This window comes from Candoia aspera, chromosome 1, assembly GCF_035149785.1.
Source record: "Candoia aspera isolate rCanAsp1 chromosome 1, rCanAsp1.hap2, whole genome shotgun sequence".
NCBI lineage: Eukaryota > Metazoa > Chordata > Lepidosauria > Squamata > Boidae > Candoia > Candoia aspera.
In genome coordinates, this window is record NC_086153.1 from 189,409,160 (window position 1) to 189,553,338 (window position 144,179).

Genomic DNA, 144,179 nt, shown 5'->3' on the forward strand with positions numbered 1-144,179 from the left:
TTGGGCTATAAAATCCCAGGTTAGGAGTTCATGCATTTTTAATAATAAAGGTTTTGATGGCAATAGCTGGGTAGCACCATTGAAAATTCCAAAGAAATAAGTGTCGCAGACATTGGAAGGTATGATACAATGTACTGAACCGGAAGGGTTATCCAGAATATTAGTCAAGGAAGAAGTAACCAAAAGCCAAGCACTCCTTTTTTTTTTTGGTAGATTGCTATGTACAGAGTTACGGGACAATTCTGGATTGTTAAAATAGGATATTGAACAACTCAAGCATGAGAACAATACAAAAATTTAGCACAAATCATTTTATTAAGGACGTTAGTAGTAATGTTCCTGTTGATAATCACAAATACTCTCTGATGCAGTGGAAGAGATAATCTCTGAGGATATGATGGATTTCTTCAGAGGTCAGAACTTTGGCCGTGCACCATCTGTGGCCTTTCTTCGTATAGGTCTCCTGTGGAACTCATCCAGGTATTCTGTAACTTTTAACAATTCTTTAGCTTACAGAAAATACATTATTTTAGAGATCTCACCATTGCTGTTATCTTCTTGGAAGCCTAGAATCTTCTCATCAGTTCTGATTTTTCCAGCTAATCCTATTTTTCTATGGAATTCCTGTGTTTGCAACTTTTTTTTTACCTTGGTCATGATTGTTCTTCTGTCTATTGCAAATTCTGTCACTCATTCTCCATTCATACTCCAAAATGCTTACATTAAAATTTATTTTTAATCAATGAATATGGATGCTACACAAATAATGATCAGTAAGTATATGTGTGATTAGAGAAATCAGAATAAACCAAATGACTACACATACACTGTTTAGTATTATATAGGTAAAACCAATATGCATTTTTTAAGCTTTGAAAGAAATGTTGTATATTTTCAGCTGGTAATACATTGTAGGCAATGAGGATTTTTCATAGTGGATTTATACCAGCATTAGTTGCTTTTTGGCTTCACAACACTCATTATCAAACCAGGACAATCCGAGTGGTATACACCTTCTTTATTTGAGCTTTCCAACTACAGAGATAGAGCTGTTAGATATGTCTTGTTGTCATACTTGAGGTTCCAAGGCTCCAGAGGAGGGCTATTACAGTGTAAATTCTTCTAGATAGAAATAACGTACAATAATTATAAAGAAAGGCTACTTTTTCATACAGTATTCATTTATTTATTTAAATGAATGAGTACCACATGAAAAGGCAACCTTTTTTGGTTGTGGCAAAGTATGTGTCAAACAAATACAAACCTGTGAAGAATATACATATTTTTATTATTTTTATTGTTATTTAAATTTACAACGGCCGCCTATTCCAAAAGACTCTGGATGGCTATAATATATTGAGTACATGAGTTTCAAACAGCCTGCATGCCGAGTATTGTGTAGGTATTTCTAATTTAATTTGAGGTTGAAGACAGCATTAAAATACAGGTTATAAACAGTATATTTGATCACTTTAGTACTGGCACCCTGTTACGCTTGTATAACAGCGTGTAACATTTTGCAGTTTGTAAGCTGATAACATCGCTCATAGTGCCGTACTCACAGGATGTTCATCCAGTCATTTGTTCTATTTTGTTGTTTTTCTTGGTACATTTCATAAACTTACCCAGAAGAAAGGCAAACTGACTCATTAGACATTGTTGTAAATAAACTTCCTGTCTGCTTAGTTAGAAAGGAACAGAGGAGAGAGATAGAAACGTTGCCATTGCTTCACTGCTCCAGAATTCAGGGGCCAACTTTCTCTGTCGAGCTTTGCATAAACTAGATGCTGCAAGCAATACGCCCCACCATTGCAACCTTCTCTGACATCCCCATCTCATTTAGTTAGATGGAATGTGTGATGTGCCACCCTCCCATTCCCTGTTGTTATTCCACTTGGGAAGTTGCCACATGTGCAGGCAGAGAAGTTCAGAGCAAAGGAGTTTTAACTTTAAGTTGCCAAGAAGCAAAGAAGGGACAAGACCGGGGTTGCCGATTGCCTTAAAAAGAGTGCAACCTCAATGCTCAGTGCTGCACATCCCAAGCTGCTTAAATTGTTTCTTTTCTTTTATGAGCCAGGTTAGTTGTTTGGAAACTCAAAAGCTTTGTGTTGTTTTAAATACAATCAGCTTTTAAATGAAGGAGGCATGTGTAATACGTTCTTTGTATATCTTTAGACCAAAGAGATGAACTGTGGGTGGAATTTTTGGTGCTTGGAGTTAAACTAATACATACAAAATCCATATTTTAATCAGTGGCTATCCCTCTTTGAGTTGGAAAATGGGCAGATTAAGTACTAGCTTTTAGAGTTACTATATATTTTAAATTCAAAGTTGTACCCCTTTAAAAATCTCTTTCTCTCCCTCCCACGTAGAGTTTTATCATCTAGATTTGTAAGCCTTATTCATTGATCCAGGAGGCCCAGCATGCTGTGCGGAGTAGTTAGAGCTTACTTCTCAAACTATCCAGTTTCATTTTTCCACTGAAGTGCTTGTAGCAGAGATAAATAAAGCTGACGGTACTAATTCAGGCATTATTAATCTAAACTAAAAGGGGATTATGAGGATTTCTCCTTCTTGAATGCAGAATAAAGTATCTGCTGTTCTAAGAAGGGTTTTTTAGCTCTTGATCTCCTTTTCTAATGCAGAGGTGGGCATTCCACAGATGTGATACACAGGTAGTGCTACCTCCTTCTCTAAGCATTCCCTGGAAGCTTCCCTTATGAAAGTGTGGTCCCCTGTTTGGGGTGAAACCTTTTCACTTTCTTCCATCTTCCCTTCTGACCCTCCCTAAGAGAGTTCTGTCCTGTTGGGGACTATCAGCAGGTAGTCCTCAGTTAACAGCGGTAAGTGGAACTGGAATTTCCGTTGCTAAGCAACATGGTTGTAAAGCGTGACGTTATGTGACCGCACCACTTAGCAATGGCAGTTCCAGCACTTCCAGTTGCTGTTGTTAAGTGAATCCCACGCCATTGTTAAGTGCGATGTCATGTGGTCGCCATTTTCAACCTTCTACCGGCTTCCCCATTGACTGCTTATTGGAAGCTGGCAGGGGGGGTTGCAAATGGTAATCCTGTGACTGTGGGAGGCTGCAACGTCACAATTTAAGCCAGTCACCAAATGCCCGGATCACAATCATGTGACCATGGGGATGCTGCAATGACTGCAACCTTGAAGACCAGTTGTAAGTACAGTTCATTCAGTGCCATTGTAAGTTTGAATGGTTGCTGAACATATGGTCGTTAAGTGAGGACTACCTGTATTTCATCAGTTTGTCAGAAGTAGGGTGAGTGTCATGAGCACCGTTGCACTGATTGCGTCAGCACAACGACACAACAATACAGGGAAATGGGGCAAGGGACATATAACTGACTAACAAAAGAAAGGCATCAGACTCCGGCAACAAGATAACGACTTCAGCCAAAGAAACCGATCAAGCGATACCTTGTAACAAAGGTTGACACTGACAACGCCCGAACCAAAGCACGCACGGAACTGTCAGAAGAATCGCAGAAGATCATCGCCCGGCACAAAGCCATCACCGGCCGGAGGAGGAAGATTAAGCAGAGGCCCGGGGCACCAGCAGAAGCCCTGTGACCCCTCACCCACCAGCAACGGGACATTCGGGGTTCGGGGATTGCATAACCCAATGAAGGAGGAGCACTGACCGGCGCGGGCTATTTAAACCCCGTACCGGCGCGCTCCCTCCACTCTCAGCTTCTCCCTAGGCATGCATTATACGCAAATAAACCAGAACCTGATTTTCCCTGGATTAGCATCTGTGTTTTATTTAGTAGCAGGCAGAGCCTGACAGTGAGATGGAGGAGGATTCTGGAGAAAGTGGGAACCAATGGGCACATTTGTCTCAGGAGGCCTTCTTCATTCTGGCACAGTTCCCCTTCCCATTGGTTCTTCACCATACTTCTCCATATATGCAGTGCTTCCTGATCCCCCTTTTCAGCAATTCTAAAAGCATAGTCATGTATCTGTTTGTGGTTAAATACATTACCAACTTCTAGATTCTTCCTTCTACTGAGAACTCAGCTTCTGGTATTAGCTTTTCTTGTACAATCTAAAGAAGATATGGGAGGGGGAAGGTAAGTAAGCAGGTTAGAGGCTTTATTTGGTTTTGCAAAGTTATAACAGAGCAAAGCAGAAATCAGTGCTTCTTTCACTGTGTGTATCGATAGCATGTGTTCTCAGCACTGATACTGATTCCCTGATTAACAGGTGCTAGTGAGTGGGAACTTAGCAGAACCAAAATGCTTGCCATTACTGCTCTAATGAATTGGACTACTACTGATTTTTCCCCAGTAGTTTGTTTGTTCATTAATTCATATTTATATAACTGCCAATCTCACAAAACATGACTCTGGGCAGCATACAATAAAAAATTAAAAACAATGATATTAAAACGATCAACAATTAAAAAATATTAATATTGTAAAGTAATTAAAAGGCAAGGAGAGAGCAACAGGTATTAACAACAGTGGAGCCACCTCAGTATCTCACCATTCCCTTGGGACCACTAGGCCTGATGACATAGCCAAGTTTTGTGGGACTTGTGAAAAGTTAACAGGGGTGAAGCCAGCCTTACCTCAGGGGGAATGATGTTCCATAAGTCGGGCACCATGGCAGAAAAGGCCCATCTCTAGTGTCTCACCAAATGCAGCTCCTTACCGAACGAGACCCACAACATACCTCTTCTGGCGGATCTGATGGGGCGGGCAGATGTAATTGGGAAGAGGCGGTTCCTCAGATAACTGGGCCATCATCATCATTGTCAAAGTAATAGTAGTAATACTGTATAGTAATAGTAATAGTAGCTATAAAATATCACTTGTCCTTATTTGTTGCATAAAGAATGTGCAACATAAGGTGGCAGGCCTCTGCTTCAGGTTAAAATCAGAAGAAACAGGGCATGGAAGAAGGGGTACTGTAAGAGATGTATGAAGTCTAACGACAGTCTATTTTGGTGAGATATGGAACAATGTGGGAGGAAAGGTCTAGTAAACAAAGTTGTAACCTTTTAATCAAGTTTCCGTTCCAGTAACATTCCCTTCCTACTTATTATTATATCATCCTCTCTTATAAGCTGGACACTTTTGTCTTTCCAGGAAGACAATCAGCCTGCGCTTGGAGCAGGTATAATTCTTGGCTTCGAGAATTCAAACAATGCATTCCCAAGGCAGCAGTCCTTCTGTCTTCATATTCCTCTGATGAATAACAAACAAAAAAAAATGCCACCTCTCCCCTCCCAACTTTCTCTGCCAAATCCTGTTTGCACTCCCCTTTCACTTGTTCAGTGCTTATGTGACTGAATGTTTCAGTCTTTCCTATCACACATCAACAAACACCCACATACAAATCCTGAAGAAGCAGTAACTTGGAAGTACATTAAAAGAAGCTAAGAAAGATTTGCATTCTCAAACTCCAGTGGAATTAGTAGCAAGTTTAAAAATAGTCATTTGAAAACTATTCATTACAAGACTTTTTAAAAAAAGCCCTTAAGGGTAATTTAATGGTTATGATTCACTGGAAATAAAAGTTGTAGCAGATAATGTTTAAATTGTACAGCCATCTATCAGTTTAGATAGTAAAACATTGGACCTTGATGCAACATACTTCACATGCATGGACCAAATTTCCACTGTAGTTTCTCTCACTTGTGTAATGAGGTCAGCATGTAAATGATATGAATCCCTCTGATGCCTTGCTCTCTGATTCAACATACTTTCCTCAATAATAGACACACAGTTCTCCCAATCAGTCCATTCATGTATAGAAAAGACAGCTTAATACATGCATTTGTTGACCAGCTTCCTCTTCTAGCCCCTGCAGTCCTCATATCTTCCCAAAATCTATTCTAAAATCTTCCCCACCCTTCCAGAGTGGATATGGGGAGTAATGAATTATTACATGAATTGAATGTTACTCTTTTTTAATATTTGTATTATGAAACTCTGGACCATAAGGAAGGCTGAGCGAAGGAAGATCGATGCTTTTGAACTGTGGTGTTGGAGGAAAATTCTGAGAGTGCCTTGGACTGCAAGAAGATCCAACCAGTCCATCCTCCAGGAAATAAAGCCAGACTGCTCACTTGAGGGAATGATATTAAAGGCAAAACTGAAATACTTTGGCCACATAATGAGAAGACAGGACACCCTGGAGAAGATGCTGATGCTAGGGAGAGTGGAAGGCAAAAGGAAGAGGGGCCGACCAAGGGCAAGATGGATGGATGATATTCTAGAGGTGACGGACTCGTCCCTGGGGGAGCTGGGGGTGTTGACGACTGACAGGAAGCTCTGGCGTGGGCTGGTCCATGAAGTCACGAAGAGTCGGAAGCGACTAAACGAATAAACAACAAAACATTATGAAACTACTGAATGAAACTATTTGTATTTTGATGATTGTCTGTGTTGACACATCTAACCAAGATGAGCACAACCTTCAAACTTCCCTTAAGCCTTAGATGTCACCTTGTTAAAATTGCCAATCAACTGTTATCTTTTTGTATGACAGAATAGGAAAATATTAAATGTACACATAATAATCACATTAATTGATTCACTTTGATGTAATTTAATTGAAATAAGGTTCAAGACAATTAATCAAATTTAGTTTTAGTTGTGGCTGCATGGACTTCATTGTCCTCCTCTACCTGTGTTTTGGAGTGCAGACCCAACATGAGATTTTTTAAAAAGTGCACTCTTGTGTTAAATTATAAGTACTGAACGAGCAGACTAGTACCCCCACTTCCAGCATCCTGCCAACCTGTCAGGCTAGACACAAAGCTGTCAGCTCAGACAGACCTAATACAGTATGCATTTTTCCTAGACCAAGGCTTAGGTGGGAACATGTACACAGGAAGATTACCTGTGTAGATTCTTCCCTGCAGAGAAAAAGTTTTTTTGTTCCTGGAAACTCCAAACCAAAATTTGCATATGGAAAAAAGGAAAGAAGGAGCATCTCTCCCCTGAGCCTCCGATTTAAGGTTTTACTCTGCAACAATCTGGAAAAATCCAGGAGAAGCAAGTAGGAACTGTTTGCTGCAGCAATTCTTTGCCTCTCAGATATAGCAACTGGACTTGTGAATTACTTGGATGTATGCACACTAATTAAAATCTTCATTGTCTCTGATATTTATTTTACCTATACAAGCTCAGTACTTATGAATATTTTGTGCAACTTGGAGTCTCTTTGTTTCAAATTTCCTCTAAACTAGAAAACAGATTAATATCCTCTTCTAATCTTTGTGTGTTCCTTCTGGAGCTTTCTGTGTTTGAGCAGCTTTATATTTTTATGACCTTGGCCAGTGAATGTTTTATATGTAAACTATTTAAAGCTTTAAAAAATGTTTATATTCTCTCTTTTCTTTTTAATAAAACTACTTATCACTTGTGAGATTGCTCTGTCTCCCAAAGGAGGGGAAGAGCTGATTTCCATAATCACATGACTCATACTACAGGCTCAGGATGTGATAGTATAGAATTTATTAATTTTTTATTGGCTTTTTTTTTTACCTGCCAGTAAGGTATACTGGCTGTGAGATGCCTAATTATGCTACACTCCACAATTAGGGGGAAGGAAGTAAAGTAAAGGCAGCATCCCACCAGAAGATAGCTGGTGACAGCAGTAACTATTGGGTAGCTACACCAAGGCAGGAAGGTAGGGCCAGGTTTGTATACCCAGAGGAATTCTGGGAGGAGAGGGTTTCACCTTCCAGGCTCAGTCCTGCCACTACACAAAAGTAAATGGTTAACATGAATGTGCTGCAGTTATACCTGCTGGTTCCTCCTTCCAAGCATTGTGGCTATCCAGCTGTCATTCCATTGTTTAAGGGTTTAGCATGTTGTACAATCGCTGCTTTGTATTTTGCACACCACAGAGGGAATTGTTAAGCTCCCTTTGCATATCAGGTTCAGTCCTGAGAAAAAAAAATCAGGCATATAGATTTTGCTGGAATATTGTGGAATGTTCAATCATTGCAGAAGATCTTATATGATTCTACTTGGAAGAAAGAAGCTAAGCACTGAAAAATAGTTAGAAATGTACCACAGATTTTTTTCTCTCTGTCTCTGGTGTTCGTTGGAAAGACAGATCTTAGCAGACCCTTTTTTTGTTAACACTGTTCAGATAGAAATGAGTGTTTGTGTGCATGTCTGCATGTGTTATTTGAATTGTATTTGCTAGTACAGTCCATAATGTGTTCAAGCTTCCCATTTCCACAGACTTTGTACATTCAAATGCATAAAGACTTCATGATTGTATACATATTCCATATAAGAGCCATAAATACACACACACATGTTGGGTATATAGGCTGGCAGACTCTGTGCATGTGGAATATTTACCTAGAAACTAGGGGAAATGTATGAGTAAGCACAAACCCAATCTTAATAAATCCTCTGCATGCATTTAGATAAGTGTTTCTCAAACTTGGCAACTTTAAGATGTGTGGACTTCAACTCCCAGCATTCCCCAGCTAGCTTGCTGGGAGTTGAAGTCCATACATCTTAAAGTTACCAAGTTTGAGAAACACTGATTTAGAGCTATGTATTAAAACACATCTGTATGTGCCACCAATAGCACACCGCCCATGGAAGGTTAGCTACAAGTTAATCAAGAATATTTTAACCCCCACCATAAATTCATTGCTGTTTCCCCAAACTACATTAAATTGTAGACAGGGCAGAACTAAGGATAATTTGTGAGATGGTCTCCTTCCACACTACTGTAAAACTTTTCAAAATGTCTTGAGGCAAACCTATGTGCAAGCCAATATTGTAAACCGCTTGCAGATTTTTATATCTAAGACATCCCAGAGAATTTCTTAAGCATACTGATTCAAACCTGGCATACCTGCAAAACGACTCTTCCAGTGGTTCTACCTTTTTGTGCAAGAAGGATTATGATCTCTGCATTCCTTACAGCTCTCTTCTAAGGTTCTCCTGAGTATCCTCCAGTCCCATAAAATCTCTGGCAGGAGAGGTTGAGGTTACGATAGAGATTTGAGTGAAGAACACAAGCTGGTATAATACAGTAGCTAACATAGCATGAATCAAGACCTCTGATGAAATAGATATAGAAAAGATTACTATGTTCTTCTTTATCTAGGGCTAGTGGATTTGGGTTTAAGACTCACAGTTGCAGTTTAAACCATCAGCTTGGTGGTTTGGGAATCAAAACAGGGATCTCCCTAGAGAAATACGTTTGTTGTATTTTGATTTGCTCTGAGCATTGCAAGTCACACACAGCACAGGTGCCACAGAGTAATGTGATTTGGTTGAGTGTTCACACCTAACCACATTGCAACTGATTTTTAGGCTATGGATTCAGGTGCTTAGTGGAAGTACATTATATTAATTTTAGGAAGATATTACATAACTGTGAGTAGGCATGAAGATGCATATTTGGACAGATTAAACACATAGTGTGAATTAGTTATAGAGTTAATTTATTTATGAAGGAAAATTGGCTTTCTGCTAGTATTCTTCCAAACCCCTTTCTTGCTCTATAGCAAAACAGCTCAGAAAAGATTGCTGAAGGCATCAAAAAGAAAGGCTGCTGCTCTTTCAAGTTTCTTCTGATTCCAGTGGCTTAGGTTTGCCAAATGTTTCTTATTTGGAAGGATCCATCCAAGAAGGGGGCAATACTTTCTTTGACTGTGATATCTTTTACCGATAAGCTTAAAGAATCTCTGATAGACTCAATATACCTTTCTACTTACAAAATACTTACTTACAAAGTGACAAGGACCAGTCGTAAGTTACTTTTTTCAGTGCTGTCGTAACTTTGAACATTCGCTAAACGAATGGTCGTAAGTCGAGGACTACCTGTACTTCCATCAGAAATAAGCTCCTTTGATTCTAATGTGGCTTATTCCTAGGTAAGTGTATATTTGATTGCATCCTACAGTATTTGTGGGTATTTCATTGTTGTGCTACAAGGAGCAAGTCACAGAGATTCCAGGTATCCGTGGTAACAAATCATTTTCCTAAGTGTTTGGCAGAGTCAAAAGGTCAGGCCTCATTTGGTCAACAAGGTTTAAGTGTCCAGTGATCTTATATGGGAAAACTGTCGTTTGAAACCTGTCCTCCACTTCCTTGCTTGATTGCATTTAAATAAGCCAGCTCTGCCAGAGCCAGCCCCTTGCTTCTCCTCTTTGCAGCTTCTCTTCAACCCTTCTGCTCAGCACACTTGCGTCTGTGTGTGTACTTGTAAATATGCTCTTTTGTATTTAAGAAGCTTTTGAACCCCATCCAGAGATCTGGATGAAAAACTGTTTATGTTCTATGTTTTGTCTGAATATAATCTTTTTGCTGAAATGCCTGGTGTCTTCTTTCTGATATCTCGTGCCAAACGCTTTCCAGCACTCTGCACATGCCGCGCAAACTCCAACAGTAATTGCCTAGAGATTTTTATTTATTTGATAAACTAGTACCTTAATCAAAGAATATTTGACTGGATATATGAACTTCCATGTGCATCAGTATAATCCTGAGGGAGCATAAAAGATTTTTTCCTTTCCTATTTTTTCCTAGACATTCTGAAATTTGATTTCAAGTATTACTCCTTTTCTTTAGAATAGAATTAGTTTAGCATACACCTCAGTTTTCTGCTGAGCAATATGTTTTGCTTTGCTTTGCTGATGTTTATTAAAGAAAAAAATCCATTCTGATCTGGTTTGCACTGAGAAAGGGGTTTTCTTTTAACTTTTAAAAAACTCTTCAATTTAATTTCCCACTAAATGTGGGAAAGCTGCCCCAGTGCTCTTCTCTTGGATCAGTTACAATCCCTTCTGAGGTGCTGTTGTGGAGCACAGTGGCTTAATCTTTTATTAAAAGAGGTTACGATTATGATTATTATATTTTTAACTCACCTTTCTTATATACAGTATATACTGTAAGTCAAAGTGGCAAACATAGCTAAAACCCCTGCCTCCTATTTTCCCCACAACAACAACCACTCTGTGAGGTGGGTAGGGCTGAGGGAGAGTGACTGGCCCAAAGTCACCCAGCGGCTTTCGTGCCTAAGAGAGGTCTAGAACTCACCGTCTCCTGGTTTCATGCCAGCACCTTCACCTCTACACCAAACTGGCTCTCTTGCCAGGGTTGGTTTTTTTCCCCCCTATTGCCTAGGTTCTGGGAGGCAGCCAGGGTTCTCAGCCTAGCATAAGATTATCTATCTATCAAATTTTATCACCGCCCATCTCCCCCCCAAGGAGGGACTCTGGGCTGTTTACAATAAAAGATTATGCATTTTAGGAGAAAGGTTCTTACCATGACAATGTTGTCCTGGGGAACCATTGTCATAATTCAGAAACATCCCTTAGGAAACATCTGAGGAGTTGAATTGCAGCCCACTAAATTGGGTACAGACAGAGCTGAGCCCTATTCTCCCTCCACGGTTTGTAGCAGTGAGTTGGAGCAGGGGGTCCTCTATCCAGGAACTCTAATTTTCACTGTGCAGAGAACTCAAAGAATGTTTGGTGATATCAGCCTCTACCTGATACTCTGACAATATCTTTTGTGAAAATGAGATTGCAGGTACACATGTAATTTCACAAAGAGCATTTGATGGGCTTGTCTTTCTGTGTGCTAGGTGATGGAAATGTACCTTCCCTTCTGTGGTATTGCCATATCCAATGCTCAATTGTTTGCTGCTTCCAGGAAGGAGTACGATAGAAGCAGAGTAAGTCAGAATAACTATCACTAATATTATTTCATATTTTACCATGTGATGTAAAAGATCAAGTGACGATTTGCATAGTTACGGTACTTTATAGTTTCAGCAAAAATAAACTTAATTGATATTATTGCTAATTTGTATTTATATTTTAATATTGCCATTTTTATTTTTATCCAGTGAAACAGTGTCGTGCAGTACTTTAAATTCATTTGGAAAAAGGTGCTCTGAAACATACAGGAGCACAAATGTAGCACCTGTGTGCAGCTCATTAAAGCAGCCACATTATTTTTCAAGACTGTGTGGTTGCCGCAGGGAGATTTCTGCTGCAACCGCATAATCCTGAAAACAAATGTTGCTGCATCAATAATGAGTTGGCATCTATGTACACACTTTCCTGGGAATAAGCTCCACTGAATTGTGAAAGTTGCTGTTTGTAAATATGAAGAGGACTGTAGAATATATGTTTTCTGTTTTCTCATTCTTCCCCTTGTATTCAAATGACATTTGTATCTTCCTTACATTTTAATATGCTAGTATTTACAGTAATTCATTTCTATTTCTACTCTGCTGGTACATTTAAACTAAATAGCAACTGATAAAATTTTATCAAGATTTTAAAGTGCATAACCTGTGGGAACACAGTACACACTCCATGCAAAGAGCTGTCCTCTGCTCTTAAGAAATTGGCTGTAGCAGAAAGAACATTTCTGGTCTTACTTTTTTGACATTTCAGCTTTTTGATTTCCCCTGTCTCTCTACCAGATGGGTGATATTTGTGAGCACAGTGGGAAGCAGGGAGAATAGGGGGGGGGGGCAATAGACAGGGCCTTCTAAAGTAAGCTTTCTTCATGCATTTGCTTTGCTGTGCCTCATTCGTGAAATTTATGTGGGTTCAGTCATACTCATGTTCAACTTGCCTAATCTTTTTTTTTCCACTGCTTCTTTTTTTTTTGTTTCTAAAAAGATAAAAAATTACAGGAAAAAATTCCACAATAGTAATATTAGGAGCATTATCCCCAATGGGCCAATATATGCCCTGCATTTAGGACTGGCACTGTGCAAATCCAATTCTCATTTCCTCCATCTGTTTTAGGAGCTCAATGCATATATCCTGGAAGCCCTGCTTTCCTTTTGGAACACTAAAATAACCTGAGATTTTGTTAGACTGTGAGAATAATTCCTATCAAGATTCCCATAATGGGGGAACGTCAAAAAACAAATCACTCAAAACATCCCTAAATGTGAAGAAGCGATAGCATTTTTCTTCTGCTCTTTTCTTTCAGCTTGCCAGACTTGGATCCCTGTGGATAATGTGTGCAAGGATACCAAAATGCAGGAGATTCTGAAAGAAGCCTTGATTATTAGTCCTTATCTATACAGCTTTCATGAAAAGACATACAAATTATTTTCACCCCTTTTTTTGGACTTGGTCCTGGAAATTTTAATATAAACTAAATACAATTCAAAAAGCTCACTCTGAGTGATTTCACCATCTTTCTGTAAAAATATCTGCAGTTCTTCAGCTAGTGATTGCCCACTTCTACCTTAATTAGTGCAGTTTGAATAAGAGCTGGAATCGACATCAGTACACTGTTCTGTATTCACACTGTGTTGTGTCATGTTTGCATATTCCTTGTTTAAGGCTACAGCACTCTTAACAAAAATAAATCCCATGTAAAATGCATGGTATTGGCTGCCTGAAATCTATTCAGCTTAGCCACCATAATTACCAAGGCTATAATTCTGTTTGAGAAAAGATTCTTTTTTCTTTTGTGACATAATTACTCTGAAACATTCAGAAAAGCTGCTCTGGGCATTTTTCTTGTTCTCTACTAATACTTTTCAAGATCACTTTATATCTAGTTTATCTCAAAAATTTAGTAGACTGCCACTGAGAATTAATCTGTTATGTTATAATTTGCCTTGTGAAACACGTAAATTAGATGTTAGAATCTGAAGCTATGTAGCAGTGAGATTAATTAATGTTTTGCACCTCTAGCTTTCAAATTGCCATGAAAGAAAAAAGAATGATTTCATTCAGTGTCACACAGGTTTATACCAAATTTGGTCGGTGTAAACTTATTCTGTGAACTTTGGGCTAGATTATTGTTTTTATTATTATTTTCCTGGAGTCATTAAGGTATGTCAAAATATCTTTGCTAGTTCTTACAGAAAGCTAATATGGAACATTCCCCAGTCAGAAATAGTTTAATCAAAGTGCATAGTTGAAACATATTCAAGCCTCTTCTAGGAAAACCAGACTGAGAACATTCCATATTTATATGTTGTATGCACAGTTATCTTTTACTGGCTATGCATCTAATTTTAATTTACAAGTAGCTTAAATGGTATCTCAGAGTGTTAGTAACTGGTTCTTTTTACAGCTCTTTTTTGAAACATTACACAATCATTTATTCATTACTTTTGGAAACCAATTGTGATCGATTTCCATCCCATGTATGAAGGCCTTGCTGGAGGTGGTTAATGATCTCTTTGAAGAACAGACAGACTTGGAGAAAATTGTGAAAAAAATTATGCATCGAGCCCAGACTCTACTCAAGTGTGAGCGTTGCTTGGTTTTGCTTGTTGAAGACATTGAATCACCAGTAAGTGGATATTTCAGATTCTGGAAAATGTATTTTATGTAACTGTCATGTTGTTTGTATGTATTTAACTAAGAGATAGAATAATTCAGAGAAAAGCCAGGTCTTTATAGGCCTTTGGAAAGCCAACAGGGTGGGAGCCATCCAGATCTCAGAGGGAACTTCATGGCAGGCACTGCGACAGAGAAATTGTGCTTCCTGAGTCCTGATGACATTATGTCATGTTCACTGATGCAATGTAGTTTATACATCGTAACGTTTCACACGCCATGGCGCTGACGCGCGTTTCTGTTTGGAAGGGAGCTTCTGTGAGACCTTGTACCAAACTCTGTATGTGAAATCAGTACAATGGAATGTGTTTCAGTTATCTTCTCTGCTCAAGGACTTTTCCCGCAGACCATCAGAAACCGTTAGGAGCACCTGGGATTGTGAACTTGAGAAGATTCTACGGGGGGAGGGATTTCATTTGCACCGAGGGTTTTTAGTTTGAATTTGGCACACTTTCATCATTCTCAGCTTTCTCTGTGATCCTGTATACTATTCTTTAATAAATCAGGTATCTTTGAATTCACACTCATGAGTCTGATGGTGTTTTAGAATAGGCAACCATTACATAACGCTGAGAATCCCCAAAGTTGTACCGTTAGCTCCTACCAAGATCAGTCTCTTGTGAGGGAAAATAGTTAACGATGGCTGAGTCAAAATCCACAACCGGGGGACTCGAGGAGACGGCTAGCTTGGTGCCCAAGTCGACGGTCAAGAGCGGAGAACTGAATTTCACCCCAGAACCTTCAGAATCCCCAGACCTGTCAATGGATGAATCAAGTTCCAATTCTGATGCAGAGGAATCTGACAATGGGGAAGAGCCAAAGCACCCAGCGAATTGCTCGCAGAGTTGATCACCTTGGATGAAGTGGGGGAACCCCAACCAGGGACGTCAGGGATGTCCTGGAAGTATTGGTTCCCGCTAACCCCAGACAAAGAATCTACTACAGTGTCAACTGAGAGGAAACCGGGCACGTGAAGGAGAGGGGACTCTCGAACCCCTGAGAGACTAAGAGTGGTGGAAGCCAAAATAGAATCGATGGAGTACAAGTTGAGAAACCTGTCTTTGTCACTGGAGGGGCAGGGGAGGCGCAGAGGAGATCCCAGCTTCCCACAACCATCCCCCATCCTCCCATCCAGACCACCGGTGGAGCAGGGCCGGAGACGGCTCCAGGATGAATCTCCACCCCGCAGGGCCCGGTCATCAGTGTCCCCACCCCGAAAAGGGAAAGCTACTGTAACCTGGGGCCCAACCACTCAAGTGCCTGCTGGTTCCACTCCAAACGGAGGCGGAGTGAGAGACTTTTCTGTCAAATTTGATGGGGATCCAACAAAGTTATCTTTCTTTTTAACTAATGCTAAAAGTTCTATGAGGCAGTTTGGGGCATGCTTCCCTTCCGAAGAGGCTAAAATAACTGCCATTGCCACCAAGTTGAAGGGTCGAGCGGCTGACTGGTATGTTCAATTAAGTGATGCTGACTCCCCTACACTTGATTATTTCGATGATTTCATGTGGGCGTTAAAGCTGCATTTTGAAGACCTTCTGGCCAAGGCAAGAGCTAAGAAGGCGCTGAAGGATCTTACCCAGGGCCAAATGTCAGTAGCTGATTATGCCCTAGAGTTTAAAGCTCTGGCTGGGAAAATCACTGACTGGTCTGAGTCCACTCTAATAGAGCGTTTTAAAGAGGGACTCAACCGGGACGTCCTGTGTTGGGCGTTGTGTAGAGATGACCCCCAGTCATTGTATGACTGGATCTGTCTGGCAGGAAAGGCTGAGCATACTCAGCATACCTTCATGCAAACTAGAAAACCTGAGAAACCACTCGCCACCATGAGAGGACCCCGAAGTGCTGCGACTGCTGCCTGGCCAAGCTATAGAGCCTGGGATGAGGAGAGAGATCGGTGGTATGTGAGGGGTCAGTGCCTCTGATGCGGAAGGGAGGGCCATTGAGCAGCTGATTGCCCAAAAGCCAAGGCTGGAGATCGAGTGGGGAAGCCGCCGGCCAAATCGCCCCCCCCCTCGCGGCAAATGACAGCAGCCAAAGGGACAGCCAACACTGAAGAAGTAATCTACTTCTCAGGAGAGGCTGAAGATGACTCTAAGGAGCCGGCGGGAAATGCCAGCCACCTGCCATGAAGGGCGCCAGCAGGCAGGTGGAAGAGGATGGGCGTGAAGATGCTATGGTGAGTGCTGACTGTCCCACTTTAGCAGTAAAAGTGAAATTGGGTTCCCGCACAAAAACTACAGAGGTATGGGCTTTAGTTGACTCTGGGTGTTCAAGGTGTTTAATTCATCCTGATCTGGTTGCTCCTTTGGAACTGCCCAGTTTCCCCCTCCAGCATCCTTTGATCTTCACACAGTTGGATGGTTCAACAGCGGGGGGGGGGGGGGCGGCAACCCATTTCACTGGAACTGTGGAAATGCAAATGCGCAGCCACCGTGAGACTTTGAAATTCATTGTAGCACCTGTTGGCAATCCCTTGGTAATCCTGGGGATCCCCTGGTTAACCTATCAAAGCCCCTATATAAACTGGGAACACAGAACTGTGACTTTTAAAGATGGATTTTACCAAGCTCCTACAGCGGAGATAGTTGCACGTGCGGTTGGAAGGGCAGCAATCGCCATGCTGTGCCCTGACTTGCCACATTTAGAAGGCTTGCCTGCTCAATACCAAGAATTTGCAGACGTATTTGGGGAGATGGAAGCAGAACAGTTACCCCCCCCCCCACTGGAAAACTGACTGTGCAATAGAGTTGGTCCCCAATGCTCAATTGCCCAAGCCAAAAATCTATCCAATGACTCAGAAGGAGCTCGAGGCATTACGGGACTTCATTGACAAAAATCTGTCAAGAGGGTTTATTGAACTTGCTAATTCCCCAGTTGGGGCTCCTGTGTTATTCCAGGAAAAGAAAGATGGCAGGCTTCAACTTTGTATGGACTATCGAGGGTTAAATTCCATCTCTATTGTCAACAAGTACCCTCTGTCCCTCATGAAGGACATGTTAGCTCATTTGTCAAAGGGCAAGATTTTCTCCAAGCTCGATCTTCGCGAAGCCTATTTCCGCATTTGCGTAAAAGCTGGGGATGAGTGGAAAACTGCTTTTAATTGCCCACTAGGGTCTTTTCAGTACAAAGTCCTCCCTTTTGGGTTAGCAGGGGCACCCAGAGTCTTCATGCAATTGATTAATGAAGTATTACATGATCATTTGTTTAAAAGGGTCCTGGTTTATTTAGATGATGTTCTCATTTACACTGAAACCGAGGAGGAACACAAACGCCTCCTCAGACAGGTGTTACGCAAGCTTAGGGATGCCAGACTCTATGCCAAACTTTCCAAATGTGAGTTTTACAAAACCCAACTTGACTATCTGGGCTATCAAGTGTCTGACCGGGGTATAGAAATGGACCCTGCAAAAATTCAGGCGATTCTAAGTTGGGAATGTCCCCGCACCCGGAGGCAATTACAAAGTTTCCTAGGGTTCAGTAATTACTATTGGCAATTTATCCAGGGGTTTGCTGAGATTGCTCTGCCCCTCACTGATTTACTCCGTACCAAGGGCTTGGGGGAGACACGCAAAGTAAAAAAAACCCTGGGGCAGTGCTGAATTGGACGCCTGAATGCCAGGTAGCATTTGAGAAATTAAAAACCCTTTCCACTGCTGAACCTATTCTACAGCACCCTGATCCTGAGCGCCCTTTTGTGGTCCAAGGTGATGCTTCTGACTCCTCTATTGGGGCTATTTTGTTACAAGGGATTCAGAAAATTGCTTAAAATCCTGCGCTTATCTATCCAGGAAATTTTCTGAAACAGAATGCCGTTGGCATGTTTGGGAAAAGGAGGTGTTTGCTGTAAAAGCAGCTTTAGAAACCTGGCGCCATCTCCTTGAAAGCGCTAAATGCCCTTTTGAGGTTTGGACCAATCACAGGAATTTAGAAGCCCTCCGCACCCCACAACGTCTCAGCCCTAAACAGATTCGCTGGGCTCAGTTTTTCAGTCGCTTTAACTTCCAGTTAAAATTTATTCCGGGAAAGAAAAACTTTCTGGCCAATGCTTTGTCACATTTACCTCAGGACCTTGACCAGGTGGCAGATGTGGTTGGGACTGTTCTCACTGAACCACAACTGGGCTTGGTTGCTGTCACTCGGAGCCAGACCCGTGCGCAGGCAACCCTGCCCCCAGCCCAGTCTGGGAAGCGGAAAGTGCAAGTTCCTTGTCAGTTACAGAAGGACTTTCTCCAGGCACTGAAATCTGACACTTGGTTGCTAGCTAATAGAGACAAGGTTTCTTTTGAAAACAGTCTGGCATGGGTGGAACACCGTCTGAAACTTTAAGAGCTGATGTTTTGCAGCCTTCCCATGATGATAAACTTACTGGACACTTTGGTTTTGTCAAAACCTTGCATTTGGTTCGCCGTCAATTTTGGTGGCCAACCTTAAGACATGATGTAAAAGACTATGTTGCTTCCTATCCTGTTTGTGCCATGTCAAAACGAAAAGGGGGGAAACCACAGGGTCTTCTACAGCCAGTGGCCAGCCCATCCAGCCCCTGGGATGAGATTTCTATGGATTTCGTTGTGGACCTACCTCCCAGTCAGAAGAAAACTGTCATTTGGGTTGTAAAGGATTTTTTCTCTAAACAAGCTCATTTCATTCCATGTGCATCCATCCCGTCAGCCCCACAATTAGTGCGCCTCTTTCTCCACATCTACCACCTCCACGGTAGCCCCTCCCGTTTAATCTCTGACCGCGGCACACAGTTTACTTCCCAATTTTGGAAATCATTTTTAAAATTAATTGGCAGTAAACAAGCACTGTCCACATCGTCCCATCCTCAGACTGACTGTTCTTACGGAGATTTTAAATTCCACTCTTCAACAGTTTCTTAGAGCATACATTAACTACCATCAAGATGATTGGGTGGAGTTGTTACCTTTTGCTGAAGTTGCTTACAACAATGCTGTGCATCAAAGTACTGGACAAACCCCTTTTCGTGTGGTTTCTGGTCACGGCTTTGTTCCCATCCTTGAACTGACACAGCCTCCTTCCCAAACATGTTCTGCATCTGACTGGGCTGTTAAACTGTCTGATTCCTGGCCAGTAATTCAACAAGATTTGGCTGATGCCCAGGCTGCTTACAAGTCTCAAGCCAATAAGCATCGTCAACACGACTTCAAAGTTGGGGATCAGGTGTATCTATCTACTAAATTTATCAAATCACCTCAACCCTCTAAAAAACTTGCTCCCAAATTCATTGGTCCTTTTCCTGTTGTTCATCTTGTCAATCCAGTTACTGTTAAATTGGAACTGCCTCACAATTTGAAGCACTTGCACCCTGTTTTCCATTGCAGCTTGCTTAAGCCTGTGCACCACTCGCCGCGTTGGCACCCTCAACCTCCTCCTCCTGCTCCAGTTATGATTGACGGCCAACAACACTTTGAAGTCAAGGACATCATTGATTCTTGCAAGTTTCGAGGCACCCTGCAGTACCTGGTCCAATGAAAACACTTTCCTTGTCCTGAATGGGTGTCTGCCCACCATGTTAACGCTCCTGATTTAGTTCACCGTTTCCACCTTGCTTATTCTTTGAAGCCTGCTGCTTAATGTATTCTTCGTTTTGGGGGGGCAGTATGACATGTTCACTGATTCAGTGTAGTTTATACATCATAACGTTTCACATGCCATGGCGCTGACGCGCGTTTCTGTTTGGAAGGGAGCTTCTGTGAGACCTTGTACCAAACTCTGTATGTGAAATCAGTACAATGGAATGTGTTTCAGTTATCTTCTCTGCTCAAAGACTTTTCCCACAGACCATCAGAAACCGTTAGGAGCACCTGGGATTGTGAACTTGAGAAGATTCTACATGGGGAGGGATTTCATTTGCACCGAGGGTTTTTAGTTTGAATTTGGTGCGCTTTCATCATTCTCAGCTTTCTCTGTGATCCTGTATACTATTCTTTAATAAATCAGATATCTTTGAATTCACACTCATGAGTCTGATGGTGTTTTAGAATAGGCAACCATTACACATTGCCTAATTGATGCAACGTGCAGTGCACTAATACTGTCGGCTCAAATCGGCCAGGCAGACACCATGGGAGACAGGCAGTCCCTCCAATAACTAGGCGCTATGCAATGTAAGGCTTTATAGGTCATAACCAGCACTTTGAAATTGTACCTAGAGCAAACTGGCAACCAGTGCAGCTTGCGAAGCAGGGGTGTCGCATGGACATATTGAGGCATGCCCATAACTACCTGCACTGCTGCTTTCTGGACTAGTTGAAGCTTCTGAGTGATTTTCAAGGGCAGCCCCATCTAGCTCCAATGTTTACTCGGTACTCCAAACTAACATCACAGTTCCTAATTAAATACTGCTATAAAAGCCATAGGTGTCTGCAGCAACCATGGTGATAAAGGAAGGATTATACAATACATGTGCAGTAACATCATGATGAAAATCCTACTTTTTAATGCTTGCGTTATCTGATACAGACATGTAAGTCATGGGGTTTGCATTGTGATGTCAAAACATGCTTTGTCACTTACTTCCCCCTGTGGGCACTTAGGATAAGAGCTCGGGTATTGATCATATATTGTGTCAGTGATTGTAAGGAATTTCCCCATTAAGATCATAGATTCTCAAGTTGTTCTAGGGAATAGTTGGAAAGCACAGGGCAGAGTAAGCTTGCTAAAGTTAGGCTAAGTTTAGATCTGGTTGTGACTGAAGGAATAGGATGCTGCCTGGGAATTTCATATGTGCTCTTTTAAGTGCTACAGTTGAAGAAAAGGAGTGTATAGGTGTAACAGAACAGATACAGAAAGAATATTTTAAAATACTTTTTTAAAGGAAAATATTATGAAAATGTTTCATTATTCACATTATATGGAGGTGTTCAAAAGACAAAAAGACAAGAACACTCAAGACAGTGCCTTGGACTGCAAGAAGATCCAACCAGTCCATCCTCCAGGAAATAAAGCCAGACTGCTCACTTGAGGGAATGATATTAAAGGCAAAACTGAAATACTTTGGCCACATAATGAGAAGACAGGACACCCTGGAGAAGATGCTGATGCTAGGTAGAGTGGAGGGCAAAAGGAAGAGGGGCCGACCAAGGGCAAGATGGATGGATGATATTCTAGAGGTGACGGACTCGTCCCTGGGGGAGCTGGGGGTGTTGACTGACAGGAAGCTCTGGTCTGGGCTGGTCCATGAAATCACGAAGAGTCGGAAGTGACTAAACGAATAAACAACAACAATAATTTCACAGTATATAAGGATTCAATTAATTCTTGATTTAAACAGGGTTAAAAGAATGTGCTTTATGCTTTAAGTATAGATAGGGTACTTTGTGTTTATCTTTTATAATGTGATTGTGTATTTTTCTAATGTTATATAATAAATTTGCAATGTATGACATTTATACCTTTTTTAACCATCGACAGGAGGTGAAATTTACCAAATCCTTTGAACTGATGTCTCCAAAGTGCATTGCTGATACAGAAAATAGGTTAGATTTTATTCTTTTGTATTATAATTAGCCTTTTTAGGAATAAATCTAGATTATAGGACAAAATTTTGTCTGTGAAAATCTATTTCAAGTTCACCTTCATTCTAGAAATCCAAATTAGAAGTCTTTTTATTTAGTTAATTGTACAATTTTTCATTTGCTACACCCAGCTGACATAATTTTTCTGCATCTACAACTGGTATGTTGTAGAAGAGAAAATATTATTCTTCCCCAGATGGTATAATTGGTTGCATTTCTGTTATGTGTGAAACAGTTGCACAACTGTGACATTATTACATGGAATGTTATTTTAGTATAATTAGTGATCTAAAAGATTTGATTAAGCTTGTTTCTGCCATGGGCATTCCCTATGCACTTCATCCAGTTTATTAACCAGAACCATGCTTGCTTAGCTTCAACAAATTGAAGATGCTTTCACAGTATTGATAGGTTGATTGATGTGATTATTGAAGAGCAATGAAACCTTCTTTCTTCCAGCCAACTTTTATTCATTTTTATGGCTTATTTTTATTTGATTTTTAGCGGTGAAAATATTATTACGATAGTTTAAAACTTTGGGCTGTTTCTTATCTCCTGCCACCCCACTCCAGCGGCTTCAACACGGGAGTGCCTTGAATGTACGAGTACTAATTGAATCACTGCCTTAAAAAATAAAGTCAGATTTTTAAATACTTAATTAGTTTGCCATGTTTATATAAGATCTCTGTATCATATACACAGTATATTTGACAACAGCAGTGGAAAGAAATAAAGGTATGTTTAGCATAAAACAAAAGGCACAGATCTAGGGGTTCATTGAAACTTGGGAAAATTGTGATATTGTTGTAGTATCTAGCTTGGCTTATATAATTCTTAAGGATATTTAGAATGTGCATTTGCTTCCAACTTTCACATAGAAATAAAAGTCCAGAAATAAATCTGACATAGATACTGTTCTCAGAATATAAGCTGAGAACTATGCTGACTGCCATTCAGTCTAACATAACAAAAACATTATCCTCTCTGCAAACTAGTGTTGAACCTGGAAAATTCGCCTTGACCACGTAATCTTTCCCCTAATCACACTTTTTTCCATGTAGCTGTTTCTGTTTCCCTCAGTTTTTTTCCTAGTAGAGATTCCAGTTCAGTTCTACCTAGACTCATACTGTATTTGAACTCTTCTGGCTTCAGTTACCATAATCTTTCTTGCATCATTTGCATAGGAAACATTCAGCATTCATGTCATTTTTCCAGTCTTTTAGTAATATGCAGTAATCCTTGAGTGTGTTATGTGGGGCTATCAATCATGGAAGGCAAGTTGTTGAAAAAACGAATTCTGAGTCCTGTTTAACAGGTCCTGGAAGTGGAACCACAGAACATAATGTGTTTTGCTCCTAGTTATTCTTTCCTTTATTTAGAGATTGTGAAGGAGGGAGGGAAAGTTTCAAGGTAGAGGGAAGAGGTGACTAGAGAAAGCTCTAAGATACATCTTTTATGTTATTTTTGAGACTAGGTTTTGTTTTCAGTAATATTTTTATTCAAGTATAGATATTTAAGTTCTTTATTTGAAAGGCAAAAGACGGTTTAGATTATGATCTGGAGTTTATTGATGGGGCATTGTGTATTTAAATGAAAAGCCAAATTCCACAAAGAAAGCATCTCAGATCTAGTAAGTCTGACTGGGAATTGACCCAGGGCTTCATACTTGCTTGGTTTACAGTTGAATTTGCTCCTTCTGATCTGCCCAACCAAAAGCTTACTACCCTGGAACCCAGCTGTAAGATTGGCTTCCATGAATTTCATCATCAGACAATGCCAGAAAATCAGGTCCCGCCTTACCCTTACCTGTAAATGTTATATTCACTGCCATCCTTGCTTTCAACTCCACATCTGCTGCACTGCTGTAAAAGTGTACCCTCAGTCCTGACATCTCACTACTGCAGCATGATAAACATGGAGATAAGTTTCTTTGATTAGTAAGTTCTAAAGCTGCAGTCAGTTTAAATAAAAATAAAGGGTTATAGAAAGAATACCAGCCCTATTATTATTCCAAGGAGGGGGGAACCCTTCATCTATCAGTTCTTTGTTAATATTTTGTAATAAAACAATGAATAAACAATATGAGAAATGAAAGAAAAGTAAACAACTAACATTAGAATAAACATTATCAGGAATAATGTCTTCTAACTATTATGTGTCTGTTACGATCTTTGCCTCTGTGGAACTGTGAGATCAGTAGTGTTTTTCAGTGAGATAAATAAAAAGGTGATACCAAGAGAGAAAACAATTTAAAGAAAACAAGAGTAAGGGGGAGATAAGATAAGAAAGTAAGCTTTTATTAGCTGGATCCAAGATACAACAGCTTATCTGAGTCAGTACTTAAGAACACTCCAGATGCCGTTATATGTAGGCAAGGTAAATAATAGCAAAAAGAGAAATAAAAGATTAAAGAGAAGCAAAAAAAAAAATGCAAGTGCTTCTCCCCCTGCTCCAAAAGGATAGATTGCTTTTGGAATGTACAGCATCTTCTCTTCATGGTGACAAATCAACGTTGCTGGGGAAATGTGTTTACCATTCAACACTTGCAAATGTTGCTTGAATACTGGGTTTCATATAAGTCATTCAAGGGTTCATTTCTAGGCTTGCTGGAAGAAATATGAGCTGCAAGTTGGAATAAGTGGCAGGCAGAAAACAGATGCCTGTGGACTCTAGAAGACTGTGCATTCAAGAGTAGTAGAAGTGAGAGGGATGAAAGAAAACTCATCTTCAGACATAGCCAAAGAACCAGAGCATTAAGAATTCAAGGTTCAATTTCTTTTATAGCCAGAGATATGTGACTGATTCAAGGGTACTGAGTTATGGAGGTAGAATATTCACCTTGTGTGGTAGTCCTTGACACTTAAGGGCTGCAAAAGATGGGCATCTGTATAGGAATTTTTATGGCTGTCCTTTCTGGGTGCTGGAAGGTTATGGATTAGATCAGGCGTTTCAATTTTTTTTTTTTTCATACCACAACTTGTTCATTGAAAAGAAAAATCCAGGAACTTCTGATCAAGAGGCAAAGCTCTAGTGATAGAAAATTGGCTGCATTTGAGAGAATCCTTCCCCCCCACACAACCCCAAGTCTCTCATGGAACCATATCAGGTTCTTGGGGAACCCTGGGGTTCAGCGAAACTCAGCCTGAAAAACCCTGTTCTAGATCAGGCCAAAGATAAAATCTGAAGCAGATTTCATTTCAGTAAACCTTATCAGTAGTAGCAGTATGGTTAGATCTGCCTGCTGTTATCTTGGCTGCTGCAAGGATCCATTCTGGCTAACTTTATTATAGTCTTTCTTTCTGTACAGATATTGTTATTGTTGTCATTGTTATTATTCTTATTCTTATTGATTGATTAGCCATTAGGCCTTACAGAATAATAATAAGACCAGGTGTAACAAAATAGAGTAAAAGGAATAACTAATGGAAAATGCAAATCATATTCCAGTGTCACCCCGACAATTTATCCCAGTTATGTACAGATATCTATAGTGGGAGCAAATAAGTACAAGTTATCTGCCTGTTTGTTGTTATCTAAACGTAATTAAGTTGCTCTGAATTTTTAACGGTAACCCTGATACAAAAAGATATTTCCTATAAAAATTAAAGTGGGCCTTCACGCAAGAGTGACTACATTCTTTTCTTCCCCTGCTCTTTTTAATAGTTCCAAAGGCAGTTTGGAGAAACCATCAGCATCTTATTCAGACTGGCTAGTAAATAATAGTATTGCTGAACTTGTAGCTTCCACCGGCCTTCCCGTGAATAACAGTGATGTTTATCAAGATCCTCGCTTTGATGCAGAAGTAAGACATATTCCACCCATATAAGTACCCCTATTGTTTTGATATTCAAAATCTTGGAGAGCTTTTTAATAACTAATCGTGTTTATCAAATATAGTATTAGCTGAATGTTCATTTTATCAACAGATCACAAACTTGGAAGAAAATACAAGATTTACAGCAGCATCCACATGGTGTGTCAAAAAGTCAAGATAGTGGCTGTGACCTCGTGTTTGAAGCCACATCCCTTATGTGCATGTATTGAAGTCACACACACATGTGGGAGGGCCTTCAATTGCATGGTCATGACTGCCATCTTGACTTTTTGACCTCCCACACCCCCACCACCCTGGAAAACTTGCCTTCTGAATTAACCCTTTCTCTATTTGATTTAGTCATTCCTAGAGTAAGTATTGGAATCTTGTATCCAAATAATTGCCTGGTTAAATCAAATCAGTCTGTGAATTTTTGCTCCATTTCACAGTTTCTTAGCCTTCAGTACTTCCTTAGGAATATCAGATCACAACTGACTTTAACAGTAGATGCTGCAACTACCAACATTCCCTACAGTTATGGTGTTCTTGTCTCCTTTACCTTATTCAAAACTTCCATGTCTGCCATTGACTTCAATGATGTCCTATTGCAGAGCTCTAAAATAATTTTCTTTGAATCTTTTTGAGAGTTGGGGCCAGGTGCAGAATTAGGTGAGAATTCACAGCAGTTCAATCCATGCACAAAGCCAAAACAGTGAAAGTGAATTTTTTACAAAGTCTTCTGTTTGTTGGAAGTCTATCAAGGAATGTCTCTAAAAGCCTTCATAATAAGATTTTTTTTTATCCCATATGTTTGAAATAAATGCTCAGAACCAATTTACAGGGAAAACTGCTGGAGGTAATTTATTCAGTTTTTCAGAAAGTATCATTAATGCCAAGGCAATATTCCCTGCTGAAAGGCATACTGAAATAAAGCATATAATATTCCTACTGAATGTAGAGTTGCGATTTCTCATACGCTCTTCTAAGTAATATGTAATGCAGCTGATTAATTTTTGTTTCACATTTACTTAAAGAGTGCATTAATAAAAATGCTGTCTTATTTGGAGAAAAAAGAACTTTTTTATGAGGCAGAAGAAGCAATAATTAATTCTTGATCCTATTGTTATTGATATTTAATCTCCAAAGTCAAGTTTTAGGAAAAATAATTATTGAAAAATTTTCTTTATTAATAAAAATAATGTATCTTATTAAAATAAAAGTAAGCTAAGAACTTGTATTTGCCATCAGATTTTGTTTCTCTGTTCCTTTCCTGCTCTACATTTGAATTGCAAGTAAATTTATGATATATTTTACTTCTGAAATGTCTTTATGCATTTTTGGAAGCTTATTTGTAACATTTGTTAGTAACTGTTCCATCAAGTACTTGATTAACAGCACAGTAAAAATCACGTGTTTAATTCCATATACTGTAAATTATTGTTTAAAATGATAAAAAATAGCAAAGACTGTAAAAATACAAAACAATTAAATGTAGGATCAGCAAAGTCTAAGCAGAACAGCTTTTCAGAACAGCAAGGCCTTCACATTATTTTCAGATTGAGATCCCTTCAATTAAGATGTGTAGATACATATCATTTTTTCTGATAATGATGTAATTGTGTTATCGTTTCAGTCTAGCACTTTTTTCAAATATCTAATGGAATGATGGTATAACTTTTGGATTAAGACTAAACCATAAATTATGATAGCTGATAAAGATTTTGTTTTTGATGTCCTAGGTAGATCAGATGTCTGGCTTTCATATAAGATCTGTACTCTGTGTACCTATATGGAATAACAGTCATCAAATAATTGGTAAGATACTAAGAATACTTAGTATAAATACTTAGAATAAAGTGTTAATTCAGTATGAATAGAATTCACTGTAAATTAATAATGCAGTAAAAATAAGTAACTGTGTTCTGTTGTAGATTTGCAAATTAAGTTTATACTGACGTTGTTGAAACAAGCTAGAATTATGATAAAACTTTACTATTGGTTGTTTTTTATTTATTGTTGTTATTATTAGTAGTAGTAATGGTAGTAGTAATATACTAAAAATAAATAAAATTCTGCTTGCAAAAATAAGCAAAAGCCTATTTCTGAAGTGTCAAGTACTGCTCCAGCAGGTAAAGGGAGGATTAGGAAGAAAAGAAGATTGGCAAATGACAGATTGCTTCTTTTGCAAATTAATTATAATGAACTGTTTCACAAAGTGTATTATCTTAAAAAAATGAGATACACATAGAATATTTGCATTATAGGTTGGCACAAAGTTTGACACGCAGAGCTAAATCTAATTCAGCCAGCATGGTAGGAAAAAAGCTAGTATTTTGTGTTGTTTCATTTAGCTGAATTAGAGCTTTGATGAATATATTAGTAATCCAGTATCAGATGCTATTGGTATAATAGCGTTTATAATTTATAATATAAATAATGATGCATTGTGGTTTTTGAATTACGAGTTCTTGTTTTGTGGCATTTCTTCTTTGCTAATTTATTCATGCATCTATGTTTATCATTGTAAATACTCAACCTTTCTTTAAAATATAAAATCAGCTGTGTTTGCTAATTCTTTGTAAAGGGGTTGCTCAAGTGCTGAATAGACTTGATGGAAAACCTTTTGATGATGCTGATCAGCGACTCTTTGAGGTAAGACATGTCAAATTAATGCAGTTTAATTACTTAGGATGGAATGCAGCGTATATATTTCTATCCATGACATCTTCCTGAAACATGTGTTGCAAATAAAAAGATTTAATAGATTCTTCTTGAATTACCTGGTTTTCACTTTATTAGTGGTGGCAGATATCTTTAGAACCTGTGGTGCTGTATGTCTGCTTCATCATTCATATGAGGGATGATCAAATAGACTACTGAATAATAAAACTAAAGCGAAAGATTGAATCTGCTATTTTGAAAACACACCAAATTTTGCTCTTCCAAATAAGCAAACATCTTTGGTTTAAAAAATAAATAATTATGTTTGCATATTAAGCACTGATAATGAAATAATTCCATCAGTATTTGCATACAATCTGCAGCATAATCTTGTCATTGCTTATATCTGCTTTATAATAGAAATTCCGTGTTTTGTGATAATGTTTTATAGATTTTTACAGTACCTCAAATTAAATTGCTTATTAAAGAATTAAATTTTAAGAATTATTCAATGTTCACTTGCAGATTTTGAGCAAGAGATAATTCTTCAATTCTACTCTTCATTATTCCAGCTCCATTTTCTTTTTCTATCATGTCCAACTAGGTTGGGAAAACAAATGTCTTTTTCTCAAGTGCTCAAAAAAAGAGTGGCCCAGATAATGATTAACAATAGCCAACACTGTGGAAAACATTCATGCTCAGAACAAAACATACCTCTTTTTAATGTTTGTTTCAAATACAGAATAAAATGTGTCTTTTTCGAGCAGTCTTCGAGTGGTCTGTGAAGTTCCAGAATTTTGTCTTGCTTCTTGCAATTGGAATGTTGCCTTACCTTCTGCAATTCAAAATTCTGTTTGAATTTTCCAGCATGAGCCAGTATATCAGCAGGGATTTGTCTTGGATGATCTGAGAGACTGAGCTTGGTTTAGCCCTTTAGGGGCATGGAGGGAACTGAGGGAGCCATTCTGGATTTGACTGCTGTCAGGCCCGCAACTAGGGTCTGTGTCACCCGGGGCAAACATGGATTCTGCGCCCATTTCGGCGCCCCCCGCGCTCATTTTGGCACCCCCCCAGCGCGGTGCCCAGGGCACATGCCCTGCTTGCCCTCCCCCCCCAGTTGCGGCCCTGACTGCTGTTGGTGAGAGGTACACCAAAGAGTGAGAATTGGTGAGAGTAAATGCAAAGAATACTTTAAAAAAAAACTTTATTAGAATTTCAAAATACAAATAAAATACAAAGTATAGAAAAAAGGCAAACTATAAAAGTGCAGGAATAGTTAGAGTGAATGTAAAGAATATGAATACAATTGTCTTCTTGAATTCAAGTGTAGTGTGGACTATGCTTGCTCTTGTGTGCTGAAGATATAGAGATTTGGGATACCTTTAAAAATATAGTACATTTTTGTCTTTAAAGGCACTCTGAAAGGTCTATAATCAACAGGACAGAAGAGCAGACAGAGAGCGCACACATATCCCTAAGCTTAGTGAGCTACCAGCATAATATTCTTTTTTCAAAAAAAAAAAAAATCCCTATGATAGTTTGATTTGTTGGTTGATGCTGGCTGTTTGGAACTTCTGAATGCATTTAAAAAAACAAAAAGTAATTATCTTTGGTTGGCTCACTGAGCTTTTGGTGTTTTTTTAACATTTTTGTATACTCTCATGCCCAGTTGTTTGTGGGGGTTTTACAGCAATAATAATAATAATTAATAAGCAATTGAAAGAAGCCATGCTTGATAGGGCTGCATGGAGAGCTCTCATCCATAAAGTCACCAAGAGCCGGACACGACTGAATGGTTAAAGCAGCAGCAGCAGCAATAATAATAATAAAAATTTATTAAGCCCAACTCATACAAAAAGGCCTGTACTGGTTGGTTTCAGCTGGCTGTTCACTTTTGCTGTGTGGTTGCACTTTGTTCATGCTCCTGTGCAATGTTGATGCACACTATGATGCATTTTGCTCTAAAAAGATGCTGTGGTTTATTTGTTCCTTTGGCACTTGGAGTAAAAAGAGGGTTTTTTCCCCCGATCAAGCATACATGCATGACTCATTCTTGTTCTTTTTCTGAGCAGCTGAGAGTTATAGAAAATAAACTTAACCAGCAGTGTAGGAAAGCAATTTTGTATTTTCTTTGTAAGACTTCTTCCCTGCACAGCGGTACTTACTGTTTTTCTTTCTTTTGTAATGTTCTTATTCCAACAAGCAGAAGTGTATTTGTTTATTCATGTTACTTCCAGGCTGCCAAAAAAGATAAAACTTCCTTTTGAAACTGAAAAGTAAGAATTGGGGTGTCAGGAGACAGTACATGTTGCTGGCTGAATGCAAGAAAACCCACATTAAATAAGGAAAAGGTCAACTCCCCCTGTCCCCCAGACAAGAATGCCTGAAGGAAACTTCAAATTTCTTTCTTATTTTGGGGAATTAAAAAAAAAACTTTTGGCTAATTTTTATTCAAGTTGACAAGCCAGTAGCCGCATAAACTTCCACCCTGTGTATTCTTATGAACCTGGGAAGGAAGGACCTTGTTGTTCCCACTTTTTCCTATGGCTGGAACACATAAGCATTTCAAGTGGGACTGTTTTGTTCTGAGCTCAAAAATAAAGGTTTTCTATTTCATGCACATCCTAGTAACCAGCATGTTGCTTTCTTTATGCCATTCATTATTCCTAAATTTTGAAATCACTTATATTAAAGCTAGACTTTTTTTTTTAGGCTTTTGTTATATTTTGTGGCTTGGGCATCAATAATACTATAATGTATGACCAAGTGAAAAAGTCCTGGGCAAAGCAATCCGTGGCTCTTGATGTAAGTATCATTGAAAATCAGGTAATTTTTTTTTAAAGCCATTTATGAGGTTGGTTGTAAGAATGCTATGTCCCTTCACACCACAGCAATTCAGTACTTGTTCATGTACTAGGATTATTGCCTTCCTACCTACTGCTTTCCAATTACATATAGATTTGCCTACCTTCTTCCATCCAGTGAGGGTTATGAGATAGACCAGACCACGAAACTGCCGCCACAGGAAGACTAAAACTCTACTTTATTGAGACGGGCTCCAGTAACAGAACCTTTCAAGTCTGTCTGTGATTTCCCTTCCCTCCCTCTAATAGCCCGGGGAGTCAGGGGGGTATAAAAAGTAAGGAATATGACCTTGACAGATATATGGAGGAACTGTTATCTAGGCAAAGGGAGCTGAAACTTTGTTTAAGTCCAGAACAACAAGATAACAGTTGGAAACAGCATAGACACTCCCCTAACCCACAGAATTATAACACGGAGAAGGAGGTACGGCACAATCAAACTTGCTATATTCTGTTTTCACTTTCCTGGGGAGTTGATTCTCGGCCTGGTCTACCTAGTGGGGCTGACAGTGGGAAGCCAGTCTGGGTCTCTTTCTAATACTTTCCTGGCTCCCTGGGCTTAACCCTGGTTCTTCTGCACTTGTTCTCTTAATGGATTCTGGATGATTTCTCCAAGGTCATCTCCATGGCCCCCTAAGTTTTGAGACAGGAATGCCCACAATCCAGGTAATGGCCTTGAAGATGAGGATAAACTATTGGTTGAAAATCCAGTTTTTTCAATGTAAAAACATTGTATTTTAACTGTAGACATTGAAATTTAATAAAGTTTTCATTAAAAAAAGAAAAAGAAAATCCAGATTTTTCCAGCTGGGCTGACCCCTTTAGTTGTTACAGATAACTTCTCTTCTTTTTGGCAACAGGCTGTAGAGCAGAAGTTAGCACTATATGAGCATTCCGCACCATTCCTATTCTCTCTTGGGTATGGCCAAGCTGAACAGCTCCTCACCCAAAGAATAAAGGATATGGAGTTCCAAGCTGAAGTTAACAAGCTGCCTCTGCATGGCAGAAATTGGATAAACAAGGGTATTTGGGTACAAGCAAAACGAATACAGAATTTTATTGTTTCCAGGCTAATGATGGTGTTTTTCAAAGCCAAACACAGTATCTCACCATTTGCATTGTATTGGGCAGATGCCCTAAAATCCCATGAATTGAGCACACCTGCCCATGTAGTGTCAAAGAGATCAAAGCCATTTCACATGTATTATTTACATTGTACATTTTACAGGGATCTATTCATATTCTGCCCCTAATAAATAAATCCCCAGGAAGGTCAAATAATTTCTGTGTGAATCTTCTTTTAGAAGACATGAAACCCACCATTAGCTGCACAGTAGCCGAATGTTGCATTTCCACAATGAAAATAAGACATTACCAGCCCCAGGGCTAATTACTTTTGACTTAAGATGTTAAGATGTAGATTTCTAATTGCTTTAGAAAGTTGGTTTTAGGTAATGTGCATTTTTACTTTACAGATTATAGTATTTTAGACGCATATTTGCACTGTGTATTATTATTATACATCTTCAGCAAAGGATCGTTACCTTGTCGTGGTGCTGGAGCTTGAGCACCTCAATGATGCCATGAGCTAAACCGTGAAGGGCCACCCAAGATGGGAAGGTCATGACAGAGAGATCAGACTAAATGCGATCCCTGGGGAAGGTAATGGCAACCCACCCCAGTATTCTTGCCGTGAAAACTAAATGGATCAGTACAACCAGAGATATGTCGGTATACCATCGGAAGATGAGACCCCCAGATCGGAAGATGGTCAAAATGCTACTGGGGAGGAACAGAGGATGAGCTCAACTAGCCCCAGACGTGATGACGCAGCTAGCTCAAAGCCGAAAGGACGGCTAGCGGCCGACGGTGCTGGTGGTGAACGGCGAATCCGATGTTCTAAGGATCAACACACCATTGGAACCTGGAATGTAAGATCTATGAGCCAGGGCAAATTGGATGTGGTTATTGGTGAGATGTCAAGATTAAAGATAGACATTCTGGGCATCAGTGAACTGAAATGGACTGGAATGGGCCACTTCACATCAAATGACCACCAGATCTACTACTGTGGACAAGAGGACCACAGAAGAAATGGAGTAGCCTTCATAATTAATAGTAAAGTGGCTAAAGCAGTGCTTGGATACAACCCAAAAAACGACAGAATGATCTCAATTCGAATTCAGGGCAAGCCATCTAACATCACAGTGATCCAAATATACGCCCCAACCACAAATGCTGAAGAAGCTGAAGTAGAGCAGTTCTATGAGGATCTGCAGCACCTACTGGACAACACGCCTAAAAGAGATGTTATTTTCATCACAGGAGACTGGAATGCTAAGGTGGGCAGTCAAATGACACCTCGAATTACAGGTAAGTATGGCCTGGGAGAACAAAATGAAGCAGGACATAGGCTGATAGAATTTTGCCAAGACAACTCACTCTGCATAACAAACACTCTCTTCCAACAACCTAAGAGACGGCTTTATACATGGACTTCACCAGATGGACAACACCGAAATCAGATTGAATATTTTGTTGCCGCCTCCTGAACAATGCTGCCAACTTCTGTCCAGAGTTCTTCCGGGACCCTGTCTACTAAGTCCAGTCCCTTAAATCTATTCTTCACCTCCACTGCATATTCCTTAGGAATATTAGTGAGCTCATATCTAGCTGATCTGTGGGTCTTCCCTAATCTCTTTAGTCTGATCCTAAATTGTGCAAGAAGAAGTTCGTGATCTGAACTACAGTCAGCTCCAGGCCTTGTTTTTACCGACTGTACAGATGTCCGCCACCTTTGGCTGCAAAGGATGTAATCAATCTGATTTCGGTGTTGTCCATCTGGTGAAGTCCATGTATAAAGCCGTCTCTTAGGTTGTTGGAAGAGAGTGTTTGTTATGCAGAGTGAGTTGTCTTGGCAAAATTCTATCAGCCTATGTCCTGCTTCATTTTGTTCTCCCAGGCCATACTTACCTGTAATTCGAGGTGTCATTTGACTGCCCACCTTAGCATTCCAGTCTCCTGTGATGAAAATAACATCTCTTTTAGGCGTGTTGTCCAGTAGGTGCTGCAGATCCTCATAGAACTGCTCTACTTCAGCTTCTTCAGCATTTGTGGTTGGGGCGTATATTTGGATCACTGTGATGTTAGATGGCTTGCCCTGAATTCGAATTGAGATCATTCTGTCGTTTTTTGGGTTGTATCCAAGCACTGCTTTAGCCACTTTACTATTAATTATGAAGGCTACTCCATTTCTTCTGTGGTCCTCTTGTCCACAGTAGTAGATCTGGTGGTCATTTGATGTGAAGTGGCCCATTCCAGTCCATTTCAGTTCACTGATGCCCAGAATGTCTATCTTTAATCTTGACATCTCACCAATAACCACATCCAATTTGCCCTGGCTCATAGATCTTACATTCCAGGTTCCAATGGTGTGTTGATCCTTAGAACATCGGATTCGCCGTTCACCACCAGCACCATCGGCCGCTAGCCGTCCTTTCGGCTTTGAGCTAGCTGCGTCATCACGTCTGGGGCTAGTTGAGCTCATCCTCTGTTCCTCCCCAGTAGCATTTTGACCATCTTCCGACCTGGGGGTCTCATCTTCCAATGGTATACCGACATATCTCTGGTTGTACTGATCCATTTAGTTTTCACGGCAAGAATACTGGGGTGGGTTGCCATTACCTTCCCCAGGGATCGCATTTAGTCTGACCTCTCTGTCATGACCTTCCCGTCTTGGGTGGCCCTTCACAGTTTAGCTCATGGCATCATTGAGGTGCTCAAGCTCCAGCACCACGACAAGGTAACGATCCTTTGCTGAAGAATGCATGCTATATGCCAGCAAATTTGGAAAACACAAGAATGGCCATCAGATTGGAAAAAATCAACTTATATCTCCATACCAAAAAAGGGAAACACTAAAGAATGTTCAAACTATCGAACAGTGGCACTCATTTCACATGCCAGTAAGGTAATGCTCAAGATCCTGCAAGGTAGACTTCAGCAGTTCATGGAGCGAGAATTGCCAGATGTACAAGCTGGGTTTAGAAAAGGCAGAGGAACTAGAGACCAAATAGCCAATATCCGCTGGATAATGGAAAAAGCCAGGGAGTTTCAGAAAAACATCTATTTCTGTTTTATTGACTATTCTAAAGCCTTTGACTGTGTGGACCATAACAAATTGTGGCAAGTTCTTAGTGGTATGGGGATACGAAGTCATCTTGTATGCCTCCTGAAGAATCTGTATAACGACCAAGTAGCAACAGTAAGAACAGACCACGGAACAACGGACTGGTTTAAGATTGGGAAAGGAGTACGGCAGGGCTGTATACTCTCACCCTACCTATTCAACTTGTATGCAGAACACATCATGCGACAAGCTGGGCTTGAGGAATCCAAGGCTGGAGTTAAAATCTCTGGAAGAAACATTAACAATCTCAGATATGCAGATGATACCACTTTGATGGCTGAAAGCGAAGAGGAACTGAGGAGCCTTATGATGAAGGTGAAAGAAGAAAGTGCCAAACCTGGTTTGCAGCTAAACCTCAAAAAAACCAAGATTATGGCAACCAGCTTGATTGATAACAGGCAAATAGAGGGAGAAAATGTAGAAGCAGTGAAAGACTTTGTATTCCTAGGTGCAAAGATTACTGCAGATGCTGACTGCAGTCAGGAAATCAGAAGACGCTTAATCCTTGGGAGAAGAGCAATGACAAATCTCGATAAGATAGTTAAGAGCAGAGACATCACACTGACAACAAAGGTCCACATAGTTAAAGCAATGGTGTTCCCTGTAGTAACATATGGCTGTGAGAGCTGGACCATAAGGAAGGCTGAGCGAAGGAAGATCGATGCTTTGGAACTGTGGTGTTGGAGGAAAATTCTGAGAGTGCCTTGGACTGCAAGAAGATCCAACCAGTCCATCCTCCAGGAAATAAAGCCAGACTGCTCACTTGAGGGAATGATATTAAAGGCAAAACTGAAATACTTTGGCCACATAATGAGAAGACAGGACACCCTGGAGAAGATGCTGATGCTAGGTAGAGTGGAGGGCAAAAGGAAGAGGGGCCGACCAAGGGCAAGATGGATGGATGATATTCTAGAGGTGACGGACTCATCCCTGGGGGAGCTGGGGGTGTTGACGACCGACAGGAAGCTCTGGCGTGGGCTGGTCCATGAAGTCACGAAGAGTCGGAAGCGACTAAATGAATAAACAACAACAATTATTATACATAATTATAGTAACTTACATTTTATTTTACTATGGATGCTTTCTGCTATGTTGGTATTTTACTTTATTCATATTGATTGGTTTTCTTGTGTTGTATATGTTCTATACTGTACATTGACTGAATAAACTTACTGGCTGGCAATTAATAATAATGACCTCCTTACACATCCTTTGTTTCTTTATGGCCTCACAAATTTAGAAATTCTGAAAAATTCTGGAGCCAGAAATTTTGAAGCAATTAAAAAAATGTTGTGGCTTTCTTTCCAGGGGAAAAAAGCCCCAAAATATTGGAGAACATTTAAATAAGTGCAATTTAAATTCTGTACCATTATTTGTCACTTTATAAAATGAGTTATAACTTGGTTTGGTCATGAAGCATAAAATTGAAAATTATAGTTTATTCAGACATAATTTAAAATTTAAAATGTATTTAATTTTGGTGGCAGATGGATCTATAAGCTACTGATTTCTAAGAAATGAACCTTGTACGAACTAGGCTGAGCCCTTATGATGAAAGGTGGAAGGTCTCAACGTTCGTCACCCAAAAGTCCTCTGCTTTTTTCATACCTTCCCCCTGCCTTCCTGCCTTGGCACAGCTGATTGCTAGTTACTGCTGCCACCACCTATATTTCTGGTGGTGAGATAGCAGATATCCTTCTGGCAGCCTTTCCTTTTCCTTTTCTTGTGGTAAACATAGGGCCACGCAGTCTGTGGCATTACTAGCAAGCAAGCACAAATAAAGATAATGGAAAGGAAATAAATTCTCTAGTGCTGCATCCTAAGTTTGGTTCCTCCCTCCCACCCCTCAGTTTTTCGGGGTTCTTTTTCTTGGACAACTATGTCTCTGTGGCAATCTTGGTGGTTGATACTACTGCCAAGATCAAAACTAACTTAGATGACTGTTATTTATTAATTTGCCATGCAAATGAGGCTTAAAGACTTAAAAACCCAAAATAGGCACAGCGTGAGTAGGTGTAGTAAAAACGTACTAAACTGGAAGTAGGACTATTGGCCTTCTAGGTTTGCTTTAAAACTGGGCCCACCAGTGTAAGTAAGTTCATGGGTAATATATGTTGCAGAGATATTAATAAATCACTGTAACATTCACTTCCTTGGTGGCTTAAGATATCTGTAACTTTTTAGGTTCTGACCTGTGACCATTTCTTTCCCACCCCAATTTGTTCTGGATCAGGTGCTGTCTTACCATGCAACGTGTTCAAAGGCAGAACTTGACAAATTTAAGGTAACATCATAATATTATTCTGAAAAATGTTAACAGAAATGCATTTGAATCTGTAATAGAAATTAATTTTAGTATTTCCAGTGTTGACTGCTGATACAGTTTTTTCAGTTGCTATGCCATTTCTTGTTGTTTCTGAATTTTTGTGATCAGATGATTACTCTTGCCAATATTTTCTGTGCTTTACGTTTTTGGCTCTGCATTATTCTTCCCTAAATAAATATACTCCTACTTTCTCTTTTCTCACTTTTCCTGGGATCACATACTGAGTTTAGCCATGGTTGGCCATGGTTTGCTCAGTAAGCCACAGTTGGAGGGGTCCATACAATATAGTAAGGCATAAATTGTGGTTTACAAACCACAAAGACTGAATTGAGATTATTGTAAGATGCCTAGAGTGCTTACATAAGCAGAGAAGTAAGGTATACATATGTTTAGTAATAAAAAAATAAACACCCTGCCAAAAGCAAATAAAACCAAATAAAGTGAATTATAGCGTAGAGGAAGAATAAACCTTTGGCCTGAGGGTTGCAGTAGTTTTAAATTAATATGGCCTCCAAAAACTGTAGGGAAGGTATGTGGTTACATGTTATGTGGGAGGCCAAATTTTTTGATCTGGTACATCCATTTTGACCTTTTATTTAGTGAGAAATGCTATATAATGTGTACAATTATCAAATTTATGAAAATAGTGGTATTGCCATATGGTTATGTGGTTGCTGAATTGACAAGTGATATAAAACAGTACAACTTTATTGTTAAGCAAAAACAAAAACTAGGGATGGATATTGTTGTGCTTCTGGCAGCCAACACACCAGATAGATCTCTTTCAGCCATTATTTGCTAGTGTGTTTGGTAATTCAGTCCATGTTTTGGATCATGAATTCTTGCTTTAGCATAAAGCACAGTGTTGAGTGATATCTGACAGTAGGCCAGCATCTAGAAAAGCTGTAATCATTATACGCAGACAGGCTTTGTAAGACCATTTCAAAAAAAGGAAGTGCCCTTTAAGTTTTGAGAGTAAGAAAAATGCTCTAAGTTCTGTCTTAAATCTCCACCAATTCCATTTCCAAAGGAAATATGTGAATAGTTCTGTTTACAGTTAAGTTTTAAAAAATGCTTATTTAAATTGTGCAGCTGGGAATGATGTGTAACAAATTCATAATTCATGGGTAATTTGCATTTTTATAGTTTTTATCCATTTTTGTAGGGCAAATGATACTCAGAAGAACCTTATGATACAAAATATTTTTAATAAGAATTTTATTAAGTTTCAAGACATAGATAAAAGCTATGAAAAAACAAAAAAACTACAAAAAAAAAGAAAAACTAAGGTGAAAAAACAAAAGAATTTTTTTTTCAAAGTTATAGAAGGATGTTACTTCCGACTTTTAACAGCAAGGATATACAAAAATTTTCCATAATCAATCTATTACTCTATATTAAACCAAAACCACATTATTTCTATAAATCATTCTACTTTGGCACAGTATAAAAATAATTAAGTACAGTTACTCCCTCCTCTTATATTGAAATAAAGAAAAAAAATTCATATGAACCTCCTAAACAACTTCCCCCCCAAAAGACAGAACTTATTTAATTATTCCCTTCCTACTACTAGTCTATACATTTCTGTCTACTATAATAAAAAATCAAACTAAAAAGCTCATAAATTGTGTGCCATTATACTTAATAGTACAACAATTTTAATAATCTTAATAAACCCAAAACCAAGGCATTTTTACCCTAATAATCTTAATCCAAATCCTTAAAGACAAATAACATCAGCCAACCCCTAAAGGCAATCCAGATAAACATTCTTAAACCCTTATCCCACTTCAGAATAAACCAGAGTGTTTACATATCCCCACAATGGGCACGGAGCATTTTTCTTAGGAAAATCGAACAGCCCAACTGCCCCCCTTCAAAAATTCCAACTTCTCCTCAGAAAACCTCTCGTACATTCACAGCAGAAGGCAAAATACTCTAGTTTCCTCACACCTTTCATTCAGACTGTTGAAGTATATAACCATGTAGAAGTTCTTAAGGGTATATTGTAATTCTAATGTTATCATAATTACTAAATGAACTTATATTATTAATATTTATATTCTTAATAATGAAATAAATTTAGTAAGACTTATTAAGGCAACACTAAGCATCACAAGAAGCACAGAGGATGCCCTGGTTTATTTCTGTCTCACTCTCCTTGTGGGTGATAGCTACTAAAGTACCAGGTCTGATTCAATGACACTTCAATGCTTCCCATTTTTTTCTTTGAATTATTGCCTATTATTGGTAGGGACAGAAAAATAGTGTGATTTCATCACATCACACATTTGAGTTCTTGTAGCAGTAGATAGGGACAAAGATTTGAGTTCCATGTCTCTTAGGTCTCTTGGTTATCTGACTGAAAATAGAGAGGTATAAATTCTGTTTCAGAATTACCACACTCAGTTGGTTTTGAAGGTGGGACTGAGAGATGGCATGGATAAAGCTGTTTTTCTCAGGTCTTGAGTACAGTTAGAACTGCTTCATGATGAAGCACCCACTTCATCAAATGATGAACTGTGGAGTGTCAGTAGAGTATGTTACCATTTGTATTAGAAAAGAGAGTGATGAAAAGATAAGAATGAAGAAAGAGTTTCTGTATTTTTCTGTCATAGAGGAATTATTTTTGCCCTGGAAGGAAACAATCAATCTAAGGATCAATATGAACAAATACAGTCCTATTTTCTTTCCCGATCTTCTGTTAGATGAAAAGGCAGCAAAGGAATGAATTAAGGTGAATGAATTTGTACAGGTGCATACACACAGTCCTCAGCTAATATGTTACATGTAGAAGGCAATGCACATGTACCTTAGATCCATAGGCATACATCTAGTCCCAAGAGCTTACATACAGTACGTATGTCATTTATGTATACATATGTCCAACTGTGCCATGGTCATGCTAAATGTATCTCGGTTCATCCCATATGCCCCTACAATCTTTCCAGTGATGCAGATAGCTTTTTAGGAATATACATAAAAGATCTGAATCATTTAATGCCCATGGGAAAGAGTGAAAATGTTTGATATTTACAAGTCATCATGCCATTCTTCTGCCTGAAAAAGAAGTCAAGAGCTAAAACAGCTTCCTTTATTCTTAATTCCTGCAATTCAAACAATCACATCTGTGCTGTGTCCTCCACCATAATCCAAGGTTGTATTCAGGTTTTACTCAAGCTAGTTGCTGGGAAAAAACAACTCAGCCTCACTTATTTCTGTCCCAAACAGAAAGAAAACAAAAAAACTTGGCTAAGCAATATATCATCATCCCTAGTAAATCCTTTTATATTCATCTAGTCTACTCTGTAAAATACAGACAACAAAGAAATCACAGTTATTCTACTTATGGCAGTCTTAGCAACAAGAATGTTTGTTTGATGTTGAGACATCTTAACACCTTTCATGTTTGTACAAGAATATATTTGATGCCCAGAGACTGTTTTAAAAGTAGCATCAAATTAAGAGAAACCTTTGTTACTTATAATACTCTTTACCATAAAAAATACAAGTACATTTTTCCTTTGAGTAAAGCTCAACTCGACACCAGACACATTCATATAGTTTTCTTTTGGCAACAATAAAGAATTGGTTTGCTACTCTTTTTTTTTTTTCAGCCATGATGGTTGGAGCTGTTGGGAGCTGTAGTTCTGCAGCATCTGCACCACAGGTTTACCGTCCTTGGAGTAAAGGATCAATCTTCAGTAGAACCAATAGGAATGTTTTAACTTAAACTCTGTAGCTATATGGAGGTGTAGGTTTAGGTGGGCTTTGGATGGTTCTGAGCTTAGGGAGGACAGAATAAGAATTCCCTCCCAGTGTGGTGTTAATAAGCATACCCTATCTTGGCTGAAAAAATCCATACAACCACTAGATTGTCAGCAATGAAATTTTGTGGTTTCTCTTCGTTGCCATCTAATAATCTGGGTTTGTACAGCCCAGATAGATTTTAGTGAAGCAACAGATTCATTAATTAACTGTAATGTGTAGTTTGGACCTATTTTTTTTAATCAGACATTAAGTGAATGTAAATTTTCTAACTTTTATATTCTCAAAATATAGTTGAGATAGAGCTGTTATTGCTTATTGTTTCACAGAGACTACACATAGGCATGCACTACCCAACTGGATGGCCATGTTTGCATGGACTAAGCAGATGCAAGCTGGTCATTGACTGTAAATAAATAAGGAAAAAATAAAAAAAATTGCAGAGACTAAGCAGATGCAGAATCTCTGAAACAAAGAAACCCTGCCACTTTATTGCTTGGCAGAGAAGGGAAATGAACCCATCACAAGCTCCCATTTAAGAATTTGGAGGATTTTGCTTTGTTTAAAAAGATGTGTGTCAGCCTCCCCCAACTTGGCACCTTTGGCGTTTGTATAATTTCCTATCACTTTGCTGGGAAGGTGATTATGGAAATCAGTGCAACATCTGAAGTACATGGGTCAGGAATGTTTATTTATGTATTTATTTATTTGATTTGTCCCCACCCATCTCCTCCCATCGGGGGGCTCCGGGCAGTTTACAATAAAATAATTGATTAAAACAACAAACATGCAATATAAATGCAATATATAAATATAAAATTACTCTTAATAAATAAATATAAAAATAAGAGTAAAAAAGTCCAAGTGGCAGAAGAATCTGATACAGCCCGTATGTGGGAGGAGTGATCTAAGATACCAGCCATCACCATGTAGAACTATTCCCCTCTCCACCCCAAGCAAGGCGGCAGAGCCAGGCCTTCAGGCTCCTCCAGAAGGCCAGGAGTGACAGGGCTAATCTTACTTCCGGGGGCAGCATGTTCCACAGGGTGGGAGCTACTGCAGAGAAGGCCCGCTTCCTGAAACCCTCCAAACAGAGTTCTCTTACAGACGGGGTCCGCAGCATGCCCTCTCTGCATGATCGGGTCGGACGGGCTGATGTAATGGGGAAGAGGCGGTCCCTCAGTTAACCCGGTTCCATGCCATGTAGGGCTTTAAAGGTGATAACCAACACCTTGAATTGGACCTGGAAGCAAACTGGTACCCAATGTAGCTCACGCAGCAGCGGTGTTACATGTGCCCTTCTAGGGGCACCAGAAACAGCCCATGCGGCTGCATTCTGGACCAGCTGAAGCTTCCGGATACTTTTCAAGGGTAGCCCCATATAGAGTGCATTGCAATAGTCTATATGAGAGATAACAAGGGCATGAGTGACTGTTCAAAGGGCCTCCCAATCCAGGAAGGGGCGTAACTGGTGCACTGCATGTAGCTGCGCAAAGGCTCTCCTGGCCACAGCTGCCACCTGCTCTTTGAGCAGGAGCTGTGAGTCCAGGAGAACTCCCAGATTACACACCGGGTCTGTCTGGGGCAGTGCAACCCCATCCAGAACCAAAGATGACAATGTCCCAGTTACGGAAGAACCATTAACCCACAGCCACTCTGTCTTACCAGGGTTCAGTTGAAGCCTGTTGTTCCCCATCCAGATCCCTACAGCCCCCAGACACCGAGAGAGGGCAGTCACCGCATCACTTACCTCACCCGGGATGGAGATGTACAATTGAGTATCATCAGCATATTGATGATACCTCACACCGCAGTGACGGATGATCTCACCCAGCGGTTTCATGTAGATGTTGAAAAGGAGCAGAGAGAGTACTGAACCCTGTGGCACCCCTTAAAGAAGGGGCCAAGGGTCGGATCTCTCGCTCCCAATCACCACCGATTGGGACCAGCCCTGAAGGAAGGAGGTGAACCAGTGTAAAACCACACCGCTCACCCCGAACTCCCTGAGCCGCCCAAAAGAATACCGTGGCTGATGGTATCGAAAGCCGCTGAGAGATCAAGAAGAGCGAGGATGGATGCACTGCCACAATCCTGCTTCTGCCATAGATCATCCATAAGTGCAACCAAGGCCGTTTCTGTCCCATAACCAGGCCTGAAACCTGACTGAAAGGGGTCTAGATAATCCGTTTCCTCCAGGACCCTCTTAAGCTGTAAAGCCACCACTTTCTCAACCACTTTCCCCAAAAAGGGGAGGTGGGGGACTGGACGAAAATTTTCCAGAACAGTACGGTTCAGCGATGGCTTCTTGAGGAGGGGGTGCACCAATGCCCCCTTAAAGGCAGCCGGGAACACCCCCTCTCCTAGGGATGTATTAACCATCGCCTGGACCCAACCACATGTCACCTCCCAGGCTGCTTTTACTAGCCAGGAGGGGCATGAGTCTAGATGACACATGGTGGCATTTACTGTCCGTAAGATGTTACTTAAGCCTCTTCAAAACCCTCAACTCCTCCGTAAACCACGGAGAGTGTCAGGTTGGATGAGGCAAGAGAGGCCGCACAGGTGCGATCCTGTCCAAGGCCCCGGCCGCCTCCCTATTCCAGGCAGCGGCCAGGGCCTCCGCTGGACCGTGCAGCAGATCCTCAGGTATAACCCACAGCTCCCTCTGAAACCCTGCTGGGTCCATCAGTCACCAGGGCGGACCAATCGAATGGGTCCTGCCTCCCTGCAGAGTGGGGTGGCATAAGAGAATCTCAGGGCCACCAGGGCATGATCTGACCATGACAATGGGGACAGCTGTAACCTCCCCTCAGATCACATTGCCACTGCACCGCCAAGAAAACCAAGTCTGGGGTGAGGCTACTGTCTCAAATCGGGTCCCTCTGTTGGATCCAGAAAGAAAATAATGTACACTTTACATAATCAGAATTTTGCTTCCATACCATATGTGTATACTACTTTCTGGGTTAAAAATGATATAAATAAATTGAATATTTTATATAGTGGTTCAAACTATGTCATCTTGATAGCTCTAACTGGCTGAATATTAATATAAACACTTTATTTACAGTTACTTTGCTTTTTAAAATAAATATTAAAGATGTTTTCATTAATAAGGCATTGATCTTTTTAAGCATACTAGTTTAAAGCAACTGAATGAAGTTCAGTTACGGTTTTTCTAGTTACACAGCTTTAAGTTTCGTCTGGAATATTTTAAGGTGCAAATACTGCTTTGGCCACTAGGTGTCACCCTTGCTCCATGTTAAGAGGTAGAGTAATACAGAGTAATTCCAAGGTTGTTGGAAGCAGAATATTCAAAACAGTTCAGTTTTAATGTTAATTGAGATTAGAATAATGTTTGCACATGTGCAGCAAATTAATTTTAGCAGGAGCAGCAGTCATTTTATTTTTGCTTCCACACATTTAAAATAAGTACTCTGAAGAAATGTCTTTGCTGATTCGGTGGTAAATACAGTCAGAGTACTCATATCAAAGATACTTTCTTGAATCAATGCAGCCTACATATTATTGAAAACAGGGATAATTGCAAGGCCACATGTTCTCCTAGGTTCCAACATTAGCAGGATTTGGCCTTAGAATCCATTTTCAGTTCCAAGGAAGGAGAGAGAGAGGGAGATTGATTGATATTCATCATGGCCTCTGCAAATTGCATAGGTTGGGTTCTGTGCTTACAGAGTAGACCTTTGCAGAGTTAAATAGACCCTTTGTAGAAGCCTTGCCCCTTTATGTTAAATGTGGCTTCTGCTTTCCCCTCAGTTCCTTTTTAAATCCCATTGCACTAGTACCTAAGGAATACACTAAGGGTGTCTTCTGAGTGCTGTTATGTTTTTCTTGCTATATTTTGTATTTCTCCTATATAATCTTTATTTTGTTTCATCAGCTACTATCTGACTGAGCTTCATGTGCTTAAAAGTGCCATTTCTTAAACAGTGTGGTCACTGGCTACACTCTATAGTGGCCATTCTTGTAACACATCCACCTTGGGGAGGACCATGTTTGATGAACTGGGCGGGAAGAAACATTCTTCTTCCCTCAAGTTCTTTTCCTTTTTGGCAGCCAACTCTGTGATCCACAGTGGCTGAGGTCTGTCACAGTTGACCAGAGTTTGCAACTCAGCAACTGGCTTGCTTCATGTTAAGGTCACAAAGCAGAAGGAAGAGGATTGCCAAATTGAGCAGATAAAGTTCCACTAGCAGATGTCATAATATAAAGTCTCCTAATGGTGAATAGGTCAAGCCCAACTCAGTTGTCCATCTAATTCATAAGTGCAAGTCTCAGTCCAACCTGACAAACCCAAACACAGACAAGAAGAAAAAGGACAATGAACTACCTCCGAGGACAGGTTGGTATACAGGTCCTGAAAAAGCAGGCAATAACTACTAATTCTCTTACTTGTCCAGGCTTTGCAACCAGAAACAATGGCAGTTAAAGCATCATGCTTTATCTTAGGTCTTGAATTGAGTCTGAGATCATACACCCTAAAGGCTTCTAGCAAGCCAGCAAATAATGAGCATGTAATCAGAAACCCAGAAGAAGGGTTAGGGTTAGGCAGCAACAGAAGAAGGCAGCAAGAAAAGCTTTTACCAGTATCTCAGAAAGAAAATACCAAGTGTGTTTCTGAAGCAGTTTGGACTTGAGTTTCAGGGGGCATCAAGGACTATTCATAGCAAGGGTTCCATGAGGCCTCTGCAAGAGACGCTGCTTCAACAAATAACTTCCCAACCAGATATGCTTTTTAAATAGCAGTTGTCTCTGTCTCTGCTTTAACACAGAAGCTTTGCTCTCCTCTGGCCCTCTTTACAAATTAACCCCATTGGGTCTGCCTGAGTCTTGGCATAGCCAAAGACTTCTCCACAACCCTGTCTTCTGTTGCTTCCTCTTTAAACAATTATGTTTATGGGCTGGGTGGACAAAGCTCTGTGGTCCAGATGAGAGTCAGCAGTGTCATGAACACAACAGAGGTCATCTGCTCTAGACCAATCTAAGTCTCCCACTAGAGTTGCTCAACTTTGTTGATTCTATCTTGGAAGGTTAAATTAGAGAGTGCACACCTGACATCTCTATAGGACATCTCCAACTGGATTTTTGTTCAGTATTCCCTTCATATCAATATCCATTTTTTTTCTGAGACTGATCCTATCATCCCTGTTGATATAACTTATTGTTACAGGTATGGCAGCTCTTCCACTTGCTACTGGAAGCTGTGCTACCATCCCCAAGCCTCCAGTATCTACTTCAGACCAGATAGCCACATTAGCCTCCTTCCTTGACAGTGACAGTCCCCACCCTATTGAGGCACCACTTGATCTAACGATACTTCATTTCATCTGAGTAACTTTTGCATTGTGTGGGACTCAGCTCTGTCCTATGTGGAGCTGATCTTTCTCAGACTTAAACAGATACATGATAGCAGATTTCTTGTCTAAGCTCAAGAAATGTCAACTTTGTACCTGGATGCAAAGATGGAAGATCAGCATTGAGGACAGCACCTCACAGAACCTCTACAAGTCATTGTTTTATAATACAGTTCATAACTGTAGTGCATTGACTGTTTTAATTCCCATGTTTTTGACCTTTCTGAAAAGACTAGAGAATCCTGGATGAAACTATTTTCCACTCAACCTATTGTTAGTATACCAATTCAGAGATGACAGCTACCAGTTCTTGAAAAATAATTCTCTATACAATTTGATATTTACTGAATCCTCCCAGTTTAGATACTTGGGTAGGAGTCATATGGCATCTATCAACAGAAAGTAGAGAAACTTTTCTCTAAGGATCTTTAATCCTCTGGGGCCTTAATATTACAGTTTTCCAGCTACCGTGCCTTCATGGCCAAATATCAACGTTTCCTTATAGAAGTTACCCTTCCTTGTGGTCTGTTTGCCTTAGGACAAGCACACAGCAGTATAAATCTTCTTGGTCAAGGCTTCCCAAGTTATCATGTGACAGATTAATATGATACAAAACGGTAAAGACGATAGATCAAGAGCACGGCATCTGCTATTGCCTCCATTGATACACATGATTTCGTTCCTCTGAACTGAACCAGGGGTGCATTAGGATTTCGAATCTGGTCTTTGAAAAGATCTTCATCCTCATCCTAACTGGACATATCTTCATCTCCTAAGTTTGTACATCTGTCAGTTTAGAAGCTGAGGAGTCTACCCCATGTACTAATGGGAGTAAAAGATTCACACTTTGCCATCCCTAATACGACTGTAAGGCATGTTGTCATAGTTACCTCTCCCACCTATCCACAATCATAAGCCAAAGTCTCTGCCTTACCAATCTGATACAAACCTCACTTAGCTAGTGACCAGCGAACAAAATTTCTGCAGCATGTTGTTCTTTTCATACTCCCCACCTCTTGCCATCCTCATGTTGCCACTTCTTTTAGGTGTGACCAATAATAGTCAGTAGAAGAGAGCAGACTGCTATCACACTCCATGTGGCTGGCAACACCAAGAAAGCAAGAATGATAGAGATTTCAGGAAGGTTTCTTCAGTGCAGTTCTAGCATCATTATAGAGTCTAGAAGACTGTAAGGGTACATTCCCAATCTCAGTTACAGAGAATTAAGCAAAGTCTCTTTCCACATTTGCTTCCTACTTCTCTTGTGTTAATGTACTTTCTCATTGAATTAATTAGCTTACAACCAACTATACATCTATATTGTGTTATTTCAAAAAACAGGAAGGGATGAACTTGTTCTGTTTTTAACCTGCTGTGCATTTTTGTGACTGGTGCATTCTCCAAGGGAGGGCCTTGGCTGCAGATCACGTACCTAGATGAGACACCTCAGTACTGGACTTTGACTGTTGATCACTCCATATTGTCGATCAATGGAGACTGAAGCACACCATCTTTGCATCCCTCTTCAGGATCTCCTTGCCATTTCTAACAAACATTAATACAAGTGTTGCAGTAGAGCAGAGTCATCCAGGGATCTTTCAGGTACTTGTCTCTTTACTTCAGGATGAGATACCTATTTTATATGTTCCTTCTTGTTCTGCTACTGGTCAGGATTGTGAAGATTTGGAGAGATGGAATAGACTGTATCCTGATCACCATTCACATTTTCCCACTGTACAATTTGTTGTACAGTTACAGCTCACTAGCAGACTGAAGCTAGCCACTCTACACATGGAATACTTTCTCAAATTCAGTGAGATACGTGGGCATGTCCTGATCCTTCTGTGACATTAACTTTATTCCTGTCTTCGTTAAAGGCCCGTCTCTTTTTCTCTGTTTCATCAGGCTTATTTTTAATGAACAGTTGGGAAGAATGGTGTAATATAGGATAGTTATGTTCAGATGCATATGTTAAGCATTCATGACATTTCCACTTCTTTTTAGGAATAGAGTGATAGCAAAATACATATGGCCATTTCATATCATACGTCAAATGTAATGTGGGATAAACATGGAGGGCCATCATGCCTAATTGTCAGATTGGCAGGTGTGGGAATTTTAGCAAGAAACATAGGCAATCTTATGCGTAGGTGCTTGGAGTCCCACTGAGTTAATGTGCTTTATCTTGAGCTGCAAAATAAGACATGGTCCTTCCAACCACACTCACAAGGAAGTGGGGAAGCAGTAACTGTTGTCTTCTCTTATTTGGAAAGCAAGGAGCAGCATTAACTCAGATCACTGCTTTTGCACTTTCAGAGTTAGATCAGGTGAGGATTCTTTTTCCCAGAAAATAGCTCACATTAGGGATAAACTAAATTCACAATCACGCTTCTTATGATGTGATTTCATATTGCATTTTACAACTCAAGCCCACAGGGTATCCTTATAAACAAAATATACCTTCCTAGAATTTGATGGAGGCTGGAAAGCATAAAAGAAAGATCAAACATATTTTATAGGGCAGTATTTGTGTTTTCTAATACTTGCATGCAATACATGTTCACTGTTTGAATATGCTTGGTGATTTATTTTCCATTTAACAAGGTTCAGCTGCAGTTGTCAATCAAGTCAAGGTCCTAAAATATGATTTTCTCCCTATGGGGGCATTGCTTCTGTGGTATATTTACTCTTCTGATTATCACAGATTTGCTAGCCTGGCTTGTCCTAAGAGTAGAGTAGAGTAGAGTAGAGTAGAGTAGAGTAGAGTAGAGTACTGCAATAATGGGCAAGATGCCATCATTTAATTGCTTCATTCCAGATATTTCCAGCTACATGATGAGGAAATATCTCTTTCTTCAGTAGCAGAGCTGTAGAAGCTATAGTACGTCTGTAAAGCATGATCAAGGAGATAATGTTTCGAATGTATGTTGGAGCAAATTATGTTTTAACATTTGCAAATATAATGCCAGATGCAAATAATCTTCCTTTGACAATAGACTAGCAAAATGACAGACTAATTCAACCATATGCTTAATACTTGAGTATGTTGAAAAACCATAATATCCTGGTTTTAAGCCATAATGGGCAGGTCCATATTTTGTGCTATCTAGATAGCAGCAGCAGCAGCAGCAGTTCAGGGATATAATATGACAGATGGACCTAGCTATTTTCTCTTGTTAATGTCTTCTGATTTGGCTGCAGCGGAAGTCAAAAGGACAGTGGTTGATAAATGCTAGCAATCTTAACAGTTGTTTTATTTGTGAGAATTAGAATGAGGGGCTTTTCTCAGCCCAAGATTAGTCTTACCATCCACTAATGTCTGCTGATAAATTGCTCTTACAGTCTCATATTTAGAATCCAGTAAAAAAGTTAGCAGTTTTACTGATAAGCTGTCCACTCCCCCAAATAAGGTACAGGAAAAGTGAAAATCGTGATCTCTTGCCATTCTAGCAAAAACATAGCCTAACTTCTGTCTGAAGTAAAAGTTACATTTCTTTCTTCTCCATCTAAATATTTAAATACTTTTTCATACTGGCCTTTTGCACATATTCTAGGTACCATTTAACTCAATGTATGAGTAGGCATGATATATAGATGTAGTTCTTCCCTCTTACCTTCTTGGGGGTCTGAAACTTGTAGTTTCCACACAGCTTAGAAAAACTTAGCTATTCAAAGATATCAGAATCACAGATATAAAAAATATATTCATGGTTCCAGTTACTTTCTTTTGTTTTGATGAGTAAGTTATTTGCAATTCATCATAGGGGTTTTTTTAGCAACCAAATCCTTATTCAGTCATGACTGTAAAAGTTCTGTAAGCAAAAGAAAAAGGGTATTTTACTAGTTCATGTTCGGGCTTCAGCAGCTAAGGATAAACACTGGAGTACAAGGCAGACAGGATGCAGGCGTGGTGCATACATCTGTATGCAGGGCTTGTTGAGAAGTTAGGAATCAAACATGGATAGCCTGCAGCACTGATAATACAGAATTGATGGCAAGGAGGAAAGAGGAATAGCTGGGTGTAGGGAAGAACCAGGAAGGTATCTGTGGTTGGTGAAAAATTGGGATAATGGTGTTGAGGCATGCAAGAAGTTGTAGGCAAACTCAACAAGAGGTAAGAGTTGGGCCCAGCTGTCCTGCTGGTAGCTGGTATAACAATAGAAATGTTGTTGTTAGTTGCCGTCAAGTCGTTTTCGACTCATGGCAACCCTATGTATAACAGAACAAAATGCTGTTCAGTCTTGCGCCATGTGCCTGATTGTTCCAATATTTGCATCCATTGTTGCTGTAATTGTATCAATCCTTTGCATTGAAGGTCTTCCTCTTTTCCCCTGGCCCTTGACTTTACCAAACATGATGTCTTTTTCAAGCGATCGGTCTTTCCTGATTATGTGTCCAAAGTATGAGAGTCTGAGCCTAGTTATCTTTGCCTCTAGGGAACATTCTGATTGTATTTCTTCTAAAACTGATTTGTTTGTTCTTCTGGCAGTCCATGGTATTTTCAATAATCTTTGCCAACACCACAATTCAAATGCATCAATTCTTCTTCCGTCTTCCTTTTTTAATGTCCGACTTTCACAGGCATATGTGGTAATTGGGAAGACCATGGCGTGAGTCAGACGCACCTTTGTTTTTAAACTGACATCCTTACTTCTGAAAACTTTAGATAGGTCTTTGATGGCAGGTTTTCCCAGGGCAATATGTCATTTGATTTCTTGATTACTACTTCCCTTGGCACTGATCATTGATCCAAGTAGACTGAAACCGTTGATGACTTCAATTTCTTCTCCATTTATTGTGACATTGTTTATTGGTCCATTTGTGAGAATCTTCATCTTCACATTCAGGTGTAGTCCATATTGTTGACTACAATCTTTGATCTTCATCAGCAAGTACTCCAAGTCTTCTTCATTTCCAGCAAGCAAAGTTATATCATCTGTATATCACAGGTTGTTAATGAGTCTTCCACCAATTCTGATACCCCGTTCTTCTTCATACATTCCTGCTTCTCGAATTATTTGTTCAGTGCACATATTGAATAAGTAGGGTGAAAGTATACAATCTTGCCACACACCTTTTCCAATTTTGAACCACTTGGTGTCATCATTTTCTGTTCGAACGACTGCCTCTTGATCTGTGTACAGGTTCTGTGTGAATACAATTAAGTGCTCTAGATTTCCCAACAACAGAAATACTGTTCCATTTTTCCATTGGTCCACTCCACCTGCCCATCTAATTCTGAGTGATATATTATAGACAGATTGATTTGGATTTCCAAGAGTCTGAACTGGGTCTTCCAGAACCTGGACGTAAGCTCAGTCCCTCAATCTGAAACAATATAGGTAGACAGGCTGTATAACTAGAAGACATGGCGGAGGGATAGGTGGGCCATTTCCTTGATGGTGGGAATACCTGTACAGGGAATGAAGTGGCCAGTTTTGGTGAAATTATCCACCACTATGAGGACAGTGGTGAACCCTTGGGAATGAGGAAGCTCTGTAATAAAGTCCAAAAAGAGGTTCTTCCAGGGGCCTGACAGCACTGGTTAGGGCTGCAGGAGACTGATAGGTCTGCCCAGAACATTCTTGTCCTGATGACAAATAGATCAGTGTACCTCAGCTTTGGGGTATGGCCACCAGAAATCCCAGGTGACTAGGTGAAATGTCTTGTGCAGGCCTTGGGCATTTGTGGACCAGATGTAGGGCCTCTTTGCCCAGATCCCCCAGGGTTACATATAGATAACTATGACGGTACAGGAACCCACCCCCAGGAGTTAGGTGAGCTCTGCTGCTGTTGATGTGGTTTTTGTGATTGAGGTTATTGGGGTTTTATCCTTGGGTGTTGGGGATTGTATATTGTTGTTCATGTTTTAAATGTCGTATTTAATCAGAGTCACTGTTGTGAGATGGGTAGCCATATAAATAATTTAAATAAAGAAATAAATCTCATGCAAATGGGTTGTGTTCTTGCTGGTTCCATCAGGATTGTTATGAAATTCTACAAAGATGGAAGGATTCTGAAAAACCCAATATGGAGGAATGGTTGGTGAAGATGACAGAATTTGCAGAGGTAGCAAAATTGACATGCTTGATTAGGGAAAAGACATTGGCATTTGTCAAGTACTGGAAACCCTTTATGGACTTTTTGCTGAAAACAGAGAAAAATGAACTTGTGATTTATGGGTTTGACAATTAGAAAGGGTAGAATATGGAAATAAGGGAGCCACAATATAACTATAGAGAGAGAGGATAAAATATAAATGCATTTAAAGAAGATTGGAAACCTGTCTTTTTTTCCTCCTTTATTTCTTACTTATTTACTTATCACTTTTTCTTCTTTAAATTTGTATTGTTTTTACTCTGTAAAAAAATTCTTCAATAAAAGTTAATATTAAAAAAAAAGGATTGCTATGAAATTCTTCAGGCACAGGATGTCAGTTAATAGGGATCCTGACACTTCAGTCTCATAATTTGGAAAATGTGAGGGAGCATCAGCCCATTTTTTGCATGATTGAGGCACAGGTTCTTGGCACTGCATTGGTTGGGAGGTTTCTGTATTGACAGAGGAGGGTCCTGATAGTGCCAAGTCTGAGGAGGCAGAGGGCTTGTAGCACTCGGTAGGCACCAATCTGCCTGTCTCTTAGAACCTGCTTCTTGGGCTGTGAGAGTATGTTGTAGATTTTAGAATGTTATGTTGCAAGAGTAATCTTTGTATATAATGTACTTCTATATTTAAAAAAAACACCTAGCATCTGTTTTTGGAAATTAAAAGATTCAAAGTGTCCAGGGTCCATGGGAAGGTCTCAAAAAAGTCAAGATGTTGGGGATACTCGAAGCTCTGTCCCGTTTTTACATGCATGGTGCATGTGACAGATGCCAAAGGGTGAGTGAGCTTTGGTTACATGGCTATGGCCACCATCTTAACCTTTTTGATGCTCCAGACATCCCTGAAAGCATTGGAAGTAAAATATGAATAGGTAATTAACCTTATTGGGGGTGGGGGGAGAAGGGTTCTATTGCCATATATAACACAGAATGATATTGTTAAAATTGGGAAAAGAAATTTAATTTTGGACAAATATAGATATTAAAATATGTAAATATATTTATGTATTTATAAATATACTTAAATATTTTAGTGCAGAGTGCTTCAGGGAAAAATAAGAAAATACTGTACAATTATAGTATATGCTATCCCCTATGATATATTATTCCTGTGAGAATCATAACAATATATCTTAATATATCTGATGTATACAGAAGAAAATTTGTAAATTCATATATATTTGGTGGGAATGTTGTTGTAAAACAGAACAGAGAAATAATAGAACATAGAATTCAGCTAACTATCCAGACAATATTGCTAAGAGTGGTACGTAAATCAGAAAAAAATACAGCATAGTTATTTATCTATTGACCATTAATATAGGCAAATCATGGAGATTTGCTTTCTTTATCAGCTCTTAGTGGCAGAATAAACTGGGACACAGTAGTAACTAAGGAGCTTACAGCTTCTAAATTCCTTTGAGAAGAAGGAAGCTTTTCAGAAAAAATGATGTTTTTTATCCATTCTATTCTGATAGCAATACTTGATGGGTTAATTAGTTTCAGCATTTAGATTTTATTTTTGTTTGATTTACAACATATTGGAAGATGTGAATGCATATTTGGTAAGATAGTACACAGTCATATGAAAAAGTAAGTATACCCCATGTAAAGTTTTTTTTCTTTTTTAACATGATATGGACATACCAGTATTCTATCTTCATTCAAACCATATATAAAGAGAAAGATGATACAATTGAACAACAGCAACAAAAACTATGAAAAATTGACTTTGCAATAATTTATTCAACAAAGAATTAACAGATATGCCATTTCCTTCTATGGAAAAAGTTAGTACACCCTTGGCTCTGATACCTGGTATTACCTGCCCTTTGGCAGAAACAACCTCAAGTAGGCATTTCTTATAACTGTCTTCCAGTCTCTGACATTGACTGGGCAGAATTTTTTCCCACTTCTCCATGCAGAATTTTTTCAGCTGTGTGATGTTTGAGGGGTTTCTTGCATGCCCAGCCCATTTCAAATCACCCCACAGCATCTCGATGAGATTTAGATCCAAGCTTGACATGGCCATTCCGGAACCCTCCACTTCTTTTCCAGCCATTCCTTGGTGGATTTACTGGAATGTTTAGGATCATTGTCATATTGCAAAATCCACTTTCGGTTGAGCTTTAATCTTCTGACAGATGGTCTCACATTATCCTCAAGCACTCTCTAGTACAATGAAGGATTCATAGGGGATTCTGTGGTGGTGAGCTGCCCAGGCCAAGATGTAGCAGAGCAGCCCCAAACCATCATATTTCCACCACCATGCTTTACAGTTGATGTCAGGTTCTTCTGGTGAAATGCTGTCTTTGGTTTTTGCCAAACATATCTTCTGAAACTGTGGCCAATAACTCTTATCTTTGCCTTTTTGTCTAGAGCACATTGTTCCAGAAGTCCTGCTCTTTGCCTAGGTGTTCATGAACAAACTTTAGTCTTGCCTTGATGTTCTTTATGGACAGCAAAGGTTTCCTCCTGGCACACCTCCCAGGTAGATCTAATTTGTGCAGCTTCTTTCTCATGGTAGACTTATGCACTTTGACATAAGTAGTGGCAAGAGCTAACTGTAAGTCACATTATGAAATTCTGTGGGGTCTTAGAGATTTCTTCCAGCAACTTGTGTTCTGCTCTTGGCCTGAACTTGGGGGGATGGCCTGGCCTGGGCAAACTGGCAGTTGGTTGAAATCTTCTCCACTTGTAGATGATCTTCCAGACAGTGGAAAGAATGATGTCCAATTGTTTGGCAATCCTTTTTAATTCCTTCCCAGACTCACATGCATCTCTAACCTTCTTTCTGAAAGCCTTAGAGAGCTCTTTTAATCTAGGTATGATGACACCATGCACTTCAACAACAAAGAGCAAATGAAACTTAATTGATTGTTTTATTGTAAACCGCCCAGAGTCCCCTGATGGGAGGAGATGGGCGGGGACAAATTAAATAAATAAATAAACTAAATATCTGAGGCTGCAGTAAGTCAGGTTCCTCCCAGATCCTCTCTGTGTTCTAATCATTTGCACCTGATCTGGTTCACCTGATTCTAATTATTAGGTATTTGAGGTAGTGATGAATGTAGGTGTGTACTTACTTTTCCACATGCAAAGCTGCATTTATGTTTATTCAAATTAAACAATGGACTACAAAATGTAAATGGTGCATGATATTTGTTATGTGATATCCCCTTTATCAATATTGTTGAAATGAAGATGAAGTATCTGTATGTTGAAATATGTTCAAAAAGTCAAAATTTTCAATGGGGTGTACTTACTTTTTCACATGACTGTCGTTGTATATATTTTAAACTTACTGTTCGTAGAATTCAGAGATTCCTGCCTTTCTTGGCAATGAGAAAGAGTTTGAACTAGAGCTGCCTAGAATAAAAGTCACACAGTCAAATAAATGATCTTACCTGGGATTATGCCACTAGCAGGTACAGTACCTTCCTATTTATAGGCAGGGTGGGTTTTTTGCATTTTGGGGGGTGTTAAGTATTTGCTGCCATTTTCATTGTTTTTGCTTTGCTTTTTAATGGTGTTTAATTATATTTTTATAGTTATGTTTACAACTTCCTGCACAGAATGAAACTTGAACAAGATAATGACCTCCTAATGTAAAAATCCAGGATTTTATTACTGTAATATAGTAGTGTTAAGAGCCAGTTTTGCCTTCTGCAATCTGGCACCTTCTATATATTTTGAATTATAGCTGAGCAGTGTGTCATATAAAACCAGTATTACTGCAAAGTGAAGAGAGAGCTATGGTGCGCTACAATTCATCTAATGCCCTATAGGCAGTACTGGGACTTTTGGAATATTTGTTCAGATTCCTGTTTTTGCCTCCTACCTCTCTTAGCAGCAAGGAAAATCTGGCTTTTCAAATCTCAGATGTTTGTGGTAAGTTATTAATAGGTGTACTTGGGCTTTGTTGGTGTGCAGGCCTGGTTCAAATGTACTATTGCCTTTCAATCATGTATTAAAAAAAAGGAAAAAAACTAGCAGGGACAGCCAAGGTCAGCAGTATCTTCTGCTGGAGGTAAATGCTTGAGGCACATGTGAAGCTGCATGAGAGCAATATTAATTGGTATAAGCCAAATACATGTAGTTTGCTTTTTCTGGCTCACTTATTCCTGAGCCAGATACCATAGTAGTGTTGAAGTCTTTGGTGGCTGTGAACACTGGAATCACAGCGGGTTAAGGAAGGAGAGGAGGGAGGAAGACATTTTTCACTACTAGGAGAAGCGCTCTTCCTGTGGAAGATAAGCAAAGGGCATGCTAAGCCTGAAGATTTCTCCTCCTCGTTCTTCTCTAGAACTGCAGCCATTATTGCTTACTGCACAAGCGGAAGGCTATTGGCTGTTCATTTCTTGCAGGGGTGCAGAGTATTCCTGCTTCCAGATGAAGCAAGTGGTTATAACTAATGCAATGAAGTAATTCTGTACAGAATGGGGGGATGCCTGTGTTCCTTTTCCTTTTTTCTGCACACTGTGCTGTGGACACATTAATATTAAATGAATAACAAGGGGCGTTAGGTGTTAGAATTTCCATTTTTCCTTTGAATGTCCTATTTGTATATAAAATGCTGAGTATTCCTATTTCACTGGCTGCTGTTACATTATTGAATATCTCCCCATTACAGTAATACAAAATCTAACATGAGACGTAATATTAAAAGACACATATGTATCATACAGTCTGGGTTGTTTTTTTTATTTTTTATTTATTTTTAATTGCTTTTTAAAATAATGACAGAAAAAGGAAAAAAAACAAAAAATACACAAAGATACATATGTTATAAAAATATATAGTAAGTGCTTAAAAATAAGAAAAACAAAACAGAAAAAGATAAAAATATATAATGTGTCATTACAATAAACAATGACAATTCTATATATAATTATCTAATGCAAATATGATGCAACTGTGTGCGTGTATGTGTGTTCTAATACAATTATATCACCAACTTGCTTTCCCCTAAACTACTATATTTTGTAAAAATGAGTCTCACATTTCATTATACTTATCCATTCAAAGTCTACGTCTATAGGCAATCCTCTCTTGGTGGCAAGTGTAATCAGCTCTTCAATCCACTGAGTAAATGGGCCATACTTTTATCTTTCCAATGTTACAATATCAGTCTTTTGACATAATAAGGGCACATAGAATCAGTTAAAAGAGATCTGGCTTCACTGGAAGGAAGAATGGAAGAAAGATTTGCAAACATGGAAGAAAAGATGAACAAAAAATTTAAAGAATTTGCAATTCAGATGAGTGGAGAGGTTAAACAATTTAAAGGAAAAATGAAAAATTTGGAAAATAAGACAGAAATAATAGAAAAATGGGAAAAGATTTGGATAATTTGGCACTACTGGAATTAAGAGAGAAAGAGTTTTGTTCTAGTCTGGGAGCAGTTCCAGAGAAACCTGGTGAAGATATTAGAGGATTGTTGAATCCTTAGTAAAATTTTTGGAATGGGATAAAGAAGATATGGATGCAGTAGTGGACAAGGTCTACAGGATTAATACAAGATTTGCAAAACTAAGAAATGTATCAAGCGATATACTTGTGCGCTTTGTCAGGAAAAAGGTGAGACCAGGTTTTACAACAACATTTTAACATTAAGTTAAGGATAAACAATTCAGAAATTATTTTGTTCAAAGAACTACTTATTGGAATATTGGAACTGGATGCAAGTGGATCAAAGGAAGGATTGGCACAACAAATTCAACAAGAAACTGAGGAAGGGACTACTGCATTGTGGGCTACAGGTATAGACTTTGCTAATGGAGGAATGGACTGTGAAGATGGCGGAGATGGCAGAATTGATCTGTTTGGGGATAAAACTAAGTACTTCTATGTTATAGTGGAAACCCTTTATAGACTTTTTGCTGAAAATGGAAAAAAAAATGAGTCGGTGACTTTTGGATTTGTAGTTTGAAAAGGATTGAATATGTGATAGAGGGGAACTATGTAATGTAATCTTAGAGAAGGAAGAGGGATAATGAGTTTGCTTAGAACTGCTGCAGTGGAGACCGGAAGTTGCTTCTTTATCTGTATTGTCTTTCACACTTTTTCTTTATTTTTTTTCTGTTTCTTAATTTTTCTTTATATATGTTTTCATATTTGTTTTTTTATGTAAAAATCTTCAATAAAAATTATATATATATATATATATATATATATATGTATATATATTATATCATATCATATCATATATAACATACATATATGTATGTATGTATGCATGCATGCATGTATGCCTATATAGTCTGTGAGTTGGGTTAGGTTGAGAAATGATGACTGCCCCAGAGTCACTAAGCAGACTCCATGGTGAGGACTTGAATCTTGTCTCCCTGGTCACAATCTGACATCTTAGCCACAACACTCTGGCTTCCTTGCTCTCTCTGTTGTGGCTCTTTCTGAATAAGCAGCCTGTCCTTCTGTTCTCTTTGTTTTATACACATAGAAGGGAGGAGAAAAGGGTGAAAACAGGAATGAATTCACCTGTACATTACAAAATCTCTACTTCTAAGTTTAGTCAGAATAGCCGTAACAGTACAGCTAGCGAGAGACAGATTCTTTCTGGAAATACCTAAGCTTTCTTAGGAAGGGCTTTCACTGTTGAAAAATTATGGGCCAACATGGCTCATGTGGCAGCTAGTAAGTTTCCTTTGAGTAGGACTTGACTCCTGGTAACTACATGAACACTTGCATATTTTTTTCTTGACAGCAGTACAGAACTGGTTTACCATTGCTTTCTTCTGTGGTGTTTTTGACATCGCAATCTAGTCTGCAGCTATGGTCTCCCATCCAAGGACTTGCTACTGTAGATCTCATGCTGCTTAGCTTTTCTTAGATCAGCCAAGTTCAGCACCATCTGCTGACTGCAGACAGGTTGGTTGATTGATTAGGTGCCATCAAGTCGTTTTCCACTCCTAGTGACCACATAAATAAATTTTCTCCATGATGATCTGTCCCTAACCTGGTCCTTTAGGTCTTCCAACAGTGCACCCATCACCACTGTAACTGAGTCCATCCACCTTGCTGCTGATCATCCTCTTCTTCTTCTCTTTCCTTCCACCTTTCCCAGCATTAGAGCCTTTTCCAGAGAGTTAGGTCTTCGAATAATGTGTCTGAAGTAGCATAATTTGAGCCTGGTCATTTGTGCCTCGAGTAAGAACTTTGGGTTGATTTGTTTGATAATACTTTCCAATAATAAAATGACATTTGATAGAGACTTCATTAACATAGTTGTGTGTATGAGTGCTTTTCAGGGTAACAGCTCCATGGGTCTGATTTTTCAGTATTCTTCTCTGCTGCCCTAAATTACAACCAAATCCACCATTTGAGGCAATCACATCTGACAGATTTGAAGAAAGAAGAAAGAAATGACCAACAGCTAAAAGATAATGTGGAAGAGGCCTAGGAAACATGACCTGAAGTACAATTTTGCAGAGTGTGTGCTCCCACACTATTCTCAGATAGCTAACTACCAAACATATGTTTATATGCTTGAGAGAACAGCTTGCCAGAAAAAAAGAAGAAGGCAGCAGGGGTGGGGAGGAGAAGGTATTCAAGAATGCATTCATCTCTCCATATGACTCCAGGTTGGGCTCTAAACCTAGTTCCTTAGGTCCAGGCTGTGAATTATCATTACTGGATTGTGTCCAAAAGATCTCTGAGCACCGAGAAAAACTATGACTCATCTCAGGGGTCCTTGGAATATATGCTGTCTCCCTTGTTCTCCTAGCAATCATTTTGCTAATCTATAATATTTAAGAGCTGGAATTTAGGATTAGCAGTGGTTGTAAGAAAGCATTTTAATAATATATTCAGCTATCTTTTATGATAACTTACTATTATAATATTATACAATATGTATTATAATTCTATTCTTTAAAAAAAACTGATTTTCTTATTCTGCTTCTCAAAGCTAGGAGAGTGACAATAGATGAGGCTCACAGATAATATTTCTCCATTATTCAAATAACTTTCAATTGCCCTATATAATTCTGGCATTTTTTTTATTACCATCGTAAGCAAATGGTTACTTTATAAAAATGTTACCTCTCAGCTTTTAATTTAGTGCTTATTTTTTATTACTGGGCTTCTGTTTAAATATAGAGTGAAAAGACATAAATACAAAAATTGACATGCGCAAAATGACTTTGACTTGTTTTGCTCATTGATCTTTATGATCAATTTGCTATATATTATTATTTCTCCAGCTGAAATAGTCTTATAGCTCTTTTCATCTGCAGCATCAGGAAAATTCATGCTTCTGATTTTATTTTATTGTTACCTTTTCACTGTTCAGCAACGCTGCACAGAACAAGGACTGACAATGATCTTCATTGTATGAATAGCAGAAGTTGCTGTCATATATTTGCAACAGCATATGCAGGAAATTGTCTGACCTATATTCACATCTGCAGTTTATGCAGCTTTCTTTCCACCTCAAAAATGTTAAACAAGCATTGCCAGTCATTGCAGAAAATAGCTAGCAGTGCCTGGATTATAATTTCTGGATTCACCATGTAGACAATTTCATGCAATATGGTTCAGGGAAATATCCAAATAGGTTGATGGATGATTTGTCAAGGAAGCTTTTGTTTTAATTTTGCAAATGTGGACATTGAAAAGACTTGGATACTTCCCCTGACATTTTCCCCAAAGTTTGGAACCACCAGTCTGCCTAGTAATGTACATACTGAAGAAAAGAGAGCAATTGAAGGGCATGTTTATGGTCAGCTTTTTTCTTACAAACATTGTAAGAAAACCAGGATGCATAAACTGCAGTTGTGAAGTGTGTAAGGTGACCAGATTTCCAAGGGTATAAACTGACACATTAACTTGAATACATTAACATACTTATTCGTGTTACTTTGTAAGTCAGTTTTCCAAGAGTTGCAAGCAAAGATTATATAAAAATCCCCTCAAATCATGATGTGGTCACATGTTTTGTTTTCATTACAATGTTGTAGCTCCCCACTCCCTAAAATAAAAAGTTTTAAAGGCCACTGCCCTATGCTATTCCCCAACAAACCCTTTCTATAGAATGAATTTTATGAGTAATTTGTTCTTTTTTTGCAATAGTATATTGTAGGATTGAGCACTGCTAGGATTACAGCTGACCATCAAAAAAAGCAATGATTTTAGAGTTCTCTAGATAATTATTTGTAAAGGAGACATGTCATTCTAAGGAGCATTCATGCCAGGCAGACATGTGGCAAACTGTTCTAGAAGCCAATGTTTTTGAATGCCCATGTTTCCAAAATGCATGGAAGTTTCTATCCATTGCTCATCTTCTGGCTTTTTTTCTTTGTTGCACTTGGCTGTTTTGCCTGCCCAGTATTCCTTTACTGATCTACTGATTTTGCAATTTGCAGTTAAAAATGGTAGAGAGGGCTCTAACTCTTCTCAAACAGGGCTCTTCTCTAGCAGGGTCCATCTGGATGGATGCAGTTCATCAAAATGCGAACCCCATTCCTCTTAGTGAGCAATACAACCACCACAGAAAGACTGGGCATACTTCTGGAACTGAGTTGCTTCTGATGTTCTTTGCACTTTAAGAAGAGTCTTCACCCGCAGCCCCCTGAACACACATCTCTTCTTCCCAGTAACTTTTCTTCCAAGTCTCTCAGTTCATGAGAATCTCAATCCCATGTTTTGTTTGTTTGTTTTTCTATAGCTTTTATTGTGTTGTTCAACAAAGAACTGATTGTGCAGGAGCCAGAGGCATATTTCACCCAAAGGGTCAACAGCAACAAAATTGCTACTGGGGCCAGTTCTGTGAGGAGATATAAGATCTGCAGTTGTCTGCTGCAGCAATCAGAAGTTTTGCTTGTGTTGAAAAGCTACTGCTATTCCAAATAAACAAAATCAAAAAGTTCTTTTAGCTGCGTGCTTCTGGTAGTATAAATATAGAAGTACAGTATTTGTAAATTTTGAAAACAAAGGATTCAATATCAAGTTTATAATGCATTTTAGACAATGTGAGCTATACACTCTACTCCGATTAAGTCTGCATAAAATATTCTTTCTATTGCTTTTAATTTACCTCCAAAGTTAGTAATTGTTTTTTAGCATAAAATTGAATCCCTTTTTCTTGTAAATTGTACTTGCCAAGCTTTACGTATTTTTCTACAGGGTATAGTAGAAATTTCACCTAAAATAATTGTACACGCTGAAATTTTTACCTTCATGCCCTCACTGTATTTCTTTGGATATCCGCTTAAGATCTTCTCTATTAGAAGCATCAATTGACATAGACATGCAATCATTGTTGCTTATGCCACTTTTCAAATTGTCCATGGTGAAAGGTGCAGATACATTAGTAACCAGTGCATTAGAACTTTTCATCATACAGTTTTCTAATTAAAGCAGAAGTGCAGCTCATTAGCCAAAATCCACGGCTATGCATTGCAGCATGGCGAACAGACATGCCTTCAGCTGATGCCCTTCCTAATCCCCTTTCTCCAGGAGCTGCCTTCACATATATGCTTGCTACACTGCTGTTTCCAGTTTCAGTCCATGATTTGTGTGTGTGTGCTTAAATATGATCAGCAATATTCAATTTACCACCATAAGCAACAGAAAATATTAACTTGCAGTGTACTTCTGTAATGTTCAGTCATACCTTACTCAAAAAAGAAATTTTTGAGTAATTCTTCTTTGTATAAACATTTGTATTTAGGAGATACCTCTCATTTTCTTAGCAAGTTGCTTTGATGAACAGCACCACAAGAAATTTTGATCACAGAATTCAAAAACAACATGGTGCAATGTACCCAATTCAATGTATTCTTGACTATGATTTAAATTTTAAAACCATGTTTTTACTAGATGGGTAACCCAGATGGGTCTCTGCAGCTTACATTCATTTCTGAATTACCCTATTTACTACAGTTGTCAGTAATCCATTCCAAATTCTAAAGAGGGAGTATTTGCCAGGTGCAGTATATATAATAGGAAATCTATTACCCAGTCCCCATCTCCCATTCCACCGGCAGTTGCTCAAAACATGATGAACAAGAGAAGCCTCAGCTGCTATTAAGAGAGCCCAATCATGTGATGGCATTTCTATGACGGCTCTTCCTGTGCTATCCAGTGTACCTCTACTTACACAAGTGCGCTTATTGACAAACATGAAGGTTGCTTCCCATGCTATGGTTTGTGAAAGCCTCCATCTCCTCCCACTGCCAATCAAAAGCATCTCCTAGAAATGACAGTTTTCTAGATGCATGGGCAGCTGTCTGAAATACCTCCCTGTCCCAGCAAAATCAGATTTTCTGTTTACTCAAGAAATGTGTAAAGTAAATGTGTAAATAAAAATGAGTTTTTATTTAATGAATATACTTGCATCACACATCAGTTCTCTTTCCCAGGCCATGTGTTTGTGTTTCTCCTCACCTAGGAGTGGTATAATATCGCAACAAAAAATTGTTAGGCAATTTAAATGAATGGTTGAAATACTGGCTGGCTGAATCTTAGATTCAGCATAAACAGAAAATCTATTTCAAATCTTTTTTCCAGATTTGCGTCAGATATTTATAGCTGCTATACTAGTTATATGTATCCCCTAAATGGTTTAGAAAATGTTCAGTACACGAAAGAGAGTAGAAAAATTGCTGAGCTGTGCCTGAGAAGTTTCTCGTTGTCTCTGTGTAATTTCAGACAGCAAACATCCCTCTGGTGTCAGAGCTTGGGATAGATAACATCCACTTCAATGATTTCTCCCTTGATATGGATACCATGATAACAGCAGCCCTCCGGATGTTCATGGAGCTTGGAATAGTCCAGAAATTTAGAATTGACTATGAGGTAACTATCTGCTCTGCTGAGATAATCAGCTGCTTTTGTGTTAGCAAAGGGAGTATCCATTTGTACTTGTTCATGTTCCTGATGCAATTTTTGTTTTCCATTTCAGACACTGTGTAGGTGGCTTTTGACAGTGAGGAAAAATTATCGAATGGTTCTATATCACAACTGGCGGCATGCTTTCAATGTGTGCCAGCTTATGTTTGCCATGTTAACTGTAAGTACGTAAGTGGCAGAAGAGATCATATTCCCATCCCTCTTGCTTAATATCCAAACATTAATCAACATTAATGGCTTGTAATTAAATATATATATATATATATATAATCATTGTGTGAGATACAGGTGCTGAAGAGAATAATGTGTTTTGGCTATAGCATGTTGCATATTCTCCTTCTCGGGGTGGGGTGTTTTTAATAACCTTTTGTTCTGCTGCCACCACTAAATCCCTTTCAGGGTTTAGGAATCTGTTAGGTGACATAACTGGGTGGAATGCGGGAACAGATTAGAGAGCAGAAACACTTAGTTAACACAGGAAAGGAAGGACGGACAAATTCATTTGTATTAATTAACTTAAAAAACAGGTTCACTTGTTTCTACACATCATCTATATCCCCTCAATATTAGCATACCCTGGGCCTAAAATTATTGCTAACTGTATCTCCCTGACAGGCGAGGTATTCCCAGGTTTAGACTCTGAACCTTCCTCAAACGGGTCCTCCTACGGTTTCTCCCAATCCCTCCTGGAATATAAACCTGGGAGGAGGTGCCCGATGTTGTCACCCTTTGGCCCTTCCATCTCCCAATTGTCTACAGCAGCACTCAATATACAATGTTTGTAGGTTTTCCAATGTTCATAGAAGAATTGGTGGCAGTTGTGTAATCAATCTTATATTTATGGAGTCCTTGGTGCTCTCTGAGCTTGGTTGTTCGCTTGCAGATGTTTCATTACCCAACTAGGTAACATCATCAGTGCGAGTGAGAGTGGGGTTTGCTCCCTGTTTATATGCAATAGCTTGCCCTGCCAGTATTGGTGGGGGTGTGGTTTTCTCCTTGGTAGTTCCTTGATTTAGGGTATTGTTTTCTGCCTGATTGTTTGCCTGGTGCTAATCCCTGCTTATCTGGGGGTTGGCTGCTGGAGAGGGTGTGTTCCGGTCCTTTTGTTTCCTTCTTAGCTTTTTTATTGTCTCTTTTGAATGGTGTGTAAATGTGGTCTATCTCTGTGTGTCTACTAATGGTTGATTTGTCTTGAGTGCCAAGCTTCCAGGAATTCCCTAGCATTTTTGGATTTAGCTTGGTCTAGGTTTCTCGCAGTTTATTCATTCATTCATTCATTCATTCATTCATTCAATTTATAGAGCTGCCCATCTCAAACCAGTGACTCTATGGTTGAAACTGTGGTTGAGTCTGTCCATGTGTTGTGAGATGAAGGAGTTTTCATCGTGTCTTCTGCTGTTACAGTCCTTACACTGAGTGTTGTAGGTGACGCCTGTTTTTCCCTCTTGGGCTGCTGGGTCTTCTGGTTTGCTTAAGATGTTCTGGAGGGCTTTGGTTGGCTTGTGTGCTGCGGTGATGCCGTGCGGTTGTTTTGGTCTATTGGTGGTCTCTTGAGATGTTTCTGACGTATGGCAGTGCTATCGTTTTCATAGCTTTTGCTGGTTGTGCTGTGGTGGGTCGAGCAGTCAGGCACTTTTTGATAAAGTTCCAGTTTGCTGGAAGATGCTGTATAGGCAGTCTGTTTCCTTCTTCTGGTGTTCTGGGTTGCTTCAGTGCGTTTGTGCTCATCAGAGAGCACCGAGGACTCCACAGTTCAACCCTGAGCTACATATATTATCTTCTGTTGGTAATCTTATTTTTAAATACTCTCATATTACAGAATGCCTTACATAATATAGATGGTGATTTTAAAAAAAACTGTTCTAGTTGCCTATCTACCCAGCTGCCTCCCTACTTAAATAATATGCAGTCCAGTGGTTTGGTATATCAAGTCCCATTTTTAAAAAAAAATCAAAAATAGAAAAAATTGAGATGCATATATTTTAAAATTTTACTTGAGAACTTGTATCTATCTAGCTATCTCAGAAACATTTTTTTAGAAAAATGCTGAACAAATTGCATCAGAGATGTCTTTAGTTACCTTGCTGCATGTATTTGGGATGGATAGTCTCTGTGGCCTTTTCCATCCAAACATTTCATGAGAAAACACTTTGAATGCAAAAGACTTAAAAGACTTAAAAGGACATTTTGGAAAGGGGAACCAAAATAAATTATCTGAGGGTTTTAAAACTTAATAATTTTAATGGATCAATATCAAAACCAAGTTCTGTAGAACTTCTAAGTATCACTTTGAAATATGTGTCAAACTAATCGAATTTTTAATTTAAGACTTCCTCTAGATGGAGCTCAAAGGCCAGGTTTCTTTTAGGCTGCTTTCTGGAAGTGATCGCAAGTTTGTTTTGTTCTCTGAGAAATGGCCTTCTTTCATTTGGATAAAATAACTGTCAGTAGCAGGATCAAATAAATCTGCTATTGTTCATTTTAGTAGGATTGAGCATTGATCTTTTGGTAGTGGATCTGTGTATGTTTGTACAAGAGGCTTTCAAATACTTTCAAAATAGAAGTTGACTACTTCCCACACTAATTTTCCCACTTTTTATACTGCAGAATGTTTATGTCAGCTCAGGCCTTCTTTACAATAGCTGATCTCCTAGAGACAGAAATTGTGGCACTCCATTGTTGGGAATGTCTTCACACCAGTCTGTTTCCCCATCACCTCTGCCCAGTAATCAGTTTCACCTTATGCTTGTCACTGGATAGATGCCTTGATGTTTTTAATTTAATTGGGCAGATCACCAAGCAACAAAGTAAAACATGGGTCCACTTGAGAGCAGGGCATTTCAGATGTTACAAATTGCAGTAGGAAAGAATATAGTCCTTTAGAGAACTCACATTTTATTTTGTTTTGTTTATTTTTTCTTTTACTCACCCTTTTATTTATTCAGAATTTCAACTGGGGCATGTAGCACTGTCAGCATCCTTTGACATATGGTCCCAGCAGTCACACCATAATATAACCAAGGAACAGTTGTGTCATAATGATTGGACCAAGTAGCTAAAAAACTCCTTTCCAAGATTACATTATGTGTACTGTAAGTACTATCCTATGATCCCCTCTGATAAATAAAACAAAGAATTGCATGCCCTGATTGGGGGGAGAGGGGAACCTCCCAATGATATATACAGGAATGCATCAGCTAGCCTCAGTTATGTCTCTGGCATCTTCTGTCTGGTTTCCCATCTTGCTTCAGGCATTACTGCAGTGTCCTTACCCTTAATTGTTTCAGATTTCAGAACAATTTTACATGTACGATCAGCAACATAGTATATTTATGATTGACTTGGAAAGTTTCACCAGCTCCTGTCCCTCTTGCCTTCTGTACACCCACTTCTACTCCAGATGTACTGTATCTATGATATCTTTGTCATTCAAATAGAAAGGAGAGCAGTTCCATGAAGATATCAAAAATTTCAATCTCAGCATCAGCTTGATCCTTACTTATGAAACAAATACCACTGTGCAAGTCTGTGATGACTAGCGGCATTTACACAAGGGGCTTTGGCTTTATTCCCAGATGAGCACCATGCCCATCTTTTCATGCCACTTCCTTTACTGAGCAGCTCAGTGATCAACATCTTGCTCGTCTTGGCTCAGAAGTAATGGCAAAAAAAATGGCATTTTAGAATTGACAATGCTGGGGTTTCAGGGAAGGCAGTTTCCCCGTTTCCTCCTCCATGGTTCAGGTACTGGACCAGAGTATTTTCAAGCCCTACTCATAGCAAGCAGCCATTGATGTTTTTTAAATACAAAGAAAAGCAACAAGACAGGAATTGAGGATGAGGGTGAAATTTGTTATAAACTGGATACTGATTTTTGTGCTCCTCTGTTGGTCAGCTGAAGGGAGTGCTGATCAACTCTCAGCTGTATGAATATGATAAATGAGAATATTCCCATAGTGACTTGGAAGTATTTCTGGGGGTTTAGGAACTGAGCATGGTGACTGTGTGGAAATACTCTATATCCACAAACTATTTGTACATGCTCTTCTGCTGCAAATAAAATACATTATTTCATTTGTTCAAGACTCCTGGTCAGGACTAAATCATACCTTCCTTTATTCAGAATCTTTAAATATGGCTGGCTTAAAGTAAAACAGTTATATGAAACCTTATCTGAACCTCTTTACAATCCACATCATTGTTCTTTATTCAGTAGTCTTCTAGTTTAAAGTACCCTCCAAATGCTGTCATTTGGCCACAAAAGTCCATTTGCAGTGAACAGTAACTTCAGAAGGAAAGCATCAGCCAGTAACAATGAGTTTTGGTGGGAAGTGTAAGCCTATTATCAAGAAGATTAGGGATACATTCTGGAATAATGAGTTTGTCAGGTGGTTCTTCTTTCAAAAATAATTGACCAAACCAAGTCTTATTTTTGTAAAGAAGTATGAGCACAGTAACTTGTAATTTGAACCTTACTCAGCAGGAAGACAGGTCTTGTTGAAAAGGGGATGATCTTTTATTGTCTCCCTAGTTAAAGTTTCTGAATTATAACTGAAAATTAATACAGAATATTTATCTTCCAGTCATATAGGACTTCCGGGCTAGGCAACTCCTAGCTAACTATCAGCAGTGACTCAGTCAACAGTTAACCAAGTACGTGGGCTCAGGAACTAAACCTTGGTCAAATGTGGGCTATAAAAATGCAGATGACCGCTAGATGGTAGGAAAGAGATACCTACAACTCAAGCTGTGGTACATCCAGTAGCTATGTCTACTCAGGGAACTGTAGTATGGATAACGTCTCTCATACTAATACAAACACATTATCTTTTACAGCTTCCAATGTAATATATGTCATCACCTGTCAACAGAGCCCTATCTAGATTGATTGATTGATTTTTTCAATTTTGAGGCAGCCTGATAGTAACTCTGGGAAGCTCACAGATAAAAATTAAAAGAAAACAAAATATATCAAGAGAATAAGACAGCTGACTGGAAACGAAAGCCCAAAAAGCTAAGCAGACAGTAACCAACCAAGGCAAATATCTGTAGGGCAGACAGATCTGGACATTTTTAAAAGAAAAAGAATTATTAACATAACTTGGCTGATGGATGATTCAATTTTTTAAAAATTTCTAACCAATTATACCTGCTCACCCTCCTTCCCGATTTGTTTAGAAAAAATAATTACAAACAAATAACTATTAAATTTAGTTTACTCACAGACCTCTTTTCTAATGGATTGAACCAAGATTAGAGATGGTTAGGGTCCTAAATAGATTAAACAAGAAGTATTGTATTCATGATAACATTTCCCAGATTGTTAGTATAAATGTACAAGTCTGTTGGAGTGTATTGGGGAAATAGTATTGGGGGTTAGGCTGTGCCCACTGGGAAGCAGTACTTTACATATGTGTCCATAACAATGTGACAATAATGTAACAAGTTTGCTACAATATGTAACAAGCCACCATTATGTCAAAATGGTGTGCGTGTCATGACATCACTGTGCAAAGGATGCAGTTATATACTTGCATCATGATATCTGATGCATGTCTGTAAGTTGTATTATTATAGCAGGTGTTGTAATTCTGCAGCCACCCACCCCTAACCACATGCACTCCCCATGCAGATGCCCATGTGAGTGTGAGCACACTATCTTTCTTTGATTAAATAATGCTGCCATGTCTTTTTCCAGCCTTTTGCACAAGCCTAAAAAAGAAGATGCCATCACCTTAAGGAGTCAGTTCTTTAGAGGGATTGATCAATTGATTGATTGAGCCTTGAGGTATATGGGTGACACCTGGGTAAAAATCAAGGCTCAGGAGGTACAGGCTTTCACAGACCATATAAACACCATAGACGCAAACATTAGGTTCACCAGGGAAGACACCAAGGACAACAGGCTAGCATTCCTAGACTGTGAGGTTCTTTTTGGGGCCAGTGGCAAGCTAGAAATAGAGATTTACAGGAAACCCACACACAGAGACCAATACCTGATGTTTGACTCCCACCACCCACTGCAGCACAAACTAGGAGTCATCAGGATATTACTTCACAGGTCAGAAACCATCCCCATCTCCATGGATGCCAAAAAGAAAGAAAACCAGCACCTGAGGACAGCTCTGAAGGCTGTGGGTATCCAAATTGGGCTTTCATTAAATCTAAGTCTACCCCCAGACCCAAAACAACGGCAGACAGGGCTGAGACCCAGAGTCAACGGAAGAACCTGGTCATTCCTTATATGGCTAGTGTGTCAGAAAGGATAAAACTGATATTTGGAAAACACCACATACCTGTATTTTTCAAACACACTAACACACTGAGACAGGCTTGTACACCCTAAAGATCCAACACCAAAACATAAGGGGAGCAATGTCGTATATGCAACCCAGTGCAGTGAGGAGTGTTCTGAGCTCTACATTGGAGAAACCAAACAGCCTTTACACAAGAGGTTGGCCAAGCACAGGAGAAGCAACACCACAGGACCAGAAACAGCAGTGTACCTTCATCTAAAAGAAAAAGGACACTCATTTGAGGACAATAATGTTCACATTTTGGATGGAGAAGATAGGTGGTTTGAGAGAGGGGTTAAGGAATCCATTCATGCCAAAGTGAAAAATCCTTCCCTCAATAGAGGCAGAGGCCTCAGACACAACTTGTCCCCCATTTTTTGTGGTGCCCTTTTATTAGTCCCCAGGAAGATTAAGACCACTTCACAAATTCACCGCAAAGGCCACTCTTAACAATCTACTTAGGGATTTAGGAGTAAGACATCCCAAAGACAATCCACACCTCCATGGCACAATGAACAAGCCATTCAGGTGTAGGACAATGCAGCCACCCTGGAAGACATATATGAGGTCCCCTTACCAACCTTTGCCCAGACTGAAGAAGCTGCTTGGACAAGCAGTGAAACATTTCAACCAAAAAGAAAGAAATCCAGTTGCCATGACTCAACCTACAGACAATTCCTCCTGGATGACTGAGAATCTTCATTGACTTCTTTAAAGTGACTATTAACATAGTGGCATCTTTGTAGAGGAGCTTGTGGGAAAAACTGGGGAAAAATTGTAGCTGCTTTGATAATAGCAGAGGGAAGTTATGTATTGTGTAGTGGTTAAGTTGTTGGACTAGGAGCTGCAAGACCCGGGTTCTAGTCCACCCTCAGCCATGAAATCCCACTGGGTGACTTTGGAGCAGTCCCTCTTTCTCAACCCAACCTACTTCCCAGGGATGTTATTGCGAGGGAAAAAGGGGGTACTATGCATTTTGAACAAAAAGTGAGGCATAAATGTGATATCTAGATAGATAAAGCTTGCATCATTTTGGAAGCATATAAAGGCATAGTGCAGAGGATAACATTTAAGTCTTCCCCTCCACCGAATTTTCTACCTCTAATTCTATTGTGACAGTCCTCCCTGGGGAAAAATAATATGGATTGAGTACTTTCAGGCAAGGTATTTCTCATGCAGAACCCTGTCTTGTTAACAGAATTTCATGAAGATTGCAAATGATATGTTTTTCTGTTTAGAAACCATGTATTTTTCCACTGTCCCTTCCATTTAATCTATTTCCATTTTAAAAATGTGTTATTCAAGTGTGTACAGAAATGCTACACAATACTTTTGATTATTACTGTTAAGACCTTTTAATCAGATAGCATCCATTACACAGGCACCTTACCCAGTGGGTTTTGTAGCAGTTTTGAAAGTAAGGTGAATTTTGATGGAGAAGATGGTTCAGAGAGATACTAATTCCCTCTCCTCTAGTTTGCTCTGATAAAAACTAGAGCTCTTTTCTGGCTTTTTTTTTTTCACTAACAGTTAAAAGGTCTGGCAATTCCAATATTATCTCATGTGTCGCATGCCCAGTATGACACAAATTCATAACAATTGGGACAGCCTGACCCTGCCTATAATATTGATAAATTCATTCATTTCAAGTGGTTGGATCTTGTGGCTTGGGTTGTCTTCAACACATACAGTATATGGTGTGCTTATTTAAAGCAACTCTAGAAGACCTTCAGTGGACACCTGGAGTTCTAGTGAATCTTCATAAGTGAGGGCAGAACCTGCTGTATCTCCAGTATATGCAATTGTTATTTATTTATTTTATTATTCAAATTTCTATTACCCCCCATCTCCCCCCAAAGAGCCTGAAAAAGAGTAGAAATTGACTGATTGCTCTTAAAAGAGCCCAAATTTAATATTACATAGAAAAAACGGTATTCATATTTCTGACAATATCAGTATGTTTAAAACTATGACTAAAATCAGCAGATCAGAAAATAAATGTAAGTTGTACTGATCTGTAGAAAGTAGTACTGAACATTATTTTACAAAGGTTTCTTTTTTCATAACGGTACTTATAAATGATCATAAAACTGCTCTAGGTGCAAAATCACACCAGTAACGATGTAACTAAATTCTAAAGCTAAGATGAATTACAGATACTGTGAAATAAACGTGCATGTTGTGTCACTTCACCCAGATCCATTTTATTCCTCAGCATTCTGTAACTCGTCATGGAATGAAATAATTTTCATAACTTACTTGTAATAGAGGAGGTTGAGGAAGGACGTATGGAAGCATGTGATCATCTTAGTTGTTATAATAATGCTAACATTGAGATTGGACTACAGTATAGCAGTTAGCACCTCTATGACAGTAAACACACTCATTCCCTTTGATTTTTTATATTCTGTTTTAAATATGGATATTGTATATTTGAAAATGATGTTTGTGACATTAGTGGTGATTAGGTTCAGCAAAACAGAAGGTTCATAAATAATATATATTGGAATTGGATACCTTTAGAAAACTTGGTTTTTCAAATGAAGTGTTGCACATATTCTCTAATGCCATCCTCATGTTTAGGAAAAGTTATAGTTGATATTGGCAGTTTCAGTGATACATTATACAAATATTGCATTGGTAGGAAATAATGCGGAAAATCATCCAAATCTGCAGAAAAATATTTTTTATTTTTGATTACGCAAATTACAGTTGATTTCAGTATAACTTCCTAACACTAGGAACTATACACAGATGAAATCAACAACGCAAGATGGAAATGATAATGGCTTGCTGTTGTTATGCGGCATTAGATTGAGGATTAGAATTATTCTATTTTCTTTTAGAATAATCAGTTATTGTTGTATGTTTGTGTATGTGCACATACATAGTAGATTGGCGTTTCATGTGGTTTATTGTGCATTTTAAATCATTTTTAAAGATGGTTACTTACACCCTTAAAGGACTTTGTGGATGCATCATTATACCTTGTAAGAAAGATTGTTTGAGGGTCTTGAATCCCATTGTATCAGCTTTAAAATATGGCAGTCTTCTGGTAAATAGGGTCAAGGTTAGTTTTTAATGACCACATGGTTTTAAATATAGCAAACCATCTTTAATCTCCAGATGGAGATGTGTAAGAAATTCAAAAACAAATGTAGTTCCTTTTTTATTTAAAGCCACACAGAGAACATGGTAGCATGGAAATATAAGAAAAAAATATATAAAAATAAAAGATTTGTGTACAGTACTGGGATTCCTGGAAGCCAAATTCCAAGGCGCAGCACCTAGGTCATTGCAGAACCATGCCTGCTAAGGGAATTACAGGTTGAATTGAAAAGTTATATACGTTGTTACAGGTTGATTGGAAAGTCATCCTTTTGGCAGAAAGGAGGGCAAGCAAGCAATCAGTCAGAAAATTAACCAGAATGATCTACCTGGTTCTATAAAGATTTAGCACATCTTTTGAGAGGTCAGAAGATCTATGCAGTTGCTTTTCATGCTCCCATCTTCGCTCCTGACCACGAGCCAGAATATGGTGAGGTGTTTGCATTCACATTCCTTCCACCTTGTGAGCTTGCAAACAACCCAGGAAGAAGTCTTTAATAAATATGGCCCTGTAGGAATATGTTCACACCCATTCTAACTCCACTATCATCTCCTAGCAACTTTTTCTTTTTTTCTTTTCCCTTCTGGTAGTTGCATATATTTCCATCCCATTTTAATTTTTATATGGTTTATGTGGCCCGTGTAGGATGGTGAGGCTTGCATTTTGATTTGCAGCATGTTAGCTACCTGTTTTTTTTCATTAAAATGGTTGTAATTCATTTTAAAAGTCAGATATACAGGAGGCAGCCTTGCGGGTGTAGTGATGAAATGGTAGATTACTTACATTCTACTAAAGTAGGTGAAGGGTTACCTAGCCACTTTCTTAAGGCAAGAGTTTTCGAACATTTTCAGTTCAAAAACCCTGCTTGAGGAACAAGGAAGAAAGTTAAGAGTACATAAGAAAGGGAGTAAGAGGGGAGAGACGCAATTTAATTGAGCAGAATTAAAGGTGGGTAAGTAAAGTAGAGGATATAACCAGTTATAAAACATAAGAAAAGAGGCAGACTAGTGGCCCCAGAGACCATCATTTTGTAAAAAAGCACAGAATTTTGTTGATGTATCTCAAAAAAACTTACATTTCATACCATCTACTGGTATAACGTTACTGTTAAATAAGGTTGTAATTGTTTGCAATTAAATGGCCTTCACTTGATTATAAGCCTGTTCTAGTGGCTGCCATTTATATCTGTCATCAGTAGCTGCCTACGTTTATGTAACCAGATCATATTAAAATGGGAAAAGAGGTATGTGCAGCTCAGCTCCATGGGCTTATTAATCTTAGTTCTGACAGTAATATGCTGCTCTGGTGGTTTATGTTTGTCTGAGTTAAATAGATCTGTGGGTCCAGTCTAGATATCTTTATGGCCTATTTTCAGTGGAATTATTGTCACTAATCACATTTTTCTGGCACTTAAAAAACACTACAGTATGTTGTTTTGTAATCCTTGAAGAAGTACATATGATTTTCAAAAGCATACTTAGCCTAAGCTTCATTTCTTTTTTTTTAACCCCATCTGTAGGTCATGCCATTAATACAGCTTTAAATTTTTAAAATAACTTCCCAGGCTTGCAGTTTTTTATATGCTTAATGATTTATACTGTTACCCTGTATGGCTTGGCCTTTGAGAGCTATAGACTTAGTAGTGCAACTTACACATCCATCATTTTAACTCACATGACTGCTCTCATTGATTATAATGAGACTACTCCTGTGAGTACAGAAATTTGATTGTAGGATCGACCTCAAGATTAGATCCACTCTTTTATCAACTATATTTCTTTTCAACTTTTTTTCTTCATATTCACAACTGATATATAGAAGAAATGATTAAATTTAGAGTACTAATAACAAAACACATAAAAGTAGACCAGGTAGAATGTAATTCATTTCCTCACATAAAGAATGACCTTTATAATTATGTTTAGACTCTGGCTCTAGTGAGTTGAGATAATTTATTCTTCAGCAAAAAAAAAAAAATCTCTTACGCTATTACATTGTGCTGTGCATAATCCTTTCCAGGCTTACATTTTGAAAGTAAGGGTGGCATAAGTCTTTCTCTAGTCTTTTATTTTACAAACCAGAGGTCTTTCGGTGCTCATTCTGAATTTGCACTGGAAATGATGCCTTTGGAATTATCACTCATACTTGATACTAGCCTACTTCATTGCACGTTTTATTGCACACAAATCATATGACAGTGAGAAGGATGTTATTGGGCTTGAACATGTTTCTTTATATAGTAATGCTGTCTTGCATTATGCTGGCATGGCAACCTTTCCTAAGCTGTTGTGCCACCTCAGCAAGCTAAGTCAACAACACTTACTCATTTAACATTGACCCAGTGTGCAGCTGTTGTGAAAAAAAGAAAATTCCATAGTGGTGAATCACTAGGAGAGGAATCAAATTGTCAACAGCATAATCCCTTTGTACAAAGCTGAAATGCAGCCCTGTCAAAACAGTGTGTATGGTTGTGGTCATCAGGTTATCATAAACTTGAAAAGATGCAGAAAAGGATAAGTTAGCTGATCAAGTACCTGGAGCAGAAGCATCCACAGGAACAACTGCTTTCATCAACAAGATAAAAGTTTTGATTGTGTCATTACAATGCAAGTTCATTGTTTTATGTGTATATGATGTCAGAACACATGTACAAAAGGAGAAAAGCATGGGCCATGATGGTGTGATGTTTTTATCATTTGCACCCTTTGAGGTTTTTTGTGTGGTTATCTATCGATCTATCTGAATATATATGAATGTATATATGAATGAGTGAATGATATGAAGAAAATGGATACTAATGTTTTTTTTTCCCTCTTACAATCCTAAAACTGGAGGCAGTCAGTGGAATTAAATGATGGGAAATCCAGGACATACGAGAGGAAGTATTTCTTTACAATGGCAATAACTAACTTGTGGAATTTACTATCATAAAATGGAATGATACCCATCAATTTGGGTCTCTCTAAAAGGATCCTAGTCTTGATAGCTAGATATTACCTCCTGTATCTGAGGCAAAATGGCTGGGTTTGCTCAATATGCTAAGGTGTAAACCATGATTTAAGAACCATAATCATTGAGTTCATGCAGTGCTTTAAGCCAAAACCAAGCAGATCATTTAATAGAATAATGCAAAGTGTGAACCCAGTCCATGCCTCTCCATATTTGTGTTTCTCAGTTTGCTCTATGGGAGCATGAATGGAAAAAAACTGTTGTGCTCATGTCCTGCTTGCTGACTCCCATGGATATCTGGTTGGCCAATGTGGCGACAGAATGGGCTAGATGGGTTTTTGATCTGATCAAGCATGGCTCTTTTGATGTTCTTACTACATTTTAGATATATTTTTCATCAAAGAGAAAGGATGGCACATAGGTTCCTTTGGTTAGCTTTAAACTAACTTTGATTGGTAGGTTAAGTAATCCATTAAATTTCCTATCTAGGGGCCTTTGAGCTGGTATATTTCTCCTTTTAGCTTCCATACTCAAGCCTTTAATTTTCTAATCTCTATTTTTCTGGAAACCCCCAAAACTTAACCAATGTGGCATAGTGCCATTATTCAGTACTACTGAAAAGAAATAGTGTGTTAAATGAGTAAAAAAGTATGGAAAACTGAGAACGATTATCTTACAAGGCAAGCTAAAGCTTCTACTGTATATAAAAAGCTCCTTTCTGTCATGCCCCCACCCCAGCTGAATTCTGACTAGGGATGAGATTTATTCATGCATACCTGAAGTGCATCTACGTAGAGAAGGATGATATACTGTAGATGATGCTCTGTGATCAGAATCCCTTTACTGTTGTTTTTATTGGACACCCTACCAGTTGAAAAACATCCTGTTCAATGATTCACTGATGTGAAACCAATTGCTACAGCCCAGCTTGGCCAACTAGCTTCCTTGTTAAATCATCATCAAAATAGGGTATCAATAGAATTAAGGCATTTATAACATTACCATTTGGCAATATTGCAACAGTGAATTTTTTTGCACATATGAGCTAGTTCTAGCTGATATAATTAAAGCTAGAGGGTTTTGCTTCACTACAGATGGAGGGCATTAGAATTATGAACAACTCTTAGGTGTTTACATCCTGCTTTTCCTTTAGGAGTTTAGGGGGTGTACACGGCATTCCCACCTCCCATTTTCCCCCCAACAGCAACTCTGTGAGGTAGGTTTGGCTGAGAGAGAATGACCCAAGTCTTCCAGTGAGCTTCTGTGGCTTAAGATGATCTCAGTTCTCATCCCGCACCTTAACCACTACCTTATCCTGACTTTCATGCATCAAGCATAACTGCTAGTAGGTCTCAGTCCTTCCTCCAACATCCATTTATCTGATTTCTAACAAAAGCTTAAAAGTGACTGCATTTATTGACATTGCCAATATTTTTTTCTGTTTTCAGACAGCAGGATTTCAGGAGATTCTGACAGAAATAGAAATTTTAGCTTTGATTGTTGGATGTTTATGCCATGACCTTGATCACAGAGGAACAAACAATGCCTTTCAAGCCAAGTAAGTTTTTCCAGTCTTATTTGTTTGTTTTGTTTGTTTTGAAAAGTAATATTTTAGAAGTTAGAGAAAGCATTGGTTTCAAGGTATATGTAATAGAATTGTATTTCTCTGCATTTCTTAAAAGGAAAACTTAATTTCCCTTTAAGTTGTTTTTGTATCATGACTTAGCCTGCCACATATGAATATCCATCTATCTAACATTAGAATTAGGCAGAATTGGAGTGTGCCTTTGGTTGAAATTGTACCTTTATTGACATAACTGCTTATGGCAAAGGATAAAAAATGTGGCCCTTTATTCCATGAATTTTCAGCTAGTATTAAGTAAATACAAGCATGTGCCTTCAAAACAGAAGAAAGTATTACACAAAACTCCACTTGTGTAAATGGTGTTTTGTTAAGACAGGCAGAGTCCCACAGAATGCAAGAAAATGGCTAATTCATGGTTTGTGTATGATACAGACAACTTTTTGTGACAGTTTCTGGGTTTTTACGACACAATCAACTCTAACTGGTTGATGAGTTGGATTATAATCACTCACCCACTGCTCCACTTCAAAATAGGCAACCTCTCCCAACTACCCATTAGATAAGATAAGATAAACTTTTATTGTCATTTCACTATACACCAAAGTGTACGTTAAAATGAAATTTTATCGCATTGGCTCAAGCAATAAAATAAGAATACCATAACTACTACTAAATATGTAATATACATTCTTTACCCATTCCACTCCTCTAATCTTTATCCTAATAAACATCAGTCCTATACCCAGCATATAGGGCAATTGGCTTGTAAGATAATGAGATGGGCGTTGCAGGGGGCTAGTTACAGCTTATTATTGCCTATATGAAAGGAAGAGCTTATACATAAAGTAATTTTGTACCTTGACTCTACTCAGAGCTAAACATTGACAGTTTCTTCACAATAGTCTCTGTCAGATGACCATTTATTCTCCATTTTTCTGGATTAGCTTGTCCCATTAGCCAAAGAACTTGATGCTCTGGGATTTTGGACCAAATGGACCAAAGCCTTTACAGTGAGAGTACAGGATAGTTATTGAGGTCAGATGGCCATCATCTTTAGCAGTTTCAGAATATACACAGAATATATTTCAACTTTACTATTGTGGGAGACCCCATCTGAGAAAAAGGATATTTCTGCTTCTGGATTAGGCTTTGTACAGGTAATAACATTTTTTGCCAGTTGGGAAGGAAAAATGAAGTAGTTTGATTTGTGTCAACATAAAACACGTAAATAGATGAACGTACATTGTAAAATGTACTTTGTAAAAGGACATCTGCATTTGCTTCTGGGAGGCTGAATTTCCTTCATAGGAGATTCTAACTTTATCTCTTTTGTTTATACATCAGTTATAAACTGAAGTATTCTGTTAATGCTTCAGTTATTTTATTCCTAGTGTGGTGTTATGCCAACACAATGTCTTGGGTTTCCTGATACAGATATTACTTATTTTGGATAAAACTGAGTCACATTTCATGGTAATTGATCCCATTAAGGCAATTAAGACATCAACAAGACAAAATTGGAGACACACTTTATCTGAGCTTATTTTCTCTATAATTTCTCAGCCATCTAGTGGTTCTCTGGAGTTTTGCAGTATAGACATGGTATGCCTAGAAAATCATATACAGTACTCCAAATGAGAAATTCTGTTTCCAGTTAGAGAGTATTTCTGCTAATATAATTCTGTGGATTAAGGACTCAGTTTCAAGAGTCATATTATGGCATGCAGAGTGTTTTTGATACAGAAAGCGCCGATTAAAACACACACACACACACACACACACACACTTTCTTGGCCTATCCAGTTGCTAGGCAATAGATTTCAGAAAAACCAATTAGGTCTGCACTCTTAGCACAATTCAAGGCATTATGGAAAAATGAATCTTTAATACAATTGTGTATTATCATTGTACCACCAACACTGAATGCAAAATAAAAAAATTCCTTACTACTCAGAACTTGGTGAGAAATGGGGGAACCTGACCATATCCTCATTTTGGAAAGTATTTTAATATCCAGTGTAGTATGATGGTGTTTGCTGTACTGCAGCTTTATTCAGGATTTTTTGGTGGAAATGAAGGATTATATTCATGTCTTTACATTTATGCACATCAGCTTTAGTAGGGCAAAGGTGGTTGCCATCTGTGATGCTGGAATAGCAATAGGGATGGCCCTGCCATTGGGCAAACTAAGCATTGGTGATGGATTGACTTGGGTGGCAGAACAAGTGAGTTTGCTCCTGCATCTGACAGCTCACCATTATAGGCCCTGACCACTGCAAAAGAGGCCAGCCGTTTTACTGGCAACTGGAGCCTTTTAATCTGAAAGAAATGTGCTGTGCTCTCTGCAAAGCTGTGCTGTGAATGAAAACATGCCCTTTCTCAAAGTGATGCCTTGTGGTCCTGGACTCAAGCCGTAGCTGTGTTGCCACTGCTTCTTTTTCTTTCTTTCTTTCTTTCTTTCTTTCTTTTTTTTTGCAACAGCAAGTTGTGTTAACTTCTAAAAATGTTGTGAGGACAAATCAGAATAAAAAACACCATGCTGCTGCCCCGCCCCACCCCCCATCTTTTCTTCCTTTCTATTTTGTAAGGTGTGGGTGCTAATGGTACTGGATCTTTTTTCCTGCACAATCTATAGCAGCTCTGTATGGCAGACACCAAAATAGAATTCTGTGTTGCATCCTTTGAAAGAAATGGTCTATCATAGTAAGGGAATTTGAAAGAGGCCATTTGATAAAAAAATACTCCAATGCAAGAGGAAGCAGAAAAGATAGATAACTCTGAAGCCCAAGACTCTGTTATGGTCTTCTTTTTATCTGTTTCTATTCTGTGGGACTTTTACTGTGTTTTTCTGCAGTGACTAAATCTGATTAAATGGTGGAACTGTTACCAAGGCAGTGCAAAGCCAAGGGCTTTTGAGGACCATTAATACTTTCAGTGGTTAATTGAAAAGAGAGGGAATGTAATGCTAATATGCAAACCTGTCTTGAAGAATGTGTATTTGGCCTGCAATTTTAACTGAATTGGCATAACTGTTGGATCAGAACATAATTATCATTTCACTTGCACAGAGCTCCAAAATTATCAAATGAGTTCTAGGCTAAAAAAAAAAAAAAAGCAAAATGCATGTATTAGGAAAAAATGTTTATAGCTGTATATTAACAAGAATGATATACACAATGTAGATTTTGTGGAAATTGGAAGAAACAAGTTTTTGACTGTTGATTGTAAAATAGATTACATTCAAATAGATTTTCTTGTCCACGCCTATCTTGGACTAATATTCCACTTGGTTACTTCTCTGTAATACCAAATTATGAAGTGGACTAGGCTTACTCAAGATCAGTTCTGGCTGTGAGTAGAAGATGGAAGCATTCTAGCTGAGCTAGCCTTGGCAAGCTGCTGCATTAACTCCGTAGTAAAATGCAGGTTTTTATGGGGCTTAACAGTGGATGTCTCCTGAGAAGCCTCTCTGTTCCTGTTTGAATTTGTACCAAGCATGTAAGTAAAGCAGGTGTTTTGAGATTTTTCAGGCAGTGGATGCGTTTGTACAATCTTGAACGATGGTGCTTGTGTCAAATAAAACAAAATTTAAAAATGAGTGAACTCTTGCAGGAACAGTAAATTTTAACACTTTAGATGTTGGCAAGAAGGCCAAAATGTCCATGTACAGCAAGACTTTAGGTTCAAATCTGAGAAGTCAGGTGCACACCAAAATTATATGAGATTTGGGACTAAACATGTTTTTAAAACTGTAGTATCTGATAAAATAAATTATATATTAATCAAAATTCAAACCATTTAATCTAAAAATTATGGTTTAGCTTGTCTAATTATTATTATTTTGTTTTTTACAAAAAGCAGTATTTACTGGTAAACCATCAGTCTATACCTGCCACTTGTTTGCTGTTCTGTGACTTTCTGCAGTGAGAACATGGTCTTTTTGTAATGTTAAAGAAATAACCGAAAGGCACCATGACATAGTGTGTTAAGTATGATGGTAACAGCTGTTACAGCTGTTACGATCCTGACAGATGTTGTGATTTGTAGGCACACAGGTTGGACAGACTGTAAACCTAAGCGTCACCTTTCCCCTTTCCTTCCTAACTGGGGTAGGGAGGAGTTCGGCACAATGAAAGATTAAGAGGAGTGTGATTGAAAACAGCATCACAGCATGTTAATCCACTTCACTGCTGTTTCCTCTGGGGGGCAATGTTCTTAGTAATTTTCTCCTCTTTTTCCCATTACAGCTGCCCCAAGATGATTAAATGTCAGTGTGGTGTAGCTTCGCAATATAATCTCCTAGGAGACATCTTTTCATTCCAGGCAGAATCTCTTAAACTAATTTCTTCAACTACATATACATACGTGTGCGTGTACACACACACACACACACACACACACCAATAACACCAAGCCTCATCTGTCACTTTAGGTGTTTTCTGGTAGTGAAACAGTGATATATGTTCATCTCTTGTGACAGTGTAATCCTGGTATGTTCCACCTTATAACAGTTATTAGTTTTGTAATTATAATTCATACTTTAAGAATTAAATTTAGAATTTTAAATGTTATACTACAATATATGTTTGCAGAGATATATAGTTACACAGCTATGCAGATATTAAATAGGAATTTGTTTTGAAAGTACATAAAACTTGAGCTGAAGAATTAACAGCACGTATATGCATATATAGTCAGGAATATGTCCCATTTTTTAAAATGAAGCTTGCATACCCAGAAGTAACTTATCTCAAACATGTGACTAGATTATATTTTCCTTCTATAACTTCTATTCTGCTTTCTTAATAGATTATAGATTATATAATAAAATGTCCATATTTTAAAAACAATCCACTCCTTCTCAGCTGCTGTGTGCTTTCTGCTTAGTTGTTGATTTATCAGAAGTGGAAGCTATTAACAATAGTTGTTTTGCCTTGCCTAAGGTTGGTTTTATGTGTTGGGATTACTTGGCAAGCAGTATTAATCTGGTTTCCACAAAGAATAAAGAACACTGAAAAAGAGATTTATCTTTTTCAGAAGCACAAAGCATAAAACATGGGTTTATACAAGTCAATAATAATGAGTTATTATTAATTATATAGTTAATGGCAGCTCTACCATCCAAAAATACATCAAAAGGTATCTTTCTGTCAGGCCTCTCCTCCCTCCTATGGTGAATGTGCAGACTCTGTCATGACAAACAGAATTACCCATACCTAAATTTGAACTGTGGCAGAAACCTTCGACAGTTCTGTTTGGGGGCCTTTCTCCTTCTTCAAATAGAGATAAAAGAAACATAGCACTTCGCCAGTTCACTTCAGAGTCCAGCACAGGAGAAACCATTACCTGCGTCCCAGTGACTGAAAGACGTCAGGTCATGAATATGCACTGGTAGAAAAGACCATCCAGAATCACCTCTCTTACTGTGCTTGTGTGTGGGATGGATCTGTGATCTGAATACATATCCCTGTTTCTGCTCTTCCCTTTTCCTCTTCCCCTTTCTCATTCTGGGATGGTGGTGTAGCTGGACAGTAGTGAGTTTGGGAGAGTTAATGGGCTGTTCTTTTCTACAAAACAGAAAAATTTGGATAGCATTTCTCTCATCATCTCAGATGCATATGCTGAAAGAACCAATGCCATATGTTGCATTTTTTCAGGATTGGGTCTGCTTTAGCTCAACTCTATGGAACTTCTGCTACTCTGGAGCATCACCATTTCAACCATGCAGTAATGATTCTTCAGAGTGAGGTACAAAGACAGTGGATTACCCAGTCTCTTCTTTTGTAAAAATAACTATCTAAAGCAACTTTGTTATGGTATAAACTATCTAGCAAGTTATTTTCTCTGCCAGGACTTAGAAAATAGACTCTGAATTCCATATACATCACTTGAGTTTTGTGATATGACTTATGTAATATTTACTCCCAAAGTAAAATACTTCAAAAAAGCAAAAGAGTTTGGGATGTGGTTAAAAAGGTTTTGGTTTTCTTCCCGTTACTATTAAAGCTGTAATGTTCTTGGAAATATATTTTATATTGGGTATATATATGTGTGTGTGTGTGTGTGTATATTTCAAATTTTGTCACCTCCCATCTCACTCGAGAGTGACTCTGGGAGGTTTACAATAAAACTAAAATAAATACAGGTTGAAATACAATAAAAACAGTATTCTTCAATATAAATATAAAATCCAAGATGGGGATGTTAAAAAGTTCTTAATTAAATTCATGTAATTCATGGGGGCATCTTCAAGGTGCTAACCACCCCCAGGAATGACTACTTCCCTTCCTGACCCAAGCAAGATGGCAGGTCCAGGTCTTCACCCCTTTCCAGAAGGCTGGGAGAGTGGGGGGCCTGCCTCACCTCTGGGGGAAGAGTGTTCCACAGGGTGGGGGCCATGGCAGACAAGGCTCTCTTCCTGAGCCTTAATATATTTATTATTATAAATATCTAAATATTTATAATATAATAATATTTATTATATTATATATATAATAAATAAATTTCCCCCAGATGTAGGCTGGCATTGCCTCTGGCCTAATTACAGTAACTGTCGGGTCTGAAATTAAATTCCTCTACTGCATTCATCTTTCAGATGAAAAGAAGTTCATGGGTTGGGCTGCTGTAGTTCAAAAACAAAAAGGCATCAGTATAGAAGCCTAATGTTTAGCATTTATGAGGTTGGAAGTTTTCCACTGTTACTTGAATGCATACCTAGAATTCTGTATTAGCATGTTTAATGAGTTCTGGACAAAGAATGTCTGTTTCTTGAATTTAGATCTTGATGTAACTCATAGTTAGGTAACTACTATAAAAAAATATTTGCATTAGCATAGATTCCTTTTCCAGAATGAGTTGGATTTCTCTGGGTAGAGAGGGATGACAGGGGAGAAAGTTTATTACAGTAATGGAAGGTATAGGGAGATGGGGGAGGAAAAAGTGGAAGTCCTACCACATGAGTAGGACTCTGTTAGCACATTGTTAGATGGAGCCTAGATAATTTGCCATTGTCTACAACTTATCCCAGAACTTACAGAGAAGAACACCCATGGGTCAAAAAATAATTTTTTAAAAAATAAGAGTAATACTCTCAATTAAATTTGCTGTTCTTTCTATTCAAATAGGTGATTCCCTTAGGATAGCTGGGGGAAGGCAATATGTGCCTCGATTTCAAGTTTTTTTATGCTTTATGTCAAAGGTTGCCATGACTTTTGAATGGGTGCAAATCATTGAATTGATTAAATAAGGATCTTCTTGTAGATAGTCAGTATATCAGATTTTCAGTATATCAGCAAATGTACCCCCTTGAATTAGGCTGCTGAAATCAGTAAAACTTGCAGAGGCAGGAATTGATTTATATATGAAAGAACTGTAAATTTGAATTCTGTTACAGGAAACAGTTTCATGACCATAAGTGTGCAAAGGGCATGTTGCTCCTCAATTATATGTCTGCTCCTTATAATCTTGAACTAAAACAATTTAGTGGCCTTCAGGGCTCTAATGAAAAGTAAGTAGATACTGCAGGCCTAAAATCTGCTCACTCCTGTTTTACATCCTTTTTCAAGAGAATGCAAGCTGAAGATACCATTCATGAGTAAATCTCTTTATGTATTAGAGTATCTGACACAATAGCCTTGGATACTTCACCAGAAATTGTTCTGGTATAGCTGTAATTATATCCAACAAAGGGGGCAAACTATCTCAGTACATAGCTGCTTGACTCCCGCAGTCCCAGACCCCACTGTGTTGAGCATGGATGCCTGAGTGAGAGTTATACTTGCATTAAAGTGAATCAGGTCCCTGATTGTGCAGGAAGTTTTATTTGCATTCAAGTGACTACAGACAGTACAATCACTTAATCACTCCTGCTGAACCCAGGAAAGTTTGGATGCAGGGCAAGCGTGCACAGTGTAATTTCATTCCTCCACATATTTTAGACGGCAAACATTCCAGGAGAACATCTAAAGTGGACTCAGCTTCAAAGAAGTTATAGCATCCTTGGCATATTTACATCAAAACAACTTTTACTGAAACCAGGATTTGTGAGCATAGATATATGTTTAGGATTGAGGGGACAGCCTAATAGCAATCTGAACCCTATCTCCCTGTGCAGATAAATGTGTTGCTTGTTTGTTAGATTTATATGGACACCCATCACGCCATAGCAATTCTGGGCAGCTAACAACAGATAAAAACACCATAATAAATAAACAAATAAAAACCAAAAACAACCAACATAAAACTTTAGCTTTAAAGAAAAAGCTAAAGTTTCCCCAAGATATTTCCAAAGGTTGTTCATCAATTTATATGCAAAAAAATATATATGTACAATATTTTATTTACTAGCCCATAATATCAGTCCAGCAGAAAAATCCAGCATTACATCTTAATTATAGCAGCTGATATTTTTGTTACGATTTTAATAGGAATTGTAAAAAAAAAAAAAAAAGATTTGCTGCAATGATGACATACAATGCTGACTTATTGGAAAAACCTTCTGTTGATTCTGAGCTATTCAGCTTTGCTATCTCTTTCATTATAGGGTCACAACATCTTTGCTAATTTGTCCTCCAAGGATTATGGTGATCTTATGCAGCTTCTGAAGAAGTCAATACTGGCAACAGACCTCACTCTCTATTTTGAGTAGGTATTGGCATTTTCTCATTTTGACAAATGAAATTCTGAAAGAGCTGCAGTGCTCAACAACGGTCCTGAAATACCAGCTAGGACACAGGGTATACAATGCTAGAAGTTAGTAATTACTTACCATTTTAATTATTTATCCTAACACAGCAATGGCATCCTTTACAGACATATTCTACATATGAGAGCCAGTGCAAGTAAGAACAGTGAAACCCAGGTTTGGTCCATCCTCAGCCACAGGAACTGGGGGACTTTAAGGCAGTCGTTCTCTCTCTCAGTCCAACTCTACCTCACAGCCTTTGTTTTGGGGAAAAATAGGAGAAGGGAGCATTATGTACATTACCTTGAGCTCCTGAATGAAAAGTAGGATATAAATCTAATTAATAAATAGCTATGTCATACATGGCTATTTTGCTTTTTAAAAAATAAGGGGCACCATATCTAATTTATAAAGTTAATTCTACTGATGGAAAATTAGCCTTTATAGAATATTATTTTGTTTCTCCGTTATGTTTTGCTAGTGTTTTTTTTTTTTTTAAAAAACACTAAATATTAGTGGCCTCCAATTTTGTAGTATCTGTTCTGAAGTAGGACAGCTTTTTTCCCCGAATGCGCGGATTATTCCTCAATGTTACGTTTTATATTAAAACAGGCAGTTGAATAATGAAGTCACTCTATCTTCTAATTTTATAAGGCATTAGTGGAGCTGCTGTAGTTATGGGAAAGCAGGTTGCTGGTACTCACAGAAATAGAAAACCATGGGTCTGAAAGTGAATGCTGCACTCATGAAGAAGCAAGGGTTCTCCCATACCTAGAAAACATAACCAAGTGCTCTGACAAGCAATAGGGAAATTGTTGGTCTGTTTATTACTTCTGTTTATTATTTCTGAAGACAGAGTAATAATAAGCATGAAGTAAAAATATTAAAAATCAGTTTAGTGCATGACAGTTGAAAACACTGCTTTAATTCATTTTAATTTAATGCATCTTGGGGGAAGGTTCTGGGAGCTGCAGAGAAAGATTTTGGGGGCATTAGGTGTGTTCCACAGTTCACAAGTTTTGCATCCTGATGCATTGGAAGGCAGTAAAGAACTGATCCTGAACAACACCTCAGCAAGGACATTTCTGTTCGTGTGCATGCAAAGAGGAGTCAGCAGGATCTGAAGCTTTCATCAAAACATTTTCATCAAAAGCAGTGTCTTGTCATTGTGGTGTAAGCTCTACCCTTTTTGAACATGTGTGTGACATCATAATGCATCTCCAAAAGGTATGCATTATGAGACAACATGATGCTGCTTTTGTTGTTCGACACACATGCATGCTGCTGCACATTTGGGCTCCACATGAAAGGACAGTTTGTCTGTATGAAACTGGCACTAAAGACAGCTATTTTCTGGCAGTGCAGAATGAAGTTGTGCTTGAACAATATAGCTATTATAGAAAGCACTGCAGATTCATTCCTCCCTATGTGGGAGCTGTCGGGTAATGCGCATTAGCCTGTGCAAATCATTTGATGAGTGAAGTGCTTCCTTCTTGAAATCTCAGTGCAGCTATTTCAAGGCCCTTCTGAGGTCTTCTGGACATGTGCATACTTGCGTAGAAGACTTTTCCTCCAGGAAAGCAGTGAAGAGGTAGCCATCCTGAACCTTCGGGTGATTATCACAGCAAAAGTATCTTCTGGCATGCACATACATGGAACATTCAGAAACCATGTGGCAGCAGTTGCTCTCAAGCAATAGCAGGGGAATTGCATTGGCTTCATTTCTCCTTTGGATTTACAGGGGATCTGACTGGTGTCTGTTGGAAATGGGACATCCGACTAGAGGTCTGATCCATAGGACTGTCCCTTACCCTCAATATATAGCAATTAGAGACCCATCCAGCCTCAGCCCACCTCCTGAGATTGCCATGTTTATCTCTTCCTTTAATTTTTCCATTTGTTTAGTTGAAATTTGGCACAAAAGTGATGACACAAATATAAAATCTGATACTTAGGAATCTGCCTTTCCTTTAATATGTAAAATATATGTGTAGGAAGATCACATGTGAAGACCGACTTCCATATTCATTTTTATATATAGCTTAAAACAAACAAAACAAGCGGGAAGAAAATTTTCAAATGCGATGTTGCTTTTTCAGGAATCAAAATATATACTAAATAGTGAGCTTCTTATTTTTAATAATAATAAAAAGGCTCCACCCACAAGGCACCTTGCTCAGTGCTGACACAATACAGACTTGCATTTGAACAGTTAAGGATAAGATTGATTTATACAGGCCTGTTAGTGTGCATTGTAAAAATTGTCATCACTGCAGTACTTATTCCCAGAGGGGTGGTTAGGCGATCATGCTACGAATCTGCATAAGAGAAATGAATTTTCTTCTCTGCCAGTGTGACTTTGTATAGTATAACAAAACTTCCAGTTATGTGAAAATGCTCCAATAATCCATATAAAGCAAAATTTACAGAAGAAAGTGAATAGTCTGAGGCTTCATTAGCGGATTAAAAATTTTTTAGTCAAATAGGCAGTAAGTTCAGTCACCATTAAGAGGGAAGAAAGATTGTGTTGCTTTTAGAAAGTTTTTTGCCTCTATTATGTATGACACTGGTATATAATGACTCATGAATTAACCAGGTGAGTAAAAATTGGAAGTATTACTGTGAACAGTACAGGAGAGTGGCATCAGGGAACTCAAGAAAATTGCTAGGCCATTTAAGTAGCCTAAGTTGAAACTAGTTCAACAAAATAGCAAGATTTCAGAACTGTACCTATAAAATTGCCTTTTGACAATCTGTAAAACCTTTCCATTGGATGCCAATCATTGACAAACATTGCTTATGCCCCTTCATATGTCATCTCCTTTTAGTTCTGGAGAACTCTGAATTAGTTTCTAATTCAAAAACTTTCCTGTCAAGACCTCCAAACTATAATCGTGTCAGCTTCATCAGGTAGTGTTGCAATATGTACCCTGTGAATCCTCTATATTATATTGTGGATCTCCATGACAGCTCCAGAGTTTATACCAAACAGCATAGAGAATTTGCATGATAAGTTGCATATCTTCTTCCAAACTAAAATTTTATTTGTTGGTTTGTTATATCATTTATATAGCTGCCCATCTCATACAAGTGACTGGGCAGCTTATCAAATTAACAAACAACCCCCGCCCCCAAACATGAACCACCACCCTCAGCACTCAAGGATAAACTATTAACCATCAATAGTAGCAGAGCATATCTCCCTCTGGTTCAAATGCCTGGGGGAACAGCCAGGTCTTCAGTGCCTTCCAAAAGGTTAATAAGGTTGGGGCCATCCAAATATTTGGCAGGTGCTGCCACTGAGAAGACACAACTCGGGGGTTCAACAGAATGATACTGTTTAATAGAAGGGACCTGGAGCATGCCCTCTCTAATAGATCTGGTGGGGTGGGCAGGAACAATAGGAAAAAGGCAGCCCTACAAATAGCCTGACCTTATGCCATGGAGGACTTTAGAGACAATGATCAGCACCATGATTGAGGCTGGATCCTGATGAAGTCCTAAAGTTTGTTCTGGCTGTGCTGCGTTTGGGGCCCTGGGAGGTTTGTTGGTTTGTTTTCTTTTTACTGTTTTTTTTTTGCTGTTTTATCATTGCTTTTGAGCCACCCAGGGTAATGCTGCTTAACATGGGCAGCTATACAAATATTGTAAATAAATAAATACATATATCTTTCCCTGCTTATGTTTGGTTACAGGAAGAGGACTGAATTTTTTGAACTTGTCAACAAAGGAGACTACAATTGGAATGTTACATATCAACGAGAGGTATTCCGGTGAGATCTTTCTCTTGGGTAAAGTTCACGTGGCATGGGAATTGAGGCAGTTTGCAGGAACAGGAGACCAAATTCGTCCCAGTGGTTTTAGAAGTGCATAGCCAATTTGTGTGCAAAACAAACAGAAGTGCAAAATATTTTGAATTTGAAATGTTTCATATTCAAAACATCTTATTCTGAGCCCAAAAGCAATTGTTTTGAATTCAAAATGGGTTGTTTTAACATTTTGGAAGTATTTGAGCTCAAAACACTTCCAGAAAGGTCAGAAAAATCCATTCTGAAATGGAAACTGCTATAAGCTCTGAATGTTTTGGATACTTCTAGTGTGTCTCTATTAAGAATGTCAAAGAGCGTTGCTTCTTGAGTCTATCCACACTTGAGCTAAAAATACCCTCTCCAAGCTTAACTACCTTCACTATAAGTATTTACAATGAAGATGGCCATCATCAGGTCTTGTCTTCTGTCCAAATGTCCTGATATCAGCAAGGTGTGGAACTCCTCTGAATTTTTGCCATAATTCCTGGGGTCAGTATTGTTGTATGTGTGTACGTACAGTATGTAGAGTCCAGGACAAATTTTAAGAAGCAACAGTATATCAATTATCAAATATAAACCCACAGTAAACTTGTACAGGAAAGCCTAAAACAATTAGTAGTGTGAAGGAGGCACCAGGTGGCTTCTACAAGCCATAGCTATTGTTAGAAAATTGGCAACCTTTTTGGAAACAGCTGAGGTTTGGTCTCATGGGAGGAAAGCAATGAAACAACCTTGTTGTGTTTATTTCCTAAATTTATATCCCATATCTCCATCATGCTCCCCTTCCTTTGAATAGTAAGAAGCTTCAGGTACAGCACCTGTTCACCCAAGTCTGGTTTCATTTGGAAGGAGAAATCACTAAATTTTTAAGGTGCTGGTGGAATATTTCAATTTATTTACAGATATAATATTAGAAGATAGATGAAGAAGATCAGCATAACAACTCCTACAAAAAGCAAATCCATCAGCTGGCTCAGATCAGATTCTCAGTAAGGCACCCAGGCACCCGCAGATGATTTTAACTGTCAATTCACCGTCTATCTGTTTCTCATGTGCAGGCAGTTACTTTTTCCCGTTGTCTCCAAACCTGCATCTTAATTCTATCCAAAAGCATATGTGGGGTGCATCAAAAAACTGAAGATGACAGTTAATGTTACCTTGAGCATTTACTGTAATTCTTTTTCCATTTATTTATTTTGTCTTTTTTGAAAATACACCTTTGTTTTAAATAATTTCTAAAAAGTGAAGATGAGAGCCTTGCAAGCACTATTTTAATTTTTTTAATGCTCCTTCCAGATGCCCCTGATTCCATCTTCCATACGTTGGTATGGAGAAGGTACACATTGCAGAAAATTGTCCCTTCCTAAAGCAGCCTTCAGGAAGCAAAAGCTGCTTTCTTGATTTGTGACATGTTTCATAAGGGCTCCTCTAAATCAGCCTTCCTTGATGTGGTGCCCTCCAGAGGTGTTGAATTTTAACTCCCATAATGCATAAAGCTACGCAGGCTGCAAATGATGGGTACTGTATTTTGACACAGCTTGAGGGCACTAAGTTGGAGAAGGTTCCTACTGTAGCTGCTGGCTCTGGCAATCCTCTTTACACCTTAAGAAACTCTGTGAATGTGTTCAGACTGGGAATGTATAAACATCAGCATCTAAGTATTTTCATCTGTGTGGAATGCAGCATACTCATGAAAGGAGCTATTCATGTGAAAAATTATTCAGTCTTTGTGTTTTAGATGAGGTATAGGTAATTTCCTATTTTCCCATATAATTTCACCCATTCCTGATTTTAAAGCATGGATAATATATTTGCTTTTTTTTACCCTTCAGTATTCTTGCTGTTCATCTGGGATTCCTTATAGTTTAATATCCATTGTGTACCATACATAAATGCTTTCTCCATCTGAGTAATTCCTTACTCCCAACACTTATAAAACATATTTGTAGCCAGGTATTAAACTACACTAAGACAGAGTAGTCCTTACAGTACATCTTGAATCGTTATTGCAGAAGAAGATAGAAACTGCTTAAACAGTGTCTGGTATGCCTTTCATGATTATTCTCTTACTACAGTAGTCAGTTCTAAGTAGGCAAATAGATTAACCCAATCTGTATTTATTATATAATTTTCTTTTATCACATCATGGCATTCCAACTACTTAGTGCCCTATATTATGACTTTATTAATCAAACTACAACAGCAAAATCAGTAGTCAGTTTGCAGTGAAACATGTATCTTTTGTAGTACTCAATAGTTAGCATTGAAAATTCATTATCTGATTATATCTATAATGCATTAGCTTTCCTCTCTCTAAAGACTTAAAAGCAGTGACTATTCCAAACTGTGCCATTCTTTGAACTGGTGAAGAAGGTACTAATTCTTGACTCTTTAAAACAAATCATGTGTTCAGGATGAATTTGTTTAGAAAACCAACAAAGGTTTGTTCCACTTTTATTGTTCATTTCTGTTTTTCAGATCAATGCTAATGACAGCCTGTGACCTTGGAGCTGCAACTAAACCATGGGAGATTTCAAGACAGGCAAGTCATGATTAATAGAAGCACAAGGAAGGGGAGGTTCTGTCGCAGCAATTTTCCCAGGAACCTGACATGGAAAGGCTCAAATCTGCAGTCAGTTTACAATACCATTGCTGAATCAAAAATATCCCAGATTTTCTGCTAAATGTAGTTTATTGCCCAATCTTTTTCTTCTTCTTGCTTAATTGATGACGTTGAACAGTATTACGAGTATTTCAAGAGACTCTACTTCTATAATCATAATATTGTGAATATTTCTATTTTATTAAAAATGTGGGTTAAAAAGAAATTTGGCATATCTAATTGTCAGTGCTTTAATGTCCATCCTAGCACAAAATTTATTTTATTTATTACATCATATTTATGTAGCTGTCCATCTGGGAAGCATACAACAAAATATTGAATGCAAAGGCTTACCATAAATCTTTGTGGAATATCTTTTAAAAAAAATTTATTCAAAACTTTACTTTAAATTATTTGAGGGATTGTTTAGGTCATCTTTGCCCAACTGGATGCATTCATTCAGAATTCCCATCATTCACAGCCAGAATGGCCACTATAAGATTATTAAACCTGGCAATAGCATTTTTTCCCCACAGAGATTAGTATAAAAAGATTTCATTTATTTGTGTATGATCATCATCACATTATAATAATCAAATAAATGATACTCCTGTGAAGGAGTATTTAATTGCTGCCAATCCACGTCATGATCTTTTTTCAAGACATTGCATTGTAACTTTTCTGGTTCTTCATTTCTCATTAAAGTAACATGACATACTCATTGAAAAGTTTTAATAACAAGACTGTCCTAAAATGCGGGGTGGAGGCCTACATCCTACCCTAGGCCATTTATGACTTCCAAAATGCCATAGATTGCAGGGCCTAAATTTGGCAACAAAACAGCTATGCTTCTCTTTGCTCTTTCTGGCAAACAGGAAGCTGGAAATGGATATGTTGAAGCAAAGTATATCCATTTACAACTTTAAACTTTTTTAGTGAACTCCCCAAATCATTTTAAAAGCCACATATTTTCAGCCCCACTCAACCACTTACACCACAAGTTATGCACTCCACCATGACTCTCAGAAACCAACTTCCAGGCTGGAAAACATTTTCAGCTTGTGTGTGTGAAGACTGGGATTATTACTATTTTTTAAAATTCAGGAGTCAAATTCCAATGTAAAAATGTTCCTGAGGGTTACATTTCAATGTTAGGCAGAGCCAATATCAAACTTTGAACATGAGACAGACCATTACTTTGTAATGTCAACAATGGATCTTGGGGGAAAATGGACCTTGGAAAAAAAAAGAAGGAAATGAAAAAAATTAGAATGGAAGTAGAGTGACTACAGAAAGAGAAAGTCCTGTATTAAAGGCAAATAATTTTCCCCTCAGAAAGAGTAGAAAGTGGAGTAGAGGAAGGAGAATGTGGAAGCTTCTTAGAACAGAGTGAAAAAAATTATGGAGAATAGCAGAAATGTGCAGAATTACACTAATGGGAAGTATGAAAAAAAGTGCCTATTGGAATGAAGAGAAGAAAGGGGTTGGAATGAACTAAGCATGAGAAAGATTGCTGCACAAATGAGGATGAGAGAAATTATGTGCCACAGAAAAAAGTTGCAAGGAACATTTAAGATTAAAGATGCAGAGAAAATGAAAAATAATGTTGTTGGAAATAAAATTCATTTTGGAAGGGAGTAAAAAGGCTAAACAAGGAGCTTCTAGAGAGTGAATAAAATAAAAAATAAAAAATGAACTAATACTGGAAAAATATTTTAGAAAATTGTTGTGATATATGTATAAATGTCAGTACAAAAAAGATGGGAGAGAAGTCATAAATGGTGTGACACTGTTAAAAAAATGCTAAGGCTGTGTATTAGTTTGTTAATTATACCTGGAAATATTTTTAGGAGAATTCAGTTGAAACTGTATGAGAGGTGACAATGACCAAAATGTGAGAAGTGCAGTGTGGTTTTATACTAGACAGGAATGTGCAAACCAGATTTTTGCTCTTCAACAGCCCATTGAGAAATGTATGAATGTGAGAATGCAAATATACAGTAATTTATTGATTTAGAGAAAGCATATGCTAAACTGAATATGTATGAATTATGGAATATTTTGTGCAAATACAGAGTTGCAATTGCTGAATGGCAGTAATACATGCACGAGAATAAATGGAATGCTTAGTAAATTATTCAACATTGAGGAGGAAGAAATGGATGTGTGATCACCCCTTGGTTGTTTATGCATTTGTGAATAAATGTGTTACAATTGCTTGTACTGATGATAGAGGTGTGTTGGTTGGAAATGTGAATGTGTGTTTGCAGTGTTGACTGAGAATCCAAATGATTTGCAGTGAATGTCAGATAGTTGTATAATGCAACAAGGAGGATGGATTTGAAAATTAATGTATCAAAGACCTAGTCCAAGGCAGGGAAAATGGAGTGAATGCTGAAAATAGCTGCATTCTTCATCATGCAGAAATGAGAGTATGGTATGTCAGGAGAAATATAAAACTAAATTCAATGGAATAGGAATGGTCTACTTTAGAAGAGGCTATGGTAAAAGTTAAAGAGATGGGGTCAAGAAGGAATGGGGCTGAATTAATATGGACTGAATACAAAAGTGAGTAACAAATACAAAATAAATATATTGAAGTGGTTTGATCATATTGAGAGACTGAATGTAGATCAAATTAGAAAACAAGTATATGAAGGAAGGGTGAATGTGTCAAGAGGAAGGGGATGATCAAGAAAGTCCTGGTTGGATGGACCTGATGAGAACCTGAAAAAGAGACAGGTGAGAAGTTTAAAGAAGAAAAGGGAGCATATGAAGCAATGTGTAAACATGTTTGAAGCAAGGAGGGTCTGCAAGGGTTAAAAAAGTATGGGGAGATACAGCGAAGGTATTGGTGTGTTGTCTATACTGCTATATTGTCTTTCCTGTTTTCCTAACATGTGTTTAATTTCCTTGGTTTATTATTCCTAACTCCTTTTCTGCTCTTTGCATAACATTGCATACCCCAGAAAGGCATAGCATGACAAGCATGTATTGCGCCTATGTATTCACCAAGGGCATCAAACAGTTAAAATCAGATTTATGCTTAAGCTTTTTACTTAATCAGGGCTTCAGTCTGGAAATGCAACTAACAATATAAACCCTAATTTGATCTTTTGGTATGTGTTTTAGGTAGCTGAACTGGTAACAAGTGAGTTCTTTGAACAAGGGGACAGGGAGAGATCTGAGTTGAAACTCACACCTTCTGTAAGTTAACCATTTTGGGAATTATCTGTTGCTGTAGAGTGAGCAAACACTGGAAGATAGTGTACTGTGATGTGATGTGATTTATTTATTTATTTGTATTTATATTTATATATCAAATTTAGTCACTGCCCATCTCATTCAGAGAACGACTCTGGGCAGTACAATATTATATAATTGGTATTGTAACTATATTCTTTCTCACTATCACTGTGTTTATAAAATAGAGCTGTGCAAAGCTTTGGATTCTATTCCTAAAAGATACTTTGAATCATGCTGGGTAGGGCTACCCACCACAATCCTTCCTGCTTCCACTCAGAAGTAACTGCCATTGTGTTCAATCTGACATACTCCTGGGAAGTATGGTTATCAGATCTGGTCTGCAAAAATTCATAGGACCATCAGATGGCAGCAGAACAATATAGAGAACAGTAAGCTATTGCTGCCATCTAGTGGTTCTCTGGATTTTTGTAGCCCAGAACTGATAACCATACTTCCCAGGAGTATGTCAGATTGAACACAATGGCAGCTACTTCTGAGTGGAAGCAGGAAGGATTGCGCTGCACTTCTCCAAAATGAATAGCAAAAGTAACACTGCATATATTTATTTTCTCCCACTTTCCTATGCAACATAAATGCCAACAATGGATTGCATTTGTTTGACACTAAGGAATTACATGGTATAACAGTCAAATAAATGAAACTTATACATTCCCTAAACAGGGCCAGAGAATAATAAATGGTTTATTTTTCATTCTAGACAAAAGACAGGAAAATGTGTGTAAAGATTGATTATGGTTTTCAAAGTGTTCTGTTTATAACAATTTGATCCTAGATCCAAAGTGTTGGATGAAGCAGCTTCTGTAAAATACTCTAGAGTAATAAAGCATGACACATTCCTCTTCTCCATTCAGGCTATATTTGATCGGAACAGGAAAGATGAACTGCCTCGATTACAGCTGGAATGGATTGATAGTATCTGCGTGCCTCTCTATCAGGTAATTGTGCATATTGCTGGTGCAGAGTTAAAAGAAGATGCGGGGGTTTTGCCTCTCAGCAAAAGGAGGAAGGAAGAGATATAATGTAACAACTTTGCAGCTTTTTCCATCTCAGGCATCCTACACATTTCATTCTCCTCTCTGGAGGCATAAACTACACTTGATAAAGCAGCAAAGGTACTTGTAATGGAGAAATCTATGCAATGAAATGGGTAAATATATATTAGAACAAAATCAGTGCAGTCTGTCAATAAAGAAAACAAATCAGATATGAAGCAATTGTCTTCCTCTGTCCTTCACTGGGTTTCATTAGTCTTTATGTTCATGCTTTTAATCTATTGGTTTTGGTTCAAAAGTTGCAAGAACTGTAGCAGCATTTTGTATTTCCTTCCCTTGTTTATCTGTGATGAAGATAATTATTATCATGATTATTAACGGGGGGGGGGGGTTTAAAAACAAAACTACCAATACAACACAAACAGTGCACTGTATTTTCATTTTTAAACAGGTGCTCAATTTTAGAGTTACTTCTAAAATCTGGTGAGCATGTGCTAGTCAGACAAACACTTAGCACGCCGCAGAAAACTGTTTACCTGCAGAAGGAGACACTTGCATATTTTTGGCCAAGATTATGATAGAGGACTTCTTGCTTAGTCCTTACTCTTCTGTGCCAGTGTTTTATGCAGCAGTCTTTCCTGTAGTGCTTTTTAAGTCAGGTTTCGAACTGACTTGCATTTTGAATTAATTGTCCATATTAAAATATACCAATATTGGTTAATATGGATGCTAGTAATTTTTAAAATTGAGTTTATAGATTTTTATTTCATTCGTACTGATTTTTCAAAGGAATTTTGCAATAGTTTTTTACTGAATTCAGGGTTCATATAATCCTTCAGCTGCACTTAGAATGGTTCCAAATGGACCACATATTACTCAAGGTTAGAGGAAAGAAGCTGGACTGATTTGCTTGTGTGTGTTCATCCATCCCATTTCTAAGCCACCCAGCTCCAAAAATGACTCTGAGCAGCTTCACAAAATTAAAAACATGATATTAAAAGTATAGGCACCCTGAAGGAATAATGAAGAAAACAATCTACCATATCACCCCCAGCCTAGGGGGCTCGCCAGTCATCCTAACCCAAGGACTGATGGAAGAGCCATGTTTTAGAGCTCTCTTGAGGGCAGGTAGGATATGGGCTGACCAAGTTTCTGGGGAAGATGCTGCTTCAGAAAGCAGGAGCTGAAACGGAGAAGGTCTGCTTCTTGGCTCTTGCTAGATTACTTTGCTTAGTGGGACTCGAAGCAAGACAATTCTGTCTGATTGTTCAGGAGGGACAGACCCTATGGGACCAGATAATCCCTCAGATAGCTAGGTCCTATGCCATGTAGGGCTTTATAGAGGATAATCAACAAAACCTAAGACTACGCACAACAAAAATAAAAATGTATCACAGGCAAAAAGTCTGGGAAATAATTAAAAACATGTTTTTGATAAAATTCTATTGATAGGATCAAGATGGATACCAAGAAGGAGAGACGATTTTATAAGTGAGGACATTACAACTGTCTGGCCTCATTTGGGCGCAGTCTATCTCATCTCAGATATTTTCCCAGATGTTGGAAAAGAGATTTCCTCAAGCCGTTAAGACAAAACATAGTAATTATTTATAGAATTTAGATTTTCAGCAGATTGAGGGACTGTTCTACCCATTAACTCTGTAATAATCATCTAGCAAATTTTACAATGTATTGTTTCAAGTCAAGTAACTGTAATCCATTAAATATGTCATAATAAACATTTGTTATTATTTAATACCATTATTACAGTGTTGATAAAAAGAAATTAAGAGGTGGGAGAAGTTAGAATGTGATGAAATAAGACGAAGAGTGCTTCTTCAGCCAGAAGTTTTACGTTATTTCAACTAGCATTTTTAGATCAGGATAGACAAGAAAATTTTCCATGGAAACAAAGAATGTTCAGAACATTCTCTCTGGATGAGAAGGTTGGATATAACAGTTAAGGATTCAACTTTATACAAGCAGAATTTTACTAGCAAACAGAGATGCATCTAAATGTCTTTTCCCCCTCTGTTCCTGCTGTATAGCTATTATCCCCCTTTTTATTATTACGGCATTGTCTAATGCCATACCAGCCTAAGGGGTAAACAGAAAACTTGATGTCACAGTCACACACTGAGAGAGATGCTCCCCAGAATATAAAACTGAGTTTTAATTTCCAGTACAGCCACTGTACCAATGATGCATGGAGACACTGTAAATCCCATTTACACATGGTTAAGAAACCCAAGTTGGAGCTTCACGCTCTACAGATACCTCAGGCTCTGGGTCTCTCCCTCCATACCAATTTATTTTTCAATGGTAATCAATTGTCTAGAACACACAACATAGAACATTAATGATAATAGCAGCAGGGCATTTAGTGCTTATGCAGAATTTAGCTTTTTCCTTTTTCTTGCTCTCCCCTTCCCCATGCAGTTGCAAAGAAAGGGCTGCATACGGACATGACTGCTGATAGTCTAGAGACCATGCAGCTCAGACGCATTCCCCTTCCCTGTGATGCTCTACTTCCTGCCACTTCTTCTTCTTTATGGGCTAGAATGTTTATCTGTTTATGTAACTCACCTACACTGTTAGGCTGGACCACCTTATAAGATATAAGGTGGCAGCAAAACCAGCAGTTCTGGGTACACCTCTCTTCAACCCTCCAGGGACATTTGATCCTATAATGCCAATGTAGATGGCACAGATAATATTTTTATACTTATAACATTATGAATTTCAATTAGAAAACCTATATTTTAGATGAGGAGTAAGCAGCCCACCTGCAGAAGTATCCCTTAGCATCCCAAGATCACAGCACAAAGTATTTGGGGAAATAGCCAAATTTTGTCAGTGCTGTTTTTGTTTCATTTTATTTTATTTTACATAATGAAGGAAAGTAATAGGAGCTAGGGAGAAACTGCTTCCATCTCCACTCTTAAACACCAACCCCCCAAAGTTGTAAAAACTGCCCCAGCAGTGTGCCATTAAAATTTTGCCATTTTCCGGTCTTTAGGAAGATACAGAATATGAACTGCAATTGCCAAGTCCTCAAATTTGCATACACATGTTGTAAGTTATGCATCTTTTTAATGTATATAAATATAATGTAGCTTTTTGTAGATTGTGTTTTTCAGGATAAATCTGCCAGCCAAACTAGACATAAAGCTAATGTTTGGAGTGCAATTAAAATGAATGATTTAATGTAAAGAGCTGCTAGAGGAATGCCCAAACAGCATGAGAAGGAGGGAGGGTTACTGTATATGGTTTTCTACTTGCCAAATTATCCTTCTAAATACCACCCATCCGACTTCAAATGCAGCAGCATTGGATGCTTTCCTCCAAATATAGAGTTCAGGTCAAGGGCCGGACAAAGGATGAGGATTGTGTAGTCCTGCCCCCTGAATACCAATGCACTGTTGCCATTTTAAAGACATGTACATGGACCACATTCATATATTAAAATCACAACCATGGGCATCCAGTAGAAGCCATAATGATAACCATTGTGACCTCATGATGCAAATGATGTACACCACATCATTTGTTAGAGGACATCGTGATGAGTGTGACAGCATTTCCTCACCCCTCCCCACCCATAGTCACAACAAATTTTTGTGAAGTGCTATAACTGTGTACTGTGAGATAAGGCAGCACTAGCCTGAAGCATTGCCTGTGTCCATGTGTATGTTCCTGGAACAGGAATCTGACCTGAGCAATAATTAATGAAGCAGATTTTATAAGTATAAAACAAAGTCTAGACATTGAGTAAATTTCACAGAGAGAATAAAATTACAGAGGAGTATCAGAAATCACTAAATATTAATTTGATAAAACTCCCCCATGTTAACTTATATTCATATGAAATAGGTTAGTAATCTCCCATTCTTAGCTGGCCTTTATCCATTTGCTAAAAGTTTCTATTCTTTATCATACATTCTTTCACTTGTTTTTCTTCTGTTTCAAATTTCAATAAAAGTTTATACATTTTAGCAATCACATGTTCATCATTTATATACAATTCTATTTCAAAGTCAGTCTTAGAATATTCAATACCATAAATGCTTTTTTGTGTACTTTGAATCTTTCCAATAACTGTAAATAGGAAAACACTGACAACTATGTTCCTCTGCCATCAGTTCTCTTGTTTTATTTTGTATTCCCCTTGAGAGAATTCTAGTATCTCACAATAAGTTAGCCATTTGTGTTTGCCTATTATTTCCCATCTATAAAATGCTTCTTGTGCTGAGAGCCGCAAAGGTGTTTTTGGACACAACCTGCATTTGTATCTATTCCATATTATCAATATGGCATGTCTAACGTAGTGATTTTTAAAATCTACATTATCCTTAACTTTATTGTACCACTTTCCCCACCATTCCCTACAGTCTCTGAATAAAGTTTTTGTGCTCCAATGTATAAAAAAGAAAAAAGTCCATCAAGGTGAAATAGTGACTGTGTGGCCATAGCTGTGCTGTTGACTTTTTGGCAACAGAACGGATGTGGTTTGATGTTGCCTGGTTCTGGATTTATTTATTTTTTTCAATTTCCCAGTCGAGCCTATAGAACTAAGATTTCCTCATGTCACCCACTCAAATATTAAGCAGGTTGTTTCCAAGTAAGGTTCTGCCACTGGGATGCTTAGGGATATATAAAAGCTAATTTTGTGTATTTGGCTTCTAGAACATAAAACCAACTGCATAGATCAGGGTTTCTCAACCAGGGTTCCATGGAACCCTAGGGTTCCACAAGAGGTCACTAGGGGTTCCCTGGGAGATCACAAATTATTTAAAAAATTATTTCAAATTCAGGCAACTTCACATTAAAGAGGTAAGTTTCATTCTTTATTTTTAGTTTAAGAACACAATGCATATACACAGGCCTACACGTGAAACAAATTTGATAAATTTGTAACTTCTGGCCTATATTTAAGCCTGAATGTACAGGGGTTCCCCAAGGCCTGAAAAATATTTCAAGTTCCTCCAGGGTGAAAAGGTTGAGAAAGGCTGGCATAGAAAGAAGCCAAAAATTGGTGTCTTAATATATGACCCAAAGCAATTGTTCCGAGATCAGCCCAAATTTGAGAATGTGGATCCTTGTGAAACAGGTACAAAATAGCCCACAGAGGCCACAATTTGCAACCAATTTTTAGGGAGTAGAATTTTTCTGCCATCTCCCATAAATTCCTTCCTTAACCATATAATCCCACAGGTGAAGTAAATGTGTTAAACCCCAGGATAAGATAGAAATTGGGGAGGGCATTGCAGGGGAAAAGTAATGAGTATGGGACTGGGGGAGGAATTTAAGTAAATCCTGCCAGTCACTGCCACCACTTTCTGCCAGTTCATCTGAAAGAACACAACTTAAGCCAATGTGTTTGAGTTTCTAATCAAGGACCTCTTTGTAGCTTTTCTCTTTTTGTCAACTAAGGCCACAACAGATTTGAAGGTTAAGAATTGAAACATTGAGGTAAGAACTGAAGGATTCCATTTAAAGAAAAGCTCACTGCATTGTTATGTGCTGATAGCAATCTCATGACATGGAATAATACCCAGGTCAGAGGCCAAGCATTGTGCTCCTGCCTGTATGAGAAAACAAGCAGTTTGCCAGTGACAGCTGACAGCAGCAGCTTGAAATGTAAGGAATGGTTTTGTCTTGGTAGATCAGTCCCCAGCAGTTTGATCCTGAAAGTGGTGTACCCTTTTTGGAATCCCAGATGGGATGCTCCTTTCACAGCACCTCAAAGAAACTTCTAAAATGTCTGTGAATGCTGATTACAAAAGTTAAAGGAACTGGCTCTCTTTCCTCCTAATCACCCATGGACAGGATGTATTTCCCATTTTACATTTCCTCAGAATCTCATACTGTTAAATAGAGGTCCCCAGTAATTGACTTTATCGAATAGCATTGATCACAATAATTCATTTTCTTGGCCAAAAAGTTAGCACATTTTGATGTCATCCAAATCCATCATGAAACAACAGATAACATAGGACCCCGTGGTTAAATAAGTTTTCTAATTTGCTCCAGCTATTCTCCATGAAAAGCAAAGGTTTGAGATGGGAACTATACTGTTGTGAGCCAAGAAGGCAAAAGTAAGATGTGAGGGGGAAGCAGTTATTTCCTTAATGCAATTTTGAGTGATGTTCCAGGAACATCTTTTCCAAAAAGATGTGGGATCATAAGTTTTCTCAAGGTATGACTTTTTTTTAAATAAATGTAATGGGTGGAGTGTCTGTGGACCCTGTGTTGCCAGATCCTATGCTGTAATATATCAACTGCCTTCTGAAGATTTTAAACAGATGTCTTGCAGGAAGTGGTGATATGAGTGGTGCCTCCTGCTGGTGGGAAACAGGCAAGGTCACAATAGAAGGAGTCAAGGGATCACCATGGGTGGGTTGACAAAGGTCACCATAGGCAGAACATGAAAAATGCTCTGTATTGTCCCATTAAGAACGTACGTAGCAAATACTCCATTTTCTCCCACTGAAAGATACTATAGGACTTACACTGGAAGCTAATTCTAAAAGATATTTTTTAAAAAAATCCTAATCACGGTTAGAAGATGAGAAGAAAATAGCCTTGCTACCCTCAAATAACAGAAACAAAATAAAAACAAAATGTAAAGTATTTCTCTCTAGAAGAATGATGATGAACCAATAATAGGATGTCCTTATGGTGTTGTCTTGTTATCTGAATTACAAAAAACTCAGAGATGAAATGTTCTCACTTGATGATATAAGCAAAAGAATGTGCAAAATATGCACATTTTCTCTTGCTTTCCATGCAAGTTGTGCTCTTCAGGAAAACAAAATGCTGCTACTCCAAAAATGTGGTCTGTTCTGCTCATCACATCCTAGAATAGAGCTATACAGGGAGTTCTCATTTAGTGACCACAATTGGTTCCAGAGACTTGGTCCTTTACTCCAGCTTTCCTTTGCTTTACAGCATCAGAAGGATACGACCCCAAACAGCTGGGTGAGCCCAAATGGCAGGGAAGGTTTCCAGAACTCGGCTCATAAGGAAGCCAAGTAAAAGGACAAATCTTATAGCCCTTTTTTCCTGCTCCCCTGTTTTTTGGAATGTTTACCCTGGCACTGGGATAATTAGCAGGAAGGAAATAAATGTTTGTATTTACATTCATTGGAGGAGAAAGGATTACAAGAGAGTAAGCAGGCACACAATGGGGAACACACCTTGAAAGGAATGCGCTGGTGCTGGCTGTTTGCCTAGCACGCTCGCAGCTACAAGCCACAAGCTGCTTAGGAGGCAAAGGAAAGCCTTTAGTGGGAAACCGATTAGGGTCTTGTCAGTGTGAGGCAGCAGTGCCAGGGGGCTGGAGGGTTCTAATCAACTAATTAAGGTCAGAGAACTGAGCTTGTTAACTTGTGGTTTGCAATTGTTAGGGAAGCGCTGTGCTGCGGAAAAAAGCAGCTCAAGAAGAGTTAGCTTGTTTAAGCAATCTCTCCATGCTGCAAGAGGTGAAAAAGAAACAAACAGGTCAGGCACAGGACAATGTGATACCATACTAACTGACTGTAATGGCAAATACATGACTGGGAGAGAGACACTGTGAAAGTCTTAAACACGCACATTGTGAACCACCCAGGGTCCCTGTGTGGGGGAGATGGGCAGTGATAAAAATATGATAAATAAATAAATAAATATTGGTTGCAAAGTTATTTTTTTCTCACTGTCGTAACTGCAAACAGTTGCTGTCTGAGGCAATCACTAAACGAGGACTACCTGTATGTGATCTCAATCTGCAAAGGGCTCACCCCAAAATACATAAATTAGAATTCTCAATTAGAAACAAAATTCTCAATTAGAACAGCCTGGTTTCCACTTTTTATTTTGTGAAACGAGAAGAAAAACAGGTACTTTAAACCCATCCCAATTCCCAAATATTAAAAAAATGGCTCAAAAATTGTGCTTTGAAACTTCTGTTGATATCATGGTTTCTCCTCTATGCCTTCTTCGGCCTTTAATGGTCTTTTTTTAAAAATGCAACTCACAGCTAGAAAAAATACTGACTGCCCCTCATTCAGAGACTGGCTGTGTGCATGAGTTGGAAGGGGCTATTTCCAGGGGATGATCCTACCTGACTGGCTGGGAGAAATGCCCCCTTTACCACCTGTTCGTCTCAAATCCAGTGTAGCTGATTTCAGCTGAATGAGTATAGGATAGACTCGTTTGCCCCATAAAACATATCCATTGTGTCTGGACTCCCAGCTGTCCATCCTACTAGCTCCCTCCAACTGCACCTCTGCTGTTCCTGAAGAGCTTGGAATGGACTGGGCTAGTGCATTGTTCGCTCTGCGCTGAACAAGCCACATACAGGCATGAGTTTGTTTTGACTGTACTACTGCAGTCTCCAGGACCAGAAGCATTCGGTGTGGTATTTGAGGGATACAGTTGCTGGCCTTGAGAGGACACTGGTCCGCCCATCCCTCCTGCATAAGTTATGATTGGGTACCAGGAGTCAACCAATCATATATTCACGCTTTAGTATTGGTATATAAGTCAATTCTAAAGTGCCTATGCTTATTCATCAGACATTTTAAACATGCAGATAGGATATGAGAATCACACACCTACTTTGTTGTATGTATTTATGTAGAGCTACCATGAAAAGCAACCATCATTTGTACTTTTGCAGAGTGTATATACACAATAAAAGTTACAAGTATTATCGTTACCAATGGCAACTATGTCCAGTTTGACTGGAGAAATGTTTATTCTAGAAACGTTAGTATTTCTAAAGAAAGGAATACTACCATATGTTTTATATCCAGGATTATTTTTATAGACTCTTTCAACAATTCTATTGTTCAAAACAGAGATAAGGATTTCTGTTGGTTTATTTGCATTCCAGATTAATTGAGCTAAGTGTTCCCTATGTAGTCCTTCTCCTTATACTTCAGTGAATCAGGGAGGTGTCTACCTGAGCTGCTTTCAAATGTTATCCTGTTCTGGACTTTAAAAATGTTTCAGCCCCTTTTGCTTAGGTAAGAGTTCCTGATTGTCCCCACATCAGCACCCCTGTGACTTAGGTTGGACTGAGAGAGAGCAATAGGCCCAGAGTCAGTTTGGTCTAGTGGATAAGGCAATGGGCTAGAAACCCAGAGACAGAGAGCTCTAGTCCTGCCTTAGGCATGAAAGCCGGTTGGGTGACCTTGGGCCAGTTGCTCCCTCTCAGCCCAACCCACCTCACAGGGTGGTTGCTGTAGGGAAAATAGGAGGAGGAAGCAGTATTTGGTATGTTCCCCGCCTTGAGTTGTTTATAAAAATAATAAAGGTGGGATAGTAAATAAATAAATATACAGTAAATAAATAAGTCCCCCAGTGAGCTTCCATGGCTGAGGGTAGACTATAACCTGGGTCCCTCCGCTCCTAGTCTAACACTTTAACCACTACATGACACCAGCTCTCTTTACTATCAGAGTACTAGTGGTAATCAGAGGACACCAGCTAGGCCTTCAGTTGTTTACAGGATGTAAAGTCACATCCCTTCCTCCTTTCCATTATTCTTCAGGAAGTATCTGTGAAGGTGGTTGAAATATTTGGGAATGTGTCCTCATCGTTTAGGGTTCCTCTTCAGGCAGTAAAGCATGGCAAGATAAAAACAGACAGCTGACCGTGTAGGGAATCTAGGAACACTTTCTTACTGTCCCAGTGCTGAAGGTAGGGAAAATTCCCTAGACAACCCAAGCTGGAATTCAGCAATGCAAGATAGGGAAATATTCTAAAATGTATTCCCTATTTTCTGCTCCTGTGTTAAAAGTCATTGGGTATAGCACAGGAAGAAAGCCAGAGTTAGCAGCAGAAAGCCAATTTTTGTATTTGCAGACTTGAGCAGTCATCAGTGAACTAAACATGTATTTAGGGAAGGGGGAGAGGGAAGCCAAGGAACAATTCATATCCCCAAACCCTTCAATCTCATCACAGATTTCCTTACTGATAATATTTGACTCAGACTTCAAACTGATAAATGATGAAGAAATTATCACATAGGAGTTTAAATGAACGACTTGAAAGTGTGTATAACACTTCAGAAAAGAAATGGATGGGGTGAAAAGGAGGTAGTTTTTCACAGTCTTAAAGGAAAAACTGTAAGCTCCTGGATCAGTGACATGCTTTCCAAACAGAATTAGCTGAATAGTGTAATCTCCCAGAGATTAAGGCAGAGCCAAATTAGAATTTAAGGAAATGGTCTGAGAAGCTGGAAAATGTGTTTGGAAAGATGGCCATAAAACCCATAGGTAAAACAAAGAAGGGAAAAATTCACTGCAAATCTGAAAGAGAAGATTAATGGATAATTTAACAGCTACTCGGATTTCAAGAAAGACAAAGAGCAAAGAGCATTGCATCAGAAAAGGGCTAGAAATGATGATGGATAGCATGCTTCCTATAAGTGTTGAGCAAGCCAGAATCACCTTGCGTCTGGCTGGCAAATTCCCAGCTGAGGATAAATCTAAAGAACTCAGGATGAGAGACTGATAAGGACTGAAGAGATTTTTAAAGATCTATTTAACAGCCAGGCTGCAAATATTGATTGCTGCGTTGAACAAATGTCACAAGGAAATGGGTGGAGCATCTCATAGTCTGCACTCTCTTTGACTATGAGAATCAGGGAATGAGAATCAGGGAAACTTGCAGAGCAGATGAAAATTCAAGTCCTGCAGCTTACACTATTTCTGCTAAAACTCTTTTGAGGTTAATGCAAAGAATGCAAACCATATAGCTGAAATAATTGTTCCTTTCAATGTACAAGATTTTTTGTGAATTCTATTTAAATCATTTTTGCCCTATCCTTTAGTCAAAAGAGTGACTCACAAGAATCAATAGCAGGATATACAGTGGCCAAGTATGCTTCTGCCTAGCTATGCTAGTGAAAAACCTTAAATGTAAATTTATCCAGAATGCTGCAGCAGGTTACCGACTGGAGTTATTATTGGAGCATGCAAGTTCCCCATTATAACAGCTTTTTTGAAAATCTGTTTATTTCTGGGCACCATACAAACTGCTGGCTATAATTTGCAAAGTGCTGCGTGATTTGGGAATCAATAAAAAGCAGATTCTCCTCTATTAGCCTGCCTAGATTTCAAAGTCCTTGAGAGTTCTTTCATACCCCTCCATCAGTAAAAATCATTTTAAAAAAATAAGTAGTTGCTCTAATGATACACAACTCCTTCTGTCTTTGATTTTTACTGCCACATTTCAAAAGCATTTTTATTTAAATAGGCTTTTGTTACTTGAGTTTTATCAGTTTACTGAAATAGGTTTAAAGTAATAAGTGCTGTTTATTTTTTATTTTAATAAAATAAAACATCTATTTTAATTTAAAAAACCAACATTTGCTTTTAGATGATGATCATTTTGTGCTTTATATGTTGCTGTTAGTTACCTTGAGCATGGTTTGTAGTGGAAAAGCAAGATGTATATTTAATGAGTAAATAAATTAGTTGCATATTCCATGGTTCCCTGCTTCCACCAGAGTTTCCTCCTGAAGCACCTTTAGTGACTTCCAAAGAGAATTGACCCTGGTTTTGGAAAGCCTTCAGTTAAAGCTCTGCTAAGCAATTCAGAATGTGTGAAAGTGTGAATACTGATGGAGGATGGGGGTCACACCTTCAGCCCCATCCTCTATTCTCTCTGTTCTCCATGTGCTAACCCCTAAGGAGAGATGAGCTTGTGTTTGACCAAACATGAGCTCTCTACGATTTGGAATTCTAATGAAGTAGATCCAGTGATGTGAAGAACAGACTGGGAGCATCAGATGTTACCAAAACATGGGGTATTAAAGAAAGGAATTCAGCACAGCTCTTACATTTTGGCAATATCCTCTATGTGTGGCCCTGAAAAGTTCAGCCTCTTTATTCTACTTACTTTCAAAGAAATAGTTTAATCAACAAAACACAAGCTGCAATACTATTATTACTATTTTAACTTCTATGGAAATTTCATATGCTAACACCTTTTGTCCCTTTAGAGTTTCTCTTGTCACCAAGTTCCTTCTTGGTGGGGTTGGTGAACAACAGTAAATTAAATGGCTTTGAAGAGGATTAAGCAAAATTCATAAAGAGTACATCTGTTACCCACAATAACAGCACAGATACTCACTTAATATTCAGAAGCAATATATCTCTGTGTATCTCCAAATGGTGGGGGAGAACTCTACCTGTAGGATTTGGATGTGCATATCAAAGATCTCAAGTTCAATCCTATTAACCTCCAGTAAGATTGGGAAGAAAATTTCACATTTGAAATCCTAGTACTGCTGGAGTACAATATTTATTTATGCTCTATTTATTAAATATCTATTTAAAGTATTTCTAACCTGCTTAGAATCCTAAGAATTTTGTGGCAGATTGACAGTGTTCTGCCAACAGTACTAATCTAGACCATTTAATGGTCAAAGACAACTTCCTATGAGGATTACGGGCTTCATGCTTGCAGTGCACAAGCATCCCTCTCTTTTTAAATTCAGTTTTATTGAAAAAAATATTTACAGAATAAAAACTTTTAAAGGAAAAAGAAAATAATGGAAAGTAAAATAAAAGTGGTGAGAAAAGAATAAAGAAATGAAAGAGAAATAGGGAAAAAAGAGAAAGACAAAATATTAAAAAAGGCTTCTGATCTTCTTTGCAGCAGTTATAAATGCATTTGAATTTTATTCTCTCTCTCTAAGGTTACATCATAGCTCCCTTCTTTCCATAATCTACCCTTTCTAATCATCAAACCCATAAACCACAAGTACATTTTTTCCATTTTCAGCAAAAAGCCCATAAAGGGTTTCCAGTCACTGACAAATATAGTTATTGTCTTTTCTCAAATTAAGTCAATTTTGCCGTCTCTGCAAATTCTGTCATCTTCACCAACCATTCCTGCCTTGTAGAGTCTTTCCATCTTTGTGCATATAATAATCTCGCTGCAGTTACCATGTACAAAAACAATTGTCCATAAGTCTTTTCTAGTTGTTTGTCTGTTAGTCCCAGCAAGAACAGCTCTGGTTTCAGTTGAGTATTAGTCTTTAAAATTCTTTGTGTGTATATAGAACCCAGAATTTTCTAGCTTTTTTGCAAGTCCATCAAGCATGATAAAATGACCCTTCATGTTTTCCACATTTCCAACATAAATTTGAGGTACCTGTATACATTCTAGAAAGTTTTTCGGGTGTCATATGCGAATGGTACATCATTTTATAAAAGTTCTCTTTTAAATTGTAACATAATGTAAATTTCAATCCTTTCAACCACATATTTTCCCATTGATCCATCTGTATATTATAGCCAAAAATTTTAGCCCATTTTATCATACACTCTTTAACTTGTTCTTGCATCTCAAATTTCAGTAAAAGCTTATACATTTTAGCAATTACACATTCATCATTGGCACATAATTCTTAGGTTGTTCAGTTCCAGCACAAGCATCTATCTTTATCCGGTTGCTGCTGGAGTGGGAATGTGAGGCTGGACTGGCTGCTTGGTCTGCTTGAGAATGATTCCTATCTCTCTTTTTGCTTTCTCAGATAGCTCAAGGATGAGATCCTCTTGACTATTGAAGTCTATAGCCTTCTCAGACTCCTCCTCCAAAGAGTGGCTTAAAATTGTCTCTGAGCCATAACATTAAAGGTTTCCAAAATAGCCTATTTTTATATCTGATCTGTTTGTTCACACAGGGCAAGTTAGCTCACATTAATCTATACCTAGGAAAGGTCCAGGCTATTAGTATGCACAATAAATGTATGTGTGAACTAATCTTTTGTAGTTCCTATTTACTTATACTGTATATCTATCAGATTTTTACCCCACCACAATCCAGCAGGCTCTCAGTGCCTTTTGGGTCCAATAAAGCAAAACACCCCAAAAAGACTAACAACCATAAAACATACAATACCAAAACCAAGAAGTGCCACAACCCAAATGCCTTCTGGAGAGTTCAGTCTTCAACATCTTCCAGAAGGTGGCTAAGGTAGAGGCAGATCTAATTTAATTTAATTGAATATGGTTGCTGTCCACTACAGAAGACTCCTGGGATGCTTTCAAAATTCATTTAACCACAAGTGGGAGGCCCTTCTAAAGGGTGAGTCCCACCACTATGAAGCAATGCTTCTGAGCATTGCATCCTTGAATTCCTGAAAGAGGGGAACAATCAGCTGCTTCTCTCTGCAGGATCGACCTCTGTAGAATGATGCAATCTTGTAGGTAGATTCTTGTACAGGTAGAATTATTAAAAATGTTAAAGTTGTGTAAGATACTTCATGCATGAACTTTGTCATATATACAACTAAATAATGTACAAATACATTATTTGTACTTGCAGAGAAAGTCCAAGAGACAAAGCAGTACTTAATTTTTCTAAACATGCTAGTAATAGAGGATTTCCCTTATGCTTTGTAAATAATGGTCAGCAGGTATGAATTAAAAAAATTGCAGTGGGATATTCTATGCTTAAAAGAGTATTGATGTGACATTTTCAGTAACATCCATTACATAATAGATTTTGGAGACTAAACCAGACCAAAACTTTTGTGTTTTTAATTAAGTAACTTTTTAAAGGGAACGGATAGGATAGAAAAAGTCTGAGCAGGACCTCTCTGTAACTTGTACTTGGCAGAACAGAACTTGTTATATGCAGAATGAAGTGCTAAAAGGGACAGCCACAGCTGTAACAAAGTCAAAAGAAACAAGTGGCTCAGGAATAAATTGGTGGATTGATTTAAATATGGGCAGGTGCTAAGGAAGTAATTTAGTAAATGTTCAAGGAATCTGCAGGGAGGAGAGAAATCTGGTGCTTTTGAGGTCATTTCCCAGAAGCTTCATAAAAGGAAGTTGATTACAGTGATTTAATAGGTACAAGAAAGCCAAAATATATACTAATCAAATGAGCTTTTAATTATATCTCAGGCTGATCTAAAATCCAAATTGTGTATTTTTTATCTAGAAAATCTGAGAGTAATGCTTTAGTAGCCAAATTATTTTTAAATGCTAATTTCTACAGGAATTATAGTAGAATGCTTAATTATCTCTGTCCCTAAGCTAAAGTGTACTAAATACACAAATAGAGCTTAAATATCAAAAGAGCTTCTGAAGAAGAATATTTTACGCCTTGCACATAAAATCTACCCTTTAAGGTATTTCTAATCCAAATGCCACCTGATTCAAGTGTATATCAAATGGCAGTGTTTAATAATGTTATATATTTTATTACTGTTCTATAGAATTAATTACTTGTAGTGCACTTACAGCTAAAAATCAACTATCTCCTTCATTTTTTAATTCACCTTTAATAGCCAAGAGCAATAATAATGAAAATGTACAGTAACATTAGCTTAACTAAAGATTATGTCCTATAATATACATTACAATTTATAATCAACGTATACATACACTTCACTAGAAATAATACGTTCCAGCTAACAAAATAAACTAATTAATCATATAAAAGCATATTAAGTACCACTGAATCATTATTTGCTTATTAAAGAAGTTTGTAAAGTTATATTTAGAAAGAATATCACACTAGATAGAAGCCAAGATCATACAATCATATTTCTTCTTAATCAATATGGATTTCCCACTGGTTTCCTCTTCAAATTGCAATCTCTTCCACAATTTGCTCCAGAACATTTCTGCAACCCATAGAAGCAGACTGGTGTGCAGAAAACCATTTCATTAGTAGGGTATCATCCAGTAGTCTAGACAGGTACTTCTCAACCTCAGCAACTTTAAGATTAACTTCAACTCCCAGAATTCCCCAGCCAGCATGCTGAGAAAAGTTCACAAACACTGGTTTAGACTAAGGACTCTGTGGGACTATATGGAACACTGGCTACCCTTTCTAACTTCTTTAATTATTTCCTATTCCCTCATTTACTTGATAGGAGTTACACGCTTAGCTACTAATGCAAGCCTCCCAGCATTGTAGATGCTTTAATAGTCATGCAGCTAGACTATTTCAAATGTAAAGGCAAAAAATAACTGCACTTGGGAAAATTCTTCAGAGGAAGCAAAATCTACCAGTACCTCTTAATTCCATAAGCCTGTGCAGAGCATTTCAAAGAGGCGGTTTGCAAAGTCCCTGAAACCTCAAAGATGTCTGGAAGGCTTGGCACAGCTACTTCACAGGATTTCCCTACTTAATATCTGCATGCATATTTACATGCTGATTATTTTGTGTACACATGCATAGCTGGAGACAAGTGGGGAAAGTCTTTGAAAAAGCCATGCTGAGGCATTGGACCTACTTGGGCCATCATGTCATGTAATAATAGAACAGCCTGTAGACCCAAATACCTCCTTTGCTGCCCCAGATGAGTCTGAGACTGGGCTGCTGAAATTTGGCAGGAAATTGACTGAATGTTGGCAGTGCAGTTTTAGACTGAAAAAAAAATAGTAAGGATGGGCGTGAGAATATAGGGCATATGGGAGGTTGCACACTCCCAAACTCATCCTTACAAAGCACCCAAATTGCTAAACATACTTCAGCCTTGCCTCTTAAGGTAACACTGCCACTTTATCACTAGGCCTTCTGTAGCCTACCAGCCAGCTAGAGAGTTACTCTGTGGCCAAATACAGAACACGTTGCCCACCCTCACCCGCGGCAATGATTAGAATAAGGCTAAGGCTGGAGAGTCCCAATACAAATACTAATTGGCTACAGGGTTGGACTCCCTAGGCCAATTGCTCTCAGCATAACGTGTCTCACCAGTTTTTGTTAGAATAAAGTAGAAGAACTGTGTATACTGCCTCAGTCTCAAGATGTGATAAACAGACTAACTGCTGGTATGGATAAGACTTTTTTTAATGGTTGTTTTATCTCATTTTCCGTCAGGACTTATTAGCCATCTCCTCCTTCCCCCTGTAGAATATTTCTTAATGTTACTATCTTTAATGAATATGGTGTGCAACAATAAAGTAAGACTCTTCATTAAATGCTCTAGAAGAGAGTCTCTCCCAAGGAGTCTGTGAGCAAACTGAACTGAGCAGATACTCCATTTTATCTGAACTGGAATCAACATCCTACCTAATAATTTATGATTGCTTCTTTTCTGCTTTCTCTCAGGCATTAGTGAAAGTGAATGGAAAACTGAAGCCTATGCTGGACTCGGTGGGAGCCAACAGAAAGAAGTGGGAGGAATTGTACCAGAAAAGATTGCATTCCCAGACAACATCCAACTTAGCCATGTCTCCAGAGAGCATAAAATAAGTCTATGTGTGTTTCCTGCTGCTAGGATAAGAGAGCCAAAAGGATGCTTAAAAGACACAATTTTAATTAATAATATAATGCAGCCAAGAACATATTTAATCTCAGTGAAAACACTCTGGCTGGCCAGGCCTTAGCTTTTCCTAGGGGCTAATACTTGGTTTGAGGGGAGAATCTACAGGGATATTGTTGGGCTCCTGCAGTAATCTGGAAAACTTGGCTGAGTCTGGATCCTGTCAGCTTCTTTCAACAACCGTTAAGAGAATTGGCAAAGATGGTCACAAAGGATTCATATACTGGAACTGGAACTCATGGTCTAGCAAAATTAGCAAAAGGGGACTGTGTCTGACTTAAAAAAAATACAGAAGCATCTTCAAGAGACTGAAAAAAAGGAGAATTTTTGTAATAATATTTTGGGATTGCACCTTTCCAGCTTTTATTAGTATGAATGGTTATACCTGCACTTGTGAAGTTTGTCTTTTTACCCCTTTTTTGTTCTGTTTGGTTTATTCAGAGAAGCCTGCTTTATTTTCTGAAGAATTTTTTTTTTAACAACAAAGCCTCATAGGATTAAACAGGGCTTTTAGAATTGCCTATCTTTGCTGTACTTAAGGGAGGGAAAATGAACTTTACTACATTTAAAAACGCCAACCTGCTCTGGCTTCCTTGATTTCATATTAGCAATCCAGTTTGAATTGCTCTGCAGGCAGAAGCTTATATAAAGGTAAAATTCTGCATGGTATTTTTGATTCTTTTTGAATTCTGTAATACTTTCCTTTTTAAAGCTGCTTTGCACATCTAAGAAAAGGATCAGTGGTATATCAAGAAAATTGCATAATAAAAATAAAATCTTGCCTTGGGTAGAGAACTTGCACTATAAGATATGAACATAGCTTTCTAGTACATTTTCAGAAAATTGTTATTTTTAAGATTAGTGTGACACTAGATGATAATATGAAAAGAGCAATGACTACCTCTGCTTTTTCTAGTTATTTTCTTACACATGTTAATCTGTCTTAGCTAACAGAGATCAAGTCAGCAGTGCATGTGCTCAGATGCAATAATTGTTTTTGCATGTTGGCAGTCCTTGACTTATATTTGACACAAATATATCCACAGAGATGTCTACAGTTGAAATGAACTCACTTCTGTTAGTGAAACATCAAATGTATTTCAGCACTGGCATGGCAAGTTACTGGATTTCTGTTCCCTAATGAGGTGTGGAATTACATCTATGTTCCACTTGCATTACCAGTGTGGTCTATAGATAAACTGTGCTTACCATAAAAAGGGTATTTTACACATGTCCAAACACAATCCAGTCAAGACTTGCTGAACAGTGTTGTGAGCTGAGAACATCTAAATCTAAACAACTTGCATGCCTAACATGACAGCCTGTGACTTATAATTGGCATGTAGTTAGGATTACTTCAGGTTACTGGGACTTCCCAAAGTGACAGGAACGCAGGGCCTGTGGGAAGATGGCTGGTTATAATTTCTGCTACCCTAGTGAGCCCCTGCCAAGGATCATTTAGAAATAAGGAGGATGTGATCTCCAGATACTCAGAAGAATTCCTACAGAAGAGGGAGTTTGTACATTGAAAACAATACTACTGAGCCCCTTCCCCTTCAGAACTTACAGAATTTGGATGGCACAATAGGCTGGACCTCTGGAGGAAAAAAGGTGAAAAAAGATCTAATGCTATCAGAAATCAAGCAAAGTGCCTGGGTTAAGTCAATTTATGAGAGCAGTTCAAACAGTCAATAATGAATAAAAGCACAATGGAGAATTGGAATTAATCTAATTCTTTAACAGCAAAGTGTCATTTTGTTGGGAATGGAAAAAGGTCTCCTGATTTTACAGGGATATTTCAGGACAGAAAAGACTTCACAACTCTCCTCTCCCCATTTGCTGTACAACTGAAACACTTGGTTCAGGGTTGGTGGTCCTCCTAGGAGCTTGATAGCCCAAATAGTGGAGAGCTCTAAGGGGTCCTTTTATCACTTCCTTATATCTGAAAGGCTTCCCACCCGTATCCAGCAGAACCTGGTCACCATCTGGCATCTGACAGGCTCTGCAACTTTCTGAGGCTTCCTATTTTAAGGAGTGTGAAAGGGAGGGGAGGGTTTGCCTCAATTGCAACGGAAGCATTTTATTGTTTCACAGAAATGAGCAGCCCAACTTAACAATTATCTTAGGAGAAGTGTTCAAGGACACTACTGGAGTGATCATTTACCCTGGAAATTTCAGCAGTGGAGATGAGCTGACTTCTGTTAGTGTAGCCATGCCTCTGCCAAGCCCTGTTATAGGGTGGGAAACCCAAAACCTTCTATATGTTGTAAGCTACAACCATCGTGGTCTTGCTGATGAAGTTGTGATCAAAACCACCTAAAGGACACCAAGTTACCTAGCATGCTAAATGCGCACTACAACCGTCTCCAAAATTTCTCAAGTGTAGTAAAAAGAAATGGATGTCCCTGAGAGCTGGATGGAAAAACATTTGACTTGATGTTCTCTTTCTCTTTCACTCTGGTTTAAGACTTTCAGCCTTGAACATTTCATAGCCAGACAGGAAGGAACTGGTTCTGGAAAGGTATCTTTTTTCATTTCCTTTCTCAGGAAACCTATAATATAGGTAGGGTAAGATAATCTATATTTCTATCTATCATCTCTCTCTCTCTCTCTCTCTCTCTCCCTCCACCCCCTTCCATTTTTATCCAAACCACAAGTAAGCTGCTAATGGTTTAATTACACCAATGTTCTCTCTTCCCCTTTCCCTCCATTCCTACCTGATTCCATAGCTCCTGGAAGTTCATTAGATGCTTGTCAAGCTGCTGAGGGGTTTTTAAAACATTGTTTCTTCTAGTTACTGGCAAACTATATTGAGACCCTCCAAGTGTATAGAAAATGAAGCCTCTTAGCCTAAAGGTATATATTGCTGTGGTGAAATTTTTGCAGTTACACCCATCGAGATTTAGGCAGAAAACCATTTAAATGCTGTGAATCAATCACTGATTTACTAAGGAAAGGTACAAGCAAGAGATCTGATGGCTGCTTTGCAGGAGTTGTATCTCAAGACAGTGGCTAAGGGAAATACTTTCCTCATCTCATACAAATTACAGTGCGGACCTATTGAGCAACAGTGTATAGGTGCAGCATTGAGGATAGATGCTGGAGGGTGAAACCTGTCACAGATTACTTTTTTTAAGTAAAATGAAATTATTCACCAAAACAATCTATCGTGATGCAAAAGGGCTTGCAGTGTGAAGAAACCACTAGCATCTGTTCCAAACATTTCTTGGTTCAGAATGTGCATATAAAAAAAGTATTTGGAAAACGTATTCCTCTCCCAAACCCTAGCAGGAGACTGCATACATACATATACATACATGGATTCTCATTTTTAAAGAAACTGTAAAAATGGTTCAGGATATTAAAGGAGTGTACTAACAAATATATGTAATACCGGCCTAGTCCAGATATGGACTGAACTATAGTTATATCCAATGGAGGGAAGTCCTTTTGCATAAACAGAGCAGATGGGATGATTTGCCCCTAAAATATGATATACATCTAATATAAATTCGTTATTTCTCAATTAAGCAGAGCTGCATAATCATGAAAAAGTGGCTTGTGTCAGACTAGGAATGTTAGTAATCTTGCACTTCAAGTGCTGCAAATGCATGCTGAATAGTGTTATACTTACTTCTTAAATTTAGAATTTCTGAGTCACAGAACTGCCTGACTCAAATAAAGGCAAGATCCTCTTGTTGTCCAGTGCTGAAAAACACTTCAAATAGAATATAACTGGATAGGAAAAACTTTATAGGGAATGAATTCTGAATTCTGATTCTCTAGAAGGTATTCTGGATATCTGTCATCTCCTACATAAATATCTAAGCACAAGATTCAAAAAGCAGATTATTATATCACCCATTTTGAAACTGTAGCAGCATTTTTTATTTCTCAGAAAACATGACAAACTATCTGAATCCTAAGTATAATCTGATTTCTACAACACTTAGTATGATAAATTAATGACATCTATAGTTCCCATAACCATTCCTGATCCACTTTTTTTCTCCCAACCCTGGTTTTAGTACTATCTACTTTGATGAAGTCTTTTGGAGAATTCTGTGATATTTTCAATCAATTATAGTGAATATGTTACCCCAGTATCAATATTAATATTTTAGATGAAAAAATTTGCTTTAACCAAATATGAGCCGATTACACTTCTTAATTCTTTTTCCAAAGGTAGTAGGACATGTAAGGAAAGAGAAGATCTATGTTATTGTCTAAACAAATACTTGTACTCTTTTAACTTGTTTTTGTTATTCCTCCGCTACTTTTCTCTCTCCCCAGTAATAAATAAAAAGGTGAGATGGCATACTTTGAATTTGTCTGAGACTTATTTATGTAATATGTGTTTTATGGCAAAAGACAGACACCATGATTGACTGGGTGTTGCTGGCAGCTCCAAAACCTTTCCTGAATTTTGATATGATGCACTGCGAAGTGTGACATAATTTATAGCATGTAACCTACAGCTTCCTCCAAGGTTGAGCATTCCCTTGTTTCCTTTCCTTTTTATTGGCTTCAGCACATTGTTGCCCATGGCAACAGCAGTGGCAGTGAGGGGAATGCAAAACCATTGCAAGCTGACATACACTTGAGGCCCTAACAATGTCAACCATCCATCACAGACCTATTTGTAATTGCCTCCATCTATTTCCCATGTCTTGTGGTATCTTTTCTATTGTGGGTCAAAATTCAAAAACTTGCTGACTAATGGTGTGATTCCAATGCTCTTCAGCATCTCCATTCCCTTCCCCCAACTCCAACACAACCTCTCCTGACTATTAACGCATTTAGGCATAGAGAAGCATCTGTACCAATCTTGCAGATCCTCAAAGAAGGGCTAAAGAACAGTCTGCAAGAGCAGCCGCAGCTTCTCCTGGTTTATTCAGTTATCTGCAAGGCCATATTTTCAAATTTCATCAAGCATCATCTTTAGTCCAACACATCTGGGGGGCACTTGGTTGAGCAACTGTCTGCATTTTAACTGTGTGCATCTACAAAAGTGGTGAAAAAGCACTTCTTTTGTCTCTCTTTTTGGTAAATAGTAAGTGCTTTGTGCAGTATCTCTTCTGCTGAAAGTCAAACAGAAGCTAACTAAGGATAGAGAGGTATCAGCCCTACCAATGAAAAGGCACTATGTATCTAATTCTACATTTTTGTCCTTAACAGATTTTCAGTAGATGGAAAAAGTGATAGGAAACTATGGTACAGTATGTGTCATCCTCATAAAATTCCATGCATATGATATGGTGGCTGTATAGTAACAGTCTCACTTGAAAGTATTAAGGTTCCCAGCAATATGATACATATTGAGCAGTTATTCCATCTTTTTCTTCTTAATGGATTCTTTTCCAGGAACGAAAAAAGGTGGAAGCAGTCATGGGAAAAGGTGGGAAGATACAAGAATAAGAGGGAGAAAGCAGTAAAATTCTTATCTGAAAGTATTCTAGGATGACCAGAGGCAGGCTATGTGTATGCAACTTCCTACCACTGTAAAACATTAAAATGGGAAACCGAATTGCATTAAGTATTAGTTTAAGTGTATTTCACCAATTGAAGTGAAGTATATAACAGCTTTTAAGATCTGACCTGAAAGGTGTTACGAGCAGCAAACAAGCACCCTCAGGCTAAAATGTGAAGTTCTTGATACAGATTTGTAAAAATCTGACCTCAGCACAAATAAGGCAACACCATGCTATATTCTGGACAGATTTTAATAGGTTGACCATAGGCCACTTCTTCTCTGCTGGCCCCTTCAAATTACACCCAATAGACTATTTGACCCTTCTCACTTTTCAGGAAAATTTTAAAGTTGTAAGAAATCAAATTAAGATTGATTTATGTATTGCACGCTTTAAAGGAAAAAAAAAGAGCACGTCCTTGTTTTAGCGGGATGGGAAGAGACAGCACAGGATACGGACAGTCATTGCGTGGTGTAGAAACGGCACCCGATGGACAAAGGAACTGTCTGCGGCATCAACTTCGCTAGCACCAAAATCCTTTGCTCCACCCAGCAATTAAAAGTACAGGCACTTGGCTCCCTTTCGGATTTCTTAACGGGAATGGCGAATTTGGCTCTAACCGCCGGAGAAGGAAAGGGCAATGCAACTCTGCTAAGCTTGCAAACATCTGCCTTTGCTATTCCAGGCGCTCTGCCACGCCCCTGGCATGGAACGCGCGGCACCAGCGGGCTCCCGAGCCGCTTCTAGAAGAGAACTACATCCCCCACAGTGCTTTGCGGCAAGAGGAACCAGGGCAGCGCGACCTGCTGCGCAATGTAGTCCACACAGTTAATCCTTGGGGGGACGCATCTCTTTCCCAACGCTTTTCAAGGTCGTGGCGATGCAAGAGAAAGCAAATACGGAAGAGCTCATTTCCCCCAGGCGATCATAACCGCCACGTCTGCAATTTCGGGCAGTTGCGGGTCGCAGACCCTCGGTTGCCTAGAGACTGGCGCACCGCTCGGCAGGAGCCTTCCGCTTCCGGTGGCGGGGCGTTGCCTGGCAACGTTGGTTGCATGTAGCCGGAGGCTTGGGCAGGATGGCCACTGGGGTGGCCTCTATCGCCGACGGGGAATTCACGGCGGCGATTTACGGGCTGATCCGGGCCGGGCGGTTCGCGGAGGCGGTGGGGATCTTAAGCAGCGAGTTGCAGAGGAGCTGCCGGTCGCGGGCCGGCCTCTCGCTGCTTGGCTACTGCTACTACCAACTGCAGGATTTCCCGGCGGCGGCCGAGTGCTATGAGCAGCTGGGGGTGCTGCACCCCGAACTCCACGAGTACCGGCTCTATCACGCGCAGGCGCTCTACAAGGCCGGGCTCTACGGCGAGGCCCTGCGCGCCACCGTCCCGTTGCTCGACGTCCCGGCCTTCCAGAGCCGAGCGCTGCGCCTGCAGGCGGCGGCCCACTACGCCCAGGGCGACCTCTCCAGCGCCAAGGCCCTGGTGGAGCTGCAGCTGGCATCCGCCACCGAAGGCAGCCCCGGCGCCCCCGAGGACCCCTCCGAGCTGCCAGATGCGGAGGTGAACATGGGCTGCCTGCTCTACCGCGAAGGGCAGCACGAGGAAGCCTGCAGCAAGTTTGCCTCTGCCATGCAAGTGCTGGGCTACTGCCCAGAGCTGTCCTACAACATGGCACTGTGCTGCTATGCTGCCAAGCAGTATGCCCCTGCCCTGAAGCATATTGCGGACATCATTGAGCGTGGCATGCAGCAGCATCCAGAGCTGAGTGTGGGGACGAATACTGAAGGCCTGGATGTCCGCAGCGTGGGCAATACATTGCTCCTGCATCGGACAGCCCTGGTGGAGGCCTTCAATCTGAAAGCTGCCATTGAATACCAGCTGTGCAACCTACAGGCAGCTCAGGAGGCCCTTACAGATATGCCCCCTCGGGCTGAGGAGGAGCTGGACCCAGTCACTTTGCACAACCAGGCTCTAATGAACATGGACAGGAGACCCACAGAAGGCTTTGAGAAACTTCAGTTCCTTCTGCAGCAGAACCCTTGCCCGCCAGAAACATTTGGGAATTTGCTGCTTCTGTACTGCAAATATCAATACTATGACCTTGCTGCAGATGTGCTGGCTGAGAATGCTCACTTGACCTATAAACTTCTCACACCTTATTTGTACAACTACTTAGATGCTATGATTACCTGCCAAACTGCCCCTGATGAGGCATTTCATAAGCTTGATGAACTGGCAGGGGCTCTAACAGAGCAGCTGAGAAAGCTGACCAAGGAGGTACAGGAGTCTAGGAAAAATCGAGATGATGAGGCTCTAAGGAAAGCTGTGAATGAGTATGATGAGACATTGGAGAAATACGTTCCTGTCTTTATGGCCCAGGCCAAGATTTATTGGGACATGGAGAACTATCCCATGCTGGAGAAAATGTTCCATAAGTCAGTAGATTTCTGCAAGGATCATGAAGTATGGAAACTTAATGTGGCTCATGTACTATTCATGCAAGAGAACAAATACAAAGAGGCAATTGGTTTTTATGAGCCCATTGTAAAAAAACACTATGATAACATCCTTCAAGTTAGTGCCATTGTTTTGGCTAACCTGTGCGTTTCTTATATTATGACTAGTCAAAATGAAGAAGCAGAGGAGCTGATGAGAAAGATTGAAAAGGAAGAAGAACAGCTTTCTTACCATGAACCTGATAAAAAGATCTATCATCTCTGTATTGTCAATCTAGTTATTGGGACTCTCTACTGTGCCAAAGGAAACTTTGACTTCGGCATTTCTAGAGTGATTAAGAGTTTAGAACCTTATAACAAAAAGTTGGGCACAGATACTTGGTATTATGCTAAAAGATGTTTCTTGTCACTGTTAGAAAATATGTGTAAGCATGTGATCATGGTGCGGGACAGCGTCATTCAAGAATGCATCCAGTTTCTTGAGCACTGTGAAGTGTACGGCCGAAATATCCCGACGGTGATAGAACAACCCCTTGAGGAAGAGAAGATGCACAGTGGGAAGAACACCGTTACCTATGAAGCCAGGCAGCTGCGGGCACTGATGTATGAAGTTATTGGGTGGAATAAGTAACTGCCGTAGCATTCACATTAAAAATGGCCCAAGTCAAAAGATCAGTGAATCGTGATGGCAGTGTTGACTAGGTTTCTGATCAACGTTTGTAGTACTTGAAATGAAAAGTGGTGATGCAGTACAGTTGTGTTGTAAAAAGTTCACAGGATTTTGAATTGACTTGGAATTATAGGGTAACACTTTTCACCCTTTTAAAAAATGCTTTTATTAAATGAGCTTCCTTTTCAAATATATTATAGGTATTTTTAACAAAAGAAGGAACAGATCTATAAAATTGGAATGTTGTGCTGTCCAATTATTGAGTAGTACAATGGAATGAATTTGTTATGAGAGATGGGGGTGGAGGAGTATGTATATGCTGTATTTTTCCAAAAGTGATTTGACTGCAACATTTCATTTAATCCAGGCCTGTAAGCAGCCCTTTGAAAATACCAAAAGCACCTTTCAAATAAGTATCATTTGGAAGATGAAATTGTCAACTTAAGCCAACTTAATTGCTAAATTTGGTAAGGGCAGAAAATTACCTCTAAATGATGTCAACCTTTTGAACAGTTTAAATTTTATTGTATGTGTGTTTAATCCTTTCACACTAATGCAAGTTGCGGTTACTTGGACACTTGCGGGTATTCAAGCCCTAGTTTGAAGCAATAAAAATGTTTTTTAAAAAGTAGCATGATTTAAATTTTACCAGTACCAACATGGGAACAGATGCAATATGTATTTTCCCACATTACTCTGTAAAATTCAGTGGAATATTCAGGCCATTTCAGTTTCCCAGAAGACTAATAGCTGCTTAACCATAAGCCAATTATTTGTCCAGGTTTGAATGGCACACTGGACTGATAAAGGCAAGCTAAGCCACCACAAGTCATGGTTTGAGTGTTTAAAACATTCCTCGACCACCACGTGACCTATGAGCTGCATTTGTAGGACATCCTCAATCCAACAACGATAAGACTTAGTGGTCACATGGAGTAAGTCATTGTGGGCTCATTACATGTTTAGAGCCTATAGACTTAACAGTATTTAATTGGTGCCTACATGTCATTTGACTCCCTCCTATATTAAACATCTGCACAATTTCAGGAAACCATGGAATCGAATCTTACCATCTATATGGAAGAGAGCAATAGGAAATTAAAATGCACTTCAAATTTACAGAATTGTATATTGTTCAGTGTAAACATAGTGACCTTTATTAAAAGTTTTTAAAAGTCACTTCATATTATAGAGGACAAAGTGCAGGCTGTGGGCAATGATACAGGAAAATAGAGCTTTGCTTAATATTCACTGAGCAGTTTCTGTAAAAGTCAGTAGTCACTTAAAAAAAGATCTGGGCTTATCTGTGGGGTTCAAGTGCTGAATGTTCTCAAAGCAATACAGTGCACAATAAGGAGATCTTTATTATGTTATCCATGGCTGATTTTGCTATGATGGTCGTTGGCTCTGGACATTATCATTTCAAAATAAGCTTTTATAATTCCATGGCCAGCATCACCTATGGGTATAGAAAGCTCTCATCCATGCTTTTAATGCAAGGAGCCATACTGTTACTGTAAGCCATGAAAGGGAACTGCTACGAGTAGGATGTTTTCAGAGTTCATGTTTCCATCATCCCCTCTGAACTGCATTGCATATAAAGACTGCAGAAATAAACTTTTTTTTTCTCTGTCCTCTGTCACTACTTAATGTCATCTTGATACTGATTCAGCAGCATCTACAGAAGCATCGTGCCAAGCTCTGCCCCATTTGGGCATCCATGTGATGTCACAACATAAATACAAGAGAGGCAGGGCTTGCATTGCAACAGTGTGTCGGAGGTTTGGCCCCAGAAGCCATAAAACCCCTTCTGGTCCTCCTCTCTCATGGGTTGTAAAGGGGGCGTGGGGGGGGAGGAATGATTACTGTGTGAGAAACGGAGACAGTACGGACTGAACTAGCAAGCTGATGCCAGTGTTGTGGCTACCATCTTATCAGCAAACTGACAGTGAAGAATGCTGCTGAGAATCGTGTGTAAAAACCAATAGCAGTTGTAAATATTCAATTTCAAACGAAGGCGGGAAACGGGGGCGAGTAAAAGGAGGGAATTGGGGAATCTTAGTCACTTGAGTCTTTAGACGGAGATGGAGATGGAACTGTATCTTTCAATAAAGAAATACTTTTCTGAGACCTGACTGGTTCCAGAGAGGTTTCTTACTATTGGGATATCTGAACCCACGGTTCTCACACACTGTGGTGCTGCTTTCATCATTCTGAACCCATTTGCCCTCCCTGGGGATGCTGCTGTGTTGTTAGAAATAGATTAAGGAGTAACATAAAACATTGGAAAACATAGACAGTGTAAACTTATATTGCAATCTTATATATGTTCACCTGTTCAGAGGGACACCTGGTGCGTATATGAAAATGTGGCAGATTGCAATCCTAGTCCAGAAATGGTAATCTATTGTCCTCCAAATGTTACTGTACTTCGACTTCTATTAGGCCCAGGTGAAGTAGGTAATAAGATGATATGAGGGATCATAGGTTTCCAACCTCGTAGGTTCCTGGCTGGAAATAAATCCCATTGCTTAATTGGATTTACTGTTGGGTAGTGTCAGGCTCTGCCTGCTACCCAGTAAAAACACAGATGCTAGTGTAGGCTTAGGTTCTGGTTTTATTTGAGTAACAGTATGCGTGCCCTTTAAGAAAAGCTGAGAGTGAGTGGAACGCGCCAGAATGGGATTTAAATAGCCCGCGCCGGTCAGCGCTCCACCCCTTCTTACTTCGGGTGCGCCCCAAGCCCCGTCGGTTCCGTTGCCGGTAGGTGAGGGGTCATGGAGCCCCTCCTGTGCTCCGGGCGTTTCCTTAATTGCTTCCCTGTCCGGTGATGGTTCATTGCCGGGCGATCAGGTTCGTAATCTCTTTGACAGCTCAGGCGCGCCTCTTGGTCTGGTCTTGTCAATTACCTTCTTTGCAGCATTGTATCTCTCTCTTCCGTGCCTCCGGCTAGAGTCGATACTTTGTTGCCAGCACCTGTTGCTCTCTTTTGTTAGCTAGTTGCCTTTTCCCTTAATCCGCCCGGGACCCATTTCCCTGCATTGTCATGCGAGCCGTTGCGATGTCACAAGCATCGCAATGGTGTTCATGACAGGTAGCCATGTGTAGGAGTGTTCTGAGATAAACAGTTTTAAATACTTAAATCAACAAAGCAGTCACTCTCTGAGTGAGATGGGTGGGGAATAAATTTGATTGATAAATAAATAAATAAACAAACAAACAAATAAATAAATAGTTTTTTTCCTGGGTATTTAAAATAATCCAAACACCAAGTGAAAGACCAATTTCTATTAATTTCCATAGGTATATTATTGTCTATGGGAAGTATATGAGAATAACTCCAATTAACTGAATAACCTGATGATTGCTACAGAACATTCATAGTTGTCAATAGATTAATATTGATATAAATAGATGGTTAAAAATTCCAATGAGCTCAGGAGGACAGATAAATGTTACGAAAATTGTTAAATTTTATTATAGTCATAAATGGGTAAATCATTGTATTATTGTATTTTATTGTATATGTTGTAAACCAGTTGGATTGAGGCAGTCTATGAATTTCATACATACATAATTACTTTAAGATAGATTAGATAGATAGATAGATAGATAGATAGATATAGATAGATAGATAGATAGATAATTGATAGATGATAGATAGATAATAGATAGATATGAATTCCTATGTTAATACCTTTAAAATAGTTTAAGTAGATTAATATATTATTAACAACATTTTTGGGACGCGGTGGCGCTGCGGGTTAAACCGCTGAGCTGCCGATCGGAAGATCGGCGGTTCGAAACCGCGCGGCGGGGTGAGCTCCCGTTGCTCGTCCCAGCTCCTGCTCACCTAGCAGTTCGAAAACATGCAAATGTGAGTAGATTAATTGGTACCGCTTCGGCGGGAAGGTAACGGCGTTCCGAGTCGTCATGCTGGCCACATGACCCGGAAGTGTCTATGACAACGCCGGCTCCAAGGCTTAGAAACGGAGATGAGCACCGCCCCCTAGAGTCGGATTCGACTGGACTTTACGTCGAGGGAAACCTTTACCTTTACTAACAACATTTTTATGGGAGAGTCAAATCTCCAGATTTTCTGCATCTAAATTATGCTTTTCTTATTCTCCTGATTTTCAGTTTTATCGTCACATTTTAACTTCTATTTCTCTGCTGAATACACGCAATCAAATTCAGAAGTCATGGGCACAACTTTCAATAACTTTCAACCCTCTGATATCTTGGCAGTTATGTTTTCAGCATTTAGGGCTGCCAGTTGTTGGGAAAGAAATGTAATTTTGACCCTTATTCTCATCTTAAATTTATACTGTGGAAGAATCACAGACTGAAAATTGTAGGTAAATCTCTCTTTCCTACTCTCACCCTCTTGGCACATTATATGCAATTTCTTTTGATGTGGATTAAAAAGATGAATAGGGAATGTTCTATTGATGGGTAATCATGATAGCTAAATGTGAGAAGCAGCATACTTCTGAGTCCCAGATTAGGAAGACGAACTGCAATAGCATATTACTACCTTCACATCTCTACTTCTAAATTTCCCTGACGGCTTTGGCTGCCAACAGCACCTACTTCCAAAAGCAGGGCGTCAGACTACCTGGCAGCAAGCAGTTTACCCAAAAGTCAAAACTGAATGCTACACAACAAGGGATCTGTGGGTCTTGAACATCAAAGCATTCCTTCAACCCTATATCTGCTGCTACATCATCCATTTTACAGAAGGCAAAACCAATAAGCGAATGGCTCAGGACCACACGCTGGGTACACGGCAGGGGTGGCCTTAAGCACTGTTTCCTTTTCCATTCATTTCCTCTTCCCTAAATGTATTCCTTTCCATTCTTGTCCCTCTCTTAGCCTGTCTCCACCACTCTGTCCTCCATCAATCCAAGTTGGAACAGCACATAGTCACAGTTCTCTTTCAGGTCAGGTGAAGCAGGAAGTGAACTCTGCAAATCCTAAGAGATGGATCTGTCATGTTACAGCTTGGAAAAATCCTAAAAAATATATATTTGAAATGTCATCTGATTCCAAGTGTCTCACAGCAGAGAGGTAATGTGAGTAATAAAGCAGGGGTCAGACTCTCACGCACATCCATAGCATCAACTCTTTGCTGTGCAAGAGGGACCATTGGAATCTGATTCAAATACTGTTGTAAAAAGGATCAAACAAGAGGTGCCATCCTCAGATTTTCCTTCCACCTTTACTAAGAAAAAGAATACCACCATCTTTTTATATGATATTTCTTACCTATCATACCTACTGTCACTGAGGCATTAAATGTATAGAGGTGGATGGATGACTTCCTTGTCATCACATTGAGTAGCAAGACACTTAGATAAGAGAGGGCTTTTCCAAAGACCTCTCATTCATGGCATGTTACAAAATGTGTGTCTGTGCGTGTGCGCGCCTTTGAGTCAATTTTGACTCCTGGCGACTGCCTGGACTAGGCCTTGCAGTTTTCTTGGCAAGGTTTTTCAGAAGTGGTGTGCCCTTGCCTGCTTCCTAGGGCCGAGAGAGAGTGACTGGCCCAAGGTCACCCAGCTGGCTTTGTGCCTAAGGTGGGACTAGAACTTACTGTCTCCTGGTTTCTATCCTGGGGCCTTCACCAAACTGGCTCTCTTCCATATGTTACAAAATAGACGGATTTTATAAAGATATAGGAAGGAGAAACTAGCACACATTCAGGATGCAATCTGATGTTCCCTTATTTGGGAACTCAGCCTTGAACCAAGATGAATCTGTCTAGGATTTGAAGGCTTCCCTCCCGAAGGCGGCAACTTCTGCTTAGGGGTGTGATCCAATTGGTACATGTGGGTGTTTTCTTTTTCCCACAGCTATTCAGGATGTGCATTTTAAAAAAATGATACATAAATACTTTAAATATCATGTAAGTGCAACATCTCTGCTGTTTTTTAAAGCAGACTGACTTTTTTCAGACTTCTGCACCACCCTGAAATAAAACCGCTGCTTGTTTAAGGAATTCAATCCTTAATGTGACTCTTAAAGCAGCAGCACGGTTGAGTTTGAGAAAGACCACTCTAGGCACACTACCTCTGTTCCCCCACAGGAGGTCAGCATTCCCAAAGCATTGTGGGTAGATTCTGCCCATGCAAGGCGTTCTCTCAGCCCAAGGAGCCAGGCTGTTCAGACGGCATGAAGTGAAGCCGGGGTACAGCCACCGCTCTCCCTTCTAAGACCAAGAGCCTGTATCTGCCCCAGTGAGGAGAAGAAGCCGGAGAATGCTGCCTCCTGGCTTAACAAGGGCTCACAACTGCGACCTTTGGTGCTCTCTCACTAAGGCAGCGGCTGTCAGAGTTCAGCCATCTGTGCTTCACAATTCTAAGTCTTCCCAGGAATGGAAACGGTTTGTCTTGCTATGGTGCGGAGAGTAATTGGGAGCTTGGCTACTTCTTGGGCTGTTAGTAATGCAGTGTGAATCCTCTTGAGAGCTACCACGGTTTTATCCTTCCAACCTGGCCTGGTGTTCTGAAAAGAATAGCAGGGGAAGGCCGTGAACATACATATCACAAGGATTCTCCATGCTTTTCCATGAGAGGAAGCTGCTGGCAGGCGCATGATGGCCAGCGAGGCCTGGCCTGTGGAGGAGGATGCCTTCATGGAAAAAGTGTGCCAGACTCAGGATATTACTCAAGAATAAACTAGGCACTGTACTAGTTGGAGCCCTGTTTCCTAGTATTTAAAACAACAACAAAGAGCTTCCAGAGGGCAACTGGATTAGGACTATGGCATGAAGAAGGGATGGTGAAAAACAGCTGTCCTTGGCACACTCCCAGTCTGAATCACTCAAATGACCTCATGCTTTGAGAGAAAAAATTCTACAGTATTGGCATAATCAATATTTCTCTGTATTGTATCTAAGATTGAATGACCAAAGAAACATTTCCACACAGCTTAAAACTATGGGCTTGTTTCTAATCAAGACCTCTCTTCCTAAGGCTGCAAAGGACAAGATGGCAGGGCCATCCTATGCCAGGTAGTGAGGCTGTCCATTTGGTGGTGCCAGACAACTTGTGCAGGGCATTATATTATTATTATTATTATTATTATTATTAAAGTTTAAGTCTGCTTTTTAAAAAATGGTAAACTTTAGGCAGCAAACATACTTAATACTCCTGCTTCCTATTTTACCCACAATAACTCTGTAAGGTGGGTTGGGCTGAGAGAGAGGGACTGGCCCAAAGTTAGCTGGCTTTCATGCCTAAGAGAGGCCTAGAACTCACAGCCTCCTGGTTTCTAGGCCAGCACCTTCACCATTATACCAAACTGGCTCTCTTAAGCATGATCCTCAACCACACATGAAGGCACCAGGCTAGCTTACGGGACACAAAATTGGTCATATTCTACACACTGATTTGCCATTCAATACATCCCCACCCTTCAAAAGACACATTGCCTGAGCCAGTCACTGCAATTGACCTGACTTTGTCTAATGCCAGGGCCAGCCTCCTCTGCCGCCATGAAAGGTACAACTGAACAGACACTGGCAATCCCCCCATGCTGAATACTCCAGAACGTAGTTTGACATCTTCCATGGAAACCTCTTTAGACAAGATCTGTGACACTTTGATCTTACTGGCTGGGTGTGGGGAGGGAATATCTCTGCTGCCATTTACCAAGTCTTTCTGAAAACTTTGAAATCCCTTAATTTTAAGATTTAGCTGGTATTCATGAAGCACATTTCATGCATTTTGCCTGGTTTCATGCCACCGCAGGTTTTTGCTTCACTTTAATGCTCCATTGTATGCTACATCCTTGGAGACATGAAATATTGAATATTACATTCAATATTTGGATCAAAATCTGGGTAGGGTCTTTTTTCTTTAAGCAGGAAGAAATGTAATTGAGAAGCTTAAAAAGGACATTAAAATATCAAAAGCAAGAACAACATTGTGTACATTATTGTTCTTTTATTTATCCAATTTACATGCTTTAAAATCCTGGTTGCTCTAAGCCAACCTACAAATATTTAAAGAAAAATCAATCTAGCAATTAAAACCATGAAAACCAGCAAATTAGACTCCAACCTGCGTAAAACAGTATGTTATAAGCAGGAGCATCTGCAGAGAGGGTCAACAACATCAAAATGGCAAACATGACCAAGCAATTGAAGCCTCGTCCCTTTTAACATGTGGCACATGTTTACACACATGTAAAAAAGGGTGGGACTTCAATTGCATAGTCACACCTGCCATTTTGACATCAGCCCCACCTGCAGATACCATGGTTTTAAGCTTGTTTTTAAACTATAACTGCAACAGCAGTAATAATTTAATCAAATGTTTTCCCTTGGCATAAATAGGTGTTTGTGAAGGCAATATTTGCCTTAAAAATTACATTTATTCAGAAAAAATGATTTAGGTAGGGCAAGATGATCTGCATCCTTTGTAGTTCTATAGCTCTGTTCATTTCACTAATGTGTTAAGTAGGGTGTTAATCTAGGTTAGTTTTCCTTTTGGCAGCTTTGCTTGATGCGTGAACCGAGCCCATTTGCTTAGCTGGTGGTTCAGGGTATTGTGCAAAGCCACAATGTGGATTAATTCAGTAGCCAAATAAAGCATGGTAATTCAGACTTTGTATTCCTAGGTGCGAAGATTACTGCAGATGCTGACTGCAGTCAGGAAATCAGAAGACGCTTAATCCTTGGAAGAAGAGCAATGACAAATCTCGATAAAATAGTTAAGAGCAGAGACATCACACTGACAACAAAGGTCCGCATAGTTAAAGCAATGGTGTTCCCCGTAGGAACATATGGCTGCGAGAGCTGGACCATAAGGAAGGCTGAGCGAAGGAAGATCGATGCTTTTGAACTGTGGTGTTGGAGGAAAATTCTGAGAGTGCCTTGGACTGCAAGAAGGTCAAACCAGTCCATCCTCCAGGAAATAAAGCCAGACTGCTCACTTGAGGGAATGATATTAAAGGCAAAACTGAAATACTTTGGCCACATAATGAGAAGACAGGACACCCTGGAGAAGATGCTGATGCTAGGGAGAGTGGAGGGCAAAAGGAAGAGGGGCTGACGAAGGGCAAGGTGGATGGATGATATTCTAGAGGTGACGGACTCATCCTTGGGGGAGCTTGGGGTGTTGACGACCGACAGGAAGCTTTGGCGTGGGCTGGTCCATGAAGTCACGAAGAGTCGGAAGCGACTAAACGAATAAACAACAACATGTGGCATTTTTATATAATTTTTATTAAGGAAGTTTTTCGACAAAGTAAAAACACACATTTTAAATTGAAGATAAGAAAAATAGAGACAAGTAAAAAAGAAATTAAACAAAGAAATATAAAAGAAGGAAAAAGAAAAAAGAAAGTAGCAAAGAAGAGGCTTCTGATCTTCTTAACAGCAGTTATAAGTACATTTATGTTTTACCCTCTCTCTTTGAGGTTATATCAAAATTTCCTTCTTTCCATAAACTACCCTTTCTAACCATCAAATCCATAAATTACCAGTTCATTTTTTTTCTTTTTTCAGCAAAAATGTCCATAAGGGATTTCTAGTCACAAATAAATGTAGTAGTTGATCTTTCTCTAAGCAATCAAGTTAATTTTGCCATCTCATGTTGTGTGACATTGCCACAATTTGTGATTCTAAGAATTTTATGAATAAAGCTATCCTTGCAATTGACCTTGTGGAAAATTCACGAGGAACACTATTCTGTGTGTGTGTGTGTGAATAGATGCTCAGAGATGGGTGGAGATAACTCTTCCCCATCCCAAACCTATTGCTTAAGCAGTAGAGAAGAGAAGGCGGTCGTGCTGTGAGGAGGCTGGGTCTGAGAGCTGCCTGCCCTCTGCAAGGAATCCTATGGCATTCTGAGTTCCCATAGAAACAGGATGATGAATGGGAATTTGTTAGCACATTAATTCTGTAAATTCACTGCATTATCTCCTTGGCCTGTGGATCTAATGCAGTGTAGTAGGTAGAAGTCATGGCCAGGAGAAACTTTGGCCAGCTTCCACTGGTGCATCAATTGTAGCCAGTCTTAGAAAGAGATACCTTAGCAGCCAAGACCTTGACACCTCATGGTTAGACTACTGCAATTCACTCTTGAAAGGGCTGCCCCTAAAGACCACTCCGAAATTACAGCTGCCTGCCTGCAAATAAGTGAGAGTTGATATAGCCATGATATACCTCTAATAGTGGGAGCGATATTCACTACCGGTTTGGTTCCACATGCAATTCAAGATGCTGGTTATTACCTACAAGTCTTAATCCTGGGTTACTTTAGGACCATCTGTATTCCATGTAGAATCTGCCTCCCTAAATGCTATTATTGAACAATCTTTATGAGTGTTCATGTTATAATTGCTATTTTTTGCTGATACTGATCATTAGGTTTGTGGAGGGTTTTTTTTTTAACACCTTATCTGTAGTTGCTATAATTGTAAGCTGTCTACAGCCAACATTCAGATTCTGGAAAACAAACAAACAAATAAATCTTACATTGCAATCCCTCAGCCATCAGTGATCTCTTTTGGAGACAACTGAACTCTGGCTAAATGCTGGCACCCAGTCATGTTGCCCCCCCAGGGCCCCCAGACGTACTCCTAGCTGCTGTATGCTCCCCCTGCCAATGCTCCCCGCTTCCTTGCACACTCTGTCCTTTCACTATACCTTCCACCTTACCAAGAAACAGCATTGACTTCCTTCCTTCCATCCTTCCCTTCCTAGCCAGTGTAATTTAAGGTTAAGGAATTGAACTAGGACTGAGGAGACCAAGAGCCGAATCCATTCTTATTTAATGGAAATTCACTGGTGACTTTGGGCCAGTCAGTTTCTCTCAACACCTCACATGATTATTGTTGTGGTGAGGAATCAGAGGAAGGCTTTCTAAAGGCCCCTAGAGTTAAAGCACAAAATACATCTTAATAGATTTCCCCCCCCCCTCAGGGGGTCTCTATGGAATAATGAGGCAAGAACAGGATGTGAACTCTGCTGATTTCAAGATATGCATGGTTTCAAATTTGTCTGCCCCCTCCTCACGCCCCGGGCTCCAGAATCCACAATGATGCATCATGGTCTGGCCCTAATGGTACCACCACTGACTCCATGGAGTCACTCCCTGCTCAGATATTGAGGCATACACAAAGGCAAAGCTTTTATCCTTTTCCTATTCCATAACATAAACTCTGAATGATCAAGATAGGGATGCTAAATCCTAATTAATATACTAATTACGAATATATTTGCAAGAGCATCCTAGCATCAATTAACACAAACACACAATTTTCCACAAGGCCAATTGCAAGGATAGCTTTATTCATAGAATTCTTAGAATCACAAATTGTGGCGATGTCACACAACATGAGATGGCAAAATTAAGTTAGATCTGGCGGATGGCAACAAAGATCTCTCAGCAGTAGCTGAAGACCCATTGAAACCAGTGGAATGAGCTTGTCACAACACATTGCTTTCATTATAAGAGTTGGATGGAACTAGAATAGAATGTCTACTCTGCAGCACACTTAAGCTGGTTACTTTCTTACTTTCAACATGTCTAATTCTTTGATCCAGTACGGAGATCTGTGCTCACAGACTCAGATACACCTCAGAACCCTCATCCAGTCATTGGCAGAGTTTTGTACTATCGATTACCAGCCATTATTGATTACTCAACAACCATAATTAAGCAAGCTGTGAATTAGTGCAAAGTGTAACCCTGATTATGGCCTTCCAGCAAAATAGTAGCAGCAATCTGGAATTTAGAAAGCCCAAAGCAAACAAAGCACAGTATGGCTTAGTGCACAGGCTCTGCCACTATTTGCCTACGAGACACGTTTTGGTGGTCATTGCATTTAAGCTATGTGGTAACTTGATGCTTTGCCTGGCAATATAAGCAGCAACAGGTAGAAACCACTTTTGCTAGTATAAAGTTGGTATGGCTGATTGCTACAGAAATGTAAGGAGATCAAATTGAGAAGAAAGACGCTTGATTTCCTTTCTTTATTCACTCACTGCTTTGCAAGGCAGTAGCAAGACATCCAATAAAGGAATCACAAGGTGATAGTAACCTAACTGCAAATTTGTCATTAATCGACATTAACTTGCATGCGTGAGTATGGACCTTTCTGTTACTTCTACACGGCCCTTACAGATACTAAAGAGCCCTACACCCAGCTGTGGGTTGGTTAGTGACCTCGGCATGAACATGTTGACTCTGTGCTTTGTTTCTTTTTCTATTTAATTCAGGGTGGCTTACAGGACCAAGGGTCAGTTCCTGACCTGATTTACACCGCAAAAGCAATGGGGGTTTATGTGATCTTGGCAGCATGCTATGCAGGTCAGGAATGTCGGGGCAATTAATCATGGAGTTGGGAGAGACTTTCAGGGTCACCTCCACTCGCCTCTGTTGCACAGCTTCAGCTTTTCACTTACTCCACAAATGCTGAACACTGGGATTCCTTGCACGGATATTGATGATCATCTTGTTCTTATCTGCTACTCACCAGCCTAGTTATGACACCCCTGTGAAGCATTTATGGGAGGAGGCAGGGAAGCTTTCACCTGAGACAAATGGTAGCCAGCCTAGAGTGCCATTAAAAACGGCGTGACCCTACTGGAGGCCTCTAAGAGCATTTTTGTTTAAATCTCTGTAACCCAATTTTTTAAGATTATGCAGCAGTCTCCCTAAGAAGTATTGCGACAAGAGGAAGAGGATAGTTTATTTGTTCAGAACGGGCCCTGATGGGCTTGTCTTAATTTAATTCACCCCTCCAGCTATTTCCTCTCTAGCCTTCTTTTCCCCTTTTGTGAGATAAATTCCAGCTTCCTGCAGAGGTTATAAGATATTCAGCTTACTTTAATCACATCAGAGACATTTTTCATTCTTGGTTTTTCATATTTATACATCTTCCATTCAAGTTTGTCAGCCCCCACACTTAACAAATAAAGAGATCCTTTCCTGAATGTCCTATTTCTTTTCTTTGCAGCTGAAAATGCCCAATATATACGTTTGGACATTCTTCAAACTAGGAAATGTTTTCTTGACTGGACATAGACCGTATTAAAAGCAATCAGTAACATACATATATTCCTTCAAGCCATTGCTCTCCAGTTGCCCATTCAGTCATTGGCTCAAATTTCTTTTTTCCATTTATGCTTTGGTGATCTACTGGTAAATATCTTAAACCTTTGCAAAAGTTCCCTACCTGCACAGTGCCTCTTTGCTAATTTGTTAAACACTTCTGTGATCAGGGACTGTGGATAAGCATCTGACACAACTGTAAATGTCACAAGGAGTTACTGGTATTTATAGGAAAGGAACTCTTCTTACTTATTACAGTTCTTTAGCGCATACATGCCATATCCCTCAGAGTTCAGCTCATTCTCTACAGTTGAAAGGTTCAAGCTCATGGCCAGATTGAGAAGGTTCATCCTGCTAGAAATGTTCACATTTGCAGCTTGATGAACAGAGCAAATCACTTTCAGAAGAACATGAAATTAAAAAATGAGGGCAGTCAATCAAGATGTGCTGTTAAACATGTGCTTTTGAATACGAGACTTTGCTTTCCTGTTCGACATTACCCACAACGGAGGAATGGCTGGTGGAGATGATGGAACTTGCAGAGATGGCTAAATTAACTTCTTTGATCAGAAAAAACCCCCCAGTATATTTATGGCTGACTGGAAACCCCTTATGGACTTTTTGCAGAAAACAGAAAAAAAGAACTTATGATTTGTAGTTTTAATGATTGGATAAAAATTGGATAATGGAAAAAAGCGAGCTTTTTTTGTAATCATACAGTAAGAAGTAATTTTTTAATTGTACTTATATTCACTGCAAAGGAAATCGGAAGCTTCTCCTTTCTATTTTCTTTTATTCTTTCTTTCTGTACTTTTCCCTTTCTTTCTTTCTTTCTTTCTTTCTTTTTCTTTCTTTCTTTCTTTCATTTCTTCTATTCTTTATTAGTTTGTGTTAGTTTTCATGTTCTTTGTAAAACTCTTAATAAAATTTATATGAGAATACAAGACTTTGCTTTCCCAATAGAAAACAGGATATCCCCGTGATCTGGATGGGTCTTTAGCACAGGGTTAGGGCAGTTTTAATTCTTGGTCTCCTGCTGCATAGATTAATCTTGTCATAATTCCCATTTGGGCAGTTAAGAAAGTTCCCACTGAAATTTAAAACGTCTTTAGACTAGTACTATGCCTTCAGCTCTAGTATTTAAATATTTCTGTTTTAATTAGGCTTAAAAAAACAAGCATGGAGATTTTTTTAACCCAGATATTTTGCATTACAGAATTCCTCTGTGACCATGCACATTTCTTGACCATTGGTGTAGCTCAGGGGCTAGCAGTAGGAAAGTTTTGCATTCTTGTGCGAGATCCTGAATAAGATTCTTCAAATAACATGAGATTTAACATTTTGCAGGATTTCATAGAATCTAGGTAGGAAGATATTGTCATTGGCCCAGGGCCTGAAAAGATTGCAAAACCTTTGACTAGCTGCTCATAGCTATAGTACAAGCTAAGATTCCCTTCCCACCATATTGGATTACTTAAAGACATTGGTTATTTCCAGTGTGCCTGTTTGGTAGGTTAGTTTTTTATTATGCTGCTCTTCAGTACTTGTGTCATCCAGCTAAACGTTAGGAAGAGAGTAGAATGCGCTTTTCTTTGGTGACATCTGACAATTTGCTTGTGTTTTAGCTGAGGGTGGGAAGCTCCCATTTTGTGCCACCTTCCCAACTCCCAGATTCTGAGGCTGAAAATCAGCAGCAAACCCACCAGTTTTCCAAGGAGGGGGAAGGTTTGTACTTAAAAAGATGGAAAGTGTGTACTCCACAAGGCTTAATTAACTTATGTTGCATTTCAATCAGTCCCACCAATAAACAAGAAAAAAAGGGTCAAAGAGAACCCAACCTCCCAAAGAACAGTCCTGCCAAATGCTACCTCCCAAGCTTTCCTAGAGCCTTGCCATAATGACCAGTTGATCAGTTGGAGAAGCCCACTCCCGGAAGCAATAAAGGGGGATCAGACTCTCTGTTGGTGGAGAGTGAAGAAAAAGGTTGACCAGTGAATGGCATTGTTCAAAATAATCAAAGGCTTTGGTGCACCGACTGGACCATCAGAGGTGCCAACATTGATTATGCTCAGGAGGTGGGGATAACAGTTAAAGAGACAGCAATCTGGGACCTACCAGTGCTGCAGTGCATGGCACAGAGGGCAGGGATGGAGAACAGAGTCCATCTGACTAGGCAGTAGGGGCCCAAGGTGGTGCTGTCATGGTTGAGGCTGGCACCAGTTGCCTTAGGTGCTGGTACGCAAAGTCCAAAGAGGGTACTGTGTAAATTCAGCTGTGGTCCTCCTAGCAGTCCTTAAGAAAAATTGCTGACCTGATCTAATTTGTTCCATTGTCATATGAGCATTTACTTTCTAGAAATATTTTCTACTGGTAAGTCTGCCTTCCTGAAATTCCTACCTTCTGATTCTAATCCGGTCTTCTAATGCTATAGAGAGCAAGTCTGCTCCATGTTCCAGAAGCTGGCTCTTCAGACATTTGAAGACTGCAATTATATCTCTGTCTTCTCTATTTTATATCCAACTCTTTTCTTTATAGGTGAGGGAGTTAGGTTTATTTGCAGCTGCACTTGCTCTATGCCAGGTTTTATTTTTCCATCCTTTTCTTCTTCTATTTCTTCGTTTATAACACTGTAGTCAGGGAGCTTTTCAAAAATCTTGAGAGGGACATTTGAGTGGTTTGTGCCAAGTGAATTTATTAAACTCAGATTAATTTTTTTTAAAAAAACCTGTTCCATTGATCTGGGAATAAGCCCCATTGAATTCAGGAGAATCTACTTCTAAGTCAAGGTGTATAGCTTTTACTATAAATACATAAATATGGTAAACAAAATAAACATGTGGCTAATAAATCAAAAGTGTCTAATTTAAAAACATCATGCTAAAGGCTTTGCATATTAATGCTTTCTTTTTTTAAACCAGAGGTCACATTTTCTTTCCGCCACATTAATAAGCTCATTCTACTCCCCACCTCCACCATAACTGTAATTAAGATGTTGAGTCATGAATTGCAATGATACCATTAATTAGGGTGCATGTCCTTCTGTCTCTTAAAGACAATATATCCTATCATCTTATTCTCATTTGAAAACCATACAGTTCATTTTTCATACAGTTCATTTTTCATAGGATAACAGAAGATCAGAAAAAGAACACAGCCTCCCTTTACTCAAGGACACTGCCTAGGACATTAACAGACATGGCTCCAGATCCATGCAGGAAGTGAACTGAGCTCCCTGTAGTTTGCACAAAATCTCACCATCACAGCAGGAGGAAGCTGGGATCTGGTGGCAATGGTAAGTGTACAGAGGTGCCATTGTGGAATCAGGCAGAGGTTTAATTAGCTTCCCATATGGAACTGAAGTCCCTAAACTCAAGAATAGCCTCCCAAATACCCATTTGGCAGTGACAATAAAGTAGCAGATACCTATAGCGGGTGAAATGCTCTCCTAACTTGTATCATCTATAACAATGGAAATTAAATCGGAATGGTGGAAAAAGTGTATAGTAGCTGGTAAAAGAGTGGGGTATATTCCACATACACAGTGCCCAAGGAACTGGCCTGGCTGTCTACTTCACGTAGGCTCCTCAGGCACCAAATATAAGAAGAGATACAAGAACCATAAAGTCTCAAGTATTACCTGAGAGCCCCTGAGCCGGTACTTTCTCTGCTGTGGCCAAAATCAGCTGCCCCGTCTTTGCCTTGTTGTTCCATCCACTGGCCAAATTCAAGTAGCTCCCCTACCTGGAAGACACATCTTGTCTCTTGGTTACTATGATATCATAGATAAACATTTCTCTGCTTTACTCCACCCCCCAACCCCATGGACTGTATCACATGCCTGGTTACAATGACTGCAATGATAACACACACACACACACACACACACACACACACACAGAGCTAAAAAATTCTGGGAGGTGAAGTCTATGCACCTGGAGGGCATATCCATGTTGGATATGCTACAACAATACAACTCATGCAAGCCACATTGAATTTTCAGCTGCTTCCAAAGGGGTTCTATGTGTAGCCCTATAGATATACAATATAAAGTGTGCACTTACTCTATTTCTTGTGAAACTGCCTTTGGCAATATTCCAAATTTCTTCTCAGCTGTGCTTACTAGTATTTCCCTTTAAATGAAAAAAAAAACACGTTTCCCCCTAAAGGTTAGCCATTTTTAAGGAACTTGATGCAGAAAAAGGAGTTATTTGCACACCTGGTTCCACCACATCAGTTCCCCAGTCTGGCTGGTGACCTTGGTGACAACGTGCTTAGCATAATGCACCATTCCACTTTTTAAAAATACTCCTTACTACAACGCTAGGCGTGTGGAATTTAAATATACAAGCTAAACCATTAGTAACGTTGGCAGCCCAATTTTCTTCCCAAAACACCATTTGTGCCTGTAGGCATTTCCTTCTTAAAGGAAAAAAAAAGGAAAAGCTCTATAATTACAAAAGGTGCTTCCTAATTGCAAAGCTATGGCTATTTTCAGCAAGATAGTGAATGGTTGTGCAACAAGTGATACTTTACTGATTCCAATTCCATTTTTCAGTGGAAAGCTTCTTGTAACAGCTAATAATTTAATGGGAGCTGGTAAACCCAGTGACAAAATCTGTACAGGATGTAATGCTTTCAGAGTCTACCCAACTCACCTCATCTCCTCACACTCCTTCTTAATGGAAACTACTTGCTGTAATCGCCTCACTTTATGGCTTTAAAAGTTTACAGCTCAAAATGTTTGTTGAGAATTCAGGTGTTTCAGCTTGCTTCTTCTGCATCAACTGAAATGGAATGTAATCCCAAATGCTATCTATCTGCTGAAATATATATAGATTCCAATCCGGCCAGTATTCACTTTTCATGAATGCATACACACTCACACAATAGTCCTTTCCTTTTGTTGTCAGTAGCAACTGGAACAACTGGACTCCCTTGCTTCACATAAGATCCATCCAGATGAATGCAAAGCAGTGGCGCTATATTCAAAATGAGATGGAAAACATTTTGCTAGATTCATTAGAAAAAGCACAACATTGGTGAGGAAATGTATACATGCAAGCATGCAAACTGAGCCTGGAATTTCTGTACTATATTATGTTCATATAAGAGTCAGTTTGGGGTGGTGGTGAAGGCATCAGGCTAGAAATTGGGAGGCTGTGAGTTCTAGTTCTGCCTCAGGCACAAAGCCAGCTGGGTGACCTTGGCCCAGTCGCTCTCTTTCAGCCCTGGGAAGAAGCAGGCAAGGGCAAACCACTTCCAAAACACCTTCCAAGAAAACTGCAGGGATGTATTCAGGCAGTCACCAGGAGTCAAAAAGATGACTTGAAGGGACAAAAAAAAAAAAAAGTGTTCATAGACCTTTTAAAAAGGCAGCCCAGTATATAAAGGAGTGAGATGTTTCAGAGCTTTTACATATGCATTAGTTTTTCTTCCACCGCAAACCCACACGCACGTCTCTGAGAGCAATGACAAAGTGGAAAGATATGCAAATGCGTATCTTAAAGTATGCACAGGGAGAACACATTTAGCCATGAAGTGCACTGCGTTTCCCCACAAAGCAGAACTTTGGGAATGGCAATAAGAAGAGATATAGCTGTCTGTCCAACAATTTGATTGTACTGTATGAATACCGTAGTGAAAATAACAATTAAAATTCCCATTCATTCAGCTTCTCTTTACACAGATGAAACAGGGAGTGGTTAGGTTTTCAGTCTGAAACCAATACATTTTTAATACCCCGCTATGGCTGAGCTTGCTCCTAATCAGGAAAATATCTGTTCAAGAGTAAGCCTTGCTGAGTTCAATGCAATTTACTTTCAAGTAAATGTGTAGACTGCAGCCACGGATTCAGACTCAAGGAATACAGGAAAATATTATGAGCTATATTTGTATCTGCATGATACTTGAGTTAGACAGTGAAAAGTCAACATATTTTCAGGTTGATCATATTACAGTAATATCTTCCCTTTCCCACTTCCTTCCCCAGACACTGAACTTTTCTCTGTAGTATTTTATAAATACACAAGTTAATAGCAATTCTTCCTGAACATACCTGGGACCTGGAGGGGAAAAAAACTCATGGACATCAATTAGCTATCCCTTTTTCAATATTCATAATTTCCTGTTGCACTGATTCCTTGGTGCAAGCCCCCAAACTGGAAATCTTGCATGTCATTGGTTTGCAAATTAAAATTAGGAACTACATCAGCTTACTCCTGAACGTAACATAAGGCTGTTCCACATGCAAGGGCTGCACTGATCCAGGATTGACATCATGTCTGTCTTTTGTTGGGTGCCAAGAGAAAAGCTAAAGATGACAAATCTAGTGTTAGTGCTGATAAAAGTCTGTAGCATCCTATTTGTGCAAATTTTTTTTTTTTTGTGGTTGCTGCTACTAAGAACAAATATTTATGAAAAATAATTATGAAATGAAAAGAACACACAGATTTCAGGAATTATGCAAAAGCAGGCTAGCTCATCTTTCCTTCCCGTTAACCCTTTAATTAAATTTAAATTGGATTTTTTTTGTCTCCGATGAAATGGTTTTTGTTTATCAAGCTGTAAGTTTCTTACCTTGTTATTTTATTGGATGTATTGATGGTAAGTGGTATATTTATTTTGTCTCCAATGAAAGCATTCATTTTATTCTTGTGGAAAGATCACACAATTCATTTATCATTTTAGGGTTTTGTGGTATTCCAGAACTTGAGAACTGCAGGAATCAGAAGGGGGACATATTGCATGCTGGGTTTAGATGATCCAGCCTTATTTTTACGCAACAGCTTCTTGACAGACGGAGGACATTGCCTAGCTGCAGATGCCACTCCCTAAACACAATGGACCAGTTTCACAACAACCCCGATACCCTCACCACAGCTTGCCGGAATTCCTGATGAGCCAACCAGGACTACGTTATGTTTGTTTTCACTAGAAAAAAAGCTAGAAGTGAGGGTGGACCCTCCCCACTTCTATAGAAAGCCACATACAAGGAGGACACCATGTTGGCTTACCAGTTGCTGGGAAAGGCGAGACAGAGTTGGAAGTCAGGATGAAGTGGGAGTTTCTGCCAGTGGGAAAATAG

The 144,179-nt window shown here is 39.0% G+C and overlaps 2 protein-coding genes across 2 annotated transcripts; both read left to right on the plus strand.

Moving 5' to 3' along the window:
• The first annotated feature begins 11,604 nt into the window (after positions 1-11,604).
• LOC134507471 (dual 3',5'-cyclic-AMP and -GMP phosphodiesterase 11A) lies at positions 11,605-115,650 on the plus strand. The gene is made up of 18 exons (XM_063318131.1): positions 11,605-11,691; positions 14,154-14,294; positions 21,779-21,843; positions 25,546-25,684; positions 27,436-27,511; positions 28,281-28,348; positions 31,070-31,162; positions 37,644-37,694; positions 64,657-64,803; positions 64,910-65,017; positions 78,660-78,769; positions 84,454-84,544; positions 87,339-87,439; positions 91,175-91,252; positions 93,767-93,834; positions 97,027-97,097; positions 98,009-98,092; positions 115,220-115,650. The coding sequence occupies exons 1-18, from the start codon at positions 11,605-11,607 to the stop codon at positions 115,361-115,363; spliced, it is 1,722 nt and encodes a 573-aa protein (XP_063174201.1). The 3' UTR covers positions 115,364-115,650.
• Positions 115,651-121,950: 6,300 nt separating this feature from the next.
• On the plus strand, positions 121,951-124,727 carry IFT70B (intraflagellar transport 70B). Its single transcript, XM_063318133.1, has one exon. It carries the CDS (start codon positions 121,983-121,985, stop codon positions 123,987-123,989), a length of 2,007 nt encoding a protein of 668 aa, XP_063174203.1. The 5' UTR covers positions 121,951-121,982; the 3' UTR covers positions 123,990-124,727.
• The last annotated feature ends 19,452 nt before the right edge of the window (positions 124,728-144,179 follow it).

Bases quoted from the DNA above. Each gene is read 5' to 3' on its own strand.
- LOC134507471 (XM_063318131.1), top strand. From the start codon at position 11,605: ATGGAAATGTACCTTCCCTTCTGTGGTATTGCCATATCCAATGCTCAA. The intron at 84,545-87,338 runs GTACAAAGACAG...CTTTCATTATAG, and splicing joins TAATGATTCTTCAGAGTGAG to GGTCACAACATCTTTGCTAA. The intron at 93,835-97,026 runs GTCATGATTAAT...TGTTTTAGGTAG, and splicing joins GGAGATTTCAAGACAGGCAA to CTGAACTGGTAACAAGTGAG.
- IFT70B (XM_063318133.1), top strand. From the start codon at position 121,983: ATGGCCACTGGGGTGGCCTCTATCGCCGACGGGGAATTCACGGCGGCG.